The following is a 144179-nucleotide window of genomic DNA, read 5'->3' on the forward strand; positions in this document are numbered from 1 at the left end:
CGGAGACAATTGCTGAGTGCAAAATCATATCCCCTTGATCAATGGCACATGGTGGTTTTAGTATCAGTTTCCTGGGATGTAGAGGAAGCATTTGTACAAGGTCAGTTGTTGCTCCCAGTGTACTGACACATCCAAAGACAACTCACTTGGATTAGCAGTCATCCACACTGGCAAGCTGATGTATTGGTTTCATCTGTTGTAACTTGGAGGTCTGTATCAGCGTTGACTGTGATCCCTTCTATTCCGTTTTACCTAAAATATTGAATAAATTATCCTCTTTTCAGCATGACTGATGCTCAAATTGTCGACCACCCCTGCTGGATGATGCGGCCCCTCAGCCTAAATTGAATTTAATCTAAAAAAAATAATAATAATAAAAATAATAGCTTTGTGAGGTAATGTCTAGATAAAGGGAAATACTCACTGGTTGTATGCAACCAGTCTTATTTTTCTGTTTAATGAGTTTAATATTTGTTGCAAAGTTGAATCAGGTTCACTTTTGTTTTAACCTGTAAACTTTGATTATCGAAGTTTTGTTGCATATAATATTGACATTTGGTTTAGGTTTGATTAGATTTGAAATGACTTTTCATATCAATAAACATTCTGCAAACATTCTTGCTGCATCAGTACACTGTAAAAAAATGTCTCCAAAATTCTGATCACATCTAAATATTTTAGAAGGCAAAATTACATTTCTGTGAATTGATGCTATTTAATTCACAGAAATTAAATTTGACCAACTGAAAAATTTAGATGTGATCAATCAATCACTAAAACATTTTTACAGTGTAATGAAAGGTTAGTTTAACTTTTAGTTTGGTCTTATTTTGTAAATATGTTTGTGGGGTGAACTTGTGATGATGCTAACAATGCAAGCACACATTTGGCTAACCAGCAGCAAAGGAACAAATAACACATCTAAGGAACACATCTAAACATATCTTAGGATTTAATTTATTCCATAAGCTTACGTTTTACTATTATTTTAGAAAAATCGGCCCCTGGTTACACGACCCTTTTTCCTGTTTATTTTGTCCAAAAAGCGAAAGAGCGAAAGAGGTCTTTGTCAGACAGCCCTTCGAGAAGTTCAACAATCAAAGAGCCTTCTCATTGGAAACAGATGACACTTCTTCTGGCCCGCACCACAGCTTTGGAAAAAGAGACGGGGTTGAATGAACTCTTAGATGCCAATGCAATTTAGTTTAAAACCAACTTCTGAAATTGTTTGCATATTCAAATGATTCAGCGTTGTGGTTTGTATTGGCAGAATATGAACTATATGACAGCAGTTGAGTGAGACTGTTGAGTTTATGTGGTCACTGTGGTATTTTGAAGTTTATCATACATATCAGTTTGGTAAATCTTTGGAGTTCCAACCAAATTATGTGTTCACAGAGACACTGAACAGGGCTAAATGATATTAAATAAAGGCTTTAGGTACTCTGCCCCTGGTGGGCCGCTAAACTGCACGCATTGTTGACTGCTATTCTTACGCTAATGTTGAGTCAAATCAGTATTCACGTTCCTGCCACTTTAGATCTTTAGAACAGTAGGAAAATACTGTCAAGTTTTAAATCGTTTTTTGTTAAAAATAGTTACCGCATGTTTGTTTTCTTCGGCCATGTTACACCATTATTATTTTTTTATTTTGTGACAGTTTTTCATGCATAATTATTTAAATTTTTACTATATATGATCAGAGACCGATACAATTTCAGAAGTGAAATTGCACACAGTAACTTTAATTTATCTTGACTAAAATACTTTACAGGATGAACCACATAAGCTCCATTGACTTCACTCCTGTTGATTCATCTGAATTTCAATGAAGATGGCAGATTTGTTCAAAATACAAAAAAAAATTAAAAAAATAAAATAAATACCGGAATTGTGTGATGAGCGTATTGTTGCTAAAAATCCAACAGCTGCTAAGTAATGAAGATTAAACCAGAGAAGGAAACGTCTGTAAACAAACCCAATGAGGTAAAAACTGGATATTCGTTATACTGACAGCATACTGGCTGATAAAAGAGAATACAATCAAAGAATTGCATATACATAATTGAACATACTACATACAGGGACTCAAATTGGTGAATCAATTTAAATTAATTGTCCGGATCAACCAGTTCATTAGAGTGAATCAGACGTTCCAAAGATAAATGAGAGAGAGGACCATTTAGGGTGAACTGAAGAATGAATGAGACTTTCCAATGCTACATACAAGAGGGAGGACCATATAAGATGAACTGATTTACTTGAATGAATCAGACTTTCCAATGCTAAATGAGAGAGAACCATTTAGGGTTAAACGATTCGCTAGAAAGAGCCAAACTTTCCAGTGCTATATATGAGAGTGAAGACTTTTTAAGATGATTTGATTCACTAGAATGAATCAAACTTTCCAATGCTGCAAGGGAGGAGCTTTTGTGACGAACTGATTCACTAGAATGAATCTACCTTTTTTACTTCCCATTCTCAGATGTTGAAAACAGCGATATAGCATTTATTTTTGCTGCGCTACTTCTTGCTGTATAAAAAAAAAGCTGTTTACCGGATAAGCTATATACATTATTATGAAAATAGCTCTTGTACAGTATACTTCATTTGGTTGCACTTAAATCTGAATCTTTCAAAACCAGTATAAGAGAGACATGGAGAGCTCAGAGCGGGTGGAATATTACACCCATGCCCACAGTTTACCCAGCTGCTTTGCATGTTTAAAACAAACTCAACATCTGCTTTTACTTCATGTTTTACTCTTAGAAAGGATGGTGAAGGGCTGAGCGAATGGACGGACTGAAAAACACTGCTGCTGGTTTCTTCTGGATCATATGAACAGGATATTAGACAGGGATTTGGATACTCTAGAGTTAGCTTAATTTGTGACTGGAAAAAACTGTCTATGTGATGCCTGCCGTCGCACAGCAGGAATTTATTTAAGTTTAAGACCCCACTCGACAAAATAAATAGTCGTTTTTCCCCTTTCGTTTCCTTTCTAAGTCATTTCTGGTGACAGTCACCTGCTGTGATGTGGTACTCCCTCCATAGTTTGACCTTTATGCGGACTCCTGCTTTAAGTAATCGCTCCCGTGTTCACCAGCAGGCCAGGAAAAGATGAATGATCTGTTATTCCATAACCCAGCTCAGCTCAGCTCTCCGACAAACGAATTACTCACTTACCCACAGAAAACAAACAAACGCAGCACTGAACTTCACTCAACTCTTATTGACGGTTCCTCCTCCTTCTCTTTTCCCAGAGAATGTATCCCAATAAACTTTCCACCTCTCCTTAGTTCAGCAGGGTCTGTCCGGCTTTGTGATCCGGCTGTTTGGTGCTCCTCCACGCATTAATTACGAAAACTGACATTTAGTGTAGCCCTAAAAATAACCACAATAACGCACTGGTGACGGTGATTAGGACGTGTTGATACCCTGCTTGACGGGTAGCAAAGAAACGTCCCTCTGTTTCCTCTAGCTGTGTAGCGACTGTTGCCATGGCAGCACAGTGACCCTGTCCCACAGGTGTGGATGGTGGGTGTTTGTTTTGAAAGCACTTAGTGCTCAGATGCCCCTCAACTCCACGTCTCACTACACCTCCGTGGAATGTCTGACATTCTGTGCTCTTGCAGCATCATGTTTTTTTTTTTTTCTTAGTATTTTTTTCATAGAGAGAGTGGGGGAGGGGGGGCTCTCACATTTTATTGCCATCCCAGCATCTTAAAAATAAACAAAGTAAGTGTCCAAAACAAGATGCCGTTTGTTGTGCAATTAGGGTGAGATTCCAAATCCAGGCACGTCTGGCATGGCCGCCGCTAAGCAGTGCGCAGTGTACGCAAAGAAACGCAAGTAGCATGCAGTTTGCGGTTGGCTGCTTCTGATGGAGATAACCTTCATAATCTGGCACTGGCACGCTGATGAGATGTGCTCTATGCCTGTAGGTGTTGACTAGGTTGGGCTTGTGAGCCCAGCTGTGAATCAGTACTGCAGTGTGCAGAATGAATTGGAGACGATGTGCCTTGCAGTTTAGTGCACAGTGGCTCTGAATAACTGAACTTTCAAGAGGTTTTTGGTTTTGGCCAATTAATGAATATTTCTTACAGATGCTTTCTGTACAGTTTCTCTGTTTTATGTGTATCTTTGCGCAGTAGAAGGACTAGAGATTTGTTAATGTAGTATTTTATTTCAGTTTTACAATGACATTTTCAGTTTAGTTAGTTTCGTTTTTCCATATTAATAAATGCGATCTACTCCTGTAATGGCAAAGCTGAATTTTCAGCATCATTACTTCAGTCTTCAGTGTCGCATGATCCTTCAGAAATCATTTTAATATATTGATTTGCTCAAGAAATATTACTTGTTATTATTGTTTAATATTCTCTTAGATAATTTAATAGGATAAAAAAAAATCTCAGGGTGAATAGAAAGTTTTGTTTGGAAAGTCTCTTATTACATTTATTAATTAAATATAACTCTTTTATAACATTGTGATTGTCTTCACTGTCACTTCTGATCAATTTAATGCATTTTTTATTAATAAAAGTATTGATTTCTCTCTATTTATCTTTCCGCAAACGTTTGAAAGGTTTCATTGTATCATTGTTACATGTTAAGCAGCAAAAACAATATTTTCAATATTGATAATGATAATGATAAATAACTGTTTCTTGAGCTGCAAATCAGCATATTATAATGATTTCTGAAGGACCATGTGACACTGAAGACTGGCGTAATGATGCAGAATTTTTGCCATGCAGGAATTAATTACATTTTTACATTTATTAAACAGATTTTTTAAAATAATTCTTTGAATTTGTTTTATTTTTACGCTAACATTGTTTTTACTTTATTTTTGATTAACGAAATGCAGCTTTAGTGAGCATAAGTGTTTGATCATCACGTTTGATTCCAATCTTTTGACAGTTCATGTAAATCTTTTGTAACATTATAAATGTATTTTGCTGTTTTTGATCAATTTAATGCATTCTTAATGAATAAAACTACACATTTCTTTAAAAAAAATCTTTCTGACCCCAAGTATTCTCTTTTATCAGCCAGTTTGCTGTCAGTATAAAGAATATCCAGTTCTTACATCACTGGGTTTGTTTACAGATATTTCCTTCTCTAGTTTAATCTTCATCACTTAGCATCTGTTGGATTTTTAAAAACAATACGCTCATCACACAAAAGCGGGACTTGTTTCTCGGTATGCTGATTAACTTGTTATTGTCTAGTTTGTGAGGTAGTATATGAGAAATTAGATTATACTTGTTTAGCTCATGGGTTGGATTCTCTCAAATATCCTGTAAGTCTAGGATGCTTTGCTTTCATCACACAGCCTAATGAGAATGAGGCAGCAGTCTAAACCACCATCGTAATAGCCTTTGAGGTCAGACAGCACATGCCAATACATGCGTCCAGGACGAAACATCTTTGAAGTGTCCTAATGGTGTGCTTAGAGACAAACAGAGTTAGGAAAATGAAATGATACCATACAAATCAAATAGATTAAAGGATATAAACAAGGCTGACTTGCGTGCACATCTGAGATCTGTTTGCAATTTCATTGACGATGAATGAAATAAAAGTTTCAGTACCTGAATATTAGTGCTAAATAAAAGACCAATCTATCATGTTGTGTGTCAGATGCATGTGCGTGTGACGAGGTTGAGTTTAAGGTAATTCGTTTTAGTGTTGCATGCAAGTAGACCTCGGTCTAGAGCGCATGGCTCGAGGACCTGATGATACTTCCTGACCAAATGTTTAATTTCTCCCCGTTACAACCGCATGCACATTCAAAAGGCCTTGAATGTATTTTATGAAACTTTGTAAACAAGTTTATCACAAGCATGAACCCTTAAAGGAAATTTCCACCGTAGACACTTTAGGACTGATAAATAAGGCATCCACTTGCCCAGCACACTGTATTTTATTTTGACTTATTGAGCTGTAATTATTTATTATTTAGTATATTCCTCTTTTGAAGTACTGAGGATTGTTAATGAGCCCAGCCAATAATGAACAGCTTTTTCTGGAAAAAAAGGAGAGTTAATTGGTGGAGAAACAGACAGAGCCTGCAAGTTAAATTTGAGATAAATTCCCAGTTATAATCTGGAATACTTTTTTATAGCATATGAGATTTTTGTTTGTTTTTCACAAATAATACATTTTGCATGCTATTTCTTTCCGCTGCTTCTTTCTATGTTTTGAATGTGTCAGTGTGCAGAAACAGTTAGGGCTTGAGATACACTATATTGCCAAAAGTATTGGGACATCCATCCATATTGTTGAATTTAGATGTTCCAATCACTTCAATGGCCACAGGTGTATAAAATCAAGCACCTGGGCATGCAAACTGCTTCTAAAAACATTTGTGAAATAGCTCTCAGGAGCTCAGTGAATTCAAGCATGGTACCGTGATAGGTTGACACCTGTGCAATAAGTCCATTTATAAAATGTCCTCTGTCATATTTCACGGTCAACTGTTAGTGATATTATAACAAAGTGGAAGCAATAGGGATAAACAGCAACTCAGCCACAAAGTAGTAGGTCACGTTAAAAATCACAGAGTTGGGCCAGCATGTGCTGAGGCACAGTGGGCAGGAGTTGCCAACTTTCTGCAGAATCAATAGATACAGCCTTCAGATTAGCTCAAGAACAGTGTGTAAAGAGCTTCATGGAATCAAGTGCAATTCAAAGTGTCAGATGCAGTGGTGTAAAGCACGACACCACTGGACTCTAGAGCAGTGGAGACGTGTTCTCTGGATTGAAGGATTGAAGATTGAAAAATGACGTTTCTCTGTCTGGCAATCCAGTGGAGGAGTCTGGGTTTGATGTGGTACTTGCCTGACTATATTGTACCAAGTGTAAAGTTTGGTGGAGAGAGGATTATGGTGCAGGGTTGTTTTTCAGGGATTGTGCAAGGTCCTTAAAGAAATGGATGAACAAATTTTGTGTGTCCTCACCTGAACCCGATAGAACACCTTTGGGATAAATTAGAGCAGAGACTGCGAGCCACGCCTTCTTGTCCAACATCAGTGCCTGACCTCACAAATGCGCTTCTAGAAGAATGGTCAAAAAAATTTAATAAACATACTCCTAAACCTTGTGGAAAGCCTTCCGAGAAAAGCTAAAGCTACAATGGGTGGGCCAACTCCATATAAAACTCTACGGATTAAGAATGGGATGTCATTAAAGTTCATGTGCGTGTAAAGGTAGACGTTCCAAAACTTTTGGCAATATAGTGTATTAAGATTTGGGAATGTATTATTTTACTTTAGGTTTTACTGTTTTTATTTCACTACTATACTTAAATACTTTGGTAAGGTGCTACAACCTGTCATCTGTTCAAAGTAAATCTGGTCATATATTGTGGGGTTTGTTTGGGTACTGTATCCTTGATCGGTGATGAAAGATAATGAGACTTTTGTATTTTATTGTCCTATCTGTGATTATATGGTTCATTGCATTGCATTATTGATCTTTCAGTCATGACCCACCAGTTCAACCCGCTCCTTGGTTAAGCAGCTAAAACAATGTCACTCAATGGTGTTGTTTACTGCTCACCAAAGCAGTGAAACCGCTTTTATTTGCTTGAGTCATAATAGCATGGAAAAAGCTGGCAGAAAAGTGAAAATCATAGTCATTTTCAGTAACACGTCACCATGAGAAGTGTTTATAAAAGTTAAAAAATATTGCAATTACCATAGCAATAATTCTTAAAGAGAACGTTGCCTGGGTATATGTTAAACTAAACACAAAAGAGTTGCATTTTCACTTTAACTGAAGTCATATGTGTGCTGCATCTCATTTGTGATGATTCTGACGTTATGTATGAAAGGCCTATCAAATGACATGCTAACAAATGCATGGAACGTAAAAGTCCATACAGAAAACTTAGATTAAACCAAAAGCTATCATATGACTTTTTTAGGAATTTGTTTCTTTTTCTTTTTTGAGCTTACAGTCTTTTCCCTCTGTAAAAAGGAAAATAATGCCTTTCTCGGAAGAAACTGATTCTTAGGAACATCCTTTGTCACACCAAACGAAGTAGAGAGTATTACCATTTGGACTTTAGTAAGATTTTAAAAGAGCCATATGACCATCACAATGCCATTTCAATTTAATCTGTGACATTTTTTAAAATATAAAACCTTTCCTACTTGACTCATTGTCCTTCGTGTGCATTTAAATCAAGCTGAGTGTGTATACTATTTGTAATTTTTCTCCTAAAACAAATCTGTTTTGTCAGAACAGTGACTTCATTGGAAACTTCTGTAAGGCAGTCATCCCGTCAATATTGCGCAACATTTGCATGCAAATCAAATCAAATACGTCCAGTTCATTTGTACTTACTAAACTTACTCTTACTAATCATTAGTAAGAGTTATATGTTGTGTAAGACGAGAGATCCGTATGACTACTGTTCAGTTTGCGTCATGGCTCTAAATGATATCTGTCATCGGTTTAGCCCATCCGGGTCTCAGTTGTTCTCTTGCTGTGAGAGCGTGCGACGGGCAGTGGGCACTCGAGGAAGTGGTTTTCCATCACTGCACATGAAGGTTAATGCATTTAAGGCCCTACATGTGTCTGTGATTGTGGTTTGACTGGGGAGAAGGTTTTGTTCATTGATGAACAGCTACTCATGTACTCAACAAAGGCCAGCTGAGGAGAAAAGCACTGAAAAAAAAGATTCAACTACAGCATATTTTGGCTGATGCATTTGAATATTCTTTTTCCACCATTGACTGATATAATCAATCATGTATCACCGCGTTAACTGGGCACAACATGATAAATCATCTCTTCCATGTTCATCTGTTTTTATATTGTGCAGTTTTTCTTACCATGACATTTTGTCATTGCTTGGGTTCTGTTTTTGTCAAATTGAAAACCAAAATTGAAATATCATTGTTCCAAAATCCTAATCTCTGTGATTGTCACATAATGCAATATTTTACTTTCAGTAAGACTACTTGATTGTTAAAGCCTATAGTCATAATGTTAGATTTGACATTTAGATTATAACCAGTTTTGACTGCAACTCATTTGATTACATCTTTTTTCCTGTCTTTTTTTAGGAAAATTGTTCGATGCTTTTTATGGATGCAGAATATATTGGTACCATATTGGGTATCAGTGATTGGCTCTCTTATGTATCAACCAATACTGCATTATATTAGTTAATATTAAATTTTTAATTGTGCAAGTTAAAACTCTAGTAACAAAGTTGAATATAATCTTTATCAAATCTCAAAATAAATAGGCCTATCCATTTTATACAATTTATTATTTTTTTGTGATGCCTTCATTCTCTTGTTGCATTCAAATCAATTGATTTTAGTTTTTAGTGTTTTATTTCACATTTATTTAGACAAAATTATATGGAATTGTGACTATCAGCCACTTCTTGGTTATTAGCCAGAGCATAATGAAAACTGTATAAGCCAGAATTTCTATATCGACGCATACCTTGTAATAGTCATACAAGTTTTGAGTAACATCATTTTGAATAGATGTAGTACATCTTTGGGTCATCTGTGAGCAATGCTTGGTTTTGAAATTCCCATCTCTACTCTGAAATACGGTGTTGGTCTGTCAGGTGGTAGATCAAAGCTTGCTGGCTGGATTGTGCTGCAGATCTTGGAGAGCCACCTGTATGTGCAGCTTCAAGGGAGCTTTATAATGGTTTGTTGGAACCTTCTGCTCCTTGTAAACACCTGTAAACCTGCTGTGCTTCCCCTGAAAGACGCTGTCAGGGATCTCAATGTTCACATTCCCACTGCCTGAGACAAAAGCTACATGCACCCTTTCTTGTGCACTTTACTTATCTCCCTCTGTTTCTCTTACTCTTTTAGTCCAGTTTCACACCACACACTTAAGTGGCATGTATTTCTATTGGTACAGTTATTTACAAATTACTTTGTTCACACTGTACAGGAAAGTTGTGGTGATCTTATTTTTGCTGCAAGTAGAAGAAAATACATTTAATATTTAACTATTCTGCATAGGTTACCATATGTTATCAATTTAATGTAAATACTTAAAGCTGCAGTCTGTAACTTTTTTTGGTTAAAAATGATCCGAAATCAGTTTTTAAAAGTACATAACCAGCCAGTGTTCAAAACTATCTCCTTACCATAGCTGATTCATAAGGGTAAGCTTGTAATAATGTTATAATTTGAGTGGTACTGTTGGATTGTGGCATGTCTTTGTGTCATTATGTCACATCTGTATAAAGAAGGTCTGGCTGTTAGTAGCATCGCATGTGAGGATGCTGCAGGTGGCGGATCATTTATAGCCTTTTCTTACAGCAGCTGGAATAATTAAACGTATAATTTTGATGGCGGATGTTGCAAACATCAGTGACAACTGGAGATTCGCCTGTGAAGATTAGACTGTACAGAAATTGAAATCTACAGGTAACGCTAATACACACTAACTGACAGCCACACATACTCCTCAAAACATTAGATTCATCTGCGCTGAGGAGCCATGCTGATGCACAACCCACATAAAGATGATAAATCTGCAAATAACTGCAATTGCTTTGGTTTCAATTGGTTTCAAACAGCGATGGTGACAAAGAGGCAAAACATACAGACTGCATCTTTAAAAAAAAATATTAATTGTTCCTTTGTTTAAAAGTTTAGGGTCTGGCTCTCCTATGATCACCAAGGCTGCTTTTTTATCAAAAAAAAATGCAATAATAAAAGTAATAAAATGCAATTTAATACAATTACAATACAATTTAAAACAGCCATTTTCTATTTATTTTCTATTTTAATATATTTTCATAATCAGCAGTCATTACTCCAGTCTTCAGTATCAAATTATCATTCTAATATTCTTATTTGATGAATATTTGAAATTTAAAAGTCCAAGTAAAACACAGTTCAAAATGACTGAAATATAATGATTATTGCCCAAACAGTGGGACAGGCAGTTAAAATGGTTGCTATGCCTCTGCTTTAAACTCTTGGTGAATTACACACTAGAGCACTGGGCATCAAAGGCTGTGGAGAGCAGAAAATCTCCATGATTGCAGTTAAAGCTTTGGAAAACTGACGCAGGGAAACCGTTAGAAGCTTGAAGTGGTCCAAGAAAAACCATTAAACATGTGGCAATTAAAAAAACAGTATAAATCTAGTATATTTTTCTAAGTGTGAACAGCAGTCCATCCTGCTGGCATTGGCTGGCAACGTCCAGCTGAATTTCCAGAATGAAGTAGAGGCTTTAGAAATCACTTTCCAAGGCTTTTCTCTCGATTAGAGCCGTACTGTTGTCTAAAACGGTCCTGAATGAAATATTTCGATGGAACCGATATCACTTGTGTGAATGCAGAAGACTGGGAGAAATTGGGGGGGTCTTCTTTTAGATGCTGCCAAACTGAAGTTTCCTAACTGTGCCAAGGGCATCCGTCTTGAGAGATTTAATAAAATCCATAAATTGTGTGCGTGGAATGTCTGGGATTGTGTGGCGGACGGGCAGCAGTATTGCCGAGCAAATGAGAAACAGTCAGTGAGCAGCTCCGACGTGTTCAGAGTCAGAGCAGAGGTCACGACTCAAACACTCATTAATACTACATTGATCTCAGGTCAGGTTTCAATCTGCTGGGCCCGTTCTCTCGTTTACACAGACATCAGCTCGTGTTGGGGCCACAGGACACATGGCAGTGGTGATGGACAGCTCTGTTGTGCAATGGTTAACTAAGCAGTGGACTTCATATAATACCACAGAAAGTGTGAGGAACAAGTCGGCCTCTTTTCCTAAGATGCACGTCTTGGCGGTGACTGTTTAAATCACTTTATTTGTAACATTTGAAGACCTCATTTCTCATATAGTTTTTCAAAGAAAGTCTTTCAATAGAAGCCTCCCAAACAGAACCCTCTTTAGAACCACAGAGTTCAGAATCCAGTTTACTTCTCATTGATAATTGTAAGTTTCCATAAAATGTGCTTGTAGCTCATATGCATTTCAGTATATTTAAATAGAACATAGACTTTTACTACCTTGACAGCATCGGAATTGTAAGAAACTTTGGAAATATTTAGGAATCCATTTATGAATCCTCAGAATGAATTGGTTGTTTTTCGTATTTAATTTATGACATTAATAAAATGTGTCCAGTGGCATCACATTTATTTAACACATTTGACATAATTGCGTATAAAAATGTGGATGTGTGTGTGTGTGCGTTCGTGCGTGCATGTGTGTGTGTGTGTGTGTGTGTGTGGTTTTAAGGGCTCAACATTTTATGTATAATAGTAAAATGCACCTTTCCATATTTATAATTTACATATAACTGCATGCATGAGTGAGTGAGTGAGTGAGTGAGTGAGTGAGTGAGTGAGTGAGTGAGTGTGAGTGTGAGAGTGAGTGAGTGAGTGAGTGAGTGAGTGAGTGAGTGAGTGAGTGAGTGAGTGAGTGAGTGAGTGAGTGAGTGAGTGAGTGAGTGAGTGAGTGAGTGAGTGAGTGAGTGAGTGAGTGTGAGAGTGAGTGAGTGAGTGAGTGAGTGAGTGAGTGAGTGTGTGCGAGTGTGAGTGATTGAGAGAGAGAGAGAGAGAGAGAGAGAGAGAGAGAGAGAGAGAGAGAGAGAGAGAGAGAGAAAGAGTGATTGAGTGAGTGTGACAGAGTGAGTGTGATGTTTTCTTGTTGTTTTAAAAGCCTAACCAGGGACTAGGGTTGCAAATTAGCCTTTGGCTGTAAGCCTATATGTGGAGCATCGGCAGCATGAAATTGTAGCAATGTTTTTTTATGCATTGTCCCTGTCAAATAAATAAATAAGAACATCTCAACATATCTCATATCTCCAACATGTAACTACTTTTTCTATGACCTCAATTTTTATATTCAGCATTTAATTACTGAGTGGCAAAATGTTTAAAAGGCTGCATTACCTGCAAAAGTAGCTATTTGGCTATGGATTAACATTCAATAATTGGTTATTCAGCCTTGATACCGTTGACAGAACAAGTTACATTTTCATTATTATGAGGACGTTATTTTCCTAAAAATAAAATTCAGTGATTAATCATGCACAATAAGACTAGAAACATGCATTTGAAAAGTAAATAGATTTGCTTATTAACTGTAAGTTGTATAAAAGTGTCTGCCAAATGAATAAATATAATGTGAATTAATCGAACTGTGCTCGAAGGAAAAAGACAAAATTTACATTCACTACTCAAATCCTGGCATAAAGGCTTTATTAGCCCACCCAGCACCTGTACTTCAGTATGCCAAGTTGGTAATCAAACCTTACTCAGCATTCAGAGCCACATGTGAGGTGCCCATCCAAAGAATGACCTAAGACTGATGGAGTCACACTGTGCGCTAAAACACACAAACACTCTGATTGGGCGTCTCCGGTAGAGAGGGTGTGATGAGAGAACTCGAGCTGTGGGAGAAGTTTTTGCAGCTCGTTAAACGCTCTTTAATCACGTCACGCAGCATGCCAGCACTTAAGCCCTTTTTCTCTCCGTCAATCACGAGATGCTTGATATATGTGTTTAATAACTTCAGGAAACGAGAGCACTTACGCTAACCATCAATCTAGATGGAGGTTTAAAAGAAGAGGCAGGGATTCCAAATAGGAGATTTGAACTTGAATTCTCACCATCCTTTTCCAGATTTGTGTAGACAAACTGGTCGAGGAGATGTGTGTACCAGTGTGTGTTTGTGCCTGGGAAGGGGGTGTCTTTAGCACAAGATCAGACTCACTTATCTGAGAGCAAAAGGCTTGTTTGTGTCCTTCAAGGGCACAGGTTGAAAGAGGCATGAGAACACTTTGCCTCCTCTTTGGCCTCTCACAGTTTTAGCTAGAAAAGAGTCCATGGTTGAGGGTTAGGCCATATAACACTGTCCATAGTTGTAACCATGATGATTCTTGGTTTTATTCCTCAATTTGAGTTGAAATCAAAACAAAAAAAGTTGAAATCTCTGAGCTTTAGGCAATGATACTTTGAATGGAAGCCCTTGTAAAAAAAAAAAAAAAAAAAAGAAGTGTGCTTGAATATACACTCACCTAAAGGATTATTAGGAACGCCTGTTAAATTTCTCGTTAATGCAATTATCTTATCAACCAATCACATGGCAGTTGCTTCAAAACATTTAGGGGTGTGGTCCTGGTCAAGACAATCTCCTGAACTCTAAACTAAATGTCAGAATGGGAAAGAAAGGAGATTTAAGCAATTTTGAGCGTGGCATGGTTGTTGGTGCCAGACGGGCTGGTCTGAGTATTTCACAATCTGCTCAGTTACTGGGATTTTCACGCATAACCATTTCTAGGATTTACAAAGAATGGTGTTCAGAAAGGGAGTGTTAAGAAGGAATGGTTAAGAAAGGGAAAACATCCAGTATGCAGCAGTCCTGTGGGCAAAAAATGCCTTGTTGATGCTAGAGGTCAGAGGAGAATGGGCTAACTGATTCAAGCTGATAGAAGAACAACTTTGACTAAAATAACCACTCGTTACAACCGAGGTATGCAGGAAAGCATTTGGAAAGCCACAACTCGCACAACCTTGAGGCAGATAGGTAGCAGAAGACTCCACTGGGTACCACTCAGCTCCACTACAAATAGTTAAAAGAGACTACAATTTGCACAAGCTCACAAAAATTGGACAGTTGAAGACGGGAAAAAATGTTGCCTGGTCTGATGAGTCTCGATTTCTGTTGAGACATTCAGAAGGTAGAGTCAGAATTTGGCGTAAACAGAATGAGAACATGGATCCATCATGCCTTGTTACCACTGTGCAGGCTGGTGGTGGTGGTGTAATGGTGTGGGGGATGTTTTCTTGACACACTTTAGGCCCCTTAGTGCCAATTGGGCATCGTTTAAATGCCACGGCCTAGCTGAGCATTGTTTTTGACCATGTTCATCCCTTTATGACCACCATGTACCCATCCTCTGATGGCTACTTCCAGCAGGATAATGCAAAGCTTGAATAATTTCAAATTGGTTTCTTGAACATGACAATAAGTTCACTGTACTAGAATGGCCCCCACAGTCACCAGATCTCAACCCAATAGAGCATCTTTGGGATGTGGTGGAACGGGAGGTTCGTGCCCTGTATGTGCATCCCACAAATTCCCATCAACTGCAAGATGCTATCCTATCAATATGGGCCAACATTTGCTTTCAGCACCTTGTTGAATCAATGCCACGTAGAATTAAAGCAGTTCTGAAAGTGAAAGGGGGTCAAACACAGTATTAGTATGGAAATCCCTTATAATCCTTTAGGTGAGTGTATTTAAATGCACTTGTAGTCAACTTCAAAATGTAAGAGTTTGTTTAATATTAAAGCTGTTTTGTCACAATCAATGTTTGAAACCTGCAGTTTGAAAATTGCAGTTATTTGCGGAATTATCGTCTTTAAGTAGGTTGTGTATCGGCACAGTTCCTTAGTTTTTGTGGCTGTCATTCATTCACCACACTGGTGTGGATACTGTACTTCGGAATTACAGCTTCTACATCCTGGAAATATGAGCAAAATATCATGTGAACAAGTAACACTTTCACTTCCACAATCTTCTGACTATGGGTGAATCTCCAGTTGTCACTCATGATTGTCGTTTGGACCTTTCTGGATTACAATCCATTAAAATGATCGATTTCATTATTCCAGCTGCTGTGAGAAAAAGCTATAAATGATCCGCCACTTGCAGCATCCTCACATGCGATACTACTTCTAGCCGCGCTACTTATTTATGTATACAGACGTGACGTAATGACGCAAAGACATGTTTGAATTTCCAGCAGAAATCCACCATACCACTCAAATTATAAAATCATACAGACTGCAGCTGTAAGGAAATAAAAGGCCACCTAAATGTGCTTAAAGAGATTTTCATTAAGTAAAAAACTGCACTCTGCATAATGTCAAAATAACAGATTTATTGTTAAAGTACAAAGAAAGACCAATGTTAATAATCTTTTGTCTGGTTAAAGAAGTACACTTATTTATAAGTGTTGTTGATAAAAGCTTGTGTAAAAGTGTCGCTTAATTTAACTGTAGTGTGTTAGTTAATACTGCATTTCATTTAAAATTTAGTTTAAATGTACTAAAATGCTAAAGTGTACTACTTTTTCACAAGGTATAATTCACCAAAAAATTCATTCAAAATCTTTGTGACTTGCTTCCTCTGTGGAACACCTGGTCTAAAGGGACGAAAAGCAACATCAAAGTAGCATAGATGTTGTCTAGTTATCTTATTTGCTATATTCCGAGATTTCTTAAAACTTAATGTGATAGACAAACGTAAAATGTAAGTCAGTTTTCACACACTCATCCAGTTGTATATTCATTCCTCCTCAGTGCTGCTCTCAAACAGGGTGCCGGTGACGCAGATTAAACGTCAAATTGGTTGGTTTCCGAAGACTTGTAATATAGCGCACAAGTAATGTTTTTGTGTTGTCTTTTCAGAGATGGTCACTATGAACCGTATATAGAAAACAGCTGTGTGAAGAGTAAATAATGACAAAAGTAAAACATTTTAATGAACAGTTCCTTTAAAAGAAAAGAAACCTGAGAGAAATGGATTGTGTTGGCATGGAAGAGTGTGGCTAGTTCAGTTTGTCTTGGGTTCAGATGAAGCATATGTTTGTCAGTTTTGTCTTGCTGTGTATACACAACAGCACAACTTTGATCCCTTATGTTTTCAGCGCTCCACCCACCCGGCAGCCTCAGGCGATACGAGGAACTCTCAAAGGTGGATGGACCTTTCCTCGAACCACAGCTGTGGGGTGTTAAAGTGTGAAATGGTGTGAACAGCAGGGCTTCTCCGGAGCCGACTGCTTTCAGACGGTGCATCTCAACTTCTGAGACATTCATTCCCAGGTTACTGGGTAAATAACACTATTTCTTAGAGTTTTAAGCACTTTGTTTTTGCAAAATCAGTTAGGTCTGAATAGGATGGTGGACTTATGCTTTATTAGTTTATTCAAGTTCATTGTACTTAAATACAGGGTAGACAATTTTGCTCCAGAAACATTTTTTGTTATGCTGGTTGAATGTCTCCTCACATCCTGATAGGAATCACTAATTTAAGTGGCCTAAGGGTGCATTCACACTTGTAGTTCGGTTAGTTTGGTTCGTTTGGTCCAGACCAAAAAACAAAAACAAAACATCCTGGTCCTGGTCCTGGTCCTGGTCCGCTTAGCGTTCACACTGGCATTTTTAACAGCGAACCTAAAGTTACCGAACCAATGGCATAGGGAGACAGTCACAACCTGATTTGTCGGCTTATATGACGTAGGAGCTTCCTTACAGAATATTCAAAACAATGCTGTGTGCTGGATTAAACGCGATCATTTTATGCGTGTACATATGGCATTATTGTTTACCAGCTGAGAACTCACAAAGAGCTCATAAAATGTTCTAAACATTCAAAACAGCACCAGGATTTCCTTTGTTGTATGCAGAAATGAAGATCTGCTGCAAAAGAGACGGCAGTTCCGTTGTCTGTATATCGACTAATGGGCAACATAGGTCCTTTGATGAGAAGAACCAGGTATGCTTTTTGTGCATTTTTCTAGCATTTTCTAAACATGCTCGGACCACATATTGATGAGGTACTTACCTCCTCGTTGCTCCACGTTTGTCCTCTAACGTTAACGTTACAAATTTTGGATACACCAATCTTTCCGCGTCTTAAAATCAGCTGACGCGTCCTGTTTTTTGTTAGTTTACATGTCTTTGGTCCGTGTTGCATTCATATATCAATCAAACCACACCAGAGTTCGTTTGGAAGCGGACCGAGACCCATATTTTTAGCGGTCTTGTTTGGTGCGCACCAGGGTTCAGATGGCAGCGTTCACATATGTTCAAATTTAACGCACTAACCAGGGTTCGTTTTAATCGAACCAAACATGACAAGTGTGAATGCACCCTACATGTATTCTCTGAAGGCAGAGTGGGATCTATTGCTTTCAAAACTAACTTGCTATTTTCTACCAATAGAAAAGTTACATGAACTCATGGCGCAGGTGCACAATGTGTTCCCGAATGCATGTTTTGCTATTTTAAAGATGAGAAAAATGCATAACATGCAATGAGACTCATTTCCAAATCCCTTTAAAAGCCAGTTGTGCTCATGCAATGGCGGCACGCTATGAGCAGGTTTAACACGATGACAGATAGAGAAACGATGGGTCGTTGCCTATTGATTAGTGATGTTACGTTCGTGAACAAATCGTTCTTTTTGAACGAATCTTTTAGGTGAACAAATCGTTCTCGTTCACGTAGTCTATTGACTCATGTTTCTCGTTCACTGAAATTCCTCCCTCCACCGCAGCTTGGCGCTATTAGCAGCGAGCGCATGCGCAGCTCTGTCGACTGTTTCATCCTGTCAAAGAATGACAAAGCCTCAAGCCAATAGCGTTCGAGTATGAGATGTGACGGAGTATGTGATTTGTTGAATTCAGTGAACGAATACGCCCTTTACTGACCGAGTTTGAGTCTGACTCTGAACGAGAAATGTCGTTCGTGAACGAATTGGTAGACTACATGTCGTTCGTTCGTGAACGAAATGAACAAGTTGTTGAAGGATACTGATAGCGATCAGCTCGGCTCGTGTCGGTGGTATATTTGCAGCAAAGAAAGAAATTTACACTTCACTGTAATGAAAACAGTGTAATAATGCAGATTGATGGTTAAATAATTACTACAGAGTAAAGTCAAGTGTGTTTTTTATTTTATGTTTGAACCGTTTTCTTCATTAAGATTGAGTCCTGTAATCCACTTCTTTAAAAACTGTAAAACATAAAAAAATGTGACAGTGGCCTATGGTTTAAAAGATCTTGTGTCACGTCAGTAAATAGCATTCTGACCTATACTGAACGAACTTCACTGACCGAGTTGCTGTTTTGAGTCTGAACGAGAGAAAGATCTTGTTTGTGAACGAACTGGTACTTCTCGTTCGTGAACGAAATTAACCAGCTCTGAACGAGAGAGATATCTAGTTTGTGAACGAACTAGGCAACCTCGGTCATTTAGCATGCGTGTCAGTCTCGTTCAGAAATCAGCTGAAAGCGGATGCAAAGCACAGAGAGTTATAGACAAACCTCATGTTTATAACCCCATGTTTACCATAATCCCAGATATATGAATGTCTAAATGTCTGACCAAACAATTAAATGTTAATCATGCAAGAAAACATATTTTGGTCATCAACCACTTATTTAGACTTATTTTATCTAATGAGTAGATTATGTACATTTTAATAAAGCCAAATCAGTTTTTTTGTAAGTAAATACGTTCGTTGACTTAAGACATTACACATAAAACACTCTTTTTCGTCATCTGCGGTCATATTTATGTAATATTTTAAAAAAATGTTACTGAACGAATCAATGAACGAATCAATGAACGAATCTGAACGAATCATTTTGGTGAACGAACTGAAAATGAACGACTCTCTTAAAAGAATCCAAATTTCCACCACTACTATTGATCACACCTCTTGTGGTCTGATTGGTTGAAGGGCTATCCAATTGCAGAGTTATTTGAATAATGCCAGTTCATTACGCCTCTTGTGCAGAAGAAAATATACAGCAGACTCCACAGACCAGTGTTCAATTTTAAATTGAGCTTGGTCTGGTGATAGCCAGACAAGGGGTCAATTTCATTTGCCTCAAAATAGCAACCGGCCAACAATGTGCCTGAACACACCTCGTTTTCAGACCAGGACGCCCATGAGTGCACAAATGCATTTACAATTTAAACATCGTGGTGCAGGAAGTGAAAATGATAACTGCGTCAAATTGAAATGGGTGAATGATAGGGCCCTAAATGTGATGTTTTAATGTTAAAATACATTTTCTTAACACAGTTTATTGTTCATTTACTACTTTTGGTATAACATCCATTTGGTTAACTTTGGTTATGTTTTTTACAAAAATATATTTAGCTTTGGTTACAGAAGTGTAAGACAACATTTGCTGGCTTATTCATGATGCACAGCAACACAGATAAAAGTATTCCTAATATGCTGGACCTTTTAATGAAATAAGCCTTTTTTTACCTGTTGAGACATGCCTTCACAAACACCCATAAGAGCTGTGTTTGTGATGTATAAGTTGGAGGAAGCGTGATGCATGTTGCCATTTGCAGAATGTAATATGTATGTAATTCTACTATGTGACACTATAGTGTTACAGAAACTACATATACTTTACCTTTATACTGAATGAGTGCTTATCAAACGGAAAATTGTATCCTATAGTGAGGCTGTGTCTTTTCTGAGCCAGTCCTTCAGAGGCTTGTAGGCTAGAGTCAGCATTAAGTGCTAGAATTAGACTAATTTTGGAAAAATACTTTGCAGCATGTTACATAACTGTGTCTACACATGCAAATCTATAATGATATCCATGTTAAGCCCTATTTGGACAGGACTAGTTTTCCAGGGGGACGTTAGAGGAATTCATGTTTCACAATTTCTGTGATTGCTGATGCTGTATTCTAGCATTTCTCCTCATGTGTTTTTGTCCTACCATTTGTGCACAAATCTTCGGCATGCTTTCATTTAGTTTCAATATGGATGGTATACTATAAAAAATAGCATTAATAAACAGAGTATAATATCAGTGTCAGGTAATAGTAGATACTTGTCTAGATTTGTCTGCTCACTTTACATAAATAGGGTTTTTAAAATAAATAACATTTGTATTAAAGGTGTCATGAACTGGCTATTTTTTAATGCAGTTTTCTGAGGTCAACTAATGACGTTTGCATGTTTTTTACATTTAAAAACATCAAACACACAATGATTTATCTCTCATCCACCCGTGATTGATTTATTTTTTTTATTACTTGGCCCGCCCGATCGGTTGATATAAGCACAAACCACACACGCGCAACGGAGATCAAGAAATTGATGTTATTTCACTATTTAAGATACACCGGCCTGCCAACGTACTTACGTTTTGGTAGCCTGTCTGGAAAACACATAGCCCTGAGACGTTGGGCTTTGCAAGCCCTGGGACTCTGATCCCTATAATCGCAATGAAACAACAAATAAGGGATATTCTCTAGCTTGTGACAGCATGCTGGTATGCTCTGTTAGACATGTCACGTACACATAATCAATACGATCTGTAACAATGCAATACTATTGCATAAAAAAATGTGCTTTACTCACATAAGAGTGCTGCACCATTCCTGTCGTATCCAATATAGAAGGCACAGCATTGTATTTTAATCTCAATATTTCTGCAAATCCAGTGTCGACTTGTCTTCTTTACAAACGATTCTTGCTATCTTCGGCATGTTTATTGCCAGGTAATGCGATCAGTTTAGCTCCACGAGTCGGTGGGCGGGGCTACAGAAGCAGGCGCACACATAGTGACGGTGTTTCCACCTTATAATACGTCATTGATTTGAGAACCTCGTTTTCTGGGCCTGGTGACGTAAAAGCTTTTCTTTGACTAACAAGGACGTTTTCAGGTCTGATAATTACAGGATATTCTTATGACCTTATATATATCAAAGGCTCAAGGGAAAGTTGATTTCTCAATCTATCACCCCTTTAAACCTACACTGTGTAACTTTTTTAGTATATTCTTAGCTAAAATCACTTAGTTCTTTCAAAAATATATGTGCTCATTAATGTATATTTACTTCTTTCAAGTAATAATGTATTTTCGTAATTTTATGATATACCATTGAATATACATACGGGTGAGGGTTCGGATGGCGGTCGCCATGTTGCTCCTCCATCTTGAAAGTACATTTGCCAAAGAGGTACATACCGGTAAATTCAAGCTTTGCTTTTTGCGTTTTTACTCTCGATGGCACCGTGTCGAATGTGAAGAGGAGGATTGCTTGAGGCTGCTATATGATGATGGAGGATCACTCTTAAGCCCCTTTCACACGGCACGTCGGACCCGCAATATTCCCGGAACATGGCCGGGTCGCCTTCTGTGTGAAAGCAACCACGTCCCAGAATTGATTACCGAATTCGACCCGGGTCGGGGACCTAGTAACATTGCGGGATATGTATCAGAGTCGCCAAGGAAGCGGAAAAGAGAATTAAGACAGCAACGCAACAGGCAAATCAACAAGACAAAAGTAAATATTGGAGTAGCCTTTCCAAGATGGAGAGCTCATGAGGAGCAACGATTTTAAAAAGAATTAACGCCGACGTTGCCTGCTTTCTTCTCGACAGGTAATATTAATTCAGCCTATTTGTGTATATTGGAAGTTTTATTGTTGCTTGGCTAATTATATCATGGTGTGTGGTGCATAACACTAGAATGACGTCTAGGATAGTTTTCCTCAAGTCAATGATGAAAAAGTATTGTTTACCTTATAACATAAATCCGTGTTCTATGACGGATAACATGAGATTAATATTTTAATTGCATTACAATTACTTAGATTAGCTTGCATTCGTCTGGGAACCTGATAGCTGATGTTAGCAATGAAATGGTAAAAAATAACGAAAACGTAAAACTATTATTCATTTTACATAGATTAATTTGATCATAGATCATTTGGCAAATTAAATAACTGCAAATTATAATAGTTTTCAAAAGTAACCTCATCACTTGAAGCAACACTCACCGAAGAGGTCGAACTGGAAGCCATGACTAAATCGGCCACCGTAGGAGTTGAAACGAAATCGAAATTGAGAGGAACAGAAACTATTATTCACTCGATGCTCATATACCTCACCACTAGATGGGGGAAAATATCACACAGTGTAGCTTTAACAAATAATAAATTAAAAGACATATACATGACCTTCTGTAACGCCCATGTCTAGAAAATACACACTCCCACCTATCCGAAATAAAAATCACAGATGTCAAGTGAAAAGAAAACTAGTCACATCTGAACAGGGCTTTAGTTATATTAACCCATACATGTGTGTTATTATAAACTAACCAATAACTGTAAAATAATTTGTATGTGTTATGCCATCAAATCATATGAGTTAGATTTGTCAATATTTCAGTTATATGGTAATGATCGTGTAGTACAAAATGTAAAGTTCTACTTTAAAATTAATCTTTGAGTTTGTAAAACTGGGAAAAAATTATTACCTAAAATTGTTTGAGTTTTGCCAATTTATTAGGCTGTACACTGATTCAGTAACCTTAAAGAACCTGTTCAAAGTGCCCCAGCCTTTCCTCACCTGCATTAGGGGCCACACCCCCAGGTCTGGGCTATCATTCATTGAGAACCAGCATCCATTAGAGTGAGGGTTGGATTAACCCCTCTAAAGCACACGTTGCAGTCATAAACTCCTTCCCTTTATGCTGTTTACACTAACAATATCCAGCGGTGTGCGCATGTGGGTGTTTAGTGCATTATAAAACCTATAGAATGCCGCCCTCTTATTCCAGATATGTTTCAGAGTAAATCTTCTGAGTATTTGTCAGGTCTTGCATTAAACAGTGTGTTGCTCCCTAACATTTCCCTCGGTTTCTCAGTGCCAAAAACGATGACTGTTCTTTACAGCAGGAAGCGTAGAGGAAACCAGGCTTCATTTATGGCCACCTTATAGTTGCCATAACTCTAGTTCCAAGAAACAGCATTACTCCGTCCTCATGTTTACGACCAGCAGCATGAAATGAATGCTTGTGGAGCTTGATGCAAGTTGAGCTTAAACGCACCAATTACTATAGAAATAGAGGCATTATGAAGTGAGAAGGGGGGTGACGAACACCTGCTTGCAATTTTGCAAACTAAGACTCTAGAGTCTGGTCTCGGCTGGCGTGAGCACTGTGCATCATTTTTCAGATAAATTTGATATAGATCCAGTACAAATATAAGCAGGGATGTACTTGACATATGGCCAGAATCAGAGAGAATGGCCACATGAAATTAAAAATACATTAAATTATACTCTGAGGCATTTTTTTATTTTCCAAAATCTCTCTGATGGAGCAGACCCATATGGGCTTTGGGACAGGACATGGAGCACTGCTGAAGCTCTTTGCAGAGGAGGATGAGGTGAATGCTTTATGATCATGATCTCTCCTTGCGAAATTGCATATAGTACATTATTTCCTTACCCTTGCCAGCCTTTCACAATTGAACATGCTGAAGAATTTCCAACAAAGAATTCTGAAGTCTACATTTGTTGCATTGTGACTTTCAAAACTAGACTAAGGAAAAACAAAGGTACCACTTTACAATAAGGGTGCACTATGCATTTATTCATGCTTAACTAATGCACAGATAATCATGAGTTAATGTATTACTAATGGCGAACTAACCCAGGGGTTTTCAAACTTTATGATTACAAGGACCCCCAAATATGATGAACCTTTATGGGGGACCCCCTTCCTAAAATCTATATATTTTTATGTATGATTATTTTTTTTATTTTTTTTTAGACAAATAGTAAGTGTGACATTATAAATACAACATATTGTTTCTAAACTTATATCGGCTATACTTAATCTTGGATGTATAAACCTGAAGAAGAACATTTTCTTTACAATTACTTGTATAGGCAGCTTTCACATAAATGTATGTTAACAGCTTATGTACTGCATTAAGAATACTGCCTTACAACCTCAGTGAGCAAGATGAAGGGGACTATAGTTAGAAGAACTCACTAAAGATTTCCAGAATTGTTGTATGTATATGGCAAACAAGGAGAGAAACGGTTAGAAATTAAACAGATTGTAGACTTTATCCATTTTTGCTTTTGTCTTTTAAATCTCACAAATTTTCTGAGGACCCCTTAGAACCTTCTGGAGGACCCCTGGGGGTCCCCGGACCCCAGTTTGAAAACCCCTGAACTAACCCATTTATTAATGATTACTGCATCAGCAACTAATGAAGATTCATCATGATTAATAGATTAAGTAATCATTAAATTGTTATTAGTTAAATGTGTCATAATGTATTGATTCCTTAATAACATATTATATTAACTAATAATGTAAATTAAAGTGTTAATTACCACAAGGGGTCAATACATTTCAACTTCCAGTTGTCTGCTTTAATTAATCCTTAGCTAATGATTTATGACTGTTAATGACTATTAACTAACTGATTAAGTAATATGTAATTGAGGTTATGAGTTTTGAATTAATTTTGAATTAGTTAATAGTCATGTGCCCCAACAAGTAAAGTCATAACATAGTGATACCTTTATAAATCATTAGCTAATGATTAATAAAAGCAGACAACTGGAAGTTGAAATGTATTGACCCCTTGTCGTAATTAACACATTAATTTACAGTATTAGTTAATATAATATGTTATTAAGGAATTAATACATTATGACACAATTCACTAATAATGTTTTAATGATTACTTAATCTATTAATCATGTAGAATCTTCATTAGTTACTGATGCAGTAATCATTAATAAATGGCTTAGTTCACCATTAGTAATACATTAACTCATGATTACTGTGCATTAGTTAAGCATGAATTAATACATATTAGTGCACCCTTATTGTAAAGTGTTACCAAAACAAAAATCTGAAACACTAAAAAAATTAAATTATTTAATACAAAAATGCATTGCATATATTTAACTGAATAAAGTAAACTGTTAACATTTAAATAATACCAATATAAATAAAAAGGTAATAAATATAAGAAATGAATAAGCATTATTTAATCAAATTGTGGATCAAATTCATTATTTTCCTCAAAATTCTAAAGTTTGTTTGAAATCTTTGCAAATTTATTAAAAATAAAAACATCACATGTACATAAGTATTCACAGCCTTCGCTCAATAATTTGTTGAAGCACCACATACAATTACAGCCTCAAGTCTTTTGGATGCTACAAGCTTGGCACACCTATTTTTGGCCAGTTTCTCCTATTCTTCTTTGCAGGACCTCTCAAGCTCCATCAGGTTGATTGGGGAATGTTGGTACACAGCCATTTTCAGATCTCTCCAGAGATGTTCAATCGGGTTCAAGTCTGCGCTCTGGCTGCGCCACTCAAGTTCATTCATAGAGTTGTCCTGTAGCCACTCCTTTGTTATCCTGGCTGTGTGCTTAGGGTTGTTGTCCTGTTGGAAGAGAAACCTTCACCCCAGCCTGGTGTCTGGAGCACTCTGGAGCAGGTTTTCATCAAGGATGTCTCTGTGCATTGCTGCATTCTTCTTTCCCTCGATCCTGAGTAGTTTCCCAGTTCCTGCTGCTGAAACAAATCCCCACAACATGATCCTGCCACCACCATGCTTCCCATGGGATGGTATTGGCCAGCTGATGAGTGGTGCCTGGTTTCCTTCAGACATGACGCTTGCCATTCAATCTTTGTTTCATCAGACCAGAAAATGTAGTTTCTTATCATCTAAAAGTCCTACAGGTGCCTTTTGGCAAACTTCAGGCGGGCTGTCATGTGCCTTTTACTGAGGAGTGGCTTCCGTCTGGACGCTCTAGCATTGTTGTTCTTCTGAAAGGTTTGGAACATTGGAACATTATGAGTCTTTAAGTTTAAAGGTGCAGTTCTTGGTTTAGTGAGTATATTTGCATGATTGCTCGCTTGTTGTCAACTGCAAGAGACTTTTTTACTTTGATTTTATTGTGTTTTCTCAAATTCATTTCTGCTACACAAGGCATTTGAGGTCCTTCTTTAACCTAATGTTAAGAAAACCCATATCCAATGTTTGGAACCAGTGTCTAAAAATAAATTAAGTTTGACCAATACTTCTGTAATTGGTTTAAACTGCAATAAGGAAAAAACTGGAGAAAAAAACACAGAAAACAATGCATGCTGTGTGTGACTCATATGCATTCTCAGACGCTTCCTTAGCTGGCTGGCGAGAGCTGTGCACTTTCCAAAGATGTATTGAACTTCATGCCTTTGAGCAAGCATTTTGGTCTCCTTATCTTGACCTAAATATACCGTTCTGTACTGATTTCCTGAGTGCAACCACACACATTTTGTTGCTGGTTATTAGTTTGGCATGTGTGAGAGTCTTTCTCCCATGCACTGTACCTGCTTTGAATTTGATGTAGATATCCATTTACCAAACTGCACAGGCCCCTGTCCTCCTGCTCAGCAGTCAGGAGCTGATTCAGTGACTGATCCAAAGGAACATCTCTCCCCCTTTGTTTTCCTCCCTTTGATTTTTCTAAAAGATGGGACTAGTTTTATGAAACACTTGAGATAGGAATCATTCCGAATGTCAGTGGTCTTGCGTGTGAGATATAAACCTATGTCAAATGTATAATTACACCTAAAGGATTATTAGGAACACTTGTTCAATTTCTCAATAATGACTTTATCTTATCAACCAATAACATTGCAGTTGCAATGTGCATTTTGGGGTGTGGTCCTGGTCAAGACAATCTCCTGAACTCCAAACTGAATGTCAGAATGGGAAAGAAAGGTGATTTAAGCAATTTTGAGCGTGGCATGGTTGTTGGTGCCAGTCTGGGTATTTCACAATCTGCTCAATTACTGGGATTTTCACGCACAACTATTTCTAGCGTTTACAAAGAATGGTGTGAAAAAGGAAAAACATCCAGTATGCGGTGGTCCTGTGGGCGAAATGCCTTGTTGATGCTAGAGGTCAGAGGAAAATGGGCCGACTGATTCATGCTGATAGAAGAGCAACTTTGACTGAAATAACCACTCGTTACAACTGAGGTACACTGTCAGAAAAAAAGGTACAGTTCTGTCACTGGGGCTGTATAATAAACTAAAGTTTATTATATTGTCTGGCTAGCTTACTTTACCTTTTATAATACTTTCACCCAAACTGAATAATTAAAACAAGTTTAAATTAGTAAATCTTCAACGTCTTTTGTCGTTGAATGTCTTTTCTGACATTCTCCAGTTATTGTTCAAATACACTACACGTGCTTCTTGTGTGCATTTTAGGCATTTTTTGTGCAAAATCATATTTATTTTGTCCATTAAAAGTGTGCTTTCACTTTAATTGAGCGTCAGGAGCTCCAGCAGCGCAGCAAAAATACCCCTGCTTCACTGCTGCTCACGCGACACTCCTGCTTGACGCTCACATGCTGCTCCTGCTCCCGGTGTGAATGCACTCATTGATTAACATGGGTGCCGGAAAAAATACGCGCTGCTCACGCTTGCGGTGTGAAAGGGCCATAAGGTACAAAACTGAAAAGGTACTAATATACCTTTCAGGTACTACTATGTACCTTTAAGGTACTAATTTGCACTCTTAAAGTACTGATATGTATCTTTTAAGGTAATAATATGTACCATTTAGGGTTGAGTAAGGTACAAAGATGTACCTTTTAACTTTTGTACCTTAGGGTACCACCCCGGTGACAGAACTGAACCTTTTTTTCTGACAGTGTATGCAGCAAAGCATTTGTGAAGCCACAACATGCACAACCTTGAGGCAGATGGGCTACAACAGCAGAAGACCCCACAGGGTGCCACTACAAATAGGAAAATGAGGCTACAATTTGCACAAGCTCACCAAAATTGGACAGTTGAAGACTGGAAAAATGTTGCCTGGTCGGATGAGTCTTGATTTCTGTTGAGACATTCCAAAGGTAGAGTCAGAATTTGGCATAAACATAATGAGAACATGGATCCATCATGCCTTGTTACCACTGTTCAGGCTGGTGGTGGTGGTGTAATGGTGTGGGGGATGTTTTCTTGGCACACTTTAGGCCCCTTAGTGCCAATTGGGCATCGTTTAAATGCCATGGCCTAGCTGAGCATTGTTTCTGACCATGTCCATCCCTTTATGACCACCATGTACCCATCCTCTGATGGCTACTTCCAGCAGGATAATGCACCATGCCACAAAGCTCGAATCATTTTAAATTGGTTTCTTGAACATGACAATGAGTTCACTGAACTGAAATTTTCCCCACAGTCACCAGATCTCAACCCAATAGAGCATCTTTGGGATGTGGTGGAACGGGAGCTTCGTGCCCTGGATGTGCATCCCACAAATCTCCATCAACTGCAAGATGCTATCCTATCAATATGGGCCAACATTTCTAAAGAATGCTTTCAGCACCTTGTTGAATCAAATGCCATATGGAATTAAGACAGTTCTGAAGGCGAAAGGGGGTCAAACACAGTATTAGTAGGTTGTTCCTAATAATCCTTTAGGTGAGTGTATACTTACAATTATACTGCTCAATTGAGGTCAGTCTAGACAGACTGAATATTGTGATGTGACTGTGGCGAGGTGAAAGAGCGAGGGACATGGGAGGAGCGAGTGAGACCGGGGACGTGATTGCGAAGGAGCGTCACCTGCGAGCCACACCGGTCTCGAGTCCTCTCATGAGGGAGTTCGGAGGCATTTAAGGGCGAGCGTCACCAGTCAAGGACGAGAGAGGACCAGGCCTGGATTTTACGTTGCGTTTTGTTTATGGTTTGTTATGTGTGTGCGGGCAGTCGTCCGTGAGGGGCTGCCCGCGGTTTACTTTCGTTTTGTTTATTTAATAAAAGTTGTTGAATGTTTGCCGGTTCCCACCTCCTTCCTTCCCATCTACGAACTTTATTACAGTGACATTTATAAAAAATAAAACTTTTTGGTAACATTTTAAAGTGTCCTTGTTACACGTGTTACATATAGTTACTATAGTAATTGCTATAGTGACTATATAGAATTGCGAGTTCCCAGGGCACGTCTCAAAAACAGAGGCGATCGTGCTTTTATTGGTCCTAGGCTGTGGAATAGTCTCCCAAATCATATTCAATCTGCCTTAACTTTGTCCATTTTTAAGTTTACTCTTAAAATGTATTACTTCGCCCATGCATTTAATATTCCGTGACTTGCTGTGCAATGATCCTTTATTTTAAATGCACTTCATCCATTACATTATGTGTTTTTATAGATCGTCTTATTGTTTGTAATCTTGTTGACTGTTCTGTTTTGCATGCTCAGTGCAGCACTTTGGTAGACTTTGTTTGTTTTAAATGTGCTATATAAATAAACATTGTATTGTAATAACTATAAATTATGCATAATTACGGGCAACTAACCCTAAACCAAACCCTCATCCTAACCCTTACCCTATAGTAAGTACATGTAGTTAATAAAATAGTACTTAAATTCATACTTGCACTGTAACATGGAGACATTACAATAAAGTGTTACCATCTTTTTGTGTGTATGTATGAGCCTGTCAAATATTGTGATATGACATTTATGACAGTTCTGATAGCGATGAAAATGACACTATAGGTGCCTGCATGAGCGATGCAGGGGAAGGGCATGCCCAAGGCAGAGACTGGCACGACCGACACGCTTGGTGAAAAGTGCTGTGTGTTTGGGCTCTGGGAGAGGAGGTGAGGCGGTTCTCTGTGCTCTTGCTGCGATAAGAGAGATGGAACAGTGACTCTGATTGTGTACCTAAAGCCCCGAGGCTGAGTGAGGAGCCGTGCAGGAATGTACGCAGCCGTCACAAGTTTGAAAACAAACAGCTTTTGGACGTGGTCCTCTATTTCAGGCCCGGATTGTCTCTCTGAAGAGCTGGAAAGGTGTTATTTTGACCCCGTTTTCATTGTCTATCTTTAATCATCACTACATTCACTGCTGTTAAATGTATGGTAAGGATTAATGGTATTGATCGTTTTATAGCCACCTACTCACACTGCAAAAAAATAAAAAATACATGTGTATGTATATGTATATGTATGTATATTTAGATGTGTATATATGTGCAATGTATTTAGTCATTTTTAAATATATAAATTGTATAATTTTTCTATTTATAAACATAAACTTTTCAAAATTATGTTACATTTATGCATTAAACAGGAGAATTGGAATGGGTAAAACAATAAACTTACTTGATATATTCTCTGAAAACAAGCCTATATAAGCAACAGCTTTGTTTATCGTGTAAATACATCTTGTTTTAAGAATGTTTTACTGGAAAACACAACAAAAAATTATTAATAATAAGATTTAAGAAAAAGAAAGAAAAAAAATCACGTAAAATAAACAAAGGTTATGATTTATCTCACCTGGTAAGCTCTCAGCATCTGAGGATGAGGTCTAAACACACACACCAGAAACAAACAGAGATTTATGAGTTCTTATCAATCACAGCACTTAACATTGAACATGTCTCTGAAGCTTTCTGTGTAAATCTTTGACAGATAAAAACTCTACTTCCCCTGTGAGAACAGATTTTACTGCCCAGATCAGATGAAAGATTTCCTTTCAACACACAGCAGAAAAAAGCAGATCCAGAGAGATACACTGACACTGTAATGCAAGTTCTCGTTTCTGTTTTGCTTTTGTGTTTTGTCCTTTTGAGGCCGCGTCAGATATCTAAACATTGGAGAGAGCTCACGTACTTTCAAGCCTGCAGTTGTAGCTGTTCTTATCACAGCTCTCTAGAAAGTTGATTCTGATTGGTAAATACTGGAATTTGGTCTTCTTTTTTTTTAAAGACTGCTAAACTGTACAATTGACAGATTTATTACATAGCTGAAAAAATGTAAACAAAGGAACAAGACAGTATTTCTAGGTCAAAATAAAATAAGCAAATTTGGGACATTGACTTAGTGCTGCTATGATTAAAGCAAAGGTTGGATAAATGTAAATGTTTCAGTTAACTTTCAACTCAAATGATTGTTTCAATCATTTATAATGCAAAATATATATATATAATTTGAAGCATTTTCACTAATGTTCTCAGACTTTTGAATCCCACTTCTAATTGGGGTCCTGATCAACCTGTTGAACTCCATGTTGATAACTGGTTGACTTTTGATTGCAATAGTTTAGAGTGGTCAAATCAATTGAGTCCCCACGTGTAATTTCATATGTCACAATAAGGTTTTTAAAACCATGGTAAATTATTGAATCACTTATACCACAGTTGCTGGATCTGTAGCTTTGATTTTGCTTGCAGGTATTGTGTGAGACAAATTGTGTGATGGAAAGATAAGAGTAGTAGTGTGAAAACCACGGCCTAGGCCTATCAGCCCAGCCAATCAGAGCCCTCTATTTGGCCCAGTGAAAGTATGGGAAATGAGGGAATATGGGTAGATGGTAGAAGTCCTTATCTGTGACCACAGCAATGCACTGATTCAGGCCAACCACGTTAACTACAACCAATTACATCTGGTCTGTTGAGTATGTACAACAGCGGAAGGAATACTTCCTCGATCTATATACGTTTTCATCAGTGGTGATTTATTTAAACTTTATTGTATATAGTAATCAGTGGTGATTATTGATTCATATTGTTTGTTTTTGATTCTGGAAATATCCAGACCCAAACAACATTAGTTTGCTTTACTATGGGCTCAGTTTTTTTTTTTTTTTTTTTGGATCTGTTGCAACTTTGCTGAAGATGTTTAGAGAGGAAAGGCAAAAGAGCGTGGTGGGGTAAAGAAGGTGTAAAGTTTGATGGGGGCATCATAATCTGCTTGCACTCATGCGAGTGAAGGAATGGCCCCACAGCAAACACACACTCACATCAAACCCATATAGACAAAGAAATGCCTGCACCACCTCTTGCCTGATAAAGGCTTCTGGGTCAGAACATTTAAGAGAAAATATGACTAATGCTATCTATCAAAATAGCTTCCACACACACACACACACACACACACACGCACACAGATAGATAGATAGATAGATAGATAGATAGATAGATAGATAGATAGATAGATAGATAGATAGATAGATAGATAGATAGATAGATAGATAGATAGATAGATTGATAGATAGATAGATAGATAGATAGATAGATAGATAGATAGATAGATAGATAGATAGATAGATAGATAGATAGATAGATAGATAGATAGATAGATAGATAGATGTGCTGCTTAATGTTTTTGTGGAAACTGTAATACCTTTTTTCTGAATAGAACATTCAAATGGACAACATTTATTTGAAGTTTTTTGTTATATAATAAATATTACGTTCAATCATGAAGCTCTAGATGGCTCAGGCTGAATAGTTTCAAACTCAGTCTGCTTGCAATCACATCATTCTCTATAGTCTATTCTCTAGGGCTGTACGATGAATTGAAATCTTAGTAGATAATGCGTGATCATTCTTTTAGACTCTTGCCATGTCTAAAAATGCATGGAAAATGCCATCCGTGCCGCTTTCCTCTCCTTTCAAAAAAGTGTCTGCCATTGCTAAGAAATCATGAGCCGCATTCTGCATGAAGACAATGAAGTTTAAGCAATGGATAAATGACTGTGCATGCACTCTGCTACTAAATACAGTGCATCTAGAAAGTATTCAAAGCGCTCAACTTCCACATTTTGTTGTTACCGCCTCATTCATTATTTTCCTCAAAATTTTACAAACAATACCCCATGTTGACAACATGAAATAAGTTTCAAATATTTGCCAATATTTAAAATATCATTCACAGCCTTTGACATGACACTCAAAATTGAGCCCAGGTGCATCCTCTCTTTCCACTGATCATCCTTAAGATGTTTCTAACTTGTTTGGAGTCTACTTGTGGTAAATTCAATTGATTGGACATGATTTGGAAAAGCACACACCTGTCTATATAAGGTCCCACAGTTAACAGTGCATGTCAGAGCACAAACAAGCCATGAAGTCTGAGGAATTGCCTGTAGACCTCCGAGACAGGATTTTATCAAGGCACAGATCCGGGGATGGGTACAAAAACATGTCTGCAGCATTGAAGGTCCCAATGAAGTTTGTAACCAATAGGACTCTTCCTAGAGCTGGCCGCCTGGCCAAACTGAGGGATCGGGTGAGAAGAGCCTAGTCAGTGAGGTGACCAAGAACCCGATTGTCACTCTGACAGAGCTCCTGCATTTCTCTGTGGAGAGAGGTGAACCTTCCAGAAAAACAACCTCTGCAGCACTCCACCAATCAGGCCTGTATGGTAGAGTGGCCAGACAGAAGCCGTTCCTCAGTAAAAGGCACATGACAGCCCACCTGAAGGACTCTCAGACCATCAGAAAAAAAATCTCTGGTCTGATGAAACAAAGGTTAAAGGGGTACTTTAGTGCTGGAAAAATGAATCTATATTTAAACTGGGTCATTATTGTAGTAGAAATGTGAAATTATTTTTGAATTTGGTGTCTTCTAGACTGAGAAAATACAGAAAATGTATTTTTGTCTCATGGGGATGAAAGACTACAATTCCCAGAATGCTTCACTGCCCTGTAAGGCCATTCCCAAAGCCACCACTACTAGATTACTGACGGGACAAACTTTTTTAAGCTATGCTAAAAGTGGTACCGCCAGATACAGAGATCGGCTGAATGGATTCAAAAACGTTAAAACTCAACTGTATAACTCTAAGGGACATGGAAAATGAGCCTATTTTCAAAAAAAGTGGAGTGTTACTTTAAATACTGAACGTGTCTGTTCAATATAATGAGTGAGTCGCCGCGCGGGTGTTCCAGCACTGACCACTAACTGCAGGAGTATCGGGTTCTTCCAAAAACCAAAAACAAAGGAGTCAGATAACATTTAACGTCATGAGCTGATGAGCTCTCATGATGAGAGCTGAAGAAATTGCGACATCAGTCCACAGTCGCGGCATACATTCACAACGCGTGTTCAGTCTGGCACGTTTTCAGTTCATGCCTTTGGAAGCTTAACTTTCATAGAAATTAATTTGAGAAGTTAAAACACTTGTTAAGTTAAAAAGTTAAAAATGCCTGCTGTGCTGTGAGTGTGATCTCTCATCCCTCATGTGCGGGTTGAAAACATGTGCAAATGGCTCCCTCAGCTGGCTGTAATCTTTAGCCTCTGGCCAAAAATTCCAAAGATGATGCAAATATCGTCAATTTAAGTCACAGGAGGAATTTTTCCAGACATAAAATGCATAAATCTCTTGTCTCAGGGAAAAAATCCAACTCTTTGGCCTGAACGGTACGTGTCATGACTAGAGAAAACCAGGAACCACTCATCACCTGGCCAATACCATCCCTACAGGAAAGCATGGTGGTGGCAGCATCATGCTGTGGGGATGTTTTTCAGCAGCAGGAACTGAGAGACTAGTCAGGATCGAGGGAAAGATGAATGCAGCAAAGTACAGAGACATCTTTGATGAAAACCTGCTCCAGAGCGCTCTGGACCTCAGAATGGGGCAAAAGTTCATCTTCCAACAGAACAACAACCCTAAGCACACAGCCAAGATAACAAAGGAGTGACCCAGCCAGAGCCCAGACTTGAAACCGATTTAAAATCTCTGAAGAGATCTGAAAATGGCAGCGCAGATGTGCCTGGACAAAAAGTTTGTGCGTCTACATAAAAATTAATTTAATTTGTTTTAATTAATTTAAACTACATTAAATGTTTAATGTAATTAAACTACATTAAAATAACGAAACTGAGTATGCAAAAGATGCAACATGTGAAGGGATCTGAAGACACATCACTCTGAATGCAAATAGCAGAATAGAGTCTGTTTAACATTAACATGGAATAAAGCACAGAAACAGGGCAGGGTGATATATTTGAGCAAGTTAATTTGCGAGACCTCTCAAACTTTCACTCTAGTAAAACAGAGGATTATGGGCCATTCAAACAGAATGCATTTTTGCTCTTAAAACACAAGATGTTTTCTCGTGTTTTAACAGCAAAGATGCATTCTGATTGACCACTAATTTGAATGGCCCATTTGCAAACTGCACAACATACAAAAAGAGATGAAAAAGGCATAAAGAAATAACCAACTTTATAATTTATACAAAGATATTGTACCCGCAAATATTGGCAATAAAGCCATGAAGCTTACAAAAAAAATGCATACAAGGAAATATTGTTTCAAGATCGTGATTAAAAATCAAAATCGCAATATTGTTTAAAAAAAATCGCAATAGAGGTTTTTTTGTCCATATCGCACAGTCCTACCCTTCACCTTCCCCAGCTCCACAAGTATAGATCTGCTAGTGGTAATTCATTTAAGCTATTTTGTACAGCAACAGCTTGTCTTACATGCTAACAGTGTACGATGCAGTAGCAATTCCCATACTTGCTCTGCAGCAGCAGCTGCTGCAAAAATCAACAGCAACAGTAGTCTGCCAAGACCAAACATATCAACATTGTTATATCCATTACCATGTCAAACACTCCAAAGGTTGTCATGACAAATGTCTTTACTTTCACTTTTGATCAATTTAATGCATCATAAAAGTATTCATTTGTTGTTAAAAAAGTATATTTGACCCCAAATTTTCGAATGGTATAGTATATATGTATTTTTGGTCAGTCCATATATATATATATATATATATATATATATATATATATATATATATATATATATATATATATATATATATATATATATATATATATATATATGGACTTGTTGCTGTTGATATATATATATATATATATATATATATATATATATATATATATATATATATATATATATATATATATATATATATATATATATATATATATATCTTGGCAGAGTGATGTGTTAATGTGATGTGTTTTCTTATACAATATTTACTTTCGATGGAGAAGTATTTATTATTGACCCAGTTGTTGTAGAAGCAGAATATGGCTTCATATTCACATGATATATTTGTTTTGGCAGATTAAAAAGTTTCTCCATGTAGCAAAGGGAAGGGAAGAGCAATGACCCGTACATTCTTCAGAATTTCTCCTTTTGTGTTCTATATGGAAGAATTAATCTTATTGGTTTGGAATGAAGTTAAGGAGATTAAATATTGTTTATAGCACTGTTGCAATTTATAATAATATGTTTTCTTGAGCACCAAATCAGCATATTAGAATGATTTCTAGAAGATTGTATGACACTAAAGGCTATTAGTGGCTTCTGAAAATTGAGGTTTCCCATCACAGGAATGATTAACAAAGGCTTGCAAAAAAAAAACGGAAAACAAGGGCAGGATCTAATCCTGCCGTTCTTTATTCAAAACAAACTCACTGCAGCCTTGGTGAGCAGACAATTGAAGAAAAAAAAACCTTACCTTACTTAATTGCATTTCCTTAGACTCCCCCTATATGCTATTTTAAAGGCTCTTCATTTTGTTTTGGAGGTTAACATGCATCCAAGGTCAAAAAACACTTTAATTTTTCTCATATACATTGCATACCACCTCATTTCTCTATGAAATGAGGTGATATGCAAATATATTGTGATATTTCAGACTCTGATTCAGATTCAGTCTCTCTAAACCCCTCCTTTCCGCAAGCCTCCTCTGCTCTGATTGGTCAGATAACCCAGTCTGTTGTGATACGGTCTACTGCTTACAATGTGTGTGGGAAAACTAAACACCTATTACTATGTCTGAAGTTTAGCTCCAGAGGCTTTCTTAATAACGCTTGATACACAGTTATACGAATGATGGCGTTGTTGTTTTTTATGATATCAATTCCAGCGTGAGTCTTCATCCTGGTGCATGCAAAGTGGAATACCTGCGCTGAAAACAGCATCCTCGTGAGTATCGAAACGTCGACAACACTTCCACTTCCAGTCCACTTCCAGCTATGACTACAGTGTTTGAAGGTCAAAGTAGACATTGTTCGTGGGCAGCCAATGAAGACCATAGGGTGACATTATGCAAATGTGTTGTATTGCTACGTAGGCTTGTTACAGGAAGTAAGACTGGAATTGCCGATAACTCGTTTCAGCAGTTTAAAATATTTTTTTTCTTTCTTTATGAGACAACTTTATTTGTCTTGCACTTTTGATATTTAAAACTTTGTAGAACTTTTACATTCACAAACAGCTATATTACACACTGGATGAAAGGTATAGGCTTATTAGAACAATATAGGTATATAGGTATAAGAACAATAGGGGCAATTTTAAAGTACCGGAAGAACGGAATCATTCAATTCTTTACTATTCCCATCAAAAGCTATTAACTTTACTGTAATATTTTTTTTCTGATACTTCAAAATTCGACTTATGTTTTTTTCTGTGCCCAAAACAGGCCTTAATGGCTGATGTTGATGAATGCCTGTAAGGTATACGCTGCAGGTAGGATATGGTTACAGGTTGCACTAGTGGAGGGGAGGGCAGGGAAGGTAGCAGATAAAAAGCCACATGGGCCGGGCAGGATGTTTGTGTTCCAATGAGGCATGACCCTGGGATACTGGGCCAGGGCCTGGCCTTTGAACACAGGTGAGCAGGGAAAAGCAGCTGATCCCTATTTGTCCCCTTTTGATTTCTCCTTTATTATCATTCTATCCACTGCTCTCGTTCCCTTGCTTTTCACCCTTTCCTCACTCTGCATCTTTCACTTTCTTACTCAACCTCTCTCTCTCTCTCTCTCTCTCTCTCTCTCTCTCTCTCTATCATCTTTCTCTAGGGAACAGTGCGTTTTCTCTCTGCGCTGAGCAAATGTCATCACCAGAGCTTCCGACTGATGACAGTTCTCAATGGGAACTCTGAGACAGCATTGTGTTGGGTGTTGGTGAGCGGTAGCAAAGAGAATGTGTGTGTTTGTGGTCGTTCAGTAGCGCTGTGGAGTTTGTTGATTTGTTTTCACTCTAAAGTTCTTCAAACAGTGTGTGAAATACAAGCTGCCACAAGGGCAAACTGCAGCTTGCCACAGACACAACTTGGAAACCTTTACATACTGCCACCCAAAGCATGCATCTTCCCTCTGAATATTCTCAGTATGTCCTGTTTGGTTACACATTATTTCGATAGTGGAGGGCAGGGTTTAAACATTCTACTAACTATAAGTAACTTTGCAACTAGATGTCAACTAACTCTCATTAAAGTATTAGTAGACTGTCAGTAGACTGGTAGGTTATTGTTAGGTGTTAGGGTTTGGGTTAGTATAAGTTGAATTGTAGTTGCCAAGTTACTTTTAGTCAGTAGAATGTCTGTTGCGGGACCAACAAAATAAAGTTTACATATCAGACAGTCTACATACTCTAATGACAGTTAGCTGACATGTAGTTGCAAATTTACTTATAGTTAGTAGAATGTCTAAAGTGGACTATCAAGATAAAATGTTACCTCATGTTCTACCACTAGGGGTGTAACGGTACAGTGAAAAAACGGCCGGTACGCACCTCAGTTTTGAAGTCAAGTTCGGTTCCATACAGCAAGGTGGAGAAAACCATAAAATATATTTTTTATTATTATTAAACTTCGGTTTACTGAACAAACTGTGTCTGTCTTTAAATGAATTCATTAATAACTGAACGTTTTAAGGATAAAAAAAGATCTCTGCGCTAACGCTGTAATCTATAGGGAGCTACTTGCACATTACTATAGTTTACTATACTATATATTACTATAGATTTAAAGGTTAACAACATAGCCCAATCTATTAGCCAAAATATTAGCCGAAACTCAGTTGCTAGATATAATAATTAACACTCAAATAACAAATTTTATGCAAACATGTAAACAGTTTTTGCATTAACATCTATATCTAAATCTAAAATTATGTTTTTACTCCAATTTGTTGTTTAAATATAATCATTTACGCAGTGGCTGACATTTTTATGACAGATATATTTAAATAATCAAGACATCACTAACAAGTTAAGTAAAATATTATAGGCTAATATAGTGCATATATTTAGCGAAAGAGTTCATTTCTCTAGTGAAGAATGACTTGCCTAATGTAAATGCTGACATATAAGCTATTTTATTGGTGTCGGTCCGCCGTTGAAACACTGATTACATGAGATATGATACGTTACAGTAAGTTACTGTATCTTTTAACATACCTTCAGATGTTCACTCATGTTTATTCTGCAATCATTAAAGAGGATGAGATGATCACGTTCAATCGTATGCCGTACAGTGATGTCATGTCACATCAAAGAGTGTCAAAACAGCATTTATTTTTATTTTTTGGAATTTCATGATATAATGGACAGAATTCAAAAGATGACAGTTTGTAAAAATTTGCGAGATGAATACATGTACCGTTATTTCCCAAAATTACTATTTAATCAAATGTCAAGGAAAAATCTAGTTTCCGTTCTGTACGTCAACAAGATTTGAATAATCCGGTTCGGTTTGAATATCGTTACACCCCTAGCTACCATAGCAGAATACATTGCCATATAGTGTGCCACACTTGAGCTCACAAACAACTCTATACAACTTTGTCTGTATTAAGGGTCAGCAACCTGAAACACATGCAAATGTACCAGAATTCAACATTTCTAAAATAACTTACTTTAATATCATGTCATGAAATTAACATATTCATCTCTCTTGCAAGCTTTTATTGCTTGCATAACAATGGTGCAGGAAACAGTACAAATAGTACCGGGGTGATTTGCAGCAGTGATGATCAAAACAAAGTCTTCATATCAAGGGAGTTTTGTGTATATGTTTTTTGCATTCTGAAACACAGGGAAATGTGGAGAGATGGTGTATCAGTATTTTATTTCTTTGTTGTAAAAACTCTTGTGTTGTTGTAGTTGTAACCGTTGACATTATATTTATAGGCCTACCTTTTACAACTCAAAAAGAGCGACCATGGCAGGAAGAGGACGTCTGGGAGGAGCAAATCATGGATGGATAGACTAATATTCCAGTTGGGGCTTTGTGTGCACAGTAAAACTGAAGAGAGAGAGAGGACTTTAGTCAAGGGTTTGGACGAGCGGCGTGCCAGGTTGCTGTTAAGGCTGTGTTTTTCCGTTCTCACAAAACACCTCACAGCACTCATAAATCTCTTTCTCCTAACAGCCGGCATTAAAATCTAGTAGATTAAATAGTTGGAGGATGATTACTCTATTGATGCAAAAAAGTATAAATAAGTCTTTATAGCCAGTCATGCTTTTATCTGCAGTGTCCTGAGTTCCAAGCACTCGTCAGGATAACGGATGGAAAAAGAAATTGTCTAACCAAATAAGGAACGGCTTTCATATTAAGGCTATAGGTGTCATCTGAACTGTATGGTTGGTAAAGTTGAAACGAGTAAACCAAAAATAGGCTACAAGTCTGGAAAGCATGGTTAATTTTGTGTCTTTGATAAAATGAGAGGACCACCTGCACTATAAACTTAACCTCCTTAGTCAAAAATAACATAGAAAGAAACTGCATGTTTTTTGTTTACCTGGCTCTTATTTGTCTTATTGGTTTGTATCATTTGTAAACAAGTCTCTGGTCGATGCTGGATTTGCAGACATATTGAAATTAATACACAATGCTGTGCCTTCTATATTGGATCCGACAGAAATGGTGCAGCACACTTATGTGAGTAAAACGCGTTTTTTTAAATAATAGTATTAGGCTACATTGTTATGGATCGTTATTATTATGTGTACGTGTCTAACAGAACATACCTTTAGCATGCTTTCGCGGAGCTGGAGAATCCCTTATTTGTTGATTCATTGCGATTTGAGGTCAGACTAAGACATGTATAACTACCAAAACGTAACCCTTCAGCAGGCCAGGGAATTTCAAATAGTGAAATAATATTCCTTTCTTGATCTGCGCTGTTCACTCTCTCTTGATGGTTCGTGCTTATATCCACTGTAAATGTCTGATAAATCGTATTAATATTTTCCTACACAGTATTATATTATGTTAATATAAGACATTGTAGTTCTTCAGTGTCTCCTTGTTCGCTCCGCTTTTATTTTGAAAAACGGATCCTTTTCTTCTTCTGATGTTTTCTGAGATGCTAATACTGCTGCTCTCTCTCTTCACAATGCGGTGCTCGTGTGTCGTAGGAAGAATGGTAAACTTGTTAACACATTAGGTATTTATCATTTTCATCCGTTTTTTGAGATTTGTGACTGATTTGTGATTTGTGAGATTTACATTGTGATTTACTTTATATTTTTTGTATTGTCCGTGCATGTTATTTCTAAGAGTTCTGAACTGTGAGAGTGTGTCGAGCTAGAGAGCATACTAGAGGATGGTTAGCTCCCTTGGAGAGCGGAATGAGGTATGAAGAAAAATGTGTATTATTATCAGAAGGAATGTGTTTAGGCAAAGAAAATGTTATTACTTCATATGTTTATGGGTTAATTGTACATGTCATTAATATAAAAACAATATACTTTTTCTGTGATCAATTATGATACATTGTATTGCATTAAAAAGAAGCATGTGATATTTTATTTATCATAAATGCTTAAAACATGAAATTTCATATTGGACATTAGTTAATAGGATTTGAATTGGGTGTAAATATGATTAATATGTGAATTATTTGTGAAACTTCATAGAAGCATTTTGTATTTATTCTGTTTTCTTGTGTAGTTTTCACGGTGTTCATGGTGATTGTGCTGCTAGGTGCTTATTGAAAGGAAGAAATAAATTGACACCCTTTGAAACTCTGCGTCTTGAATCTTGATCATTAAATCCAAGGGGCCGCTACATCCACCCATCGGGCAGGCCATGTAATACAAAAATAATATTCCAATCAATCGTGGGTGGATCAGAAATAAATCATTGTGTTTGTTTGATAAAGACGTTTACGAACCCTGTAATCATGAGAATCATTCAGGTTGCCACTTTCAAAACAATCCCTCCCTCATGTGAACTGAACTGACAGGGAACTGAAGCTCATTAAATGTGCAAATCTTATCCAATCCTCACCGTGGGCGTCTACTTCCAACTCTCCAGTGCGTCACGCCCATCAAAACCCAGGGTTTTGGAGAGAGCTTCGAAACCAGTGTAGAAAATAGCCTATTACTTGGTTGTTTTTAATTGTAAAAACCACACGAACGTCATTTGTTTGACCTCAGACAACAGTACAAAACATTTTTCAAAAGCCAGTTCATGACACCTTTGAAATAATATCAGATTTGTCTTATTTTAAATAAACAAAATATCACAAAAAAAGAAATTAAAAATGCATTTAAGAAATGTACTTTTGCTATGGTTAAATACATGTTTAGTGATATCTTCCAAAGATTTATTAATTTTGCCGCAATTTTTTCTCTAAATAATATTGATATGGCAACTAGTAAATACAGTAAGTTTCGTCATCCTGGCAATGTGTGGAAAGTTTTAAACCATGTGCATTACAACTAACCCTGTATTAGGTTGTGCCCTGCTCCCCCTATATATATTGTACACACTTTTAATTGTCTTAACCACTAATTATTGATCAGGAAATCATTTTTGCTAACACAAATGCACTACTTAAAACACCATTGCTGTCTCAGAAAAACATCAAATACAGAATGAAGTTCTTGGATCTCTACCATAGTGAAGTATGGAGGAAAAGGTTTTATATAGCCGCTAGTATTGGAAAGCTACTTCAAAATGAAAAATCATTTAATGCTCTGAAGTACAGGACAAAATTACAGAATGGCTTGCTTCCCACAAATGAAAAGTATTCTAAAGAGGGATGATCAGATGTTATTTTTTAACAAGACAATGCTCCTATCCAAAGACAACCAAGAAGTGGCTTGAGAACAAATCCATCAGTCTCATGTTTTGGCCTGGTCAGACTCCAGAAGACACTGGGAGACTGGAAGACATTTTTCAACTATTCATGATGTCACAGTTCTGTTTGTGTTTTGGACTTTCAGTTTGTATTTTGATTAATTCCTTTGTTCAGTTTCCTGCCAATCCTTTATTCCTGTGGTTATCCTCGATAGTTCATTTGTCCCAGCTGTGTCTAGTTAATTATCTTGTTTTTGTTCACTACTTAAGTTGCACCCTCACCTTTAGCCTTTGTCTAGTCACTGTTATGTAAGAATATGTTTCCCTGCCTTTCTGTTTGTTCCTGAGCATCATTATTAAAGTTTAAGTTTGTATTTTGATCTTCAGCCTGTTCCTGGTTCCCCCAACCATTACACATAACCTGTTTGAAGTCATTAACATTGAGTGAAACAACACTTACTCTTCTTGTAGGATGATCTTTCTTATCTCTGTGTAATTTGAAGGATAGGTCTTCCGCACAGAGAGATGTATTTCTCTTTCCCATTTTCTCACATTCCTTCTTTGCCACCTGTTGGCCATTACAAAATTCCAGTAAGTTTAAATATAAGACAAACATGAGTCATCTATAATTGAAATTGCTCATCTCCGGGGTCGTGCTTAAAGTGTGCCCCCTTCTTTCAGCTTGTGCTGTTAGATCATAAGAGCTGTTTTCTCTCCAGCATAATCTGCAGAGAGGAAGAGCTGCACTATGAGAAAATGACAAAAACTGTACCTTTAGGCATACCTTAATATGTTCTGCTGTGTTTTGCAAAAGAAATCCATACAGATTTGTAACGCATTTATGGTAAGGGATGTCAGATTTTACATTTTGAGGTGAACTGTCCCTTTAAGGTAATCATATCCACCCTTTAGGAATAGATATGGTTAAAAACTGTGGGGATTTGAAGAGTTTGGCAATGGCCAAATTGTGATGCTATGACTGGGTCAAAGCATCTCCAAAACTGCTGCTCTTGTGGAGGTTTCTCGGTCTCAGTTGTCAGAGTTAAGGTCCAAGGAAGGAACACCAGCGACAGGGTTATGGGTGGCCAAGGCTCATTGATGCACATGGGGCGAAGGCTGGTCTGTGTTGTCCGATCAAACAGACAAGCTACTTTAGCTTAAATTGCTCAAGAAGTTCTGATCAAAAGATGTTGAAATACACAGTGCATCGCAGTTTGTTGTGTATGGGGCTTCATATATAGCCGCAGATCAGTTAGGGGCCCATGCTGACCCCCATCAACCACCGAAAGCATCAACAGTAGTGGGCATGTGAGCATCAGAACTGGACCATGGAGCAATGGAAGAAGGTGGCCTGGTCTGACGAATCCTATTTTCTTTTACAACATGTGGATTGCCAGGTGTTTTGGCAGCAAAAGGGAGACCAACACAATATTAGGAAGGTGGTTATGTGATGCCTGATCTGTGTACATAGGTCTATAAATAATTTCTTTCATATCAAGTCTCAATATGCTGATATAAAACATCATGTGCCACATAAAATGAACTACTGTTTGTTTCCTCATCTTTAAGAATTTTTATGTTGTTATTCTTTGCTCTAAAATTAAAATTTGTAACATGTCCCATAGGATCCATATCTACAGGATTTACATAGTGTAACTCATTAGAGCTTCTGCAGAGGTGCTGTTGAGCAACCACCAGCATAATTAACACAGGGTTTTGTTTTATAGAGGGGCTATTATCACTCGCCATAAACAGCCAAAAGTCGCCATTCTCCACCCCAGCAGTCAGGCAGGGGCTTTTTTTACGGGCCTCTTGTACCCGACACACGGCACGCATGTGTTTCCTTTTGCCATCACAATCGATCAGCATCCTGTCACGTCAGTCAGTCCTAGCGAGGCCAGTCTTGTGGCCATTAGTTTCCACCAATTTTGGTCTTAATTATTCGGTAGGTTTTGATAATAAAAACACATTCCTTGAATCACACTGTTTTATAGGTTTTTGGTATAGTTTTATATGATGGGCTTTTAAGAATGTAATTAGCACCACTGAGTTTTAACAAGTTTGAACACTTTTATTTTTCTTTCAAATTATGAAATACAAAAATCTTGTAACTTAATGGCCAAATGTCCTGACTTAATTTAAAACAGGCATTTTTAGGGTCCAGCTATTGTTTGAGGATAACTATTGATTTGTATTTTATTTAGTTTAAAGTGCTAATGGTGGTCAAATGATCACATTTGAACAGCTAAAAAAGTTGTATTAAGTGGTATGAATAACAAGCAGTTAATCTGTATATAGTATAACATTTATTGTGTTTTTCAATGTTCAAATTGATTTTATGTCTACAGCCATACAGTTAAACTTCTTTGTTATGTACAAACCCGATTCCAAAAAAGTTGGGACACTGTACAAATTGTTAATTAAAAAGGAATGCAATAATTTACACATCTCATAAACTTTTAAATATTTTTTTCACAACAGAATATAGATAACATATCAAATGTTGAAATTGAGACATTTTGAAAGGCATGCCAAATATTAGCTCATTTTGGATTTCATGAGAGCTACACATTCCAAAAAAGTTGGGACAAGTAGCAATAAGAGGTTGGAAAAGTTAAAAGCACATATAAGGAACAGCTGGAGGACCAATTTGCAACTTATTAGGTCAATTGGCAAAATTATTGGGTATAAAAAGAGCCTCTCAGAGTGGAAGTGTCTCTCAGAAGTCAAGATGGGCAGAGGATCACCAATTTCCCCAATGCTGCGGCGAAAAATAGCAGAGCAATATCACAGGAGTTTCTCAGAGAAAAATTGCAAAGAGTTTGAAGTTATCATTATCTACAGTGCATAATATCATCCAAAGATTCAGAGAATCTGGAAAAATCTGTGCGTAAGGGTCAAGGCCGGAAAACCATACTGGATGCCCGTGATCTTTGGGCCCTTAGACAGCATTGTATCACATACAGGAATGCTACTGTAATGAAAATCACAACATGGGCTCATAAATACTTCCAGAAAATATTGTGGGTGAACACAGTCCACCGTGTCATTGCCGGCTAAAACTCTATAGGTCAAAAAAGAAGCCATATCTAAACATGATCCGGAAGCACAGGTGTTTTCTCTGGACTCATTTAAAATGGACTGTGGCAAAGTGGAAAACTGTTCTGCGGTCAGACAAATCAAAATTTGAAGTTCTTTTTGAAAAACTGGGACACCATGTCATCCGAAATAAAGAGGACAAGGACAACCCAAGTTGTTATCAGCGCTCATTTCAGAAGCCTGCATCTCTGATGGTATGGGGTTGCATGAGTGCGTGTGGCATAGGCAGCTTACACATCTAGAAAGGCGCTATCAATGCTGAAAGGTATATCCAAGTTCTAGACTAGAGCAACATTTGCTCCCATCCAGATGTCGTCTCTTCAAGGGAAGACCTTGCATTTTCCAACACAACAATGCCAGACCACATACTGCATCAATTACAACATCATGACTGCATAGAAGAAGGATCTGGGTATTGAAATGGCCAGCCTGCAGTCCAGATCTTTCACCCATAGAAAACATTTGGTGCATCATAAAGAGGAAGATGTGACAAACATGATCTAACACAGTTGATCAACTAGAAGCCTGTATCAGACAAGAATGGTACAACATTTCTACTCCTAAACTTGAGCAACTTGTCTCCTCAGTCCCCAGACATTTGCAGACTGTTATAAAAAGAAGATGCAACATGGCCTTGTCCCAACTTTTTTTGAGATGTGTTGATGCCATGAAAACTTATTTTTCCCTAAAATTATACATTTTCTCGGTTTAAACATTCAATATGTCATCTATGTTGTATTCTGAATAAAATATTGAAATTTGAAACATCCACAATTTGTCTTTATTCACAAGTTGTATAGTGTCCCAACTTTTTTGGAATTAGGTTTGTAATTCCTTTTATTTATTTTATGGTCTTTCTAACAAGGTGCTTCAGGCAACAATTAGTTGCATGGTTTTGTAAAATACCTTGACTAATGTCGGTTTATAATGTGATGATGGAGGGTTTAAGATCATTACTGACTCAGACCGTCAAACTCACAGCAGTGCAACTTACCCTAATTATCATGCTTCCAAACGGCATCCAGGGCTGATGCTGAAGGGGTGGGTAACTGGGAGAGAAAACGAAAGGAAAAATAGAAAAAATCCCAATGGTGGAACAGAGGCAAGTGTGCCCAATGCACCTTCCTCTGTAATGGGCAGGGGGCTCATTTTATGGACATTTTTGGACAAATTTTCCATTCCACACAATCATGTATTATTAAAGGTTGTTAAAGCCTGCCAGCCCAAAGAGGTGAAATTAGTCTGTTTTCATTTCACAAGTTTCCATTGCAAACACCAATTGGAACGAGAAGTTTTGTTTTTCTGAATAAAGTTAATGTTCCATTGTTTTTCATGCTGATAATGTCTTTAACCTTTCGAGGCTGGAGGAAAATAGTTTAAAAACACACACAAAAAACAACTGTTCACTGGCTTCTTTAAATTAATATTTCACTCAAAAAAAAAAAAATCTGTCATCATTTACTCAATCTCATACCAATCCAAAACCTTATCTTTACTGTGGAATAGAAAAAGTGAACTTTTGAAGAATATCTGTGCACATTCATGAGAGTACTTGAAGATGCACTGTTCAATTCATGAATCGTTCATTTCTTTTAAGTTGACTCTCATTGAGTCAATTGGTCCAGTTCACAAAACCGGTCTGAATTAGTCATATTCAAAATTTATATTCTTTTGAGATTCACACATAAAATAGTTACATGCATCTGGAACAACATAAGGGTGAACAAATGATGACAGAGATTTAATTTCCGGGTGAACTCTCCCTTTAATTTTCCAGATCGGGGCAGTGTCCTCAGGGGTAGGTTTTTTTTTTTTTTTTTTTTTTTTTTTTTTTTGTCCTCCATGACCTTTTCTCAAGTTCTGTTCTCTGTAGAGTTCAGTGTTTAAGTATCCTGTCAGTTTTCTTGGTGCTAGAATGATTCCCAGTAAAATAAAGTAAGCTTAATAGCACCAAAGAGAGTCATTCCACAGTTTGAATTTCATGCTGAAAAAGTGGAAAATATAAAACTTCTGGCTGAGGAACGCAACAACTTCGCATACACACAACATAGTGTGTTGTTTAAACCTAAAACATTAAAATTTAACTTTAAACATTTAAAAATGTTTAAACTTTAAACATTTACACTTAAATGTCTATGTGCATTTAAGCAGTTATTATTTTATATGGTGTATCAACATATTACATCTTAACTATTTTGTTGCATAATTAAAATTAAACATTTGCTTTTATTTAATTGGCTAATTCCTCCAACAAAAAAGTAGGTGCCATCAACCAAAAAAATAAAAATAAAGTTAAAGGAGTTAAATTAAAGGAAACTTTTGTCATCATTTACTATATATCGTGTTGGCAACCACCTTAAATTAAATAAGTTAAAGTTGAAGTACTAAAGTACTGAAGTCCTAAATTACTAAAACTTAAATAAAAATAAATTAAAGCTATAAATATTTAAGAAAAAACTAAAACTTATGAAAATGACAAAAGCATATAACAATATTACTAAAACATGAAATAAACATGAAAACTGAAAATACAAAAATATAAGCTAATTCAAAACATTAATAAATACTATATAATTAATAATAAAACTGCATCAAATTGGCAAAAAAACACTGAGACATTTTTTAAAATAACTTGTTTTTCACAGAAAAAAAAGTAATTTAAGGTAAATGATGGGAGGGAGAATTTTCATTTTTGGTTAAACTAACCAAGTATACCAGAAGTATATACATTTTATTTATAAAAAAATGTTTAAAAAGCTTCAGTAGTTTTGTCAGAATTAATTGTATCATAGAAAATGGATTATGAATATAGCTCTTGAGGCTGAATTACTGACGGGCAAGAACTTCTGTGCAGTTGGTGGATAAGTTTTGACTTATTGTCTTAATGTCTGCTGTCTGATTCTTTAACTCCTTTTTAAACTCAGTGGATGTCAGCTGTGCCTCCAGGTGTCCCTGCTCTCACTCACTCCGTCTCATTAAGAGCCTGTAAAAAAAAAGTTGGGAGGTGGCATCATAAAATCCACACTATAATGAGTGTTTAAGTGCAAACAAACAAATGCGAGAGAGCTCAAGGGCAGCTGAAACGCAATACCTAGTGGCCTGGCAAAAAAAAAACTGCAGACGTTCACACTCCAGGGTGACTGTTCCCCAATCCTCCCTGACATGTCCAGGGTAGAGAGTGATTACTGTGGGACAATAGGGCAGCCTGGGACAGACAGACCACCTGTCAGGAGGTGGGGAGGAACCTTAATCAAAATGAAAGAATCTAACGGCATCATGCTGATTAATAAACCACCAGACCCTTTATAGACAGCCGATCCCCTCACTCGGAACGGCCCAGGTTGGCTCACGGGTTGCTCGGCAACAACGAGACTGAATGAAGTGTTGGAACTGCCGTGATTAAAGCTCTAGAGCGCCGTTGGTTCGACTCCTATGTACCGAGCAGCTGTCTCGCCACAGGAATTCAGCAGTCTGCAAATCCCGCTCAAGTCTGCGTATGTTGTAGGCTTTGCTCAGTCTGTTGTCTCAGATTAGATCGATTCCGAAGAGCTTTCACACTTTTATTAGGTACATATGTTTCATGGGGCAGCGGACAGGCTTAAAGAAGCAGTGCACCACACTGTTGAGCAAGACTCTTTGTTTATTAAGGTTTTAGGCAGTTCTGGTCCAGTTAATATGCATAAAAGCCAAGGTTGTGCAAAATTCTGAATTGAAGAAATGGCCAGACTTGAAAGGAAGCTGAACCAGAATTTGAATTGGCAATATAGACAAGATAAATGAAAAATATACAATGTAACATTGGTATTGAAAGGTGTTATAACTTCATTTGAGGTGTGGCCAATTCAGTTTCACTCTTATTCATTTAAATTAGTGTATAAATTATTGAATTCAGGTGTTCCAATCACTTCAGTGGCCACATAGGTGTATAAAATCAAGCACCTAGGAATGTAGACTGCTTATACAAACATCTGTGAAGGAATGGGTCACTCTCAGGAGCTCAAATCAAGCATTGTACTGTGATTGCCGCCTGTGCAACCATTTATTTGTGAAATTTCCTCACTACTAAATATTCTACATTCAACTGTTAGTGATATTATAACAAAGTGGGAGCAATTGAGAACAACAACTTAGCTACAAAGTGGTAGGCCAGGTAAAACCACAGAGCAGGGTCAGCCCATGCTGAGGCACACAGTGTGCAGAAATCACCAACTTTCTGCAGAGTCAATAGATTCAGACCTCAAAACTTTATATGGCCTTCCGATTAGCTCAAGAACAGTGTGTACAAAGCTTCATGGAATGGGTTTCCATGGCTGCGGAGATGCATCCAAGCCTTACCAAGTGCAATGCAAAGCATCAGATGCAGTGGTGTAAAGTACGTCGCCACTGGACTCTAGAGCAGAGGAGACTTGTTCTCTGGAGTGAGGAATCACGCTTCTCTGTCTGGCAATCCGATGGATAAGTCTGGATTTGGCAGTTACCAGGAGAATGGTACTTGCCTGACTGTATTGTGCCAGGTGTAAAGTTTGGTAGAGGGGATTATGGTGAGGGGATGTTTTTCAGGAGTTGAGCTTGGCCCGGCCGCTTAGTTCCAGTGAAAGGAACTCTTAGTGCTTCAGCATACCAAGATATTTTGGACAATTTCATGCTCCTAACTTTGTGGGAACAGTTTGGGGATGGCCCTTTCCTGTTCTAACATGACAGCGCACGAGTGAACAAAGGAAGGTCCATATAGATATGAATGAGTGAGTTTGGTGTGGAGGAACTTGACTGGCCTGCACAGAGTCCTGACCTCAAACCAATAGAACAACTTTGAAATGAATTAGAGCAAAGACTGTGAGCCAGGCCTTCTCATCCACATCAGTGCCTGACCTCACAAATACGCTTCTAGAGTAATGGTCAAAAATTCCCATAAACACACTTCTAAATTGTGGAAATCCTTCCCAGAAGAGTTGAAGCTTTTATAGCTGCAATGGGTAGGGCAACTCTGTATTAAACCCAATGGATTGAGAATGGGATATCATTAAAGTGCATGTGCATATAAAGGCAGGCGTCCCAAAACTTTTGGCAATATTGTGTGTGTGTGTGTGTGTGTGTGTGTGTGTTGGGGGGGTAAAATATAAGGGACATTACCAGTGTCCTCACTTTTCAAAAGGCTTATAAATCATGCAGGATGTTTTTTTTTTTTTGGAGAAAGTAAAAATGCAGAATGTTTCCTGTGATGGGTAGGTTTAGGGGCAGAGGCAGTGTAGGGGGATAGAAAATATAATGTGTACAGATGAAAACCATTACGCCTATGGAATGTCCCCACATTTCACAAAAACAAACATTTTCTTTGAATTTCAACGTATTTCCTTTCTTGTTCCTACAATTCTGCGTCCTCTTTGTTACTTCAATTGAAATCAAATTCATAATTGTAATTTAAAAGGCATTCTTCTTAATTCTGAAATATGCACAACTCTGCTGTTTAGAGCTTTTGTCAGAAGACATTAATTCTGCTGAGGATTTCGGGGAGCAGGTGAAAGTGAATTTGCAGACCACAGTACATGTGTAAACGTCAGTTTGCACGTAACTCACCACTTCCCAGTTTATGTTTTGCTTGTGCACCTGACAGACCCTTGTTTATCTGCCCTCAGCACAGGCAGAATCTTCATCCTCTCCTCTCTCCTTCCTGCTCCAGTACCACTAACTACATTGTGCACCGCTGCTTTAATCCTCTTGACTCTAAATAAGAGTATTTCATGACGCAACCACCTATTTATTAGGTCAGCTCTGCACAATAGCACATCACACCATACCCTGGACTGGGATATCTCGCCCGTGAGGTTTATGGGTGGAGAATGTGATGGGATTAGGTGGGATGAGAGTGCATGGAGCCATGTGGTCCTCTGTAATACCTCTTGGAGCAACAAGGTCCTGTAATAAAAATATACTGTGTCTGGTCTTCTTAAATACTCCAGTGTCAGGATTAGACAAAAGTAGTGTAGTTAGCATCCATGCAGCCATTTACGCTGACTACTTCCATGTGTGATATTGCAGGCCTCACACATTTTCAGTTACCTTTGCTCCTTGTCGGCGTGGTGCACCTGCCCAGCTTCATTTCAGGCTGCTGACGGCTTCTCTCATCGGCCGTCACATAGAGTGACCAAATGACCTCACCTCCTCTTCCCCGCTCCCCGTTAGAGCTTGTCGCTGGGACTAATTTATCAGAGGAGTAGGGGGCACAAAGAGGGGCTTTATTCGGTCCCCCCTTGCCATATGAAGATCAACTCCCTTGGAATGTCCACCCCCCACATCGACAACCACAGACTTAACCATGTTTTATCCCTTACAGCTGAATTTACCAAAGACTACTCATTAATGAATAATCAAGAACAAAAAGCGTCCATTAAATCCCTCTAATCCGAAAAGCGACCTCCTTCTCTAGCGGTACTGGGCACGCACGAACAAATGCACTTTACTAGGAGTCCTCCAAAAGTTATGGCATTTTTCCCCTCTGCACCCATTGTGATTGATGGAGCAGCCACAACAGGGGAAACATTGGTCCACCTCGTATTCTTATAAACATCAACACGCTGGTTAAGAAAAGCAGGCCTCCCCGTCCCACTGCCAGACGTGTAAATAAGCTTCCCTGTGGGAGAAGAGGGAACCACTACGCTGTGCAGCGCTCTCACGTAGCCTAAACCAGTAATCACCACCATTGTTTATGCTCCACGGCGCACACACAAAAAAAGCAAGGATTTGTCTTTATGTGGCCATTGCAGGCATATCAACTGAAAATGCATTTCAGACCTGCTAAAACAAAAGACCCGCAGTTTATTTGCCTGTATGGAATCTGTGCACAGCAATGTGGCTCTTATAGCACTGACCCCCTCTAGAGGATCACAATGGAACTTCCTCTATTATCGCAACCATATGTAGGCTATATCTAGTTAATATTACTGGGATACATTTGTATATAGAATTAATATCTAAAATATGAAACCTGAGAAAATTATATAGTAATGTATTATAAATACAAGTAAATAGGCTTAATAAATGCAAAGTTTACAGCAATGAATTTGGTATGTTGATTTTTTTTGTATCTTCTTGGATATCTATCTATCTATCTATCTATCTATCTATCTATCTATCTATCTATCTATCTATCTATCTATCTATCTATCTATCTATCTATCTATCTGTCTGTCTGTCTGTCTGTCTGTCTGTCTGTCTGTCTGTCTATCTATCTATCTATCTATCTATCTATCTATCTATCTATCTATCTATCTATCTATCTATCTATCTATCTATCTATCTATCTGATCTGTATGTCTGTATTTCCATCTGTCCGCTTTTTCCATTCAAGTTCTCGAGTTTTGGAAAACGTGATATAATGAAAAAAGCGAGTGTTGGTAGCCCGTGGGGTGTCTGACGTGGGGGGCTCGCCCTCTAAATAAACTTTGGAGTTCAGAGGGGGGAAAGAGACGGCAGAGAGCTGAAGTCATCAGTTACCAGACGAGCATACGAACTGGGTGCAGGCGAGAGAAAGGGAGAGATAGTGAATTGCTCAACCGTGAAACTGTGAGCTATAGGGATTGAACAGAGAAGAGCGAAGTTTCGGCGACTATTTACAAATCAAGCGCCAAAGTTTCAGTGAAAGTTTTCTCGAGATGTTGTGATGAGGATGACGCGAGGACCTCCTACACGCCAGGCTCAATAAATAAAGTAACCTTCACACCTGGACGTGTCGTGCTGGATCACAGAGGGGAATACATACAGTCATTAAGGAAGACAATCCAAATTGATCACCATGCCAATTTAATTTGATTCCCTTCTCCCCGTTTTGCTTACAGTGCGCTGGATGGAGAACTAACACTTTCATTGTTTCCATGGAATGAGTGGCTCTCTCTTTGGATATCTCACAGTGGCACATATGTGGATTGCTTCCAATATGTTACTGCCGAATCGGCCCAGGTGCATTTGGGCCATTGAAAATCTTGCGCGTGAGCACAGCTGGGGCTTCTGCCCGATTTAGGAATAACATATTGAGTTTTGCACAGATCAAAGTGCGATAAGGGACATTGAAATTGACAAGACAAGCATCATTCCCCTGATTACTATGCAATTACAACTGATCTCCATTGTTTTGATCTTGCATTGTATGGAATACACAAACTGTCAGCAGCATCACGGCTCCAGGCACCGGCTACACAAACGTAAGTTCTGCGCGCTGCTGATCTGATGCTTTGCGCACACCTGCACCATGACTTGTATTGGCTGTTTGTGTGAATTGCTTTTTTGGTGGTCAAGATGTTTTAAAACATGTCATACTTTTTCTCATTTTAAGAGATTTAAAAAGTTAAACCATTGGTCATAAGTCCTAATGGCAGAATATTGATTTGGCAAAATGATCATGTGATAGAAAACTGGTGAGGATAAAGGTTTACTATGAGAATGAAACATTAGCCTATATTTATTTTATTTCTTGGCAAGGAAGACGCGCCAAAATTATTGTAAATAAATAATAAATAACCTAAAACTCAAAAGCTTAAAAGAAAACCTTTGGACTCGGCATCTCTTCTGTGGTTCGACGTCATAGGCAGCTGACTACTAACCGGCTGGAAGAACGTATTTCTTATTTCTGGAAGAAAGTTGTGTGAGTTATTGTTATAGAGTTATTTGTTCTTATGACATCAGAATTGTATCGCTCTTTTCTCCGTTCATATTTTGTGTCAAACAGCCTGTTTTGCCAAATGCGCTGTTTCCCGCAGACATAGGCTATGGCAGCGGATGGATTTTTTTTCTGTGGCGTGAGGGTTAAATGAAAAAGAGTTTTTGTTTTTAACAAGCCAACAATAGGTTAACTCCATTCTATCTTGTAGATAGGCAGACCATCTAAGCTTAAGAAACAATACAGTGAATGTAGACTAGTAAAATAGCCTCATGAGGTTGAGTTAAGATATGCAAATATAAATGAAGTTTTTTTTAGGGTTAGATTCCATAATTTATACTATGCTGGTCAATGGTCATATATGTCATGTCTAATTGTATTTATTTATTTTCGGAAAGGTATGTTTTCAGTGTTGCACCACTGTCTGTATCTCCCACAGCCTCATTTTCATTCAGGAAAAAATCCATATGGTCTCTCAGTAAAGTCCATATGAAGTAATATCAGTGTGGCATTGTGAGTAGATTATCCAAGAAAACCTCTTTTCAGTTAAAGTGTTATTGCAAACTTCGAAAATAGTTGAATAAATTAGTGTAGCTATTTTTCAGTGATTAGATATACCCTTAACGTAATGTTTTTATTAGCCTACGACTTTAAACAATTTTAAAAATGCATAGTAAGGATTTTAAAATGCGTCGATTCCTTTGGTTCGGTATCGGTTTGTTTTAAGGGGGTTGGTTTAATAGAAAATAGGGCTGGTTTTAGGATTTTTTGTTACAAAGACCTGGCAACCCTGCAAACAGCGTAGGCTATATTGCTTGAGATGAGTCCGTCTCTCAGTGAAACTGCGCGGTCTGCGCCTGTCACTGAGAAGTAAGTGTTCCTCGTGGTTTCGTTTTGATGCCTTAATTTGAGGATTATTTCACATATATGTCACTACAGTGAGTTTTTTAGACAACCTAGATAAACTTCAGATTGGAAATGTTGCGCTAAGGTAAAAAGTCGAGTTGGAAGACGCGCAACGACAGATGTTTTCCTTTTAGACACGTAATTCGGACATACCACTGGTGTAATGTGATTTAATGCAATGTTGCAATTCTTAAGTTAGCATACCTTCCATAGACAAGCCTCATGCTGTCATGTTAGTAGCTAATCAGAGCGAACATGAAAGCATCAATTTGTTCAACATTACTGTTACTTTCGGTGTGCACTGTTCGTCTAGTATCAATGGGCAGTCTTATTTCTTGTTTGGATCGCTCTCTAGCGGCCACTGCATTACGTTGAAACCCCTTTGTAGTGCTCTTGGTCCGTTCACGCATTTGTTGACTGCTGCTGCTGCTCACGGATACACAGACACCTCAGTTATTTCATTATGAACAGTGCGCACGTTTACCATTTTCTTCCAGTTTGCAACAATGTTGAATACGTCCTTGAAAAATAAATGTACACATTTAGTTGTAGGCTAAGTTACACATTTTCCCACCCGAACCTCTCTCACGCCTGCACAGGTCCATTGGGGCATCTTTATAGTTGAGCAGAATGAGCACATCAAATACCTGCTGGTATATGTTTTAAATGTATGCCACAAAGTTTATAGTTTTAGTTGAAGGTAACATAAGGAATTCCTCATTTCGTTCAAAGGGCCATTTTAATCAGAAGCATTAAGTCAAGGTTGTAACCAAATACTCAGGATTGTGGGGGACCAAGTGTAATTTGGAGGTCATGTCCCCCTCACTGTCTATGGTGGTTATGGCTCTGGATGAAGTGTTTATATGAATATTTTTGGTTTACATGGGAGACAGAAACACAAATTTGGGAAACTCTGCCCTGAAATAGCTAAGCAATGCATGGCAAGCTCCAGAACTGTGGAACTGAGTAAGATTTTTATTTTAATAAGCAAAGTAATCTGCAAATATGACTTGAAAGGCTAGATTAAAATGAATGCATAAACATATGGTCCAAATTAGTTGTGACAAAGCCAATTAGAGCAAGAGAATAGCTTTCTGTATCAGAGAGCCACAAAAATGCCATCATAGCTGTGGCACTCGCTGGATTTTTTCAAGTCTGATAGAACAAAATTATATTATGGAATTCAAAATACAAAACCCTAAACCATATTTTCCGTTTAAAACTGAGATGGTGCCAGAATTGTGGACTGCTTGTGGTCAGGACATTGACTTTAGCATACTAAGTATGTGCTGTCATGTGGCACATGAGAAAAATATGAGGCTAATATGACTTTGACAGCTATTTAGTTAAGCACCATAACCATCGTTTTGAATTAGGATTTATCGTTTATATAAACCCATGAGCAACTGCATATCGTTTTATATAAACCCATGAACAACTGCATTAAGTCCACTCCTTTCGTGAAAATAAACTAAAAGGAAAAAAACTTTAAAAAAGTCAATGAATTTTTGACGGCTGAATGTAACATTTTTAACGTTATATGTCTCTGAGTTACATTTAATATATTTAAACAAGAAAATAAACTTCATTCTGTGAAATAAGTATAATGAACTACTCAAAAAACATTTTGAACGTCTCCAGCACATTTTATAATTACCCAAAAATCAAACATAGTTTACCCCTTATGCACGTTATCACATCCGTCAAAAACTTAGACTACCTGTGAGTTTGAATATTAGAACTAAAAACATTGACATAATAGACTCTTGGGCATCAATCTCTTTACTGAATGCTGGCTAAGAAATAATTATTACCTTGTGATCCAACTGTTTTAAAAACCACATCATTTGAAGATTACAACATCTATATCTGTCAACAACAAAAAACATGTACAACAAAACACAGTAGTATTTATAAGAAGCAGACGTCCAGGGAGTACAGGCATTTCCTGAAAAAAACACACACACTATTTGATGTTTTGAATGCGCCATCGCTTCTTGAGAAGAGAGTGAAAATGGCGGTGTGAGCGACTTCAACATGCTGTCTGTCAGAGACGATAACGTACATAATACATAACGCCCTTGAGTAATGCTCTTCACTCACTGAAATTGAATTGGAATGATCAGCAAGCTGAGTGAAATTCGTCACACCCACAGACTATAAAAAAATATGGATAGAGTCAGTGACATCACCCATAGGTTTCTGAAGAGAGTTTTTGCGCAAAGTCAGCCGTTGCAATCTTGGCAACGGCTGACTTCCGGATAACTGAGATAACCACTTCCGGATAACTGAGATGATTAACAGACAGCAGACAAACGGCAATCCACCATCACTCAAAGTAGCCCTTAATTAGCCCTTTAAATAGCCTGTAACCCTTAATTATGCAGAACTTTATATGTAAATGAATGAGTTCTAAAAAAGTGCACCCACCTCACAGTTGTCATGAAGGGCAAAATTAGCCGTACAGACCAAAACCGCAATTTGTACCAGGCTGTAAACATGTTTTTATCTGCTGTATGATTGAGCATTTTAATATGAGCTCAATGAGATTTTGCCCCCTTTTGGAGGCTGTCTCTAGCAGCGAGAATTGCAGTTTAATTCACTTCCGTATTGGCTTCAACAGAAACTGGGGGAGGTTGTCGCTTGGTCAAACCTTATGCTATAGAGAATAAACGCCAATCCAATTGAAAAACTTCACCGGGTTAGTGAGAATTGTTCAACGTGTTGGGTTTAATGGACATTTTTTATGTAGAAACTATATATTCTGATTCTGACATTCCTGATTTGAATATTTTTATTTCATAGTTTTGGCAATAGATGAGTCCCTGTAGTCTTGGCAGAGGTTTATCAAATTATCAAAGTTTAATCAAATATGGTTTCATTTTCTAATATAAGATGATACATTTTAATGAGTTTTTTTTTTTTTTTTACATGTAATTACCCCCTTAGCATATTTCGACTTCAACATATTCCAAAGTTATGCTATTAATACAGGTGGGCAGGATGATGAATCTTTGTATGCATGGTGAAATTGTTGCTGTATAACACTTGAATGTACCAGCCATCATCAGAGGCTGCTAATTAAGAGACTTTGAAAAGTCTGTGATGGACAGAAATCTGGGTGAATGACCATGGCTAATTTATCAGTTCACAGCGAGTGACCAACCGGTCGCCTGACCTCAAATACTTCCTGTGTTCTGCGTGTGGACTTCTGTGTCTCCGCGTTGACAAGTAGAAGCCAGAAGGCTTTGATTTGCATTTAAAATAGACACCTTTTAATGCCAAAGTATTTGTAACATTTGATACTTATAACATCAGAATGTGCATATAACTGCTTTGCATGAGTATTTTATTTTTAACGTGGTTGCATTTGTGGAACAGGAATACACTTTTTTTACACTTTTGTACTAGGTCATGGAGGACATGAAAGGTGAGGTCACCATTTAAGTTTAAAAAGAAGCCTTACAAATAACATCCCACACGGCTTTGTCAATGGCCGTATGTAGTAACTAATTTCCTTGTGAATAAAGTCATAACTGCGAGTGACTTTTCTCTGCTTGTGTGTGTGGCCTTCCCATGTTGTAAATATCCCAGGAAATTAATTGTGTCGGCTTGCCTCACCGGCTCAGACCACAAGACTTTGGGCAATAAGTGAATGCTTTTGTTTAATGTCGATGTTATTTAATTAGGTTTTAACTCTGTCGCTTTACTGATAGATTCTGGGAATGCTTGCTTTGTGGTCGTTGAGTTTTAACCGTGGCGAAGCGATTCCGAACGTTCGGATTTCAGGAGTGCTCGTGTGGTTGTTATGCAAGCCGACCCAGGGGCTGTGGCAGTGCAAGGGCAGGCAGAATTCCTCTGTGTAAAAGGTTCTGTGAATTAGAGAGCTTTGGCAGGAACACATGTGGGCAAATGGACATAAATTGTAAAGATTGCTTAGATATGTCAAACAGAATATCCTTGATCTATGGCAATCTAGCGGCCAAGAATGAACTCTAAGAATCAGGGGAGGAAGACAGAAAAAAAAAAAACAGTGATGCCGGGACGCGAGTTCAGTAGTATGGAGATGTCCATCCATCCATCCATCCATCCATCCATCCATCCATCCATCCATCCATCCATCCATCCATCCATCCATCCATCCATCCATCCATCCATCCATCCATCCATCCATCTATCTATCTATCTATCTATCTGTCTGTCTGTCTGTCTGTCTGTCTGTCTGTCTGTCTGTCTGTCTGTCTGTCTGTCTGTCTATCTATCTATCTATCTATCTATCTATCTATCTATCTATCTATCTATCTATCTATCTATCTATCTATCTATGCCATCACAGGAATATATTTCTCTGAAATTATATTTACTGTATTTTTTATCAAATTAATGCAGACTTGGTGAACATAAGATACTTAAAAAAAATGGCACGACCTCAGACTTTTAAATGGTAGTGTGTGTGTGTGTGTGTTTGTGTGTGTGTGTGTGTGTGTGTGTGTGTGTGTGTGTGTGTGTGTGTGTGTGTGTGTGTGTGTGTGTGTGTGTGTGTGTGTGTGTGTGTGTGTGTGTGTGTGTTTAATGAGCTTGGTCAAACAAGTGTTCATTCAGATTTATTATTATAAATGTTACATTGGTGTTTTTTATCATATTGTATATTGAATTTTTTACAAGTTGAGTTTACAAGTCTGTTTGTTACAGTGATGTTAGGGACCGTCATTTCCTGTACTTTAGCTGCTGCCTTATTGTTTAGATTTACTGATGGTTGTAGAAACTATGTAACATCCTTTCAAGCCATATCATTTCAAATTACATAAGTGGAAGGAGAAGCAGAAGCTTTTTTTTTTTTTTAAGTTGAGCTAGACCAATCTTCGTTTTGCCCTTACCTCACCCTCATCCAGATGCTGAGACCGGGTCAGTGCCTTTAAAATGCAGAGCCTTTAACCATCTGAGACTGACCTTTGAGAGACACCTGGAACCGATTGACTTTAATCAGAGATGCTCTCTGAAGCACCTTCCATTTTTTTTACCTTGCCGAATTCAGTGAGGTACTGCACTGTACTTTACAGTATGATGCGATTAGATCAGTGAATGTCTGTTCTTCTCACAGTGACTGTGGACTCAATCACTTTTGACTTCTTCAGTTCCTGAGCCAAAACAACGAGGTCATAGTGCATAGACGTTATTCACGATCCCTTAAGCAAAAAGCTGAAGAAAATGTTATCTTAATCCCCTTGAACGCAGTTCTCAGAAATATCATCTCTTTTTGTTTCCTATTTATTCTGTCCAGAACGTTGTCGGGTCATGTAACAGGCCAGCGATCATCTCTATCATTTAAGAGTAGACCTCATCTTAAGGGATTTGTGAGTGATTTTTTAAATATGTCACTATGACATTGAGAAACCGCTTCGTCATGCATTTGCGGTGGGCTTCTTCAGCACGTATTCACAGCTGGAGGTCTCCAGTGGAGACGAGTTGATTCTGTCTGGGGTTTTGTCATAGTGTGGCCGCTCTGTTTGCTCGCTTATGAACACAAAGGCTACTGTGGTGCCGTTTGCGTGCAAACCCCGGTATGCAACGTGTCTCTGTTGATTAGTTTCTCTGCCGGGAGAATCCACAGATGACTGTGCTTCCTGTCGTGTTTATTATTACACAACATTATGGTCACTGTTGTAGCCTTAATTGATGGCTCTGTTCTTTCCTTGGAGAACCTGGAACCATTTAGTTGTGCCCACCATTCCTGTTTGCTCTTATAAATGTTGAGAATGTCCAAGTATATGCCAAGTATGTTTTGTTGTAACTTGGTGCTGGCAGGAGAAGCAAGGTTTTCAAGACTCCAAAAAAAGTTGACACTTTTTGTAGAGTAAATTATTAGAAGGGGTGGAATTGAAATATAAATGTCTTTGCTGTCCCGTTTGATCAAATTAATCAATTTAACGCAGCCAAGTAAAATCTTATTGACCACAAACTTTTAAACGATATGCCATGGCATCAAATGTGAATTGTGTAACATGAATCAGTGACTTTTTTACAGGCAGATGGATAAAAATAAAATCCTGTGTGCCCTTTACTCTTGGATAGTTGCGTAAAGGCAACTAATGAGACTTTCAAAACTAACATGAAAACTTTTGTGCAATTTGGTTGTGGTGCAACAACGTTAAATAAAGCTTCTAGACTGACACCAGTGGTTTCAAACTCCAGAAAATACATCAATTATGCATATCCATTACACTTCTAAGATCTTTACATTTTCATACATCACTTTGAGCACACATGTTATTTGATCCTAATGTAAAAATGCTGTTTCTACCACAGAGGGTTCAGGGGTGAGCACCCAGGGATGCCAGGGAGGATGTCAGACCTGCTCCGTTTACAATGGCTGTCTGACGTGCAAACCCAAGCTTTTTATTCACCTGGAGAGGGACGGGATGAGGCAGATCGGAGTGTGTCTGGCCTCTTGCCCCAATGGTTTCTACGGCACCCGTTCCCCCGACAGGAACGACTGCATAAGTAAGACGCATGTTTCACCTCAGCTTCTCCTTGAAATATTTACACTACAGACAACTTTGTCTTAGTAATGAAGCTCTGGCCATTGATATGCATGCTACAACATTCTCTTCTCAGTTCAGGCAGTGTGGTAATGAGTGCATAACCTGTCTTCCAGAGTGTGGGTCAGAGTGTGACTCGTGCTTTAACAGGAACTTCTGCCTGCGCTGCAGAGCGGGATCCTACTTGCACAAGGGCAAGTGCATGGAGAGCTGTCCAGATGGGCTGGTGCCCAGTGATACCAAGAAAGAGTGTGTCCCTGGTGAGTGCTCAATAGCCACAGCTATGATGGACTCATTTTTAGCTTCCTTTTTCTGTGGACACCAGTGTTGTGAAAGCTACTATAAAACTGTAGCTTTCCAAACTACAAGCTAATCATGGAAGTAGTAAAACAGTCAAGCTTCTGTTTTGACAAAGTAGTTAGCGACACTACAAAAACTATAAACAAAAGTAGAAGTTACTAATTGTAGGGGTAAATCTGGTCAATCTAACTATATAATGTTATAATTTATCATTAAAATTAGAGGTTTTCCAGGATCAAACGTGAAAAGATTAATTACATTTGATTTACGTGACTGAGGTGAAAATATAGTACAGGGATATGCATACTTTTTGTTAATCAATTTTTTTTACATGGACAGTCCAAATGAACTTTTAGTCTAGAATTAGTATTAAAAGCTACACATTAGAGAGAGGACCATCTGAATGAACTGATTCACTAAAATGAATCAGGTTTTCAAAGGCTACATATTAGAGAGGACTGTATGAATGAACTGATTCACAAGAATGAATCTGACATTTCAAATAATGTATTACAGGATAGGTGCTTGGGATGTAATATCTCCTATGAAGGAGAGGACAGTCTGAATGAACTATTTGTTAATCTGTCTATTTACATGGACAACCATTACATAGACTTTCAAAAGTTACATATTAGAAAAAGAACCACCTGAACAAATCTAGAATTAATCTGATAAAAAAATAAAAATATATTATATAAGAGAGAGGGCCACCTAAATAAACCACTTTACTAGAATGAATCTGATTATTAAAAGCTACTGTACATATCATTGTCAAAAATGCTACTTTTCAGGAAATTAAAAAACACAGTATTTTTTAAATAATTAAACTCCACATTGTGGCTTTATAAATGGTCAGATACTTGCATGTGTCGTTATATTTTTGACATGAGAGAGAGAGAGAGAGAGAGAGAGAGAGAGAGAGAGAGAGAGAGAGAGAGAGAGAGAGAGAGAGAGAGAGAGAGAGAGAGAGAGAGAGAGAGAGAGTGAGTGGGTGAAGAAGATACTTATTCAAAGACCAGTTCGTAGTAGAGATGGGTGAAGTTATGAGGTTTCACCGACAGTTTGAGGATCCAATGGAGTTACGAGGTTTATTCACAAGAACTTTTTAATACTTTCCATTGGTTAAATACTTGCAAGACCCACAGATAGACAGGCACAAAGGGTGAAAAATAGTGATAATGATTTGTAAAAATGAAAAATAGATATGAGGGTTCTGCCCGGCAGCGATAATATTAAAGAGAGGACCCTCTGAATGAATCAATTTACTAGAATGAATTAGACTTTCCACTGGTACATATAAGACAGGGGGTCACCTTAAAAAGGAGTTTAGATGCGCAACAACATTACTTGTTGGAAAAAGTAGTTAAAAAGTACACCATGAAAACAGCTGAACTACTACACTAAAAAAAAATTCCACAAATAATTACAAAAAATGTTTTCAAGCAACAAATGAAATTTTGAAGTAGTGAGACTGAAATAGTGTTTTTCTAGTAAAACATACAAACTTTAATCTATAAATTCATTTTTCATTGTGTGCTGAAAAATTTTGTCCAGTTAGTAGCATCACTTTATACTCCCTAATAATTCTATTGAATGTATCTGTGTGTGTGATGGTTTTACAGCATGTCCTGTGGACTGCGACTCCTGTCAGACCAGTGACACGTGTACGAGGTGTGTGCCGGGACATTACCTCCTGCATGGGCAATGTCATCACATCTGCCCAGACGAGTTTGAGCCCAACGACTCAATGGAATGCGTCCCGACAGGTCAGTCTCTGACATACTGTGCACCTGCTGCTGAGACCCCCTGCAGTGCTGTTTGCGTGTGTTATATGGCTTCACTGACTTGTTAACTGTGTTTTAGTGCACTGTGAAGTGGGCGAATGGAGTGAGTGGAGCCCCTGCTCGCGCTTAGGAAAAACCTGCGGCTTCAAACGCGGTGAAGAAACGAGGACTAGGAAGGTCCTACAGAATCCCTCTCCAATGGGGAGCCCATGCCCACAGACATCTGAAAAGAGGGATTGCTTTGTCAGAAGAAGAAGATGTAAGTGGCAAATAAAATTAATGATAAAAAGACCCAATCGTCCCTGAAAATTGTAAGTCTGATCACTTAGAAAAGTAAAACGCAATATCCTTTGATATAACATTCATGTTTGTAGAACAGCATGGGATGATGTTTACACCAAAATTCAATACTCAGAAAGAATACCCCTAACCCTGTGTATAAGAAATAATAATAGTGATGCTTGACTTAGCGAATGGAATTACTAGTAGGCTGTTATCCAATTTCCACATCTTTAGTACAAAAAACATTGACTCTGCTCATTTTATTATCATATAAATACTTGTGTTGTATCATCTGGATTATAATTATAAATGTAAGAGCCAGAAATATTTCCCAACCGATGCAAAACAAATACATGGAGCAGATTCAAGGATCCATGCAGTTGTAAGCTTAACCATATTTGGCCGCTTATGATTTGAATGTTTATTTGTGTAGTGGTATTTGTGGGACATTGCTGCTTTATGACAGACAGCAGGCCAACTCGACGCTCCATCGCTCTCCAGCTCATAAACACTGAGGGCCTCAGCGCAGATAGAAAGAAAGAGGACAATAAAGGAGGTTGAGATTTACATGTGAACTTCTCGGACTCCGTAGGACAATGATATGGCTTGATCACGCACAAAAATGCAACAAAAAAAAACATGTCACACTTAAAGGTGCAGTGTGTAATATTTATGAGGGGCTATTGACAGAAATGCAATGTAATATACATATAATTATGTTTCCAGTAGTGTATAAAAACCTTACATAATGAACCGTTATGTTTTTATTACCTTAGAATGAGCCATTTCTATCTACATACGCCGTCGGTCCCCTTACAGTGAAATTGCCATTTTGCGTCGTTGTGTTTATGAGCTAGAGAACAGACAAACTTCTCTACAGAACTTGCTCTCTCTGAAAACAACAATTTTTTTCTGTGTCGGGCACTGCAATGTTGCAATTCACAACCTCTACTAAATGCCGCTAAAATCTACACACTGCACCTTTAAAGGCTCATTCACAAGGATAATAACTATAACTAGTGAAAATGATAAATATCAGTTTTATAAATCATTCTAAATATAAATTAATAGCAGGGCCCACACCACAGCTATAACGGTAATGGCAAAGAGAAACAATATCCCAAGCAACATTTCTTATATATATATATATATATATATATATATATATATATATATATATATATATATATATATATATATATATAATAATAAATAATAATAATAATAGATTTTATTTATAATGCACTTTTCATTCCGAAGAATCTCAAAGTGCAACAAAGGGGGGTAACACAAAAAATTAATAACAAGTAAAAATACAGAATACTACAAACAATCAACCAACACAGAAAACAGAACAGAAACAGAGCTGATGGTGAACAGAAACAGAGCTGATGGTGAACAGAAACAGAGCTGATGGTGAACAGAAACAGAGCTGATGGTGAACAGAAAACAGCTGATGGTGGAAGTCTCTGTTAGCTCCGCAGCACACTGTGGTCCACTCCATGTTTAAAATTTCTCCCAGCGGTGTGTCCTGATGACATCGCTGAGGCACGACAGCTGAAGACCAGATGATGGGTCTTCTTCATGATGATTCAAACGATGGGGATCGCCGCAGCACCATGCAGGAGGCAGAACATTCCTCCGGGCACTTCTGTGGACACACCGGGGCCGGCGCAGATGTCGCTCCACGGTCGCAATGCAGGACGGAACAGCGGCGCAGCCGAGAAGCAGAACATCCCAACATCATGCCGGACGCCGACGACGAGAGCCCGGATGACGCTAGCCCGGTGCAAACTTCAGCCACCATGCAGCTTAAGCCCAAGGGAGACCACCAGTGAGCACCCGCGGCGAGAAACATCAAATGTCCTCCAAACCAGAAACCAACCGCAGCAATTCAAACGTAAACATTAGAGAAGCGGTTGAAAACGGCGAAACGACGAACAACGAGTTCTCAGTGGCTGCCAGCAACAGTCCCAATTGTAGCTCTGACTGTTAGACTAGTCACAAACATAAGGAAATAAAATAAAATGTAAATCTAATAGTACATTAACATGATTTGTTGTGGGTGGAGAAGCGGCGAACAGACAACGCCAGCGTCCTCTCCCCCATATTCTATATATATGCACGTATATATATATGGACTAATTTGTTATATATACGTATTTTATGGCAATAAAAAATATGTAAACCGCTTGCAGAATCGGTGAAAATTGGAATACTTTTAACTAAATACGTGGAATCATACAAAATGTTATTTTTTATTTAGTACTGTCCTGAATAAGATATTTAACATAAAAAAATGTTTACATAGTCCACAAGAAAAAAAAAGCTGTAATTTATTAGTTGTGTGTTGTTCCCTGGATGATCCACGGCTGTTTTTTTGGTGTGTTTTTTTTTTTTTTGTCTTGTGATGGTTGTTCATGTCCCTTGTTTGTCCTGAGCAGTGTTCTTCAGAACAATCCTCCAGGTTAGGATCCATCTTTTTTCACACTGAGGACAATTGAGGGACTCAAACAGAACTATTAAAAAAGGTTCAAACATTCACTGATGCATAAAGAGCCAGGGGCTTAAAACTGTTAAACAGGAGGAGGATGTCCAATTTTCTTTAAATATATATATTTTTCCATTTTGTACTGCCCTTCAGAAGCAACAGAAGACAAATTATGTACAATTTACCTTGTTCTTCAAATTCAATTTTCACCCCCTCTTATTCAGGATAGCACTTAATAAAAAAAAATAACATGCATTTTGTATGATCCCTCTTATTTAGTTAAAATTATTCACATTTTCACAGATTCTGCAAGTGGTTTATATACTGTGTGTGTGTGTGGGGCGGGGGGGAGTTATATGGACTGATTTTTTGCAGATGAGCTTCCATCTAATCTTAGAAGTGTGTTCTCTCTTTCACCACAACCTCTTTGCTTTGCGCACAGAAAGACTTTTTGTTCATTGTTAAATCAAAGCGAGGAGTCAGTGCAGAGCTGATCCGCTGGGGGCCACAGCTGAGGGGTGCGTTTTATACACTGCAGGCTCGGTTATCGACCTCGCCCCCGCTTGTGATTACCCAGCTGCCCCAACTCCTGGAACATCAACTGCGCGCTAATTATCTGCCGGGGTTCTGTCCTGTCCGTGTTTATGTTCCACATACACCAGCAGGGTCAGTGGTCCGACCCCCGCCAACTCAAAGTAATCCCAAGCCGCCCTCTGACACTGATACATCCTCCTTGTCCGCCCCCCCACTCCTGATACACACACACATGCAACTGCTTTTCTTGTTGATTCCCCAGCCAAATCCATTCTTCTCCCATTACTTGTCATTTGTTTTTCTTTCTTGTTCTCCCTCTGACTAATCCTGACCTTTTTCGTACACAGCTTGTCCAAACGCACCCCTGCGTCTGGCCCCTGTCCTTTCCCTTTCAGGCTTGATGACTCTAGACTCAACTCCTAGTGTCAACATGTGCTCATTGAGGTTTAGACAGATAGATAGATAGATAGATAGATAGATAGATAGATAGATAGATAGATAGATAGATAGATAGATAGATAGATAGATAGATAGATAGATAGATAGATAGATAGATAGATAGATAGATAGATAGATAGATAGATAGATAGATAGATAGATAGATAGATAGATAGATAGATAGATAGATAGATAGATAGACAGACGGACAGACGGACAGATGGGACACTGAAAACTGGAGTAATGATGCTGAAAATTACGATTTGCCATGACAGGAATAAGTTACATTTTGTGTGTGTGTGGTGTGTGCAAATGTGTATGTGTGCGCATGTCTGGTTATTATCCAAATGTTCCCACAAAAATATTGTTAGATCATTATGAAAACAATTGACTTTGGAAAGTCCCCACAAATATAGAAAAACAAACTTTATGCATGCATGCTCATATAACTTTGTGAGTTAGAATGTAAAGTTTGTACGGTATAAAAAAACATTACGTCTATGGAGAGTCCCCACAAAGATAGTGAACCAGACATTTGTGTGTGTGTGTCAATCTCAATCGTCCACTGAACTCTTAGCCTCTGTGTATAGCCCTGTGTGCCTCTGCCCTCCACACTAGCACCATCCTCCCTAAGGGAGAGCAGCTATACTGGGCTTTCAAAGCCCGGGCATTCCTTCAGTGGGACGAGCCAGAGCCCTTAATCCCCGCCTGGCTCCTGCCAAAACCCCCCGGACGACAGCACGCCTCCCTCCACCCTGTCCCTCCCCACCCCCAGGGTTCATTAATGAAAATGTGCCCCACTGCACCCGACATCATATCCTATTTCAACCACCTCTACCTCTGTGGCCTTAACAGCAGCAGACTGGGATGATTTGGGTTGTCAGGGTTGATTTTTGACCATTTCAAATTTGACTGACTGTGCAACAGTTACACCCCTACCCCCCACTCCCAACTCTTCCATCTGTCCTGACACACTTTTCACCCTCTCACCCTCCTCCTTTAAGATCTCCCCCTTTCTCCCCTCTCAATCACTCTTTCAAGAATAATGTATAATCAGAGCCAGATGACTCCTCATTTCACCTATGTTGAAACATCTAGATAGATTCAACTGAGACAAACTTGTTCCAAACCATTCCTAACTTGCAACATATCTTAGAGGAGGATGGAACTGTAATCTATTGGTTCGTCCAGAAATGATGAATAGCCCCATTATTTTGTGTCTATATTCAGCAGTAGATAGAGCACCTGTAAACGTATGCTCGGATTTAACTTTAAATTGCCTTTTGCCTTTACAGAGTAAAACAAAAATTTTACTAATTTTATTTCTCATAAATGAAACTTGCACTTTATACTAACTTTATAAAGTTTGGGGTCAGTCAGCTGTAAGATTTTTATTTATTTTTTAAGCGGGGTAAAACACTCAGTTGAAGAAAATCTCATGTCAATCTTGAGTGCCTATTGGATCCTTCATATCTCAGAAAAGCATTTAGTTTTATTATATTTATTAAAAAAAGATCATTCCGAGTCTTTCCGAGAAAAACCGAGCAGCTGGAGGTGTATCGTGTGGGCGGAGCTAAAGAATCATGAGCGCCCAGCTACTGCGTAGAGAGTGTCTGAAATCTGTGACATCCTTGAACATGGAAAAAAACATTATCCTAAATAAACCATGGAGATCTATTAGATTTACCCATACAAATAATCCAGAATCAGATCTAGAGGCTAAAATTAAACAGAAGCAGCAACAGCGACTATAGCGGGACGTCTCAATGGTATGTACTGTAACTTATGCTTAGCGGCTTGTCGTGCGCGAGTTTTACAACATTTGTGTGTGTTTACTCATGGGATATGAGGACATAATTTTGTGTATGGACTGTTGTATGCGATTTAATGTTAGCAATAGCAAGCGGAACAGTTTTACACGTCAGACTAGTGCATGTTTACAATACAATGTAATAGTAGCAAGGGGTTAATCTAGCACTCGGAAAGCGTTCCACCCATAGGGGCGGCCGTTGCTAAGCAAGCCATCACCTGCTGTTAGCATCCCATGGACTCCCAATCGTTTTTGAGTCACTTTGACAGTGAATAATTTTACATCTGAGGTGTTTAAAGACTCCAGTTGTCCATTAATTACCTTATAGACATGAGGAGACGCTCAGAAGCAATCTTTTACTGTCTATGAGACAGTCGGAGGGACGTGGAGACATAAAGTCGATAAAGTCAAAGGATAATAATGGGAAGAAGCCCATAGTGAGCCAAAAGCAACGGGACAAAACATTTAAACAACGTGATTCAGATTTCACTTTCCACAACTACTAGAAGATCTACAACTGTCAGACAGGTTACTTACTTCACATCTACGTCGTCAAGCTCAGTCTGAAGCTGCGCAATATGCTCAGCCATCAGGAAATGAGTACTTCTAATTGACTTCACTTTCCGCCGTTGAAGGGAACGCTCTGTCCATTTCTTTTACTGTCTATGAATAGTAGCTGATAGCTAGCAACACAAAGACATTTGAAGCAGTTTTACTCACCGCCTGCTTCCAACATACGCTCCATTTTCCAGCATTAGACGAGCATTATTTTAACCTGCGTTATTAAAAAATAATAATACCGGAGTAAAAAAACTATAACATTTCCAATATGAGCTCTGTAGCCTCGCGATGACTGCCATCTGCAGTAGCCTACAGTGCTGTAGAAGCCGTTATCGCAAGGTTAGTGTGTGAGGTCAGATGACGAGTGACAATGCAACAAAAAAACAAAAAACAAAACAGAGACGGATGATGGACGTAACGATAGAGACGGAAGGCACTCCTGCCAAAAAAACCAAACCCTTGTGTAAATACCTTGATCAATGGGACAGCTAATTTATTTTCTGAAGGGGAGCATGGTGGGGGACAGTCACACGTTTTGTAAGTTTTGTAACTGCAACTTCAGCATCTCACATCCACATCATGCGCGAGAGTGGAAGATATTTTAAAGTGACAGTAACCACTTATAATGACAATGTAAAGAACAAAAGTAATTGCTCTGCTCTTGAGTAAATAACTTCAGTACCTTTAATAAGGATTAATCTATATATAATTCATAACTTATGCAGTGCATGAATGTGATTTCTGCCCGGGTGAAGACCACATGTCCCAAGATGCTGCGCTCAAACTTTGCATCATCAAACTATGCATTTGTTTTGATAGGCGTCCTCCAGTGGACGGAAAGTTGCATAGTGCACCTTTAATTATTTTGTACAAATATTTTTTAGATGTTTGAAAACTTTCACAAAATTCACAAAATATATCTTTTTATATCTCAATTGTTTCTCCTAGATAGCAATGAGATTAAATGGAGAACAAATGAAGACTTTCCAGTGGGACTTTCCTATTTTGCAGATGGGGAAAGTGAAACCTCACATCTTAAAGCCACACTTTGTAATGTTTCACCACTAGAGGTCCCTTGTTCAAAACAAAGGCATAATATGTAATTGATAGCCGACTCACTGACACAGCCTGTGTCCTGGTTAAAACTGCTAATTTCTCTGGATGTAAAAATTGGAAACATTTGGGATCATGTAAGTATACAAGTCACCAAAATATTTAACATTGTTCTAGTGGTTTTTATATTTTAATCCAAAAATCGTACATATTGTGCCTTTAACCGTGCATTCAAACGAGGCGTTGGCATTAACTCTTCTCATTTACTCAAAAATTGATACATAAATGTAACATGAACTCTTGCATGAGCTTTGAAAGTGCAACCTCTGAACCATGACATTTTGGATTGCGTCTGCTTCTGCAGTGGTGACCAGATTCTCAAGAACATGCTCCATTCCTGAGAAAATTAATTGTAGTTAGATTGTTCGCTTGAGAGTTTACTGAAAAATTTCACAGCCTTCCAGCTCTGTAAGGGTGGCAGTAAACATCTACATTATAATCTCCACAGCTCTCTGGTCATGTTACGCCTTGTTTTATGGGAAAGGCAGAGGATTAGGCCTAATCCACTGATCTCCAAATCGTTACGACAAAGACAACAGTGTGCGTGGAGGGAACTTCCTGTGTTTAAAGAGACGGCGAGAGGGGAGGTGATGACAGCGAGTAAAATGTGTGTGTGCTGTGCGCGTGTATGTTTTGATCGGTCAGACACCGTACAGTACAATCACAACATCCTCAAGCCCACGAGAGATTGGGGGGGATTTCACTTCATCCTCCTGAACTAGTTTCAGTCACAAAACAAGAGTCGTCGTCCTCATGGGTGAGTTTATTTCGACAGCCAGGGCTGCAGTGGCCCCCTATCGCCCTGGCTAGACCCCAGGAATGTGTGGGTCAGTGTGGGTTGCAGTGGGCAGGGAGTCCGGAGAGAGTCCGACTGATTAATAGAGCCTGCTTTGGGGAGCAGAAGCGGGGGAGAGGTGGCTGTCCACCTCAGCACTTTTCCAATCCTCATCTGTGCCCCACCGATAAGCCTCTGACAATAATGGAAATTGGCTAGCTGTGAGCGTTGAGCAATGGCATGATGAAGTAATATTAACAGAGTTTGTATTTTAAGTATTTTTAGTTTTGATTTGCTAATCAGTTGTTAGCTTATTCTGGTGTCAAACATTCAGCTGGGCGGCTTCACCTTGGTTGCTCATCTTGACAGTCTTATTCCAAAGAGATGTACTGTACGCTAATTGCAGGAATCGTGTTCTTGGAAGAAAGCAGACATGTTGCTCAAGAGCACAATGGTGATAAAATTCTCTGACCTTGAAGCTGAAGGGTCGTCGACTAGCTTTTTGCATTTCCAGTGACTAATGCATCCAAAAAATGAAAATGCTGTCATAATTTACTCACCCTCATGTTGTTCTGAAAACATATCCCGTAACTTTTGTTAATGCTAGGGTAGACAATTTTGGAGAGGCTTCCAATAGCAAGCTAGCTTTGAAATCATAAGATCCAAAAAGATCTCCAAAATACATGAACTCACACAGCCAGAGCAGAGCACTTCCCAAAATTGTTCTATTGGATTGAGGTCAGGACTCTGTGCAGGCCAGTAAAGTTCCTCCATACCAAACTCACTCATCCATGTCTTTATGGACCTTGTTTTGTGTACTGGTGCGCAGTCAAGTTGGAACAGGAAGGGGCCATCCCCAAACTGTTCCAGCAAATTTGGGAGCATGAAATTGTCCAAAATGTCTTGGTATGCTAAAACATTAAGAGTTCCTTTCACTGGAACTAAAGGGCCAAGCCCAACCCCTGAAATCAACCCCACACCATAATCATCCTCTACCAAACTTTACACATGGCAAAATGCAGTCAGGCAAGTACCATTCTCCTGATAGCCTCCAAATCCATACTTGTCCATTGGATTGCCAGCAGAGAAGCGTGATTCGTCACTCCAGAGAACATGTCTCCACTGCTCCTAGAGTCCTGTGGCGGCATGATTTACACCACTGCTTTCAACACTTTGCATTGCACTTGGTGATATAAGGATTGGATGCAGCTGCTCGGCCATGGAAACCTATTCCATGAAGCTCTCAACAAACTGTTCTTGAGCTAATCTGAAGGCCACACAAAGTTTTGAGGTCTGTATCTATTGACTCTGCAGAAAGTTTGCGACTTCTGCGCACTTTGCACCTCAGCATACGCTGACCCCGCTCTGTGATTTTACAGGGCCTACCACTTCTTGGCTGAGTTGCTGTTATTCCCAATTCCTTCCGCTTTGGATATATCACTAACAGTTGACCGTGGAATATTTAGTAGTGAGGAAATTTCACGAATGGACTTATTGCACATGTGGGAACCTATCACAGTACCATGCTTGAATTCACTGAGCTCTTGAGAGCGACCCATTCCTTCACAAATTTTTGTAGAAGCAGTATGCATGCCCAGTTGATTTTATACACATTTGGAGGGGTGTCCACTTCTATTAATGATTACTATCAGGATGTGAAGAGAGTTTTAACCAGGATAACAAAAAGTGTATATGAAATACATTGCCTTTATGAAATACATTACCTTTGAGACGAATCTTTGAAGATGTTCGCTTCTCTGTACAACAATGTTCACAGTGACCAAACTTTGTCCAAAAAGGGCCAAAAGCACAAAAAGAAGCTCCTTAAACATAGCCCATGCAACATTTGCACTATATTATATCTGAATGTAGCTGTGTGAAAAACTGAAATTTATGATCACACTCATATTCCTATAAACACTCAACACCAGAATTGATGTCATTATCATTTAAGTATTATTTATATTATAGCATTTATTAATTGTTTACAATATTATTTTAGTTTAAGCTTTAATAATTGTTTTGTGCTTTTGTAATTTTTATTGTTTTTCTTGCTTTAATTTATTTTTAGTTCAATTTTAGTTTTAAAGTTCACTAAAAACCTCATATATGTTTGAAATGAAAAGGTGAGAAAATAATGACAGAATTATTTTCAGTAAACTATCCCTTTAAAGCACTGATCACCCATTCTTTGATAGTGTTAAAGAAAGATGAAATGAAAAAGTTGTTGTACAAGACTGTCATCTTGTGGTAGACCAGACACAACCAATCACACAACCCACCAGATGGTTCTGCTGTTTCACAACTTTATGAGTCTTCAAACCTGGATTCCATCAAACTCTTAATAATCTATGAAAAATACTTTTAAATAGAAGTGATGATTTCTGAAGGGATGTCTCCCAACCAAAATTAAGAACAATAGTCATCTTAGGTTGAATGAGTAATGCCATCTGGAGCGGGAGAGAAATGAGGGACGATGGGAAAATCACTAAAGCCTGATTAATAGAATGATAGAATGATTCAACATGACTGTATGGATAATAAATCAGATCAGATGCCTGCCAAACTGTTACATACTTTCGCTTATCCCAGATGAATGTGCAAAGACATTGTAAGTAATTTTCCCATAAATTGTAAACATTGCGGAGCTTTAAAAAAAGTGATTGTTACTTTGGAACACAACCCAAACTGTAAGTGTTAATGTGTAACTTGTTTGTGTTGCAGGCATGAATGATATACTTTCGTTCAAATGTTCGGGGTTGGTACGATTGTGTGATGTTTTGATACAATTAAAACTACAATATTGTCAATATTATTACAATTTAGAAAAAAAAAGGAATTCCATTTTAATATATTTTAAGACGTAATTTATTCCTGTGATGAAAAGCTGAATTTTCAGCATCATTACTGTGGTGCTTGCTTAATAATTTTGTGAAAACCATAATATTTTTTTCATACTATTTTGAAATGTCTTCACTGCTCTTGATCAATTTGATGCATCCTTGCTGGGAAAAAAAACAGTTATTCCCAAAAAAACCCCCAAACTTTTCAATTATAGTGTACATCAGATCATGTTGGGTTTTTTTTGTTTGTTTTTTAGTAGAGGTATACTATTACTACTCTAAGTGATCAGATTTTCTCCTGGCAGATGATAAAATGGGCAACAACAAAAAATGATATTGTATTTAAATATTTAAAATGACTCACACTGTCACCAATTGTCCTTTCAGGTAAGCCAGCGAAAGGCCAACGGCGGGGAGAGAAGAAAAAACGTTTCAATCTGCAGGAGAAAGAGAACGGTGAGGCCCGTCGAGAAAGGAAGAGAGAACGAGAGAAGGAGATGATCGACCGAGAGGACTCGGAAAGCCGGAACAAAACAGAGCACCGTCGCAGGAGGGATCAGAGCAGGGACGCCGGAACAGTATAGAGAGCTGCTGCTCCTCACTGCTCCTCTGCTGCTGCTCTTCTTTCCCCTATCAGTCCGTGTCACCCCCTCACCCTCTTAACCCCTCGCCGAGGGGGTGTTGCTGCTACCTGTATAATTTAAACGTATACTGTATATGCACATGAGAGAGGGGGCTCGTCATCCACGCAATTGCAGACAGTCAGGACGCCCCTTGAACTTCTCCTTCAGAGGGCACCCTTCACCCCCCTTGGGCCCGGTCTGGTGCTGGATTGAGGCTGAACTGTGTAGCGTGGGGCTGGGCATGTCCGATGATCTGTGGAATGTTTTTTTTTTTTTTTAAAGGGGGTCCAGGTACAGCACTGTATCGTGGTTTGAATGTAGGTTTTTGAGACATTAAAGTAGAGTTGTTATAAACGTCTGTTTTTTGGGAGGGGCTGAGTAAATTAAAAATGAGCATGCTTACTGCCATCGCGGACATTGCCTGCCGCCAGAGGCTGAGACTGCATGTTGATTGGTGTAAATGGCTAATGAACTGGCTGTCTTCATACTGGATGAGAAACAACACTCTCGTTACGTTTTAACTTCAGTTTTCTCCGAACAAAGTGTTGATTTGCCTGTCTGTATAAACAGGATCTGAGCTTTCCATTGAAGCCATCTGACCAGAAATCAAAAGCACCTGTATGTCAAATAAACAATACTGAGTTTGTATTCGTTTGTAATGTATTTATTGTCTTAACAAGCATAAATATACATCAAACACAACAGTAGCTTAGTCACAAATGTCTGGTGATGCATAACACCATTTAAAGAGACAAATATGTGATTTCTTCCTTATTTATTTATCCATTTAAATTTCTCTGTGAATAATTCTGTGAATAATGAATAGATAGATAGATAGATAGATAGATAGATAGATAGATAGATAGATAGATAGATAGATAGATAGATAGATAGATGGATGGATGGATGGATGGATGGATGGATGGATGGATGGATGGATGGGTGGGTGGGTGGGTGGATGGATGGATGGATGGATGGATGGATGGATGGATGGATGGATGGATAGATAGATAGATAGATAGATAGATAGATAGATAGATAGATAGATAGATAGATAGATAGATAGATAGATAGATAGATAGATAGATAGATAGATAGACAGATAGATAATTTTATAATAGATACAAAATTACTTTAAAAATAACAATAGGACTTAAAATAATATTCAAGAATAAATGAGTTTGTAAGACTTCCAACTACTAATAGGCCTACATAAACACACACACACACACACACACACACGCACACACACACACACACACACACACACACACACACACACACACACACACACACACACAGCTACAATTATATTTCTGTTCTTATAACATTTTTTTATTTAGAATGATAAAATTGTTATTTATCATAAGACGTTTGAAATGTTTTGCCTCAACATACAGTAAGCTAATTGTTGATATCTGGTCCATAATATCATAGTAGGTAATACCAACAATAAATAGGCTGCTACAGTGTTTTTGTTATTTTTAAAGATTGGGCGAAAAGGTGAACCTGTCCGTTGTGCTTGTCTCATCCAGTCCAGTAGGTGGCGGTGACGGTTATGGTCAAGGACCTTCACCACCACAGCACAGTAGCATTTGCGCTAGTAAGACAGATATCTATGGCAAAATGCATCCTTTTCTGTCTGCAAGCCTTCGTTATACGTAGATAAACATACCAATATTTTTACTCTTAATCATTCAGCTCGCTTAATGTATCTGTAGTTAAAGTACATGTAACTATCTGAAACTATTGTGTGCGTTTTTATTGAGATGGCTGCGTAAAACTGTATGTATTAGCGTATAGTGACGTTTAAGATATAACTTCACAGCATCCGATTTTAAGTCGTCATCTCAGTTTTAGAACAGGAGCTTAATCATGTCAGTGACAGGTGAGTTTGATGCGCTAGAATCCAGCCCTGCTTTTCCCAATCAGTCCAGTGATCTGAGTGAAAGGGCACTGACGCCAGAAGAGATGGAGAAACTCAGAAATGACCGAGTCTTGGTTTCAGACTTCAAGCAGCAGAAACTCGAAACGGATGCTCAGAAAAACTGGGACTTGTTTTATAAAAGAAACACGACGAACTTTTTCAAAGACAGACACTGGACCACCAGAGAGTTTGATGAACTGAAAAACTGCAGAGAAGTAACGTTAAACGATTTTTCACGCATTTGCTGTAACATGTCTGAGTTTGTGTGGATGTTTGTAACTCAATTCTTTCAGTCTCAAGGACAGAAGCTGGTGTTGTTGGAGGCTGGCTGTGGGGTTGGAAACTGTATTTTCCCCCTTCTGGGAGAGGATCTCAACATCTTCATCTATGCCTGTGACTTCTCTCCACGAGCTGTTGAGTTTGTGAAGGTAAAAGTGATGGAACTTTTTCCCTGAAGGGATAGTTCACCCAAAATTAAAAATCATGTCAAACTAAGCCTCATGTCGTTCTAAACCCGTAAGACCTTCGTTCATCTTCGGAACACCTATTCAAATATTTTTGAAGAAAACACGATAGCTCCCTGACTCCTCTATAGACCGCTATTTAATAAACACTTCCAATGTCCAGAAAGGTAGTGGACTAGAAACATTGTTAGAATAGTCCATGTGACTCCAGGGGTTCAATCTTAATTTTATGAATTGACGAGAATATTTAAAAAAAAAAATAATGACGACTATCCAACAATTTCTTCACGTCTGTGTCAGTCTCCCATGGTGTTTATGTAGAAAAGACAGTAACGTCAGAGCTACACCAGCACGCCGGCTTACTATTGGCTGATGCTGTTCACGTGAGCTCCACGACGCATGAAGAGGTCTGAAAGCTGAAGCTCATCTCAGAATTTCATCAAAAATATCTTCATTTGTGTTGTCAAGAAGAACGAATGTCTTACAGGTTTGGAATTACATGAGGGTGAGTAATTAATGACAGAATTTACATTTTGGGTGAACTATCCCTTTAACCTCTTACACTTAGGGCCATTTTTTGGGATTTCCGTCTGGATTTTGCCTACCCAAATTGAAAAGCCTCCCATACACACATACGGTGGTCTAGGTTCAAAATGTTGGTGTCATTTTACAGGAAACCCTTTGAAGTTACATAAAACACTGCTTAAAAAAGTGATAAACATGTAAGTATATGTTGTCTAAGCTGTAACAACCCCCCCAAAAAGTAGGCGCTTTTTGATTTTTTTTTTCCTTCCATAAATTCATTTTTGAAAGTGTGTAACTCAGGCTCTGTGTACTCTGTGTGCAGACAGTTTGGGCTATTTCCACTAAATTCCAGAAAATAGTGGAAAAAAGAAGTTTGTCTGTGTCATGTTGTATGCAAGATTAATTCAAATGGGTCTGAAGGGATGACCTCCCACCCAGACCCCCACCCCCCACCCCCGCCCGACCCCGCTACCCCCCTCCACCACCTCCCACCACCATATACAGTGATATAAATACAATATCCCAGTGTCATTAAATTAATTATACATGCTGGAAACAGCCCAAACTGCGCAGGGTCCTAGAGCACACAGGGCCTGAGTTACACACTTTCAAAAATGAATTTATATTTTAAAAAAATCATAAAGCGCCTAATTTTTTTTTTTTGGGGGGGGGGGGGGGGGGTTATAACAGCTTACACAACATATACTTACATGTTTATTACTTTGAGCAGTTTTTTATGTAACTTTAAAGGGTTTCCTGTAAAATGACACCAACATTTTGAACCTAGACCACTGTATGTGTGCATGGGGAAACTTTTTAATTTGGGTACGCCAAATCCAGGTGGAAATGGCACCAGAGTAATTTAGTGTAAATACATTACTGTGTGTAAAACAAATGCCAAAATGATGCATACCTCAAGAAAGTAGAGACTCTAAGCTTTCAAATTGTTCCACATATGACATCATAGCTCCTCCACAGTCATTTAAAATGTAAAGTATATACATGACGATGTCATTCTGGACCCTGTACAGAGTCCTTGGAGTTTAAGTCTAAAACCCATATCAGCACATTCATAGACTAATTGTTTCGTATGTACTCTGTCTTTATTGACGCTTATTCATTATTATTGCAGCAAAATGCCTTGTATTGCACCGAGCGATGCCTTGCGTTTCAGTGTGACCTCACTAAGGATGATCTTCAGGCCACCATACAAGTGGAAACAGTGGATGTAGCCACATTGATATTTGTTCTGTCTGCAATTCATCCTGAAAAGATGCAAAAAGTCCTGGAACAAATTTTTAAGGTACTGCTGTTGACATTTTGGAAGACTGGACCTCTATCACAGTGCATCAACTTTTTATTTTGTACGCCTAGGGCTGGGCGATATAACGATAATTATCACGATATAATTTTCCTCGATAAAACTATAAGAACAGTTCGATAAATTCTCGATATAATGCTAACGCGCTATTGCGTAATGCTGCACATGCGTACTGCAGACCGGGCTTCTGGGTGCTGCATGCTCTGTTGTTTACAGTCAGTGAATGACAGGCTTGGAGGATCGGCGTGAAGTGGAGCAATAAAAATGAGCGATAGTGAAGAAAACTCAGAGCTCACGATAAGCTTGGAGGACACAGATATCGTTGACAAGTTAGTTCGCTCAACTTCAGTGGTTTGGAGATATTTTGGTGATCCTATCCGACATAAAACAGAGCGACCTGCGTGGGCTGCTTATCATAGGTTCCCCATGCGGAATTTATTATTGTGCTTCTTCGAAGTTCTTCCATATAACATTAAGCCCAACACAGCGGTAAATCTAAACTACATTCACGCACAGCAGGCTTATTACCTTGTTAGTTGTAGTGGGTGACTTGCAAGCTAACGCTACCAAACTATAATCACTAAAACATTGGACTTGTACATCGCTATCGTAATTGTTTATCTTTGGTGATGTATTAATGACTCAGTATCGCATGTATCAAAAGAGAAATAATTTCATCCGATGTTTAAAATTAATAAAATAGACTAGACAGAGATCTGGAGATCTGCAAATACTGAACTTTGCTCTCTCTCCCTCATCTCCCGACCGGCCCACTGTCGGTGAGGTGTGTGTGTGTGTGTGTGTGTGTGTGTGTGTGTGTGTGTGTGTGTGTGTGTGTGTGTGTGTGTGTGTGTGTGTGTGTGTGTGTGTGTGTGGGAGAGAGAGAGAGAGAGAGAGAGCGATGCACAGTGGACCAATCCACTGTGAGGCAAGAGAGGGGGCACTCAAAATTCTTAACTTAAAACACTTTTTTTTCTTTTTTGCCTGTTTGCATTTTCAGTGTTTTACTACCTACACAATTAAGTGATGATATTATTGATATATCCTACAGTGTAGAGTAAAAAAAATGCTTACCACAAGTAATATTTTAATAAATAAATCTACCTCAGTTTTAATTAATTGTTCACCTGTTGGGAAGTGTTTGTCATGTTTTGACAATAAAGGATAGTTTAAAACCACAGTTAGCTGTCTGTTTTGTACATCTTTCACTCAGGAGCAAAAATATGCCTTTAAATTTTAAAGAAATAAAAAACATTAAATTTATCGTGATATTTATCGATATCGACTGATATGGAAAATTATATTGTGATAATTTTTTTGGGCCATATCGCCCAGCCCTACTTATGACTAACTTATTTAAATAGCACATTTAATGCAACAACTGGGGCCCAAAGTGCTTCACAAACACTAAAAACACAGAAATAAAAGGAATACAAAGAAAGCGCTCTGTGCACGGATAAAATACAGAGAAAGCTCTCAGAACATAGACATGGTAATGATCAAACACCCATCATGAAGATGCCCAGGAGGTCTTTAAAAAATGTGCTTTTAACATGACCTTAAATTTCGGTAGTCACTTTACTCGCCTTAAAGAGAGAGGAAAATCATTCCAAAGTTTGGGACTGACATGAGGAAAAAGCCCAGTCGCCCTTATGTTTGTCGGTTGTTCTGACAACACAGAGAAGAATGTAACGCCTTAAAGACGGTGCATGCCAGCCAATGTTCATTGTCAGGCGGAAATACGCAACCGAATCATCGGGAGTTCTATAAGGTTAACAAAAGTCACACGAGGACTTTTCTGATTAAATCAAAAGTTTCTTAGTAAGACAAAATTAATGATTATCCCATGTGTTGTCTAGATCTAGCGCAAGATGCTAGTAAAGTAACAATTGGAAACTCCAAGTAGCACACATAAGTTTGTCAAACGACAAAGGTTAATATTATTTCCTGCCAGTGTTGTCATAAAATACAACAGTAGATACGTATGTAGATCCCTTTTGATGGATTGAAATCTAAATTAGCCTAAATTTCATCATCAACACATTAACAAAGTTAACTACGTTTACTATTAGTTGCTTACAGATTGCTCACTCGATCATTGTAGCTAACGTCACCTTCTTCACCATCTAAGTTGAAACCATAATCATTTGACAAGGCTTCTAGTCAATTTGTTAAATAAATATACATTTTTGAGAACTGAAGTATGATTATTTTGCAGCAGGTGAGTAGTAAACATGACACTAACTATTTTGAGTGGCTTCTACATTACTTTGTTTGACTAAATAAATCGACTTTTAAATCAGTACTCTACTGTCAAACTGTAACGTTACAGTACAATCAACATATTTACATGCTACCCAGTTCAGTTCGTGATTCAAAGATAAGAAGCTGTCATTGTCAAATCATTGCCATGACGGATGGTATAGATGTGTTAGCTGTCATTGAGCAGTGCAGTAAAACAGCCAATCAGGGCAGAACTCTGCATTAATATTCACGACCCTTCTAAATAAGGCAAAAACAGAGCATTACATTGGGGGTAGATTTTAAACATTGAGCCACTTCCTGATTTCTAGGGCCAAACACAATGACACAATCAGTTTTATCATCATTTAAAGGAACACTTTTTTTTAAAAATATAGGCACATTTTCCAAGTTCCTTAGAGTTAAACAGTTGAGTTTTACCGTTTTTGAATCCATTCAGCCGATCTCTGTATCTGGCCGATCTACTTTCTGTATCTGGCCGGACTACTTTCAGGTGCTGCGTAATATCAACGCGCTGCTGAACCCATGGTACGACCGCAAAGTTCCATAATTCTTACGCAGTAATGAGAAAATAGGTCCAATCTATATCGGTATAAAAATCTAAATTTTTAATTTTCCGTTGGTCTTAGTACACAATGCAACTACAGATTAGTCAAGTTTTAATTAGGAAAAATATTATCTTTGAAAAAATAAAGTCTTTGGTCACTTTTGATCACTGATGCTAATTGACCTATATGATTCAATTATGTATGCTAAGCTATGCTAAAAGTGCTACCGCCAAATACAGAGATCGGCTAAATAAATTCAAAAACGGTAAAACTCAACTGTTTAAGTCTAAGCGACATGGAAAATTAGCCTATTTTCAAAAAAAAGTGGAGTGTTCCTTTAATTTCAGAAAGTTTGCAGCCATCCAGGCTTTGATGTCCTGTAGACAAGCCAATAAGTTATCGATAATGTTTAGGGCTGTGCATTGCCAAGACTCTGGTGATACAATACGTATCACCAGACAGGGGTTACGATACGATATATTGCAATATATTGCGATATTGTAAGAGAGGCAATATATTGCGATATTTCTTTTTTGTGTGTTTTTGTTTTTTATAATTTAAAAGAATAAAGAACACAACCATAAGCCTAAAACACGAGACAAAGTATTTTATTTAATTAATACAGTATAATTTATATCACTAATCATATGCAATGTGCAATCTAAGTTGAGGGAAATGTAAAGTTACTGCAGGATTCTTTGTGTAAATGTTTTAAAGGTTCACATTATAGCAGTGGCTATTTAACAACAGAAAGTGCAGTCCATTTTATGACTGAATGACTGTTTGTTTTATATTTAACACAGTAGCCCCGATCACACAGAACGCGTTTTTGCAGCGAGAGGCGCCTTTTTTGAATGGATTTCGTTTGGCAGAGAGCGTTATGCGCGCTCCTTATGCGCCCTGGGCGCCTCGCGTTTTTGAAGGAGCGCTCCGAGCGCATGAAGTTGAAAAAAAGTCCACTCTGAGCGGAAAAGCGTGCAACATCATCACGCTTATTTTCTGTTGTCCAATCGAATGAATGAAGCGGCAGGCCTTCCGTTGTGTTGACCGTTACATTGATTTGACTGACAGTACAGGTGATTCGGGGGTTGCCTAGAAACATTAAAGCGCACTGCTCATTTTTGAATGAAAAAATGCAGACCAAAAAAGGGAGTGCAGTGCGCCTCGCGTTTTCGAACCTGAAAAACGCGTTCTGTGTGATCGGACCCTAAAGCTGTTTTCTATAAAGCAGTCTATTGTATAAAGTGCTATTTCAAGTAACGTTACTGAACTGCAGAGCTGTTGCATCCATATCCACATTGCAATTATCTTTCGTTCTCCTGCCACCGCTGTCAGTTTTGGAGTGTGTTTTTGTTACTGAGAGGAAAACGTGCAGTACATTCTACCGAAACGCTTCTCAGCAGCGCGGGTGACATCAGGATGTTAAGCGAGCTCTCTGTTTCAATGTGTTTCCCGAGTATTAGATTATAACTTGGCCAATTTTGCAAACAAAATGATTCTTGTCGATTTCCTTAGTGGCTTCTTTTTAGCTGAAGCCAACATGAGTCCACACTTCAGCTCTGTACACTGCAGGAGGGGAATAATTCTATCGTCTTGAGAACTGGGTTTGCTAATGTAAACACTAGTGATGCACGCACGCACTTTTACCTTGTGTTTCTCTTGCTCCGCGTCAGTTATACGTTCTGAGATAACACTGGGTGTTTTGGGTGTTATACAGTCTGTGGTTTAAACCGAACACAAGGCCACGAATCTTGGATGTAAATAAATAAATATATAAATATCGATACAGCGTTTTTGAGAATCGATACAGTATCGCCAAACATAATATCGCGATATTCATGTGTATCGATATTTTCTTGCACCCCCTAATAATGTTCATGTTCGAATAAAAGAATAAATTGTATTTTTGGAAAATGGATCCTAAAGGCAACATGTAAAGGGAGAATAATATTGGTGCAAGAATTGGAACCTCCATGGAAGAGGTGATCTGGATGAACTTCCTTTCCCTGATTAGACAGAGAAAGATGTACCAGAGAGAACTTATTTGAACCACTCAAGCACTTTTATCATCCAGACCAGCCCAGTGTTCTGGATGATCAATCCATATATTGTGATCCATATTGAATGTCACACTGAGATAGAGTAAAATGAGAATAGCATTATCACCATTGTCCAGTACCAAAAATATGTCATTCAACAAGTTACACCAGTTACTTTCACCAGCGCTGTATCAGTGATATGAAAAGACTTGAAGCCTGATTGAAAGATCTCAGTTACTGAATTAGAAGTCAAATGTGCCGGAAGTTGTTTAAAAAAAACACTTTTTTCTAAAACCTTAGATAAGAGGCAAATTTGACATGGGTCTACAACAATGGGGTGATTACAGTGTGTTTAAAATCTGCTGGTCAAGTGCCCTGGTCAAGGCATTTGTTCATTAAATTCAGACAGATGGTGATTTGTCATGTGTCTGCCTAATTCAGTCTCTTTGCTTCCTAAACAAACTCAAAGGTATTAAGACCAGGAGGTATTGTCCTCTTCAGGGACTATGGACTTTACGATCATGCCATGTTGAGGTTTAAGTCGGGCAATAAGCTGGGGGAAAATTTCTACGTAAGACAGGATGGGACCCGTTCCTTTTTCTTCTCAAGAGGTCAGTGAAGACTGTTTGTTTTTGATCATCTTTATTACCGCGTTGAAATTAATGTTTTTTTCTTGTTTCTTTCCTTCTGTTCTTCTTATAGAGTACTTGGCTGATTTGTTCCAACAGGCAGGATTTGAGACTCTCGTGAACGAGTATGTGCTGAGAGAAACTGTGAATAAAAAAGAGGGTCTGTGTGTTCCCCGAGTGTTCCTGCAGAGTAAATTTCGCAGACCTATTCCCTCATAATGACCAGCATGATTAAGCCACATTTTTGTACATATTATTTTTCCAAAGTCTTGTGCACTAATTTACTGACTTTCTGAAGAAAATGCTTTTACTATCTCACAATGAATAAAATGAGCTAATTTTTCAGTTATTTGGAATTCTTTAATCTCAGGCTTAGATAAGTTAAGCCACCTTTATTTATATCCGCTTGTTAAGTCGTGACGTAAGGAACGCCGTTTCCGGGTCCAAGCCTCAACTCGTTTCACTTCAGAATGCCATTGACGCCCGTTTATGAGCGCGATTTATTCATATTAAACATCAAACGTTTAAAAAAGTTTAACATTTTAAATACTTACAGTCTACACAACAGTCTCTGTGCTCACAGCGTCACATACATTAATATTTTAACGATTTAAAAAAGATGAATCACTGTCTGGCCATCTAGAATTTTGGTCTGGAGAAAAAGGTTATGATTATAGCTTTTTTTGTAGTATCACACCACATTGTGTGTGTATATTAGCACCGTTTGTAGTTTTTCCTGTGGTATAAGATAGAGCGTTTGGACCCGGAAGCGCTGCCGCGTGACGTCAGCCTTAACAACCGGATAGCGCAGGGCTGAACAGCCCTATACGCTCACTAAGCAAGCTGCGCAGGGCCCCGCAAATTACTCAAGGCCCCGCCTCCCCCTCGTGTCAAAGCGCATCAATCAATGTTGTAAACACTGATGATAAAATAAAGCGGAAATATGAGACACCATGAGAATGAATTGCGGGAACAGCAATCAGGTAAACTTCTGTTCTCCTCGCAGAATGCTCTTTTATGAAGTTACTTCACTTAAGGAGGTATTTAATGAGATTATGCCTGAAAAGGTTTTGGATTTTTTATCATATGTTAATTTAAAACATCTTGTATAATATGACTTGCTGTTTTGTTTTTTATTGTATTTATATGATATTTGTATTTTTGTAGTTGAATTTTTGCCATGAAAATAGCTTTGAATGCTCACATGGCATTAAATAAAAAATAATCTGAATCTGAATCTGTGTTCTCCTCTCCAAGTTTGATATCAGCAACAGTCGCTGCAGTCGCAGATTTTGTCGCTGCATCCCAGCTAACAGGGAACGTTCTCAGAACATTGGCTAACGTTCTCTGAAAGTTCTCTCAAAGCGCTTTTCTTAAACTTCAGATACATAATTTGTATATCCGGAGACAAATTAATGACACTAAAATATTATTTTCGTTATTAATATATTTTTTACAATCAGAAGAAAAATCTAGTAAACTAATTATGTATTAAATATAAATGTAATATAAATATAAAAGTCAATTATAAAAGTGGTTTTACCTTTTTTTAAGAAAGAATAAGATGTCAATAAACAAAAGCAATAAACGCCGGCATGAGAGTCGGGCGCTCTAACAAGGAGGCTAAAGGTTGCAACCTCCAGCGTCAGTCGCTAGAGCCTCTCTTGAGGTCAGAGGAGTGAGGTTTACTCGCACAGCAACTACTACTAGCTGGCCTCTGTTACACTCAACCCCCTAAACCTCACTCCCATCTGGGTCACGGCACCAATGTAACCCCTGGCGAAAAATGCATACATAAACTTGTTCCGATTCCATAACACTTCTAGAATTATCATCATCTCAAAACTTATCTTAGTACAGCATATTTTTGCTCTTTAATGTAGAGCACTTAAAAGACATACCTGACTCTCTCCAGTCACAGGCTGTTCTGAGAGAGCAGGCGCGACCAGTCCCTCACCAATGATGTCACTCACAGATCGAACTCTCAAATAATTATAAACAAAAGTACATATTTTTTCCCTTGTTTTGCAGACCAAAATGAAGATGAAACACATAAAAGTAACAATGCAAGTAATTAATTTGTTTCAAATCCGTTTACACCAACTCAATAAAACAAATAAAAGTTTGCTAGAACAATTTGTTTGACATAACTCTCAACACTACATATGGACAGGCTCCAGAAAGATACTGCGTGCGTGTATTTCTTCCTGATTTATAAAACAGTGTCCAACTACAAGAAAAGGCCTTGTATGAGTTGTCGTGGCCGAGTGGTTAAGGCGATGGACTAGAAATCCATTGGGGTCTCCCCGCGCAGGTTCGAATCCTGCCGACAACGAAATGTTTTTCTTTCTAAACCTTGCACCAGTTAGCAAGCCGGCCGGAAGCGACATGTCTGCATTGACAACAGTTTATTGTTTTACTTAGATGTGCAATTTTTTCTAACTGTAGACTGCAACAATAACTGTTTTGTTTTTAAAGGGCCTATTAATATTTCAATTTTACAAACAAAAAAATATATATGACTATTTTTTTTCTAATAAGGTTAATTGGCGTTCCAGTAAAAATAAGAAAAGGTAAAGAAAACAGATGAAAGGACAAAACGATTTTAAGTTGAGCTGTTCAGAACTGTTCGGACCACAGGTTAGGACTGTTAGGACAATTTGTTCGGATTGTTAAGACTTGGGCCAAATTGGCTGTTAGGATTGTTAGGACTTGGACCATTTGCTGTTCGGATTGTTAGGACGTGGCCCATATTGGCTGTTAGGATTGTTAGGACTTGACTGTTAGGACTTGTGGTAGGAATTATTAATGTGTGTTTTTTTTTTTACATTTAGAATGTTAGGAGTTTAACAAATTGTTAGTACGAAATATTTCAACGTTTTTACTCATTTGCTGCTTTCGCAACTAAATTGAAGTAGCCTACAAAATCGATTTCCTAAATAGTTGGCTACACACTTTTAGCGTGATTAAAAACTTATACTGAGTGACTGAAACATATTTTTGTAAATCATATAATGTTTGTTCACCTTGACAGGATGAATAAATTAGTTGCTTCGTTAAAAAAAAAATTCAAGAGGTGAATTATCAATTGTTGCTTTCAGTAAGGTCTATAAATGTCACGACTCACGAACAATTATATTCAAACTCACTTTTAAATTCTGTTTGTTTACATTAAAGCACATAAGCTTCTGTCACACTATGTATGTTGTTCCAGTCCCAAAGCCGCATAAATACGTCGAGCCGAAGTATTAATTTATTTGTTCCTCACGTGTCGCGTTTGGACACAATTAAGGCATATAGTTTCAGTTTGCATTGATTTTGTATTGTTTTTAAGCCTGTTAATATCTTTTAATGTATTTTTGGCCACATTTTGTTGAGATAAAATGTGATTATTTGGGAATGTCGTTGTTGTATGGCCAGGACAGAAGGTATCTATGTGTTTGTGAAACACCACCAGATCAACTTAGTGGGATACCTGGATCAATGCTGCCCCCGCGTGATGAAATTACCTTCCCTCTTGGTGTTTTTGCAGATAGCTTACGGATATGTGGCAAGGCCAAAAAGTCACAAAATGTAGGATTTGTAAAAACAGGGACCGACCGCAACCAATGCTATTTGTAGAGTTGTCGTGGCCGAGTGGTTAAGGCGATGGACTAGAAATCCATTGGGGTCTCCCCGCGCAGGTTCGAATCCTGCCGACAACGAAACATTTTCCTTTCTAAAATTTACGACAGCCGTACGGAATATCCACATGGAACACACGTAAATGGGAATGTTTATCTGAACATTCAAATTTATTTTTGCATAATTTCATTAGAAGCCTTTCTGAGGGGACCACAAATAAATGATCCACACGTCTCTATGGTAACAAACGTGGCGTTCTCTATCAAATAATTATGGCGGATGATTTAGACGATTTACTTGATGAAGTCGAATCAAAGTTTTGTTGTAGCACGTCGGCGTCCAAACAGTCGAGTTACGTTTCAAAACAAACGGACCAAAAGTGTGCGAATCCCAAGGACAAGAAACAGTCAAGGTATAAATTAGGCTAAGTTAGCAGATTAGCACCCAAGCTAACGTAGCTAAGACTAACGCAAACAATGTAAAACTAAAACCTTAATGTATACAATATAGCCAAACACGTTTAATACGTTGTAGATGTACATTGTGTTGTTACTAAACGGACTAAAATTCTACAGATGTTTGCCATGAGGCTAACAAACAGCGTCACATGGGTATAATGTAGGCTAACGTTATACTTATAATATGAGTCTGATCCATCCATGCATCGCCTCAAAGATCTAAGAACAAACCAAAACCAGATTAACCAGAGTCAAACTTGTAACATTTCTATTTCCACTTTTTCCAGAGAGCAAGGATGTAAAAGAGCTGAACATGAGAATAATGATGATATTGACACTATGCTGCAGGAAATTCTGGATGATGATTATCAACCCATCAGTACAAACGTAAGTCAAATAACTGGACAAAACCTTGCCATGATCAGTGAAGAAAATAATACAGTTTTTTATTTTTTTTTAATAACACTGGATGACATTAATATTGCTAGTTGCTGTTGACAGTGCACAAACATCTCTTTGTGATCTGCTGAACAGGAACCCATTTCAGAAAAGACTTCCACAAGTGATTCCTTTTCTCAGGCTGTGTTCAAGAAGTAAGGTTTATTTATTTATTTGGGGCGAAAAATCCAAACATGCATGTAGAAGTCACACAGGAGAAATGGAGCGTTTTAAAGGCAATAACTAGATTCAGGATGTAAGGATGTGCTGTCAGTGATTTCCTCATCACTTTTTCCTCAAACAGATGTTGCCCTGTGTTCCTCGGTGGAAGCTCTATACTACATGGTATTGGAACCAGTGTTTCTCAGAGGTGAAAATTACATCAGAATATTGAATCTTGCCTGATTTGAGGACACCATGCATATTTCAATTATGTTTTAATGTGCACACCACACAATAATAACAGTAACCAGTATTACAATGCATATAGGCATTTTCCCCATTGAGAAAGCACTTCTGACCAAGTAATTCAGTCATGACAGATTTATTTAGATGTGCAAATGTATTCTGGCTGACTGTGAACTGTTATTTTTAAAGGGCCTGCAACCGATTAAGATGTACATCTTGTGACTTCAGCGTACTCATGTTCGAAGATCACGAGTGGGATTCGTCCTGCAACTATCTATTTTTCAGGTAAGGGATCTGCAAAAATGTCAAGATATCAGGAGGGAACATGATTTCATCAGAAGGGGGCAGCATTGATCCATGTATCCCAATGTAACAGATGAGGCATTTTAGACTGCCTCACAAATCCTTTATCTCTCGTTTTTGCACAGCATCAGCATGTCAGTTAATGATGCCTTTGTTGAAGTCATCATGCCACCCTCTTACAGATAAGCTTTATAAAATGTTTGGACGGGCTGATAAATTAATACTTTTCAACACAAGTGTTTAACAACGCAGCGCGCCACCTTTTTTGTACAAACCCTGTTTTCCGCCGGACTGCGTCATTTCCTTATCTTCAACACAGTGTCTTGCAGCGTCTGTCTCAACTTTAGCATCAAACAGACAATGAATCATTCGCACCATGTCTTTTATGTAGTTATCTTCCATATTTAGGCCACGGTGCACTTTGCTGCTTAGAAACAGTCGAGTGTCTTTGTGTTTTAATGATTTACTTTTTCGAGATGTTCAAGCTTACATCTTTAATTAGGAGAGCATGTAGTTGGAATTTGTCAATGAAGCTTTAAAAACCTTAACTTCAGGCGTCCTTTTTAAACAGGTGATATAACAGCTCATCAAGACACCACCTGTTTGAATGCTGTCTAATTTAGTTTCCACTGCTTGCATTACATGCTGTAGTTTAAAATAAAAGATAGAATAGTATGAAAAGAACCATATACTTCTTAAGTATAATCTCTTCAAAATACTTTATGGCTGACAGTCCATAACAGGAGTTTTACCATCTTAAAGAGATGCAGGCTGTCTACAAGACTTAAAAATGCAGAGGATATTTTTTTATCCCTATGTTTATGTCTTTATACTAATTGTATTTAAGATCCAGGTATATGCATATAAAAATTCTACAAATCTGATTAAAATGGTCCTTGAAATAGACGTATGTAATGTTTTTTGTTTGTTTAAAATAAATTATCTTAACCCAGTTTACTGTTTATTGACTGCTATTAGTATGCCATTAATGGGTTTATCTCCCCCAAAAGTGTAAACATTGAGCCTCCCAGTCACCATCTAAACATTGAGAGCGGCCTGCTCAGATCTGTCAATCTCTTCCAGCTCCACCAATAGCGTGAGTTTGGGGCGTGACTGCTCGTAGTTATTACATGGACATGGAGGCTTTTGTATGCTACTGAACATCGTCTTTTATCAACTATTTGTAAAGAGACCGCATCAATTGTGCATGAATTTGTTCATTTGCAAGGGAACCCTTGGGATACCATATTAAAGGTGCCCTAGAATGAAAAATTTAGTTAACCTTGCCATAGTGAAATAATAGGAGTTCAGGACATGGACATCATGGTATGAAAAACACCACGAAAAATAGGCGAATCTTAATATAACCAACTGTGGCGCAATCGCTGGGATCATTAATTTATATTCCCCCAACATTTGTATATGTCCAAACATGTTCATGTCAGGCGGAACTGTGCAGCCGAATCATCAGGTAAACAAGCGGCACGCGAAGATAACGAAAACGGCAGCTAATGGACACAAATGTCATGATCCAGGCTGTGCAGGGGATGTGAGGACTTTTCATACCCTTCTCACAGACAAAGAATGTCAACAGTCATGGTTGATGTTTAATATAATTGGATACCGCAACAATTTAATTCAAAATCGCTCGTTTGCTTGGCCCATTTCACCACGGAAAGTTTTTCTAACCTGGGACAACATCAAGCAAGCTTCGCTTGGCGTCTAAAACTGAAGAAAATGGCAATTCCAACTATATTCCTGCAAGCAGTAAGTAGTGATTTATCCACTTACTGACTGCTTAAACAATTTCTGATTAAATTGAAAGTTTCTTAGAGAGACCACATTGTCATTCTTTAGCTTTACAAACGTTAATATTAGAGAAGAGCGTTCGTGCTTGCAGTTGCCAGATTGAAATTGAAATTCCCCAATCAGAGCTTTTCTATGAAAAGAACATGTATAATATCCAGTGTTTTTCCCATAGACAGTAAAAGAAATGGACACAGCGACCCCATAGACTTCAACAGCGAAAAGTGAAGTCAATTAGAAGCACTCGTTTCCTGATGGCTGAGCATACTGCGCAGCTTCAGACTGAGCTTGACAGCGTAGATGTGACATGAGTAACCTGTCTGACAGTTGTAGGTCTTCTAGTAGTTGTGGAAAGGGAAATCTGAATCACGTTGTTTAAATGTTTTGTCCCTTTGCTTTTGGCTCACTATGGGCTTCTCCCCATTCTTATCCTTTGACTTTATCGGACTTCGTCTCTACGTCCCCCCTGACTGCCTCGTGAGCGTCTCCTCCTGTCTATACGGTAATGACTCTACTGTGCAACAGAGTCGAGTTGGTTATGTATGACGCAATCATTAGCCTATTTTTACAAAAACAGCTTCTGTTTCTGGGGGGATAGTGTAAGATATAAGGTAATGGAGCCTTTTATGCTTTGTTGTGTTTCCTTAGAAATAAACAATGGACAACTGGAGTCTTTAAAGGGGGGATGAAACACTCAGTTTCAGTCAATCTCATGTCAATCTTGAGTACCTATAGAGTAGTATTGCATCCTTCATATCTCCGAAAAGTCTTTAGTTTTATTATATTTATAAAAGAAATATAGGCTGTACCGAGTCTCTTTCGGAAAAAAACGAGCGCCTGGAGGCGTATCGTGTGGGCGGAGCTAAAGAATGACGAATGCGCACAAAGCGGTGATGTCCTCAAGCGTGGAGAGACCCATGGCAATCGATCTCAGCAAATACAGATATGATCTAGAATCATTCGGAGGCTGAAATAAACTGAACAGTTGAAACAGCAACAGCAGGACGTCCGTCTCTGTGGTATGTACTGTATTAAGTGGCCTGTCAACATTTGTGTGTGTTTACTCGCAGTTTATGAGGACATGATTCGGTTTATGGACTATTGTATGCGACTAAACCTTAGCAGTAGCAAGCAAAACGGTTTTGCACATCAGACTAGTGTAACGCTAAACATAGAACAACAATGGAGTAACGCTAGCGCATTAGAATGACGAAGCACGCGATCGTGTCGTTTACTGATGTTTACTCACGTGACGATAGCCAACAGCACAGACATTTGAAGCAGTTTAACTCACCGCCTGTTTCCAAAGCAGGACCAAACCTTTGTCGCTGGGACCGCTCCGTCAAAAACACACTTCTTTGGTATGATTTGGTGAAGTCCTGTGACAGCACTGACCGTGGAGATCTGTGATGTTGTGAAGCTTCCCGTCATTTCTGCGTTCAAATCGGTTCAAATGCAGCGTTGCCTTCCCGGAATGCTGTGCTGAAGCGTTGAAGTCGCTTGATGTCACCCATAGGAATAAAGTGGAGCGCGACGCGGACTATAACGATATAAGTGTTCACAGACGACTGGATCTGCGGCTGAGAGTGTTTACGGGCGTGCATTTCCTCTCTCGCTCTAGTCACACGCGCGCGCACCCTACCGGGAGAAGAGCCCGTACGGCCCATACAAGGACCTTCCGCTCTATCGATGTCAAGCCGACCCATACTCGAAAAAAACTCTCCGAAACTTGTGAGAAACCGGAAGTATTTTTGCAGGGTATCCGCGGGGTCTTGAAAAGTCTTAAAAGGTAATAAATCAATTTTGGGAAAATTAAGACCCTTATAAAGTATTAAAAAGTCTTATCACGGCTTTATAAAGTGTTAAATTTTGAAAGTATTTTGTTCAAGCTTTGTCAAAAGAGTTTGACTCCAAAAAGTATTTATGAATATATTTCTTTTCATCCCCATAAGTATTAAAAAACAACGGGGTGCTCTGAGATCGGCTCGGAGCGCACGCGCCAGGGATGGAAATTAGCACCGCCACCAGCCAAATGCGGCTGATTTTGAGTTGTGGCGGGTAAACTCGCTTCACCGTTCACCTCTTTGTAAACTTTGTTCAATGCATGCGAGTGCTGCCGTATATGCGCATATAACCAGTCGTTTTCTCCGTCATCACTCGAGTGAAGACGCGCCGTGAGACTCGCGCGCGCTGAGAGAAGATCTGACGCTGTGCATCATCCGAGAGCGCGTGCTTGTCTCACAGCGCGCAAATATTGAGTTCTCTTTCAAGTCCTGCGCTTAAATGGACAAACTCACACAAGAAGTATGTCAACATGTCCATCTTGATGAGTATCCTAGCAGACATAGTCTGAATATGCCTTAAGTGAACTGTATAGTATGCACAGTCGAGAAAGACGAGCATATCCCTGCTTCAGGTCTTAAAGGCGCAGTAGCCTTTACTGCTGCCTGAGTGATGTCCTTATGTTTAGTTTGACATTAAACAATGCTCTTGATTGAATAGCTTGAATTGATTGTAAGTTTAATAAGGATTAATCTTTCATTTAAACAGTTAAATATGCACTTATTTTACATTTAATTACTTTATTCAACTTCTGTACCTTTCTGCAGGCCAGTAGGCATGAACATTATTATTTAATCTACACATGAGTGAGGTCGAGTTAAACATTCTAGTTTGAATTTTATTTTTCAGTTTTCGGCTTTGGTTTCTTCTTTTTTGGTTTCAGCCAAGAATTTTGATTTCGGTGCATCCCTACTGACAATGTTCTGCTCAGTATGTTGTAAACACGCTTCAAAGAAACCAAAAAGAATAGTTTCATTCTTGGGACTAAAAACTCTAAAACTGGAAGCCATAAAAGACCACAAATCATCGTGAAAATGTCAGTATTTCATTGAGACTTGAGATTAAATAAACTGCTTAAGTATTGTAGAGCTTGTAGTATTAATTTGTTAAAAATAAAAAAAGTGGCTGGTAAAAACATTGAGTGGTAGACTTTGAAAAAAGTTAATTTCCATCCCTGGCGAGCGCTGTGCACGGTTGACGTCATGTATTTTGCGAAATGCGCAGTTAGGTCGTCCATACATTGTAAAACAGATAAGCAAAATAAACAATACAAAATTGGCCTACGATAGAGATTTGAAGTCTACATTCGACTACACCTGTTTATTAAAGGTTTGTTGCCGATTAGAACTTGAAGTGCGATGAGGTCTTAAAATATTTTGAGAAGGTCTTTAAAAAGTCTTAAAAAGGTATTGAAATTAACTTCAGGATTCCTGCATATACCCTGTTTTGACACAGAAACTTTGACATTTTTGAAACTTTGTCTATGTTTAGGATGGGAATCCAAGTCTTTAACAGTGTAAAAAGCTCAGTATGCATGAAACAGCATTTCACCCCCCCTTTAAAAGCCTCAGATGTAAAGTTATTCATTGTCAAAGTGACGCAAAAATGAATGAGAGTCAAAGGGATGCTAACAGCAGGTGATAGCTTGTTTAGCAATGGCCGCCCCTATGGGTGGATAGCTTTCCGGGTGCTAGATTAGCCCCTTGGTTCATATGCACGCAAGCTTTCTCTCGTGTGTGCGGATGATCTGAAAACACCAATAAACAAGTAAGCTGCATTTTGGCGATCTCCATTTGAGATTTTCTGCTTAAAGTGTCTCACGAGCCGCTTCGCTGAACAACTAAATTTGTGTGAGCTGCTAAAATAAGCCAATCAGAGCAGAGCTTAACATTAATATTCATGACCCTTCCAAATAAGGCAAAAACAGAATTACATCCTAGGGACAATTTCTAGGGTTGTAAATGGACCTGTAAAACTGTATCTGTATCTTAAATAAGATATCAGAGAACAATTTAACATATTGTTTCAACTCATTCTAGGGCACCTTTAACTAACTTCCATAGACACTCCCATGGTATGCCATAACGTGTCATAAATCACTATGAATGGCCTTACATAGCTTCGGTTACAGAAGTGAAACCTGAAATTCACTGCATTTAAACTTTCAAAGATTAAACAGTCCATGAACACGTCAAAGCAATGCGCTACAACGGATGCCTCTACAGCATAATCATGCAACTGTTCAGAAAGACATACCAGTTTATGATGTTTTAATGTGTGCAGTGTAGGCAGCATCAAACATTTGTAGCGCGTCATGTCAAAATATGTGCCTGGTGCATTAGGCCTATACACTGAATTGGTTTATTATAAGCGAGACACTCACGTTTGCTCCAGATAGCTAAAAGTATTCCTAATGTTAGACCTCTTATTGAAAGTAGCCTACTTTTACCGTTTGAGACATGCATCTCAAGCACACAAAGAGCTGTGTTTGTGATGTTTGAGTTGCGCTAATGTGCAGTTTACAAGGTTGTTTGAAAAATCATTCACTTTTTGTAATTCCGCTTGGTGCCACTATGTCACATAAGGCTTCCTTTTTTATGCAATAAATACATTTTTCTTCTTCTTTTATATACATAATAGTTTTTTTAATTATTATTATCATTATTAGTAGTACTAGTAGCAGTAGTATTAGTAGTAGTTATGTTAATGGGCTGTAATGAGACCAATGGACAAAAAGTCTGGGGTAACCACTCAACTTTAGAAGTTTTTTGCTCATGTTCAAAATAGCCAGCCCCAATTTGAAGTGAGAAAAGCAGACCCACATATAAGATTAGTTCTTAAAATTCTAAGTTCTACAAAAACAGGATGTACATGTACCAACAACAAAAAAAATCTGTCGGTGATAAAGTTCTGGAGATAACCAGAAACAGTGAGCACGTTGTGTAAATGAGCACTCTTTGTTGAATCTTGTGAACTTACCCTGGATGCCAACCGAACTCAGCCCCGCTCACAACATTTGAGCTCGGGCAGTTGAAGCGGCAACCTCCAGCGGCCTCTCTTGAATCCAATAAGAAAGTAACTTAAACTGCAATTCCTCGACTCGCCACTAGGGCTCCAGAAGGGAGCAGAATCGCATTAAGCCCCATGTTAAAATTCCCAACTTTACAGCAGAAAAATAAATAAATAAATAAATAAAATTTACAGCCTGGTACAAATTGTGGTTTTGGTCTATACGGCTAATTATGCCCTTTGTGACCACTACATTTTTTTATAACTTATTCGTTTACATTATATAAAGCCTTAAAGTTGCATAATTAAGGGTGTGGTTACTTTGAGTGGCAGGTGGATAGCCATTTATCTGCTGTCTACAGTCACTGTCACCTAAGCTTCTGTAATCCAGGCGTGACATGCAATGATGTGTTACCAAGATGGCAACGGCCAGCTCGTCTCTATTTTACGCTTTAGAGCAGCTTATCGGAATCCTATGGGTGACTTCACGGACACTACGTCCATATTTTTTTACAGTCTATGGTCTGGACTTTATCCATAGAGGAGTAATTATGCCCGAACAGAAACTGTTTGGACCAATGAAATTGTCAGGACAGGCTTTAGACAATAATGGACAGATGAGAAACAGTAATGTAATCATCCACGTCATCAAAGGCGCATGGTTAGTATTTCTTCTAATCCTAAACTGAGAACTTGTTCGTATATGCATTCACCTTTACTATTTCTCTCAGAAATGATGATCATGTTGGTAAGTACTTGGTAAGTGTATCCTTAAATTTTTTTTTTTACAACACCAGCAAAGACAGTTTATTCTGCTGTTTGTGCAGACAGGGTTGCCAAGTTTTTACAACAAAACGCGCCAGCTACTATCCCAAAACAATAGCTTCTCGGGGGTTCTCTGGAAAAAATGGCGTTTGGGGGTAAAATGTATGTTATTTTGGCATGGTTGCCTGCTAAAATTTGCATTCCTGGGTCTATATGTCACACAATTGAGGTCGCTTCACTTCAACCTGCAAACATGGAAAGCAACCCTCAGGAAAACTGCAGAAAAACGACATTTGACAACTAACGTTATGCGCCGCTCCATTGCTCTGATTGGTTGTAGGTCTATTCAGTAGATGTCTTTCCTGGTTTGGCTGAAACACACCCCATAATTACAGCCCAATGGAGCAGTATCAGACTCATTATGACTAGAATTGAGTATGATGACATCAGGCTATTGTGAACTACAAGTACAAAAATATATTCAAATTCTCAAAGCTTCTTTCTTTTCCCTTTCGTTAGGAACAACATGCCAGACCATCACAAACTAAAAGGCAAACTGAGGAGGAGAAAGGGTGGGCGTGCTTATGCCTGCCAGTGTAGCTGGCACTCTGCCCTGTCCCTCTCAGACCTGAGGGAGCAACAGCAGCTAAAGTGGGTTTGCGGCAAACACAAATCATGAACTTGAGTCTGCAACAGTTCTCCCTCTCAAATCTTATGTGTCCACCTGCGAGTGCCGTGTGCTCCCCTCCTCACAAAAGAAAATGCAGGACATTTTCAAAATTGGGTTTTGTTCAATTTGTGGGGTGGGTGACTTCTGGGTGTAGTTTTTTTGTTTTATGTGAAGTAATTGTGAGTCTCGTTGTCTACAATACATTCTTCCTTAGAATGATGAAGTACAGTGGATGGTTTATATTATATAGACTATTTTTTTGAAAGGATGTAATGTTGAACATACACATGCACATTTCAAGACATTTTGCACAATTGAGAATTATAAAAGAATAATGATATTGTACCCATTTACAAGGTTAATAATAGGATGCTTGATCATTGTTTAGAATGTTTATTATAATATAGATGAACAGTGTTGATTTATTTTTCTTTTCTTCCGGTATATTCTTAAGAATCACTCAAGTATTGCAAGGGCCCAGTTGTGTTACATTCCAAGGTTTTCAGGGATGTGTTGTGAATCATCTGTCCAAAATAATAAATGCACAACATTGTCCAGAGAATAAAAAGAATGTTTGCTTTTGAAGTTGTTATACTTTACCTGCTGAGAAAATCTCTTGCAGTTGTCATGCTGTTTTTCACCAGGTTCCAGTGTCAACGTAGTCACTATCGGAAGATGCAGCAGAATTGTCCTCCCTCTCTTTTTTAGATGGTACATTCACATACGATGCCTCTGATGTTGTACTACTATTATCTGTTTCTAAAGTAAACAAAATCAATGTCAGTGTTTTTGCTTTACCTCCAAATAGATCCTGCTTGCTTTAAGTTTAAAGGTTGCGGTACAAAAGATCCAGGTTCAAAAGAGCTCAAAAGGGATTTCAGAACAGAAGCTGTCTGTGCTAAGAATTGTCACATTAAGTACAAGAGTACCTTGACTGAGGCTTCTGGGTAAGTGCTGGTCTTCATAACCGTCAGTACTTTCTGTTGTCTGTGCAATGTGGGGATTCTGGAAAGATGTCTCTGGAAATGATGGGCTTTCCTCACCTTCCAAAAATAAGAGAGACAAATAGTAACTTTAAAAGATCTGTTAAATCAGTCCAATATACAGTGGTTTCGAGATCTTAAACCAATTTTATATCGAAAATAATTGTATTTATATATTGAAAATGAACAAAAGTTTGGGGGCGGTTTTAGATATTTTTGAATTAAGTTTCTTATGTTTGAGGAAAAATACAGCAAAGACAGTCATATTATGAAATGTTGTTACAATAACTGCTTTCTATTTTAACATATCTTGAAATTGAATTTAGTGGCACATGATTATTCAGAATATGCTGATTATTCTAATATGCTGACTGCTCAAGAAACATTTATTATAAGCAATGTTGAAAATAATTGTGCTGCTCAATTTTTTGTGCAAACAATAATACATTTTTTTTCTGGACTATTTGATTATTAAAAATGTCAAAGCATTTTTTTAAATGGAAATCCTTATTATAAATGTTTTTAGCAATTTGATCAATTTATGTATAATAAAAGTATTAATTTTATTTTCAAAAAAGAAATTTAAACCAGGAAATAAGCAATGTTTTTAGGATATTAGTCATTTAAAACAAAGAAACATGGCAATATTACTAAATAATTAAAAAAAGTAAATAAAAACATTCAAGATTCTGTACCATTTATAATTTCAAATTTTAAATACAAATTTGTCACATGAAATGTCAGATTTTATGTTTTAAATTTTTCTCTCTCGCCAATTATGAAATTATAATGAAAATATTTATATTCAATTAGAATTAGAAGTATTTTTCACTTTTCACTTGGTTTTAGATGATTGTAATATGGTTCATTCATACCATAATAGAGAAGGGCGTTTTCTTCAGTCTCTGTGTTCTGATAGCACTCTTCAGATGAAGTACTCTCTGAATCATTCCTATCTGCAAAGCAGAAAAGAATTCACATGCTTATCAAAATACATTGATGTCAATATTGTCGCACTGGCAAAACAAAAAAGGTACCTCGACTGTGGGCACGAGGTGTATGACAGCCGCTGTAAGGAATGGTGTTTCCTGTCATCTGAGTGCTGTGGGCTGTCTGAAGTGACTTCTCAAGAAGTGACGGGCTTTCCTCATCTTCTGCAGAAAACAGATGCCTGAGGTTTAGCTGATGGAATTAATCCTCAGAAGGCTCATTGACAACTCCCATTAAGCTTCAATATAAATAGCTTTACCACATTGGAGATTCATGTCCATCTCTGTGTTCTGATAGCATTCAAATGAAGATGTACTGTCTGAATCATTTGCATCTACTGCTGAAGACAAAGAGAATTCATGAATCTGAAATGGATTTGCCTACTACAAGATACTGTTTACCCTTAATGTTACGATTTAAAGGTGCCCTAGCCTAGAATGAGTTGAAACATTATGTTAAATTGTTCTCTGTTACAGTGCCTTGCGAAAGTATTCGGCCCCCTTGAACTTTGAACCTTTTGCCACATTTCAGGCTTCAAACATAATGATATGAAACTAATTTTTTGTGAAGAATCAACAACAAGTGGGACACAATCATGAAGTGGAACGACATTTATTGGATATTTCAAACTTTTTTAACAAATCAAAAACTGAAAAATTGGGCGTGCAAAATTATTCGGCCCCTTTAAGTTAATTTACAGCTGTAAGTCACTTGGGGTATGTCTATCAGTTTTGTACATCGAGAGAAATTTTTGCCCATTCCTCCTTAGAACAGCTCGAGCTCAGTGAGGTTGAATGGAGAGCGTTTGTGAACAGCAGTTTTCAGTTCTTTCCAGATTCTTGATTGGATTCAGGTCTGGACTTTGACTTGGCCATTCTAACACCTGGATATGTTTATTTTTGAACCATTCCATTGTAGATTTTGCTTTATGTTTTGGATCTTGTTGGAAGACTAATCTCCGTCCCAGTCTCAGGTCTTTTGCAGACTCCATCAGGTTTTCTTCCAGAATGGTCCTGTATTTGGCTCCATCCATCCTCCCATTAATTGTAACCATCTTCCCTTCCCTGCTGACGGCCCAAACCATGATGCTGCCACCACCATGTTTGACAGTGGGGATGGTGTGTTCAGGGGGATGAGCTGTGTTGCTTTTTACGCCAACATAACGTTTTGCATTGTTGCCAAAAAGTTCAATTTTGGTTTCATCTGACCAGAGCACCTTCTTCCACATGTTTGGTGTGTCTCCCAGGTGGCTTGTGGCAAACTTTAAACGACACTTTTTATGGATATTTTTAAGAAATTTCTTTCTTCTTGCCACTCTTCCATAAAGGCCAGATTTGTGCAGTATACGACTGATTGTTGTCCTATGGACAGAGTCTCCCACCTCAGCTGTAGATCTCTGCAGTTCATCCAGAGTGATCATGGGCCTCTTGGCGGCATCTCTGATCAGTCTTCTCCTTGTATGAGCTGAAAGTTTAGAGGGACGGCCAGGTCTTGGTAGATTTGCAGTGGTCTGATACTCCTTCCATTTCAATATTATCGCTTACACAGTGCTCCTTGGGATGTTTAAAGCTTGGTAAATCTTTTTGTATCCAAATCCGGCTTTAAACTTCTCCACAACAGTATCTCGGACCTGCCTGGTGTGTTCCTTGTTCTTCATGATGCTCTCTGCACTTTAAACGGACCTCTGCGACTATCACAGTGCAGGTGCATTTATACGGAGACTTGATTACACACAGGTGGATTCTATTTATCATCATTAGTCATTTAGGTCAACATTGGATCATTCAGAGATCCTCACTGAACTTCTGGAGAGAGTTTGCTGCACTGAAAGTAAAGGGGCCGAATCATTTTGCACGCCCAATTTTTCAGTTTTTGATTTGTTAAAAAATTTCAGTCTCTCGATGTACAAAACTGATAGACATACCCCAAGTGACTTACAGCTGTAATCGCAGCAAAAGGTGGCGCTAAAAAGTATTAACTTAAAGGGGACGAATAATTTTGCACGCCCAATTTTTCAGTTTTTGATTTGTTAAAAAAGTTTGAAATATCCAATAAATTTCGTTCCACTTCATGATTGTGTCCCACTTGTTGCTGATTCTTCACAAAAATTACAGTTTTATATCTTTATGTTTGAAGCCTGAAATGTGGCAAAAAGCCCCAAAGTTCAAGGGGGGCGAATAGTTTCGCAAGGCACTGTATCTACATAGAGGGTATGTGGCTTATTTAAGGGCAAAAATTGTCCAGATACAGTTTTACAGGTCCATTTAAAACCCTAGAAATTGTCCCTAGGATGTAATTTTGCCTTATTTGGAAGGGTCATGAATATTAAATGTTGAATAGTAAGTTCAGTTGTTTAGCGAAGCAGCTTGTGAGTCCTGACAGAACACAGACCGACTGAATGACACTTTAAGCAGAACATCTCAAATGGAGCTAAATGCAGCCTACTTGTCTATTGCGCGTGCGAGAGAGAGAGAGAGAGAGAGAGAGAGAGAGAGAGAAAGAGAGAGAGCTTGTGCATATGGTTGCCAGATTGCACACCGGATAGAATGAGACAGGGACAACTGCAGCTTGAAGTAATGGGTGTGGCAAAAGGTAGGGGCGTGGTAAATTGGTCAAAGGAGCTTCCTCCTGGCAAGGCCAATCAGCAGTAACCATAGTTACTATAGTATGAATCAATGAAAGAATGAGTTTTGACTTAGAACACAAGCCTTTGATGACAAATTCAATTGACGTTTCAAAAAATTTGTTGTAAAAATTACTACTGAATAAATGTTTTTTTTTTTTACTTCATTTTGTAATTAGATGGTGAGTGTTTGATCAAACAGGTATATATGTATGCCTTTAAACAGCAACAACATTTGCTGTACCATTATTATAAAAATAACTTTACTTTTAGTTTGTATGTACAAAATTAGTATGACTTTAATAGTGTCAGGAGACATTTTTATCTTTAAAATAATTTGTTTTTTAATAATTTTTTATTTTATTATTTAGTTCAAGTACAGACATTTCAAGTATAATGCAATAAAAAAAACAATGAATACAAAGCATTGTAAATACAGCTCAAAATGCGTAAATCAGAGAATAAGAATAACAAGTATAAAATGAACAATACAAATAAATACAAAAATAAACGTTTATGAATCAAGGTAGAAAACGTTTTGTTCTCATGTTTGAAAGGGTTTCAAAGTATACTGTGAGATCAGTCTTATAAAAGGTAATATAGGAATGTTTCTTTTATTTGTGTCATGCATATAAAACTTTAATGTAATTATATTATTTTGTTGTTGTTGTTTTGTTTTGTTTTTTGGAAACAAAGTAAGTTTCTTGAGGTTCTAAATTCTAATATCTATTTTAAAGTCAGTCCAAAATGAAAGAGAAAAAGGGCAATACAAAAAAACATGTTTAATATCTTCAAGTGATGTGTTACAAAAAGTATGAATGTTTTTTATAATTGATCCTAAAAAAGTTGCGGTGGTGATGACACCACATAAGCCGTGCCATACAGAAGGTTTCTAAGGTAACATACTTTTGAATGTATTCTCAATATCATTATTGCTTTTTTTACAGTGAAAGAAATGTATTTTGTCTTGTATAATTATTTGTGTAATTATAGTGATTAAGTTTATGGCTCGCTTTTATGTGGATCAGAAAGCTATTTGCATCCAATTGAAAAGACCTTACGGCAAGCCCCATTCCTTTCCGACCTTATGGCATGCACGCCCATTGCTTCAGCCTGCTGTTACCTCTACTTGGATAGTATATGTGTTCTTTTCACAGAAAATCTCTGATTGGGGGATTTAAATGACTGAAATCTGGCAACTGCAAGCACGACCACTCAAACGCTCTTCTACGTACTTTAAACTACATTTTAGACTTGTCTTTTTTCGTCAACGATATTGCATGTTTATATAACGTTAGTCACAATGTTGGCTACGCAGTGACTGTGATCTCTGAAATACAAGATAATATAAAATACTAAATAATATTAACCTTTGTCATTAGACACTATTTAGTTTGGTATGGTACTTGGAGTTTCCTATTGTTAAGTACTGTACTAGCATCTTACATTATCTAGACAATGCAGTCTCTCTAAGAAACTTTCAATGCAATCAGAAATTGTTTAAACAGTAAATAAGTGGATAAATCACTACTTACTGCTTGCAGGAATATAGTTGGAATTGCCCCTTTCTTCAGTTTATGACGCTGAGCGAAGCTTACTTGATGTTGTCCCAGGTTAGAAAAACTGTCCGTGGTGAAATGGGCCAAGCAAACGAGCAATTTTGAATTAAATTGTTGCAGTATTCAATTATAATAAACATCAACCATAACTGTTGACATTTTTTATCTGTGGGAAGGGTATAAAAAGTCCTCACATCCCCTACACAGCCTGGAACATGACATTTATTTCTATGATCTGCTGTTTTCGCTATCCTCGTGTGACGCGTGTTTACCTGCAGTCCCGATGATTCGGCTTCGTCAGTTCCGCCTGACAATGAACATGTTCGGACATATGCAAATATTGGGGGCGTACATGTTAATGATCCCAGCGATTGCGCCACAGTTGGTTATATTAAGATTCGCCTATTTTTCGTGGTGTTTTTCATCCACAAGATTTACATAAGAAGTAGGAGGCAGTGTTGTCTGAGACTAACAGTATGTGATGTCCATGTACTGAACTCTTATTATTTCACTATGGCAAGGTTAATTCAATTTTTCATTCTAGGGCACCTTTAAATTTGATAAAATCAGCTCGACAATGGAAGCTTTACCTGGAGTTTCAGTACTTGCTAAGTGATGGTCACCATAAGAAAGGGGCGCAAACTGTGAATTTTCATGCAATGATGGTGCTTCCTCACCTTCATGGAGATAAAATATTAGTTAATACACCTAAACATGTTCTCTCTGGATTGAATGACTTAAATTAACTTAGCATATGATTTATTTTTGCATACGTGACTTGAAATTGATGTCTGTGTCCGTCTCTGTGTTTTGATAGAACTCTCCAGAAGATGTACTGCTCGAATCATTCATATCTACAGCTATAGACAAAAAAAGAGTTCATAAATATCAAATTGATTTCCCTACTAAAAATATATATTTTTTGCTGTTTCTCAAAGGAGAAATATTTGAAATCTGAAGTTTCAATCAGCTTTACTTTTATTCTCAGGTGCTGATGAGCGATGGACTCCATAAGACTGGAGTGTCAATGGGGACTTTTCATGAAGTGATGGTGTTTCCGTACCTTTATGGAGGAAACATTTTTAAAATGTTAAAATATTCACAATAATAATAATAAAAAATAATAAAAAAAATTATTTATATTATGAGACATATCTAGACATGTTCTCTCTGGATTATTCAAATGAAGATGCATTAAAATATCTTATGAACACAAAAAAATGATTTATTTGTGCGTACGTGACTTGGGAATGTTGTCAATATCGGTGTTTTGATAGAACTCTCCAGAAGATGTACTGCTTGAATCCTTCACATCTACTCCTGTGGATAGAGCAAAGAAAAATGTATACATGTCTACACAAGACAGTGTTGTCAGTGGGGGTCTATCACCTTCAAAACAAAATAACAATAACATTTTATTTATATTATTTTATTTTGATTAAAATTATATATTTTAGGTAATAGTAAATTATCCCATGGATCCGACTGAGGTTTATTTGTGCATACCTGACCTGATGGTGTCCATGTTAATTTGCACGGTGTGTGCGTGTCTTTCTCCAGAGCATGTACTAGCTTCGCCATTCATATCTCCTGCTAGACAGAGTGGAGAAGAATTCATACAAAACAAATGTGGTTCTTCACAAGTCACTATTATTTAATGCAGAGCACAAGAATATGAGTGATATGTCCACAATGGTTAAAAAAAAAAAAAAAAAAAAAAAAGAACTACTATTTTCCTTTACACTACCGTACAGAAGTTTGAGGTAAAGTTTTTTTTTTTTTTGAAGAAGAAGAAGAAGAAGAAGAAGAAGAAGAAAGGAGGAAATTAAGCATTCAGCAAGGCAACATTTTACCATGGTGGATTCACTATTTACATGGCGGAATTTGCGAGCGGAAAGACTGAACGCTTCTCCAGAAAGGAATCCTTTTATTTTTTATATTTAAAAATGTTTGTGTGCTGCGTGTCCCTGTGTGTGTAATAAACCGAGTGTATACACGTTTTGGAGTCTTTAAATAACTATTGCGCCATTGACTTTAGACCAGGTTTTTGTTGGTCAATGGTGCAGTCGTTGTCAGACCAGCATGTCCATGGGCGCAAAAATAGGCGCAAAGGCATTTGCTATTTATACAATGTAGTGCGGGACATGAAAATGATAACTGCATCAGGCTGAACCAACAAAAAACACTTGCATCACATTGCACCAGGTGTATTATAAGGTCTATAAAGGGCCAGAGCTGCAGCTGACAGTTATTTTAAAACAATAAAAACTGAACAGCAAAATTGATGGATAGTTCTGCTAAGACACTGCAGCAAATAATACTTATACTTACAAAAAAATATATGTGGCATACATTCTGTATTTGACTCTGACTGCATTTTTGACAAGACTTTTTTCATCTATACGTTTAGCATTATTAATCAGCATGTTAAGAACATTTCATAATAAACAATGTTAATAATTGGGAAAGTTATTTGTAGATGGCAAGGAAAGACAACAAAATCTTTTGAAATAACAGTTTTCTGCTCATGATGAAAGCATGTTGATTATTATTACATTGTTTGTTTGCTTTTAGTAGATACTTATTTTAAGCAAAATATAAAAATGGTCCAGATGTCAAAGGAAAACCTAGAACCCCCATACATTATCTTTTCTGTCAAAATGTAAAAAGAAATGTTTTTACTTTTTAATAATCATATCCAATAGGTCTTAACTAATGAATTGGTTTTTTGAATTTTCTTTTATCAAAAATGTATATATATATTTTTTGTGTGTGTGTTTTATTTTTTATTCTTAGACTTCACTGCTTTTGGCTCTGAGGGTCCAACCTCATCTTTGATGACTATTTGTACTGTTTAAGGCTGTTGATGGTACTATTGTACATTTGCTCTTATAAGAAAAAATACATATGCTTTTCTTGATGTGTGTAATTTTAAATAAGAATTGGTTATATATTTGTGGTCATTTGCAGTAGAAATGTAGCATACTTGGTGAGTTGTTTCGATGCAGTCTTTGCGTTCGAATGCTGTTGTGATGTTCATAGTCTGAATCACTGTCTGAGTTGTGAGTGGGTTGATTTGTTCTCCTGCTGGTTTTACAGCCATAGTTTGAGCTCATTCTCGGGCCAAGACTTTCTGAGGGATGAAAACCAGAAAGTGCACATTTATGTAAAATTGAAAGTTTGACCATTACCGAAATTAATGGTTATGACGAATACAAAGGTCATGTCAAAAGAAAGAAGAATGTCATATACATATAGGATGGCTTGAGGGTGAGTACATATGGGATCATTTTTGGGTGAACTAGCCCTGTAACTGATTTGTATACAAACATTTAAGTGAGAGGTTTTATTGACATCTTTCCATTGTTGAAACACGAAATGAGCATGAGACATGAAACTGATTTGTACTGTATCTTTCAACATACCTTCTGATGTTTATTCATGTTTATTTTGTGCTATAATTAGCAGTAAAGCAGAAGAGATGATCAATTCACATTCTCTCCGCACATCTCATGAATGGATAAAAAAGTTATCTGTCATGCCACATTAAAGAGCGCCAAATCTGTTTTTTTTTATTGAATTTCGTAACATTTTTGGTCCATCTAAATGAGAATATATTAAAATTGACAAATTATATATAAGCTACTAAATACTAAAAAATAGATATAATTAGTTATGAAGAGGCAAAAATAAAATATATTAAAATACAAACCATACTGAGACCCCCTGGCACCAGGGACGATTTCTGTGTCATAGACTCCTGTCTGTACATTGGACTGGTCCTCCAGGCTTGTGTGAGAATCACTCTGATGTTGGTGAATCACACATGCTGTTGGCAAAGAGGATGAAAAAGAATGGCTTAAAATTCCTCATGCAGCACTAAGCCTCTGCCTTAAGCTTTTGTATAGCTAATATCAAAATAAATAGTACAAAAAAGGTTTGACTATTCATATTTTATGAAAAAACATTTCCTGTTGTTTGAATGGAATGCACTAAAAACACACACAGAAACTAGTAAATTCATTTTTAATTCAATAAAATTCAAATTTATAACAATAAAATTAACATGAAAAAAACGTAAGAGTTGTACTACTCTTTGAAAGTTTGTTGTAGCTCAGCTCTATTTTTTCGGTTCCATTTTTAGGTCTAAGAAAACGTGTGCATCATTTATTTTCCAACACCTAAGGTATCTATCATCTAAAGCAACTAAATGTGTCTAAAATGGTTTGAATATTTTTTGAATTTGAATGTATCTTTTGAATATAAAAAGTGCTTTTACTGTACTTGCCCTTTGCTCTTTTGAAATGCACGATGGTGGCAGCATTTATAATAATAAACATAAGAAGCATAATAGATAAGATGATGCAGCCAATCGCTGCTGCTGAAACTCCACTGCTGCGTTGTGTTGCTGCTACTGTGTACTCTAAAATAAACAGAGAAGGTTTTATAGACAAAAATCATGCAAATCATTTATTTCCTCTTTTTAAAAAAGTCGAAACTGAAGCATCACCTGTCGCTTGTGTTGTTAACGCCAGTTTGGTTGTGATGGTTGTTTTTTTGTTCTCAACACTTTCTGTATGAAAGACATTTAATCAACTGGATACATCAAAGGAATACAAATAACCAAGTCACTCTTGATTTCACAACAAGACACTAACAAGTTTAAGCTTATACATGTGTGCTTTGACATTTCAGAAATATAGTTGTAATCCTGCCCCTACTTTTAACCTATTTTCAGTCCAACTGATGTGGAAATTACATCCATCCACCCCAAAAAGTGAAATCTGACCTATAAACTTATGTAAATGTTCCACCTCAAGAGGTCACATACTACAACCTCAAATACACACAGGAAATTCAGTTGCTGCATTTGGCACAAAAAGTTAGTTTCTGCATCCCAATTCGCATTCTATACATTCTAAATATTATTCGAAATTAGAAGTCCCAAATTAGTGTCCCAAATCGTAGTATTTTGAAATTAGCAGTCCAAAGATACCTAGATGGTTTACCTAGAACTATTTCCAAAGTGCAGGTCCGTACACACTCTAACGGCTAATATTGCCCACAACCCGTTGTGTGTCGGACGAGGATTTGATAAGAACTACAAACATGAAAAGAAGTGTTAAAAACTACAAATGTTGCAGATGTGCGAGACCGACAATCAAGTAGAGAGGTTTAGATAAAGGATTTGATTTAATAAACAGAATCTATCGTAGTGGGGGGGAAATTGTATTCATTGTTATCCACATTATATTTCATCTGTAAAAGCATTGTGAACTTACATTTGGTCGTTAGTTTTTAAATGCAATCACTATGCAAACACATAAGGAGCTCTCTGCATGAAAGACCCACACCTGGCAGAACAACATGCTACTACATTTCTTTCCAAAACGGTAGAAAATTAAATTAAACTGAATGTGGAGGATTTTAACTAGTTGCAGTTTAAACGGTGACAGGATGCACGTAACCAAGCAACAGAGTGTTCTGTTAAAGGTGCAATTATGATGAAGCAGTATGTCCCAAAGCTTGCCTATTATTCTGCTATACACTCAAAAATATGTACCTTTTCTTCACAAAAAAGTAGGCGAATTGGGATGCAGTGGATATCTACACATCCAATGTCAGCATGAAGATGAAATAGCCCCTTTTATTTTCCTACTGATCAATGCATCAACGCATGTTATTCCAAATAAAAAGTCTTTGTAATCTTTAATCTAAATATAACAACGGGCTTTCCTTTCAGTTGACCATTTAGGTCATGTGGATGGCTCGGATAATGTTAAACAATTGCCAAATGGCTATTAATACCATTTAAACAACAAACGTGCATTGTCCATTCTGGTATGTAAGGTCCACGTTTAGCCATCCAATCAGTTCCTGACGAGTAAAAATTTCCAACCTACATATTTTCAATTTGAAAATCCTGTTTCAATCCAAAATATGCGGAAGGTTAAAGGAACACTCCAATTTTTTTGAAAATAGGCTAATTTTTCAAGTCTCTTAGAGTTAAACAGTTGAGTTTTACCGTTTATGAATCCATTCAGCCGGTATCTGTATCTGGTAGTAGCACTTTTAGCATAGCTTAGCATACATCATTGAATCATTAGACCATCAGCATCAGTGCTCAAAAAATAACCAAGACTTTCAATATTTTTCCTATTTAAAACTTGACTCTTCTGTAGTTGTGTACTAAGACCAACAAATAATGAAAAGCAAAAGAAAATGCAATTTTTTTAGAACGTTATAGCCATTATAACTATTTTCTCATTCCTGCGAAGGAACTTTGAGGTCGTCATGGGTGCAGTGGCGCAATGATATTACACAGTGCCTGAAAATAGGCAAACCTCCGTCAATATAACCAGCGTGACAATCTGCTTGCACAGCCTTGTAGCCATGGAGACATTTGTGAGAGACGATTCAGAAGATTCTATTTGAACCGGAATAACAGTTACACTGAAGATGAGCTTTTGAAATGTGAAAGAGAAAGTGTGGTTGAACAGACTGGGGCAGAAGGGACGAGGAGAGCAGATTCAAACTGGTGAGTCAGAGAAGAGTCAAAATTCATGGAAGAAATGGTCTGACGTGGATTCGGCCTTTTTTTGGCGGCCACTAAATCATATTCAATGCAGGAGACACACCACGAAGCCTCGGCACGGAACGTAACATCACTAACATAGTATTTTGTACCACAGAAACTGTGTAGATAAACAATACCGGCAATTACACATTCTATTTAAATCAAACTAAACACTACCTCACCAGAACTCTACAACAAAAAATGCTAACGTTATATACTGTATAAACCAAATGACAGCACAAACCCCCACACTTAGTGATTGCATTCACAGGTAACGTTAGCTAAAGACAACAGCAGTGCCTTTTCAATCAGGTCCTTCAAGCTAAAAAAAAAATATTATAATGTGACTTGTTTCTTGTTTGAATCGACCGGTGTTTTGATATCTATGTTCAGAGCAGTCAACCACTGATTCTTTCGTTCCTTGTTTTCGTTGGTATTCTGTGAAACATGATGGTAGAGTACACCTTCGACTCACTATCTCAGCTCTTTACAACACACAGAACCATGGCTAATCGCACAGTAAATCCACTACATAATTTGCCGGCTGCAACTCTGCATTATCTGCAACGACACAAACTTAGTGGCGGTCGCATTGGAAGTTACCTATCTAATGACTACAGGCGCTGCGTAATATCATCGCACCACTGAACGCATGGTACAGTACAAAGTTCCATGATTACTCCACAGGAATCAGAAAATAGTTCCTATCTATATCAGTATAAAACTCTAAACTTTTAATTTTCCGTTGGTCTTCTTAGTACACGATATAACTATAGAATGGTCAAGTTTTAAAGGGGTGATGAATTGAGAAATCAACATTCCCTTGAGCTTTTGATATATATATAAAAGGTCATGGTAATATAAGATTATCCTGTAAACAAGTCTAAAGTCCTGGATTTGCAGACACAATGATGTGCCTTCTATATTGGATCAGACAGGAATAGTGCAAATTTATGTGAGTAAAATGGTTTTTTTTTTAATATGTAATAGTACTAGTCCCGGCGGGGCTGTACCAGACGGGCTACCAAAATGTACGCCCGTCGGCAGAAATTCTTTCTTGATCTGGGCGCGCACGTGTGTGTGTGCACTCGCAGTTCGCACTTATATCGATCGACTGATCGTGCGGGTGTGGGCCATGTGACACATTCGCGGGAGGATGAGAAATAAATCATTGTGTTTGTTTGATAAAGACAAGTTGCTGTTGCCGCTTTCAAAATAATCTCTCCCTCATGTGAACTGAACTGACAGGGGCATAGATATGACAGCGGAGCTGAAGCTCATTAAATATTCAAATCTTATCCAATCTTAGCTGGGGGCGTTTACTTCCAAGTCTCCAGTGCCGCACATCCATCAAAGCCCAGCGTTCAGAAGACAGCCTCAAAACCAGTGTAGAAAATAGCTTATTACTTCTTAGTTATGACGTTTTTGAATGTAAAAAACACACAAACGTTGTTATTTGACAACAATATAAAAAAAGTTAAAAAGCCAGTCCATGACACCTTTAAATAGGACAAATATTATCTTTGAAAAAAGAAAGTCTTGGGTCATTTTTGAGAGCGATGCTAATATACTAATATGATTCAATGATGTATGCTAAGCTATGCTAAAAGTGCTGCTGCCAGATACAAAGATCAGCTAAATGGATTCAAAAATGGTAAAACTCAACTGGTTAACTCTAAGGGACTTGGAAATTGAGCCTATTTTTTTTTTTAAAGTGGAGTGTTCCTTTAGTTCACCTTGACTTTAAAGTTTTTTCTTTGTGTAGAATGTTATACACATGTTTATAGTACCTGAACACACAACGCCAGCATCTTCCTTATGTCCACAGTAGCTGTCAGTATTGTTGATGGGGCCGCACTCCCATATGTTTCTCTCTGTGCCATTGCATTTCATTTTGCTGATATGGATTACTCCGCTGCCGGCCTCAGAAGCGTTCACTCTTATTGCACTGCCACATCTCAGCTGGGCACATACTACTTGTCCACTTTTGATGTTAAAATCATCATCACACACCGTTCCCCACTGCCCAGAAAACAGCAGCTCCACCCGTCCAGCACAGCGATCACGCCCGACCAATCTGACAGCCTGTTTTTCTGGAGGACAGAGGTTAGCCCAATGAAATTATAATTAAAGCATTGAGACAAAAGTAGAACGCTTATCAAAACATCTCTGAGAAGATCTCAGATTCCTCACCGCAAATGACTTCAGTTGCATTTGTGCAGTCGCCTTCTGCGGCTGTAGTGCAGTTGTGCAGTTTGGAGTCTTTCAAGATGCAGTCTGCAAGACAAGTGTCATTGTGCACTTCTGCAGTTGTGCCGATCTCAAAAACGTGGCCACAACCCAAAAGTTTACAGATTTGGAGAGCAAACTCTTTCTTTTCCTCTGCATCCAGACGGTTGAGGGTCACACCGACTGTAGTGTTCTGGTGAAGAGCTCTGAGAACACCAGAGCAGCCCTTGGACAAATGTAGTGTGGAGAGCTCAACTAGTTCAAAATAGGAAAACGGTCATAATGGATTTCATTGAATCATCTACCTTAATTGTTTCTGACACTAGTCACATTTTTATCTTCACAGCATGCTGGGTTGAGTCAGAAACTTTTCCAGCATTGCATTCTGGCATTGATCTTATCTGATGGTTTATTCTGTTCTCAGCGTGTATTTCTAGCAAATCAGACACTAGACTTTTATTTAGACCCAAAGTGATATGTAAACCGTGGGGCATTGTTTTGTGTTGCAAAACGTTGTAGCAGTACACTGCAACACAGCCACATCCCGTGAGTCACTTCCTGTGGAAATGTCATATTGTAGCATGGAGGACACTGGGGAAAGAACTCTTTTTTTTTTTAGAAAGTTTATGACATTGCCTCCGCAGTGTGGTTTGAGCACAAGAAGCGCTCCTGATTTATCACTACAGGATGCAGATTGTGTCTGTGTATATGGTTTGTGGAATTATGACTCAATCTGAAGGTCTTTATTTAGGAAGACTTCTGAATAGGGTCAGAGGTCACTGCTCTGTTAATGGTAAAATACACTACAGTTCAAAAGTATGGGGTGAGTACATTTTTGTTCTTTTATTTAGAAAAAAACATTGATCAAAAGTGACAGACTTTTACTTTATTACAAAAAACAATTACCGTAATAAATGCTGCATTTTCTATTTATCTAAGAATTCTGAAAAAATTATCAAGGTTTCTATCATTTTATTATTTTTAATTCTCTTTACAATTGTATATTTCTATTTCTTATACAACTGTTGATTATTATTTGTGGTTAGGGCTGTCTGGAAGAGATTGGAAAAGGAGAGCAGTGTGCTTCACTTCATTCTGCTTGTGGTAGTGAGTGTAAAGAAGCGGACTCAAGAAAGAGGAGGCCCTGCGGGGCAAAGATAACGTCCCCTACAGGAGCCCGTCTTGGACCCAGTTGAAAGGTCCAGGAGACATTTCGAACCTGCTCCATCTCTTCCATCTCAGATAGGGGAACCCGAATTTAGAATCAGGCAGATAGGCAGATAGAATCTATTTATCACTATTTTATCTTTATTTCAATTTTAATTTTTAATTATCTTTACAACTGTTTCTAGTTTTATTTTTACAAATGGTATTCTTTTTCTAGTGCATATGTTATCACTATTTTAATTCATTTCTATGTAAAGCACTTTGAATTGCCATTGTGTATGAAATGTTCTATATACATAAACTTGCCTTGCCTTGATTTCAATATATTTTTATTAAAAAGACATTCTTCTTGAGCCCACCAAATCTCCATATAAGAAAGAATGATATAAGTATCACATGAAACTGAAGACTGGAGTAATTTTCCATCACAGGCATAAATTACATTTTAATATATATTAAAATTGAAAACAGTTATTTTAAATTGCAACAATATTTTACATCATTACATTTTGTTCTTTTTTTTTTTTTTGTACTGTGTTTTTGATCAAATACATGCAGCCTTGTTCAGCATAAAAGATGGCTTTCAACAAAACATTACAAAATGTTACTGACCCCAAACTTTTAGTAGTAGTTGATGCAGAATCATGGATATCTGTCACTTTCCACAAATAAGGAACAAAATATAGGGTTGTTTTAAATAAGTCTTTTTTCTTCCTTTCAATAAATGGTCAATGACAGGAGGTGCCAAAATCTGCCGAAAACGTTAATCGTCAACCTCAGAAGGTTATATAAAACAACTTTTACAACTCTGTTAAACATTTGGGGTGTGAAATAAAGCAATAAGCCCTAAGAACCGATGGTTTACAGCACATTCAGAACAGCTAAAGGACGATGTTACACTTAAAAATACTTATGGTCCATGAATAACCTTTAACATCCATGAAACATTTCCATTTCACAAAAGTCAGTGGAAAAATGTTGTTTAGATTTTTTACCTCACTAAGTTAAAAACAAAGTTTTAAGTTTCACTAAGAAAAAAAAAAGTTATATTAAGAACTTCACTGAGAGGTTCTTTGGGGAACCACAAATGGTTGTTCTATGGCATTGCCAAACCCCCCTTTTGGAACCTTTATTTTTAAGCACGACGCGGAGTGTAATATTACTCTATTAGGTCACGGCTCCGAACATGGCTCAGTCAGAATCAAGGACTGGAACTATCTGTTATATAATAATAATTAAACCATGCATCAACATTAAATTGTAAAAATGTGTAAATTAAATAATAAAACATATCAATTATAGGGCTTGCTAGTTTGGAAGCAATTGTTGGTATGTCAATAAAATGACACTTTTAAGATTAAGAAGATAAAGAAAAAGATTTCACAACACCTTGAATAACAGGGCCGATGAATACCATAAACACAGCAATATTTGTATTTTTCCCAAAATTGGGAAAATTGAATACGATTATTTACTTGTCTTTACGCAATGCTGTAGAAAGGTTCAAAATGATTAAATATTACTTTATAAAATAACATTTTTGACAATTAAAATTAATTAGTAATTACTTCAACAGACTATCAATAGAATATCAATTTAAAAGATTGTCAAAATTACGACATTATTATGGTAATTGTTGGATGCAGTCGAGAGACAAGGGTCTCTTAATTAACTGGAAGAACTTTTGTGAAGGACTCCAGCTTTACTTTCTTCATGTCTGATGTCTGTGAGATTGTGTAAGGCAGTTACCTATAAATATTAAATAGTGCTCAATGATTTTAAAATTAATTCTAGCATCCAAAAAAGAAGTGGCTGTCTCTGGGGTGGTAGATTGCTCTCATAGCGTTTGTGCAATCTTGCTGATCTCTTTTCTTTGTTCTGTTTGATAATATCGGGTTGGTCTCAGCAGGCCTACCCCCAAACACTGTTCTCATGCATATTGTTTAACATCTTGATTAACTGCTTGATTCCTCTGTGGCCCACTTTTGAATAAGTAAGTATTTTTGATCACCGTGAGATTGCTGCTAACCGCACACACTGATAATAACCCTGATCTAGATGCTATACTTTCAGAGGAAAGGTATTTTCTTAGTTTAATTTTCTGAAGAGTAGTAGAAATCATTCAACTCACTCGGTTTGTCTGAATGATCAGCATGCTTTGCCAGACTCACGGAAGGATGGTCATTTGTACCATTGAACCCTGAAGATGAAAAGATCAACACCATGAGTTTCGCAGAGGAGGCCAGAGGACAAAAACTGTCAATTACGTGTAAAAGTAGAACAGAGCACTCAAATCTACGGTCTTCCTATCTGCTGTAAGTCTTCATAGTCTACAAAAACAATATTCATCAAAGACAATAGTAATGAGACACTTTTGAACAAGATGAATTAAAAGAGCTCAGCTCAACATAAAACAAAAATGATGTTCTGCAAAACATCGCTAATGTTTGTGTTTTGTTACAAAGATGTTTTTGCATGTAGGTAACATTTGAAAATTTTGAAATATTTTGGGAACATTTTAATTATACAACAAATCTGAATGTCCTGTTTTACACAGTGAATGAGACCGTAATATGAAATATGTACAAGCTAATAAAGTTCGTCATTGTGGTTATTTATAACTAGGACTATTACTTTAAACTCTGTTGTGTTAAAGCAGACAAGATAAAATGGATGTTGATTACATATTTTAACACAGCGTGGGTCTCCAAATGAATTTCTCCATCTGTCTCACATTCAGTAGTTACTGTGAAAACTCAGAGCTGACGCTCATCTTGGTCATTAAAATATACTCAAAAAAGTCACAGAATGAAATTGATTCAGGAACAAAAAGATATTTGCATTTATGACTGACCAATACATCACATTAGTTAAGCGTTCTCAGGAAATCTAAAAACACCGTTTTTTTTTATTTTACAAAAATGGCATGATGTCTACCGGTATATCCGCTTTGGTAATTAATGTGGGGGAAAAAAACTCACAGAATCAAATAAATGTAATAAATTTAGGTTTATTTAATATTCTCTATGACACTCGATTTGTTGTATTACAAAAATTTGTGAGACTTTTTGAAAGAAGAATACTGAGATTATTCAGGTTTTTCTCAAATTAACAGTTATTTAATAATATAGACCAGCCTTATTCATCAAAACACAATGTGTATTTGTATTATTATGTTATATTTCTCGCCAGGTCCCATTTGTGCTACACATTATTTACAGCAAAAAATATACCATTTGTTATTCTATTATTGAAACACGTTACTATAAATGTGAGGCCTTGTAAATGTCTACTTGTCCTGATAATATCATCTTCAGCTTGTACACAATCTAAACGAACTCTAGTCTAAAACTAGCTATTAGGAAAATTCAGCTAAATTATTTGTTGTTTATTTTTAGCCATCTTTTGCATTTGACTTACAAATGAAGTCATCATTCTTCATTCAATCTCCTGTGAAGTTCAGCGCATGCATTTACCAATGTGTCACGGTGCACTGAAGTGCATAAATCAATCTCTGGTTTGACTTTGTGCAAACAGCTCTTCGGAAAAGCGTTGTAATGAGCCGAGGCATCAGTGTACTTTCTTTTGTTACTTAAAAAAATGCCTTCAGATGGAATTGTGCTGCATTAGTTAAACTGAGCTTTGTTTTAACCACAAAGCATCTTACAACAAGTCTTTTTTTGAAAGTGCACATTTGATTTTCCATCTGTGTTCGCAATTGTTTCTAAAGAGCTAGTTAAATAGATTGCACAACAGCCTTTGAGAATTGCACATCCTTTTAAGTATCATCAACTTAGTAGGCTTCTCAAACTAAATTTTAGAATTTAATAAAAAATTAAAATTAGAATGTAACATATTGCTGTTGAAATCAAGCTCTTTAGATGAAAGCTCTAGTTTGCCTACACAACCATTTATCAGAACCATTTTACCTTGAGACAAAGACAAAGCCTGGAGAACAAGACACAGCAGCAGAAGTGGCATCTCTCAGTCAGTCAGCCTAACAGCCAAAGATTTCAGTTCGACCCTTACGGGGAGTTACTCTGACTGATGAATGTGACCCTGCACCTTCAGCCTTTGGTGCTTGTGCAGTTGCTGCATGTGGTTTCCACTGCGGGGCGAATTTGAGCATGATAACTCACACTGCACTCACTACCACAAGCTCACACCCTATTTTGCTACTGTCACAGGTCAAAAGCACATTTTTGGGGTTATACCAACAAACTTTCACTTCATATTTTACTTAATTTTGGACTGCTTTAAAATATGTTTCAGTGAATAATGGAGTTGTTTCAATTCTAGCGTTGGTTTTGTAACTAAGTTTTTTGTTCCCTTTCTTTTTCCTCCAGTGCATTGAAGACTTTTACTGAGTTTTTTTGAGTATTTCAAAAGCTAGGCAGAATCGATTAAGTGTTTATCATGAAGCCCAGTCATCAATTCATCCTTGGCCTAGCATGCAATTAATGAACTGAAGGGACAATGAATAGCTGTATGAAGACGAATAGTCTGTTGTTGTTGTCAAGCCTAAATTATAAGAAACAGTGTTTAAGTTTAAGACATCAAAGAATACCCTCCTACACTGGCGCCCACGTTCCCGGACTTCAAGCAAGCTATCCATTTCCTTATCCTTTTGGATTTCTGCATTACAGAGAAACATGTGCATGGCTCCAAATTACTTGTTTTTGTTGTTAGGAGCAAGGAAAATAGCTAAATGCAAATAATAATACCATCCAACAAAATAAACTAGCTTTTTTCCCATATCTTTTGTTGTTGACATCCAAGGCCATGTGTCCAATCAAATGTTTATTTTATGTAAATGAATCTATCATTTGGTCCAAGCCAGCCAAATTAGGCAGATGCCAATATGGGCAGGCTGTGTGGCATACCATCATATTTAAAAGGCAGGAATGAAACTGCTTTTTAAAAAAATAGAAAGAAAATATGACCCAGCCTGCATTAAAGACAGGTTCAGTTGGAATGAAAACCACAATGTGTTTTGTGGTGAATTATTGGCTGGCAAGAGCATGAATTAAAATTTAAGTTTCAATGGTGTAGAAGGCAAACTTTTTATTGATTTTTCCTATTTAGCCACTGCAAAATACACATTGTTGGACCTATATGAAGAACAATAGTACTGGCGTGTCCTCACTTGTCTTTCCAACTTGACTTTTTTTACTTTTCCAATGTTAAACCATTTTAGAACCAGAATTATACAATTATTGTTATTAGACAGCAACTTACCTTTTGCAAATCATATTTCAAATGTTACAAAAAACAGCCTTGTTCCACCTCAGAAACATCACTAAGCCATGAAACATGATTCAGAAAAGCTTGTTCATGCCTTCATGGCCTTTAGACTGGATTACTGTAATGCATTACCAGGTGGTTGTCCGGCAATAAACAAGCTACAATTAGTCCAAAACCCAACTGCTAGTTCTTACCAGGTTAAGAAAATACGGTCATATAACAAAAATTAACATCTCTTCACTGGTTACATATTAAGTTCAGCATCAATTGCAAAGTATTGCTGTACTGACCTGTACGACCCTTAAAGGTGCACTATGTAGTATTTTTGCAGTAAAATCTCCAAAAACCACTAGGCCAGTGTTATATATTTTGTTCAGTTGAGTACTTACAATATCCCAAATGTTTCCCACTATTTGTAAATTGTTAGAAAATTTTTCACATTTGACTCCTAAACTCTGGAATAGCCTTCCTTATGATCTTCGCGGGTCAGACTCACTCTCCCAGTTTAAATCTAGATTAAAGACACATCTCTTTGGCCAATCATTCACATAATGCATCTCATAACCTCCCGTTATATCAGATGAAATTCACATTATTATCTTTTTGCGGTTTCGCATATTTTTATTGCACTGAAAAAAATGACTTTGTGGTATTGTAAAATCTATTACATTAATTCATGTAATTTATACATAGTAAAATCAAGATTAAGTTGGAACTATATATCTTATGTAAAATTTACACAATTTATTAATGTAATAAATTAACTGAGAAGAAAGTTGGAAACAGTACATTTTACTATATATTTACAAATAGTATTTAATGCTTTATAGTCACAGCACATTCACCTAAAAATACTAAGTAAATTTTAATCTGAAAAGCAAAGTGTGTTTGAATCTGCTCGCCCGTTTTTGTTGTTGCTCAAAAAGATCCCGGTTCAGAGGCAGAGACGGTCGGTTTGGGAATTCGCTTTTACATGGCTGACTTATTCTCGGTAAGTTCTGACCTTTCTATTTTAGATTTGTGATAACGATGTACTTCGTTTTGATGGTTTGATTATTGCATAGACGTTACGGTTTAAAATGGACTAAAAGTGAGTTTTAATCACAATAACGGTAGCTAAAGCTAAAGCATTATCCACTTCTATAAAGTTGAGACTGGTGTTTAGTCAAAGATAGAGGGGATTAAATGTAGTTAGCCACGTTCTTGTCGAAAAAGTCACCCTGTCTGGTTAACTTCAAAATAATTTAATGTTAGCTGGCCGTGATTAAGTGCTGGCTGCCTGTGTGTGTGTCCTCTAGCTAATGTTAGCATTTTTTAAAAGTGTCTAAGTTAGTTGTTTTTATATCCACTGAAAATTTCACAGCAATTATTATATCAAAGCATAAGTTAGTCTGCACTCTGCACTAAAGAAGGAAAGTTTGGATGGCAGGTGAACTCTGATACCAAATAAGCATTGATGTAAGTTATAACGTTAGCAACAAGTGCATGAATGTCAGCAATTCTATTTTAGTGAGCTAACGACATGAAGGTCCGGTCACCTTTTTAATGAAAATAAAATGTAATGTTATAAATGTAATTCTATTTCTTAAATGGAATTGTGTTCTTTCTTTCTTACAAACTGTATGCAGGAGAACAGTCGCAGTGTTGCTGCTGAACATATCCTTAAGATGGTCGTCCATGGAGCTGATCGAGAGGATCCAGTCGATGAATGAGCATTAAGGAAAAGTGACCATTCTGTTTCAGCTGGACTATGCATGTGCTCGTCATTAAAGGGTTAAGTTAGTTCAGTTCAGTCAAAAATGAAATGTCTGTCATTAACTCCTCTCCCTAATGTCGCTCCACACCCGTAAGACCTCCGTTCATCTTAACACACAGTTTAAGATATTTTATATTTAGTCCGAGAGCGTATGCAAGTGTATGCACACTATACTGTCCATGTACAGAAAGGGAATAAAAACTTCATCACAGTAGTCCATATGAGACATCAGTGGGTTAATTAGAGTCTCTTGAAGCATCCAAAATACATTTGGGTCCAAAAATAACAAAAACTACGACTTTATTCAGCATTGGCTTCTCTTCACCGTTTGAATCTTTATTTGAGGATTGAACACAAACACGGAAGAGAAGACAATGCTGAATAAAGTCGTAGTTTTTGTTATTTTTGGACTCAAATGTGATACATTTCATATTTGGATGAACTAACCCTTTAATGTTAGTTATGCCACTGTTGGCTGCTGATGTTTAGTTGAACCATATGGTTAATTCTACAGTTATTGTAAATTATGAATGTACCTTAACTACTTAATCAGTTTATGTGAACATTACTGATTTAATGGTTAATTGTAAATTTTGACATAATAAACTGTTCAACTTTATTGTATTTATGTGTGATTTGTGATAAATGTATTTGATGCAGAGAACATTATTACATTTATTTGGTTTAAAATAGCAACATTTACATAATAATAGTGAGTAATATAAATTAATTCAACTAAGTAATTCAAAATGTCAAATGGACAAACATTATAAAATCTACTTAATTACTTCATAAGAGTAAATAATACAGATTTATAAAATTTTCACAATAGTTATGCTCCTTTTAAAATTAAATTTACTTGATTACTTTTAATAAATACAACATGCTAAGTTAAATATAATTAAGTAACATTTACTTAATGTCTTTGCAAATGTTACATTTATAGTTAAGTACATTTTACTTGATATTGGCAAGCAAGTTGTACTTGATATCGCAGCAGTAAATTTTACTTAGAAAAACTGAGTGCAAATTGTTACAAAGATTTTATCAAGTAAATCTTACAAGTTGTTTTTATCAGTGTGTATTGTGAAAAGCATAATACAAATAATTTTGAATTGAATATAATCTCTGGTTGTCAGTACTGAAAAACTGATGCTCTATATAAACTTTGAAATGAAAATAAAGAATAACTTGACTTTATTTCAAATGGAGTTTAAGTGTGGTGAACTGGTAATCTAACCAGACTTTTGGGGGATTACTCAAACTGAGACTCAGAAACGTTGCAGATCTAATGCAGCTTTGAGTGTTTCTACCCACAGAGCATTATGGGATGGTGTGGCTTAGTGGTTAAAGACCTAAGATGCGTTTATTAAAAGCCTTGTATCAAAATCGTAGAGACTATTTGTGGCAATTGTTCTACAATTAAGCGCTTTTGGGGAATGCAGCCCAGGCCTTGTTGCCTTAAGAAACATGTCATCATGGCAGCAACTTTTCGATAAAATTGTACAGATGTAAAAGTTTTCTGGTATACTCTTTAGCTGCATATCTGTGCATAACCACAAGAGGGAAGCTCTAATGTTATTTGATTCTTAGTACAGCTAAGATGTGAAAAGTATCATCATTATTTATCACCTTTAATTTTGTGTATATATTTCAGCATCCATTTCATGTTGGTATGTGATTTCAGGTCGACTGCTGTGGCCACATTGTCAGCCACTAGAAATATTATTTGCCGGACGAAATCCTGATGAGTAAAAAACGATTCACGTCTTCACAGCACAAATGCACTGAGATCTCTTTCTCTCATCTCTACTAATAGAAGACACAACAATGGCTCTCTCACCATTATGACCCTCTCAGGAAAACTTCACTCTAACAGTACACAGTCCTAAAAGCATAGCTATTTAAAGGACAACACTTAAATCACTACCAGCATTCTCATTGCCCTTAAAATTGGCCAGATTAAAAATTTGAATTGAAAATATCCCAATTGGAAGCATGCCATTTTCGCAAAAACTCCCATATATCGCAAAAAAAGGTTTTATGCTCACCTGAGGTGGTTTTTCAGCCAATTCACAAAAGTAATATTTTCCAAAACGGCAATGGAAACATTTTTTTATATTTACAGGTCACCTGGTGCAAGTAAAAGTTGATCATTCTTTAAAGATGACACGATATGTTTGGACAGAAGATAAAAGAGTTCTTTATTAAAAGACAAAATAATTTATGGGAAAACTGGATGCTAAATAATGCCACAATTTGTCAGAACCTTGAAGCAGATAGGAGGGAGAAACATCTTATACGTATACGTGACCGCTCCCTTTCAATTAAAAATAATGGCTAGTGCAGTGGCTAGGATATGTGTAAACCTACCAACATCTGTTGCCATGATTTTTGGAATGACTTATCATGAAAGGAAAAAATTATGTTTAATTCTTATAACATTGGTTAAATGGAAACAGTGTAATTTTACAAGGTTTTATCGACATTTAGAAAGTACCAAAAATGTTTTGCGCAAATCTGTAATGGAAACACGGCTACTGTCCCCTCTGTCTTTGTGCAAATACACCAATCAGGCATAACATTATGATGATCACGAAGTGAATAACACTGATTACCTTTCCCAGCTAGCAGTGTTATTTAAGGTTCAAAATAACTCAAATTACATATAATGTGTTTTTTATTACAATAAAAAATTTATTTAATGATATAAATAAAAATATAATAAATATGTATTATGGTTCACTACACATATTTAGCAAAATACTCTATAGCTACATTTAAGTAAGTTGTAGCTACTGTTTCTTTCAATATTGTTCATTCGTATTTATTTAGGCTAGCTAGTAGCCTAGAGATGATCGGTCCACGTGCAGTTAGAGGTCTGCAGCATTTACAAGCGCCAAAACAGCATTTATTGTTTGAATTTCGTAATAAAAGTGACAGAATCTGTGAGCTGGGATTTTTTTATATAAGTAACCTCTGTCTCTGTTGTCGGTCTCCGTGTCCTCTTTGCTTCACAATTTTTCTGTGCGTGAGAATATACGTTTGGCGTGAGAGCGTGAAAAGTGTCAATTGCGTGTCTCACGGTGAATGCGTGAGAGTTGGCAGTTATGGATACAATATTTTAATATTTTTTTATTGAGCTGTTCTTGTCTTTACTAAAATCAAAATAATCAAAGGGAAGAGTGCTCTTACGAAGCACAACCACTGATTTTGGCTAACGTAATAGACTCGCTGTTTGCTGATGCTAATCGTCTTTAGCATACAATACATTCAATACAAATGTAATTTTAAGTTAAACGTGTGTTTAAACTACACCTGGGGAAACTCACTTCACCTTCAGGGGCTCTGGGGCAGACTGAGCAAACGCCACTCTACACATTTGAAACAGGGAAGAAGCTAAGTATTTGAGGGGCGGGGGAGGGGTATTTTATGTATTTTAATTTTAATACATTTAAAATAAAAAATTAAATTGTTTGCTTTTGGTAAATGTATTGGACATACTGGCGGGTTGTTTTTACAAGTACAGTTTTTGGATCATCAAAGTTAGGGAGGGGAAGATGGGGGGGGGGGGGGGGGGGGCAAGGCTCTAGAGTGGGGAGGAGGGGGGCACCTGCAGTTTTACTGATGAAAAGTCCTAAACATGTTTAGAGCATATCAGAGTTGATATTTCCAACAAGCATCTTCAATAAATCCACTCATTGGAGGTCATGCAGTATCTATAGACCTTATTCAGAGCAGTGCCATGACAGCGAAATGAAAGTGAGGCTATAAAGGAGAGACATACTGTGTTTTCAAGGACATCTCTGCAGAAAAAAAGAGAGATGTATACACTAAAGAGATGTACACTATATTGCTAAAATTTGTAGGATGCCTGGCTTTACATGCAGATGACCTTAATGACATTCTCATTCATAATCTATAGGGTTTAATATAGAGTTGGCCCACCCTCTGCATCTATCTGCTTCAACTCTTCTGGGAAGGCTTTCCACACAGTTTAGGAGTGTGTTTTAGAAATTTTTGATCATTCTTTTGATCATTTTTTAGTCAGACACTGATGTTGGATGAGAAGTCCTGACTCACAGTCTTCGCCCTAATTCATCCCAAACGTGTTCTATCGGGTTGCATGCAGGACTCTGTGCAGACCAGTCAAGTTCCTCCACACCAAACTCGCTTATCCATGTCTTTATGGACCTTGCTTTATGCACTGTTGTGCAGTCATGTTGGAACAGGAAATCCCAAACTGTTCCCACAAAGTTGGGAGCATAAAATTGTTCAAAATGTCTTTGTATGCTGAAGTATTAAGAGTTCCTTTTACTAAACTAAGGGGCCAAGCCCAACCCCAACCCCACACTGACCATACTCCCCCTCCACCAAACTTTACACTTGGCTTAATGCAGTCAGGCAAGCATCATTCTCCTGGAAACCGCCAAACCCAAACTCGTCCAGACAGAGAAGTATGATTCATCACTCCAGAGAACACGTATCCACATGCAGTGGCTGCGTGCTTTACACCACTGCACCTGACGCTTTGCATTTCACTTGGTGAAGTAAGGCCAGGATGCAGCTGCTCAGCCATGGAAACATTTTCCATAAAGCTCTCTATGCACTGTTTTTGAGCTAATCTGAAGACCACAGAAAGTTGAGGTCTGTAGCTATTGCCGGTGCAGAAAGTTGGCGACTTCAGCACATTGTGCGCCTCACATTGATTTTACAGGGCCTAACACTACGTAGCCGAGTTGCCATTGTTCCCAATTGCTTCCACTTTGTTATAATACCACTAACAATTGACCATGGAATATTTAGTAGTGAGGAGGAAATTTCACGAATGGATTTATTGCACAGGTGGCAACCTATCACGATACCATGTTTGAATTCACTGAGCTCCTGAGAGCGACCCCTTCTTTCACAAATGTTTGAAGCAGTCTGTGTGCCTAGGTGGTTGATTGTATACACATTTGGCCATGGAAGTGAATGGAACACCTGAATTCCATGATTTGGAGGGGTATCCCATACTTTTGGCAATATAGTGTATGTCTATCCCGCTCATTTAGCCTCACTTTCATTCCTGTTAAAAATTATGCCGCCGCTGTGAATAAGGTCTATTTGTATTGTTTAATTTATAAAAGACATCAGAGAACATGACCAGACCTGACCATTCAGTTTGGCTACCAACAACAAATTACTGTCAGGGCATAACAGATTGGTTTGTATTGAATTAGATTTATTGTCACACTGAATGAGCTAAAATTGCAGGTTATTTTCAGCAACAAATTGAGGATCAGAGGTGAACGGGATTTGACCGACACTTGAATCTCTTGTATAAATGGTCAATAAAACTTTCAACAAAAATAAATTACAATATCTGGAAATGTCTCTCTATAACTGATTCTGATGAAACAAACATATTCATATTCTGCTAAAAATAGATCTGGTTTTAATGAAATTCTGCAGGTCAGAAAAAAGTATTTCCATCAAACTATGTGAAGACCAATGGAAGTGATTGTATTTTTTAATCCTACAGCTCACATCACCCATGCAGGTAACATTTCATTATTAAGCATAAACTATTATTTTTAGTCAGACCCTTTCACAGAACAAGCAAATTTATAATAATCCAATAAGATGCAGTATGTGTCATTTTACTATTCAGTGAGGAGTTCTCTGACCTCAATTAAGACATCTAATGCTGCGTTTAATCACATCTCTTTTCACAGACAACCACTATAGTCTTGCAACTTCTTATTTCCTGAGATACGAGTAAGTCAGGAAGCACACCTTGACCCTTATTATATTAGATGTTTCAATGAAATACCCCAAATCTCCATTACAGTTGGTCGTATGTTGGTCGTATGTGGCTTTAAGATAGATTTTTGTGTTTGCAAGTGTCTGTTCAACTGCTAATAAACAGATAACATTTTAAAGTAATATATTTATTAGGGGGAAAGGATATGAACAGACACCCTATTATAATACAAATGTAGCTAAAATAACTGAAAGCTTGTTTCTGAGAGCTAAAAAAAAAACAGAACATCATTAAAGTAATAAATCTTCTGTATTTTATATAAGATCGTGCCTCAGCCACTGTCCTGTGGGATATATTTTTAAACCGTCCATTCTGTCATTTGTTTGGTCCTGATTCCCCTATGAAGGTATGACAACTAGCAAACTGTCCAAGTAAATTGTCCTCTGGAGACTTTATTGTCATTAAGCTGGGCTGTCCACAGCTTATGCAAATGCTTTATTCATGACAATTAGCATATTGGTCGCAGTAATTAAAACAGGACACAGTATAAACTTTAAAGGCTCTTGAGATTCCTCAATTGTTCCTCTTCTAACCCTTACATGCCAAAGAGTAGACAACGCATTCATTAAAAATGTATTATTTAATAAATGATTCATACACCCACTGCATGAAAACCCTGGAATACGGCATTATCCGGGCATGGTAAACTCCTGTGTAATTTGAGGTTTACCGGACGTATGTGGGAAAAAGCGGATCAGAGTAACACGGAACAGTATATTTCAAGATACACCCGGAAACCTCACATATGCGGACATATACAGGCATCAGTGAAATTTCACGGAAATATACAGCTGAAACACTGCTGGGTGCTAGGACTGGTGACTGTTAGGTGTGAAGAAGGCCTTTCATATGTTAATGACACTAAGGTGTTGGCTGTTCTCAGAGGGAGGGGTGGCAGGGGAGGACTTCAGGATTGACAATTATGACTCTTAATCAAAGTTTTTATAAAAACACTACAAAATAAACACCCCGAACATATAGTCACAAAAACAGAGTATTTAAATTAAGGAATTGAATGGAACAAATAAAGGAAAATTAAACCAACCATTTTAGAATAACACACATTTATTGTGAAGTTTTACAAAATGCAGTTAATAACAATAACATTTAATAAAAAGGAATGTACATTAATGTGAAATAATGAAAACATGGCTTTAAAAACACAAAACCCCCAGATATGCTCAAAATAAAATTAAAGGAATAAAAAGAAGGTCGTTGGAAATCGCATGGGGCTAAATCTCAAACATTGTGCAAATGGGAATTATGGCTGATACCTTTTCTTTTGTCTGACTTAACTGCACAATGTATGTACTTAGTACACATCTCCCTGCAATACGTTCCACAGGTAGGAACGCTGCTGCACAATCAGTCTGTGTGCCATATATACAGGGTTCCCAAAGAAACATCTGTCTGGATGAGGGTGCAACCACGAAACCTTTGCAACAACATGGCATATAGTACGCATGTTAGTTTTTAACACTGATTATAAGAAATCTCTTAATGACTCCAGCACGCAGCTCTGCATTTGGGTCGAGGACTGGTCCGTCCAAGAATTTGTATTTCTCTCCATGCCTCTCTTTTTAAAAAACCCAGGTCTTTTTTACCAAGGTCTCTAAGGACAGAGTTACTTTCTTGTAACAATAGGTTAGTTTGGGGTACAGATATTCCTTGCCATTGAAGCTTATCATCTTTTTGGACAGACAGCATATTCAGTGAAGTTGTCGTACTGGTGTATTTTCTTAGTTAATATAAAGTCTTGGGAATCATACCAGCAAATTGCATCAATCAATCAACTTTATTTATATAGCGCTTTTACAAAGACGATTGTTTCAAAGTAACTTCACAGTGTCAAACGAGACAGTATTGCAACAAAATTTTAGTTGGCTGTAGGGTCAACAATGTTGGCAGATCAATATTATAGTTTATAGAATTAAATAAGACCTAATTAATTCATTTTATTTGTATATTTAGTTGAATAACTTAGATCATAAATTTAGTGTTATAGTTTGTGTGTCCCCAACTGAGTAAACCAAAGGCCACAGTGGCAAACCCAGGAGACACCAATCAACACTGAGAATATTTCCAATGAGCCATCATTTGTCTGAGGCATAGCAGCAGTGCAGTGATGGCATTGTCTGAAATGTTGAACAATGCTTGCCAGGTTAAAAGCATTATTGCTAATAACTTTACAAGTAATAAAGCAGAGCTGTCTCTATTGTCATTATCTTCTTCAGGTTTGTCATCTTTAAAATCCAAATGTTCAGTGCTGACCATCTGTAAAGACATGTTGCTCTTCATGGTCACGGTCATCATCTGAAGACGTTTCACTGAGCTCCAAGGAAAGCCTGAGCAGCTCATTGCGTTCTTCTTCTTCTTCTTCTTCTTCTTCTTCAAAAAAAAAAAAAAGACATTTGTTAGAGGTTTTTTTTTTTTAGAAAAAATTAATAGAAGTGTAACAATACACATGTGTCTGTGTGCATCAATTTAAATGTAAGGAGCCTTGCCTTCAGTGATGGATAAATCAAGAAGATCTGCCAAATCTTGGTTCTCATGTAAATGCTTGGTTTCTTCAAATATGCAGAAATAAACTTGCTCTTGGTCTCCAATGTCCTCTGTAACAATTAAAGAACAATACAACGATTTTAGCGACACACAAATTTACATACACAAGCTAAATACTAGGGCTGGGCGATATGGCCAAAATTTCATATCCCGATATAGCTCATTTGATATCCCGATAACGATATACATAACGATATAGCAACCTTTCTATTAATTCAGTTTATGAATAGTCTATACAAAATTGCAATGTGGAAATGCAGTTTGAAATGATATACAAAACAAATAAAGGTAGTATGGACTACATTTTTATTTTATTTAGAACCTTTTTTTAAAGCAAGACTCTTAGTAAAGTTAACACCTGCCTAGGGATGTTAACCGATGAACGTTTGACCGATGGCTGACCGTATCAACGTTAACCGATCAAAGTTGTATGTTAAAATAAATAAAAAAGTGATCTCTAAATTAGGCTATTATAGACAGTGGACTAAACGCTACTACAGTTGGCCGTCTCATTCCAAAATCTTTTTGTGTGATTGAACATATCCCCCGCACTCAATTTTTCATAACTCGCCTGTTTGTACTTAATAAACCAATAAAAACATTTGGCGCGAGGTCACAGCGTTTGGGTTTGCGCGCTCACAAGGTTTGCAAAAAGTAAACACTTGAGGTTAGAGCCAGGGCAGACGACAGGATGAAGCGTGCATTTCGCTTAAGATGGGCTTACATTTGGAAATATATTACACATAAGGTGTTGATCGTCTTTCTTTATTATTGTTAGCAGTAACGTTACCTCAAACTAAAGCGGCGTCTCTTCGGAGCTGTCATTTTCTTAAATGAGCCGCGGCAATGATTCAAATGAGCTTCTAAGGCTGGACAAACGCCTTTATTTTCAACGCGATCACCTTGTACCCAAACCATTTCGAAACTAAGGAGCCATTTGTCCTCTGATTACAAACAAGCTCCTCTGCGGCGCGTTTGCGGGACTCGTGTTTCGCGCTGTGGGGGATTTTAAAAAAGTGATGTGAGTGGAAGGGAGGCTGCAGCGCGTGTGTGTGTGTGAGTGAGAGAGCGAGAGAGAGACAGAGGGAGCGCGTTTATGTATTGCATGGGCATGCCATGGCGTGAGGTGCATCTTGACGTAAAATTCTGCCATAAACGCCTTATCGTGGCGTAAGCGATAGAGCCTTATATAAAACGATAGACATTTTCTATCGTCCAGACGATATATTTCGTCATATCGCCCAGCCCTACTAAATACAAAGATTTAGTTTAAACAGTGAAACATCACAACACCAATTGGTTAATGGCTGGAGCTGTGCATTTGTCTAGCATTATCTTAAAGCTAGCAGCGTTTTACTAAAATCCCTTAGAATCACATATCATGCACTTTACAGTACATCATGTGTACAGGTCATGATGGGCCATAGAAATGTTAATGGGCCATTCGTAATAGTTTATCCAAATAACTTTAGTTATTGTTATGAATGGCCCATCATGATTTAAATGTTCAGCAAATACAGCTATGACCAAATTTGTAATAAATAAAAGTTACAATGTATTAACAAGACTTATGCCTATACTGGAAAAAACACAAACTTACTACATTCTGAAAACAAGCAAATCACTATTGTGTGTCAACTCTAACCAAAGCAGATCATGAACATCAGTGTAATGTTGCACGACATCAGTAAATATATAAAACAAATGCTGATGATCACCATCTTATTTTACTTGTCATTTGATTTTACATTAAAAAAAATGTTCAGTAACTTACCCAAATGAATACCAGCATCTTCCCAGTCCACAGGTCTCATTTCGTCTGGATGAAGTTCATCACATGCACTTACTTCCAGCTCTGTGTTGTGATTTGTCTCAGCTGTAATCGCTCCATTGTGAAAAAAAAACTTTTTTTTGTGAAGATAAAAATATGCATGTGAAACATTCTCGTTGCAGTGGTCGCAAAACCGCCGAGCTCTCTTTCTTGTATTATTATCAACAGGTGGTTGTCCTTCCATGTTGATCGATAATTATGTCCAGCATTATATTTTTGCACCAAATTAAAGATACACCTGCGACGCGTCATACCGAGGGCGTGGTTTGAGTGGGGATTAGCAAGAAAACAACACGCGCCAAAGAGGGGGCGGTTTGAGGTTTGAAATCAACCACTCACAATACAGGTGGGGACGGAGGCGCACCCAATAGTAGTGTATTGTTTCATGCGCGCGAAAGTTGAAACCTCCGCATTGTTTCCGGAAGTACAGAGAACGGATTGTTGTTTTTTTTGTGGTGTTTGGTTGAGATTTGGAATCGATCATTTTCGACAGATTTAATATGGAGAGTAAAAGGAACCTTAGTTTTTCTACTCCACTGAACAAAGGAGGACAAGCAGCCTCAAGCTCAAGCCCAGTTACTGTGAATGCCTTGATGAAGCAGCTGATCTCCGGCCAGAATGCTATATCTCGTCAGCTTACTACTTTAATATCTGCACAGCATGAACAGGCTGATCTTCTCCAAGAGGCTCTCCAGCGTCTTTAACGTTATTCTCTCGAGCAAAAGTATGAGCAGCACGGACCAACTTTCAGGAAGAGCCTAACAACACTGAGAAAAGATTTAAAAGGGCACTTAACGTGAGGTAAGTTCAGTTATTGTTATATAATTTGCCTGTACACCAAAGTTGGCTTACAATTAACGTTAGCCTTATAGCGTTATGTGTTTTGTCTCCAGCGGTTACTTAGATGGCCATCTTATTCAAACTTGAAAATATTGTGGTTCTTGCAGATTGTGAATCCGTTTAAACGCATTTTAATTTCAAACTTTACAGGAATCTGTAAGGTGCCTCCACAATTCAGAGAACAGCCCGCACAAATACGATCCACAAACTGGGTAAGACTGCTTATTGTCTACTGTAAATGTTAGGTTAACCTACTTCTAACGTCATATGGATTTGAAATGCCAAAACTGAATTTCATTAATTATAACTGCAACTTTCCCCCCAGAATAGTCATCACACAACCTCGCTTTGACCATTTTCCTTTGAAGAATTAAGGACAACTTTTACAGATGCTGACCCTGAATGTGTAAAAGGTAATCTTAAAGATTGTATTACTTTTTTAAAGTAATTTTATATTAATATTTACCATGTGTGCTTTGTTTTGCTTACTTTTATTGGTATTACAATTATTCATGATTTATTTAGCAGGTTGCAAGACATATTGAGACACCACGGAGGAAGTATTCTGTGGCTCAGCCTGAAAAGGCCCAAAAAAAGACACACTATGAACAACATGGCAAAGAACCGTCAAAGAAAGTGAAGGGTAAGTTAAGAAACTTGCTAAGCATTTATTTTCTCTTTAGGAGATATGATTTTGTCAATATTGTTATTAAACTTTACCTCATGCAAACCCAATACTTTGATCAAATCTGAGTGTGACATAACCATACTCATTAGTGAATAATGCAAATTGCATGTAAACTGGAGTGAAGAGTTCTGCTTGTCATGTGAGCACCTTCCTGCGATTAAGACCTTACTCTTAGAATACATAGTTGCATTATTGTTCCACATGTAAACACAGTCTGTGTTTTAGTGGTTAAATTACTGTCATGTTTTGCAGTTGCTGGAGACCAGGTCCAGGGTTGTACAAGCTAACACAGAAAGAGACCTGTGAGAGACTGCAACAATAGAGCAGATGTCTGATAAAGATGATGCTGTTGATGGAAGGCCAGTGTGGATGGTGAGGTCTCCACCAAACAGAACCACGGTTGTCTGCGCTCTGCCAAGTGCTACGAACCAGACTAGAGGCTGACCCATGCTACACGTCACATCATCAGTGCATCATTATAATGTATTTTTACAATGCTCTTTGGAAATGTTTCCACTTATATATATTGTTTACTTAGAACATATATTATATGCATTTTTTTCTTTTATTCCTTTACATCGCCGTCCTTTAAATAGAATTTGCTCACTTTTTTTCCCCATTCATTTTATAATATGTTTACAATGCTCTTTGGGAGTTTTTTTTCCACTTATTTTTATTGTTTACTTAGAACATTTATGTATATTATATAACCTTTTTTTAACATTCTGGTTCTAATTTTATAATGTTTACATTTTTGCATCGTCTCATTTTATGTTACATTTTAGATACACTGTATTTATTTCTTTATATTGCCAACTTTTAAATATGTTGCGTTACTTTTATTTTTCATGCCTTTTTTACCCTTTCATTTTAACTTATGTTTATTTTATATAGTTATATTTATATTGTTTATTTGTTCCTTTTAAATGCCTTTATTTTTGTATTTTTTTGTTCTTTACATTTTCATCCCTTTTAAATACATTTTGTTCACTTGTTTTTGTTTCTCCATTCTATTCTTTTGCTTGTTTAAAATGCTCTTGGTAATGTTTTATGTACCTTAATAAATATTCCATATTTTCCTAAATTGTTTTTTGCGTGTATTTTTCCTTTGGGGGGAGAGGGGGGTGGGGTTTATGGTGTATGAGCAGTATCTGCATAGCTGACCTATAACCAATCAAATCACTAAGCTATAAGGCCTTGGGTGGGCTAAGTTTTAAAAGTAACCAATAAAATCACTTTACTGGGTTTTCAATGTGCCCTGTCCTCCAATAGCAGTTTGGGTTTTGGGAGTGGTTTTAAAAGAACAACCAATCCAGTTTGAGTTGAAAGGCCAATAGGGGATGGGAGGCAAAGCTGCTCAGAGGTGTGAAAATGTCTCCTGAAAAAACCTGATGGGATTACTTGCCATGGCAACAAATGGCTGTAGCATGGAAGTATACGGCCACAACATACATCCGATTTGGTATCATTCCGGATGTATACGGATATATACCGATCCATGGAATTTGACCTATCCGGCCAGTATACTCCCGGATTCTTCCGAATTTCAGCAGTGTATACAGGAGTATACGGGTCCAGGATACACCTTTTTTAATGCAGTGACCCTGGCAATTATTTAAAGGGCGAGACGTCAAATTTCTCTCTCTCTCTCGATGTTACTGAACAGTGCAAGCAGGGTTTTTTTCTGATTTGTTAACTCATTACTGACAATAATTCCCAGCTAAACCCCACAAAACCAGACTAATAATTCTTCTCAAAATAAAAATTAAGCATCAAATAAAATTAATAGAGCCAAAGTTCTCACTTGTGAAAATATATAAGCTGTCCTATATCATCTGACAAGGTAGCCGTAAGTGAGTGACTCAAACCACCAAAATAAACAGTTGTTACACTAGGTAGAAAGGCAAGACATGAACAGTTTGAGCTTGCACTGAAATAACTGTTTACTGGCAGTAAAATCATTTTTTCAATAATTGGCTGCTTGGTTCCCCTTTTTTAGTGAGCACAATGCACTGTGCGCAGATGAAGGCCCGCTTTACACTGCACTGATACCAATCAAAACTAGCGTGCAAGAGTGATTTTGCTTTTATACAAGATATACAATAAGTTCATATTTAATAACTTACTTTGACTCTATATTGTCCGTTTCTCTGTCTGTGTTGACTCCAAAGACAAACAATTCCAAACGAAGCTACAACAGTATCATCATTTCCAACTCAAAGCAATACAAGCAAGGTTCAGTTCATCAGTGAATCAGAGCGAATTAATCGGCTGAATGAATGACTGAATGAATCGGGTGACTCACTGCCACGTGTTTCGTTCTCAAACAAATCTGAGATGTTTGAACAAATCGGTTGAGTGAATAATTATTGCTGTACTAGGAACAATAACAACCACTATTTCTGTAAAATATTAATATGGCACAAAGAATACTACACTAGGATGATATTACACTAGCCTACTCTGAATTTAGTCTACAAACACGACACACAAAAGAACGATTAGTTCTGGTCCGGTCATTGCCAGTAGGTGGAGACAAGTAACTGTATGAGTGATACAGTGAACCCAGTTTATTTTCCACTTCTAACACTTATATTCAGAAAATATAAAAAGTTCATTGTGCAAATAAATTACACTGGACAATTTCACAGAACTATGACATATATCCCTATAGGTGAGCTATATCAAAGGCTAAGGAAATAGATTAAGGAATTGTATGTTTTAGATACGGGACGCGACCAATACGGGACGCGATGCACAAGATTGCGTTTTGGCGGCGCTTTGCTGCCATAGCGACGGAGTCTCGAGAACATGCGCTGGAAACTTGCGCGTTTTTTTAAAAACACGTCGAGCTCGCGTCCACAGTTTGAACGCAAGAGGATTTCCATAGGGCTGTCCAGTAACTTAAGATGAACCTAAGACAAACTGCACCCTTTGCAGAGAAGCATCAGTGTCTCAGACTGTCTGACTTAAAGCATGCGATGACAGACACATCCGTGAACTAAAGGTAGGCCTATTGTTTTTTTAATGGATAATATAATATTATATTGCATACATTATCAGAGCTTGGCAGACTTACTTTTCTAGACATTAGAACGGTTAATTAATAGATTATAGCCTATTAATGTTATCAATTTATCATTTAGCAGTTTGATATTTAAAAAATATTTAGATTAAAATGGGACAAATAATTACACAATAATATAGTCATAAAAGTAAATTAATAAAGAGGATTAAACATTTTTGAATTTCAGAATTGTCAGTGAAGTGGTGTCACATGCCTGTCCTGTTTTGTGTGCACATGTGGGTTTTGTTATGTTGAGCATGTGCTCGTGTAATTGTCAGATCCCTCCCCCTTGTTTTCTGATTAGTGTTATTGTCCCCACCTGTGTTCCCTGATTCCCTTTTGATTTCTTCCCTTTATAAGCTCCTTGTGTTTGTCAGTCTTGGTCGGATCGTTGTATGTCTTGTCTTCGTCTCCCGGTTCCCTGTGTTGGTATGTCTTCAGTTTATGTATTTTCTAGTTTATGGTTTTCCCCCTTGTGGGTTTTGTTTTGTGTTTATGTTTTATTTTGTCATAATAAATTATAATTCTTGCGCACATGAGTCTTCACCTCAGTTTTCTTTAGTTATAACGTGACAGAACGATCCGACCATGTCAAAGACTCAGCGCAAGAATGCACGTCACCCACCAGTCTCGTGTCCGTATTACGAGCGCATTCTAAGATTCCAGTCTCTAGCGTCCCTTCGCCAACAAGGGGCGGATTTAAGGAAGTTTGCGGGAGAGTTCCTGAGAGCGGCTGAGGGAGTGAAATTGAATGAAGGACCTTTAAAGGACTTGTTCTTTTATGCGCTTGATGAGCCCATGGACTGGGTGCTTAGGAGCGCGTACGAGAACGTCTCCTTTGAGTTAATGGTCGAGGGCCTCGCTCGCCTGCAGGAACGAGAGGCCAGGGAGAGGAGGACTGTTCCGGTGGACTCTGTTCCGGTGGAATTAGTTCAGCTGGACCAGGTCCCGGTAGTCTCTAAACGGAGGAGGAGAAGGAAGGCTCTCTTCGTCCCTGTTCCGGAGGTGTCTGTGCCGGTGGGTTGTGTGCCGGTGGTCCCAGTACCGGTGGATCGTGTTCCGGTTGTCCCGATGCCGGTGGATCGTTTTCTGGTGGTCCCAATGCCGGTGGATCGTATCCCGGTGGTCCCAGTGCCAGTGGATCGTGTTCCGGTGGTCCCGATGCCGGTGGATCGTGTTCCGGTGGTCCCTATGCCAGCGGATTGCGTTCCGGTGGTCCCTATGCTGGCGGATCATATTCCGGTGGTCCCAGTGCCAGTGGATCATGTTCCGGTGGTCCCAGTGCCAGTGGATCATGTTCCGGTGGTCCCGATGCCGGTGGATCGTATTCCGGTGGTCCCAATGCCGGCGGATCGTATCCCGGTGGTCCCAGTGCCAGTGGATCATGTTCCGGTGGTCCCTGTGCCGGTGGATCGTGTTCCGGTGGTCCCTGTGCCGGTGGACTCTGTTCCGGTGCACGCTGCTGGGCAGGAGAGGCCTCCCAGGTACCCTGCTCTCACCGCGCCTCCCAGGCGTCCTGCTCTCACCGCGCCTCCCAGGCGTCCTGCTCTCACCGCGCCTCCCAGGCGTCCTGCTCTCACCGCGCCTCCCAGGCGTCCTGCTCTCACCGCGCCTCCCAGGCGCCCTGCTCTCACCGCGCCTCCCAGGCGCCCTGCTCTCCCTGCGCCTCCCAGGCGTCCGGCTCTCACCGCGCCTCCCAGGCGCCCTGCTCTCATCACACCTCCCAGGCGCCTTGCTCTCACCGCGCCTCCCAGGCGTCCAGCCCTGCCTGCGGTGTTGAGGCGTCCTGCTCGGCCCGCGCCGCTGAGGCGTCCTGCTCTCCGTGCGCCGCTGAGGCGTCCTGCTCTCCGTGCGCCGCTGAGGCGTCCTGCTCTCCGTGCGCCGCTGAGGCTACCTGCTCTCCGTGCGCCGCTGAGGCTACCTGCTCTCCGTGCGCCGCTGAGGCTACCTGCTCTCCGTGCGCCGCTGAGGCTACCTGCTCTCCGTGCGCCGCTGAGGCTACCTGCTCTCCGTGCGCCGCTGAGGCGCCCTGCTCTCCGTGCGCCGCTGAGGCGCCCTGCTCTCCGTGCGCCGCTGAGGCGCCCTGCTCTCCGTGCGCCGCTGAGGCGCCCTGCTCTCCGTGCGCCGCTGAGGCGCCCTGCTCTCCGTGCGCCGCTGAGGCGCCCTGCTCTCCGTGCGCCGCTGAGGCGCCCTGCTCTCCGTGCGCCGCTGAGGCGCCCTGCTCTCCGTGCGCCGCTGAGGCGCCCTGCTCTCCGTGCGCCGCTGAGGCGCCCTGCTCTCCGTGCGCCGCTGAGGCGCCCTGCTCTCCGTGCGCCGCTGAGGCGCCCTGCTCTCCGTGCGCCGCTGAGGCGCCCTGCTCTCCGTGCGCCCCTGAGGCGCTCTGCTCTGCCTGCGCCACTGAAGCTTCCTGCTCTCACCGCGCCTCCCTGGCGCCCTGCACTAACCGCGCCACCCAGGAGTCCTGCTCTCACCGCGCCGCCCTGGCTGCCTGAACTCTGCGGGCCGCTCCGGCCACCTGGACTCGGTGGGCCTCCCGAACTCGGTGGGCCGCCCTGGCCATTTGAACTTTGTGGGCCACCATGGCCTCCTGAACTTTTTGTTTTCCTTGTCCCTCCCTTGTTTGTCCCTCCCTTGTTTGCCCCTCCCTTGTCTGTTCCTTCCTTGTCTGTTTCCCCTGTCCCTCCCGTGCCCTCCTGGTCTGTCCCTCCCGTGCCCTCCTGGTCTGTCCCTCCCGTGCCCTCCTGGTCAGTCCCTCCCGTGCCCCCCTGGTCAGTCCCTCCCGTCCCGCCCTGGTCAGCCCCTCCCGTCCCGCCCTGGTCAGCCCCTCCCGTCCCGCCCTGGTCAGCCCCTCCCGTCCCGCCCTGGTCTGTTTCTCCCATCCCTGTCCCTAGTGGAGCGTCTGGTAGCCGCTCCTTAAGGAGGGGGTAATGTCACATGCCTGTCCTGTTTTGTGTGCACATGTGGGTTTTGTTATGTTGAGCATGTGCTCGTGTAATTGTCAGATCCCTCCCCCTTGTTTTCTGATTAGTGTTATTGTCCCCACCTGTGTTCCCTGATTCCCTTTTGATTTCTTCCCTTTATAAGCTCCTTGTGTTTGTCAGTCTTGGTCGGATCGTTGTATGTCTTGTCTTCGTCTCCCGGTTCCCTGTGTTGGTATGTCTTCAGTTTATGTATTTTCTAGTTTATGGTTTTCCCCCTTGTGGGTTTTGTTTTGTGTTTATGTTTTATTTTGTCATAATAAATTATAATTCTTGCGCACATGAGTCTTCACCTCAGGTTTCTTTAGTTATAACGTGACAAGTGGTTACTGGTTCAGAATGACTGCTTAAAGAGACAGTGCACCCAAAAATGAAAAATCTGTCATAATTTCCTCACCCTCAAGTTGTTCCAAACCTGTATGCATTTCTTTATGTAGAATACATAGGAAGACACATTCATAACATTTGGTTACAAACATTCTTCAAAATATATTCTTTTATGTTCAACAGAACGAAGAAACTCATACAGGTTTGGAACATCATGAGGGAGAGTAAATGATGACAGAAATTTCATTTTTGGGTGAACTATCCCTTTAAAGTACACCAATACAGGCTTCTAAAGAGTTCTTCAGAAATAAATAAAATAATCAAAAGTAAAATAATTTAAAATGTGTTCTGTTGCAAGTTTACATACTGTTGCATTGATGCCATGTTTATTGTTGAGCTGCTGTCATTGTTTCATTGTCACTCTTATCACTCTTTAATTGCCAAGTTCATAAATTATTTTCAAAACTGATTTGGGGAAAAAAAACATACACACAAAATAACTTATTTTCAATACAAAAAGTGATTGTGGACTGGATATTTTTGACCTTTTATCACAGTCTTGGACATGTCAAAGATTAGTACCAACACTGGCTCTGATGCATTGTTAGTTTGTGTGCAGCATCAGATTTAGATTTTTTTAATCCCTCATTTATATGCAGTTATTGTACTCTATACAAATGCCAGACACTAAGCTTCTTCTTTTTTTCTTCAGCACAGGCCTATGTAAAGGGTTAATTGTGCCACCTGGTTATCAACTGTAAAAATTACACATTTTACCTCTTCCCAACAGGGAAAACCACCAACAATCAAGAATGCATGATTATATGGTGTCACGGCTTTCCAATCAAAAAATGTGGCTATAATGGAAGTCAATGGGGCAGAAACAGCCATGAACAGTAAAAGAGGGAGAAAAATCTGATGCTGCACAAAAACTAACAATGCATCAAAGCTAAAGTTGTTACTAATCTTTGACATGCCCAAGACTTTTATATATATATATATTATATTGAAAATAAGTCATTTTGTGTGTATGTTTTTTTTTTCCAAATCCGTTTTGAAAATCATTTATGAACTTGGAAAATAAAGAGTATTATTATTTTGGTACTGGATAATTTGAACTGAAGAGCCTCATAAATTAATAGACTTATTAATAAACTTGGCGCGCTCAGACAGCAGCAGGTCAGCGCATGCCCGTCAGTCAACAATTTCAAAAGAAGTTAACGTTAGAAGACGAAGACGAAGACTACTGGTAAGTAAATAAGTCAAAAAAATTTTTTTAGTAAAAGACGACGCAGAATTATGTGTCGTGACGTGCTATAGGCCGGTTTACTACACCGGTAGAATTTAATTCTGAAATGATGGTTTCTAGTTTTGGTGTGCCACCCCAGGATTTTAAGTGGCCCCATCTGGCCACCCCTATGAAAAATTTCTGGAGGCGCCACTGCCAGCATCTTGATGCTAGATACAATGCTGTAAACTGCCATAGTATTTGCAGTTGTTTAGAGTTGCATCATGGTTCTGCAAAGAATGTGAATAAAAAATGTATATAGCAAGCTAGCTGACATATGCTAAAGCACATCAATTTAAACAAAATCTGAATGACCTTATTAGAAGAAAGATCTTTTGGCATTGCATCAGTGGCAGAAAAAGCTAGATCTGTCAACTGCATCAAGGGCAAACTTTTTTGACTTGATGTTTTATGTATTCAAAGTTCATGGTTAAGAAAAAGCTTCTTTCAGTTTTCTCCTATTAAATACTGAAAGGAATAATTACAACCGAACAAGAAAAAGCACAGCAGACTCCTTTCACAATAATTGAATTAATTTCCTTTTTTCTGACTTTGCTCCTTTTCTGAATGTGTTCATTTTAGGTTATAATTAGTGTTTATTCATCCTGGTGCCTCAAGGAGATGAAGATGAAGATGAATTGTACAACGTAATTGCGAGTTGATGTTGTTGTGTTTTCCAAGGGCATTTGATTTCGGCATAGCTTTTCTAAGTCCCACTTCTTTATAGCTTTCAAACTAATGCTATTTACTTGTTCAGTAAATCCTTTATGTACAACAAAGTTCCCCTGGCAACCCAGCATGTGTCACAGCCGGCTAAAATAAATGACAAGTATAAGGATAGGATCTAAGTGCAGCAGCAGGCTTATAAGTTTTATTTACAGAACTACAAACAAAACACACGGGACAATATGCAAGATATTTGTTGACGTGTGTACTTACATTATCCCAAATGTTTAAATCCAAAGAAATAAGCCTTTTGCAGGACACAAATGCATTTGTGTCTATGCATCGCCTATCAATGACATCATATCGGTGTTACCCTCAATTTCCATGTTATTTTGTAGAAACCATGGAAACACCAGATGCTTTAATATATAGTATATGCTTTATTAGACAAGGGAACAACTGTTTGGATACATTTATAGACAGAAAACGAATCATTGTTATAGCTTCTTGATTTACAGTGAGTATGTTTTACTATGGCTAATATTGATACAGCATTGTGCAATAAGTGTCTCATAGCCACCGCGGAGCAAATGCACAGAGTAACGTCAGTAGGCCTACATAATTTCCATTTTTAATGTATCTAATATGATCAACAGCGCTGCGTTATCCCACATAAGCAAAAACGGCGACGTTGGCATAATAAAAGTCGAGCCTCACTTCCTACCATTTCTTTCATAGACAGTAAAAGAAATGGACACAGCGACCCCATTGACGTCAACGGCTAAATAATGAAGTCAACCTAGGGGCACTCATTTCCTGATGGCTGAGCGAACTGCGCAGGCTCAGACTGAGCTTGACGACGTAGATGTGACGTGAGCCTCCTGTCTGACAGCTGTAGGTCTTCTAGTAGATGTGGAAAGCGAAAGCTGAATCACGTTGTTTAAATATTTTCTCCCGTTGCTTTTGGCTCACTATGGGCTTCTCCCCATTCTTCCCCCTTGACTTTATCAGACTAGTCTCCAGGACATGTCTCCACGTCCCCCCGACTGTCTCATAGACAGTAAAAGATTGCCTGCGAGCGTCTCCTCAGGTCTATACGGTAATTTCTCAACTTTGCGACAGAGTCGCGTTGGTTATTACGCAATCGTTAGCCTAATTTTACAAAAACAGCTTCTGCGGGGCGATAGTGTAAGATACAAGGTAATGGAGCCTTTTATACATTGTCGTGTTTCTTTAGAAATAAACAATGGACAAATGGAGTCTTTAAACGTCTCAGATGTAAAGTTATTCACTGTCAAAGTGACTCAAAAATGAATGGGAGTCAATGGGATGCTAACAGCAGGTGATGGCTTGGTTAGCAATGGCAGCCCCTAGGGGTGGAACGCTTTCCGAGCGCTAGATTACCCCCTTGATTTCTTTACCCCTTCTAGCCACAACTTCTTCTTCTCCATTTTTTTTGTGTATTTCTGTTTCAGAATTACAGCGCCAATACTGGCCTGGCATGTATACTACATTTTTTTGAGTCGGTTTCAGTGGTTTCATGTGTATGCAGATTTTTATTGAGACGAGGGGGAAAAAAGGTTGGATAGGGAAAGCTCTGGCTTTGTGTGGATGTGGCCTAAAACGTGAAAAAAAAATGTTTGCCGTCAAATGAATAAATAACAAAACGTACAAGGACACAGACTGGTAGGCTGAAATAAGTGGAACTATCCACACATTAACAAAGAGAAAGAAAAATTTCCTGACTACGGTTAACGAAAACACAACATAGTCTTTTGTGCCAACTTTTTTACTTACTCTAAATGTGTAAAATGTCTAAGCAAAGCAAAAAAAGTGAATACAATTAGCCTTCTTCAAGTCTCTACAGGAGGTCTCAAAAATGTACAGATATTTTGGTTTAGGCTAATGTCTTGGCAGTGTTTCATTGATCAAAAGCCGTATTATCTTCTTGGATAGGCTCACATCCCAACAGTGATTCTCCTCACCTTTCTGCAATGGCGGAAGAC

The 144179-nt window shown here is 38.1% G+C and overlaps 4 protein-coding genes, 1 long non-coding RNA gene and 2 other non-coding genes across 9 annotated transcripts; 6 read left to right on the forward strand and 1 right to left on the reverse strand.

Moving 5' to 3' along the window:
* Positions 1 to 53776: 53776 nt before the first annotated feature.
* rspo3 (R-spondin 3) lies at positions 53777 to 76602 on the forward strand. Its single transcript, XM_067449582.1, has 6 exons — positions 53777 to 54500; positions 62168 to 62362; positions 62517 to 62660; positions 64323 to 64466; positions 64564 to 64743; positions 75719 to 76602. The coding sequence occupies exons 1-6, from the start codon at positions 54404 to 54406 to the stop codon at positions 75913 to 75915; spliced, it is 957 nt and encodes a 318-aa protein (XP_067305683.1). The 5' UTR covers positions 53777 to 54403; the 3' UTR covers positions 75916 to 76602.
* An 886-nt stretch (positions 76603 to 77488) lies between these two features.
* On the forward strand, positions 77489 to 86786 carry mettl6 (methyltransferase 6, methylcytidine). The gene is made up of 5 exons (XM_067448302.1): positions 77489 to 78096; positions 78175 to 78309; positions 80003 to 80173; positions 85510 to 85651; positions 85743 to 86786. The coding sequence occupies exons 1-5, from the start codon at positions 77830 to 77832 to the stop codon at positions 85886 to 85888; spliced, it is 861 nt and encodes a 286-aa protein (XP_067304403.1). The 5' UTR covers positions 77489 to 77829; the 3' UTR covers positions 85889 to 86786.
* Positions 86787 to 87922: 1136 nt separating this feature from the next.
* Positions 87923 to 88004, forward strand: trnas-aga (transfer RNA serine (anticodon AGA)). Its single transcript has one exon. It is a non-coding gene; the product is annotated as a tRNA-Ser (tRNA).
* Positions 88005 to 89291: 1287 nt separating this feature from the next.
* Positions 89292 to 89373, forward strand: trnas-aga (transfer RNA serine (anticodon AGA)). The gene has a single exon. It is a non-coding gene; the product is annotated as a tRNA-Ser (tRNA).
* Positions 89345 to 99006, forward strand: cfap418 (cilia and flagella associated protein 418). The gene is made up of 6 exons (XM_067448307.1): positions 89345 to 89705; positions 90039 to 90138; positions 90286 to 90344; positions 90494 to 90559; positions 90787 to 90882; positions 98842 to 99006. The coding sequence occupies exons 1-6, from the start codon at positions 89566 to 89568 to the stop codon at positions 98999 to 99001; spliced, it is 621 nt and encodes a 206-aa protein (XP_067304408.1). The 5' UTR covers positions 89345 to 89565; the 3' UTR covers positions 99002 to 99006.
* A 373-nt stretch (positions 99007 to 99379) lies between these two features.
* LOC137082816 (uncharacterized) lies at positions 99380 to 119183 on the reverse strand. 3 transcript variants are annotated; one of them, XM_067448304.1, is made up of 19 exons: positions 119050 to 119183; positions 117252 to 117320; positions 113918 to 114208; positions 113515 to 113817; positions 109658 to 109720; positions 109436 to 109570; positions 108860 to 108976; positions 108134 to 108280; positions 106654 to 106737; positions 106387 to 106467; positions 106124 to 106210; positions 105921 to 106007; positions 105738 to 105824; positions 101225 to 101302; positions 101013 to 101129; positions 100851 to 100931; positions 99922 to 100035; positions 99593 to 99751; positions 99380 to 99516 (listed from the first exon to the last, which is right to left on the reverse strand). In XM_067448304.1, the coding sequence occupies exons 1-18, from the start codon at positions 119099 to 119101 to the stop codon at positions 99630 to 99632; spliced, it is 2115 nt and encodes a 704-aa protein (XP_067304405.1). In that variant the 5' UTR covers positions 119102 to 119183; the 3' UTR covers positions 99380 to 99516; positions 99593 to 99629. The 3 variants fall into 3 exon arrangements, with proteins under 3 accessions (XP_067304405.1, XP_067304406.1, XP_067304404.1); XM_067448305.1 differs by having other exon boundaries at positions 101013 to 101126; positions 106654 to 106740; XM_067448303.1 differs by having other exon boundaries at positions 106654 to 106740.
* Positions 119184 to 133153: 13970 nt separating this feature from the next.
* LOC137083637 (uncharacterized) lies at positions 133154 to 134459 on the forward strand. The gene is made up of 4 exons (XR_010906562.1): positions 133154 to 133371; positions 133485 to 133572; positions 133685 to 133802; positions 134100 to 134459. It is a non-coding gene; the product is annotated as an uncharacterized lncRNA (long non-coding RNA).
* Positions 134460 to 144179: the final 9720 nt, after the last annotated feature.

The sequence above is a fragment of the Pseudorasbora parva genome, chromosome 7, assembly GCF_024679245.1.
Source record: "Pseudorasbora parva isolate DD20220531a chromosome 7, ASM2467924v1, whole genome shotgun sequence".
Taxonomy (NCBI): domain Eukaryota; kingdom Metazoa; phylum Chordata; class Actinopteri; order Cypriniformes; family Gobionidae; genus Pseudorasbora; species Pseudorasbora parva.

Excerpts from the sequence above, each read along its gene's own strand:
- rspo3 (XM_067449582.1), top strand. The coding sequence starts at position 54,404 with ATGCAATTACAACTGATCTCCATTGTTTTGATCTTGCATTGTATGGAA. Across the intron at positions 62,363-62,516 it reads CGACAGGAACGACTGCATAA|AGTGTGGGTCAGAGTGTGAC; the intron begins GTAAGACGCATG and ends CCTGTCTTCCAG. Across the intron at positions 64,467-64,563 it reads AATGGAATGCGTCCCGACAG|TGCACTGTGAAGTGGGCGAA; the intron begins GTCAGTCTCTGA and ends ACTGTGTTTTAG.
- mettl6 (XM_067448302.1), top strand. The coding sequence starts at position 77,830 with ATGTCAGTGACAGGTGAGTTTGATGCGCTAGAATCCAGCCCTGCTTTT. Across the intron at positions 78,097-78,174 it reads AACTGAAAAACTGCAGAGAA|TCTCAAGGACAGAAGCTGGT; the intron begins GTAACGTTAAAC and ends CAATTCTTTCAG. Across the intron at positions 80,174-85,509 it reads TCCTGGAACAAATTTTTAAG|GTATTAAGACCAGGAGGTAT; the intron begins GTACTGCTGTTG and ends ACAAACTCAAAG.
- cfap418 (XM_067448307.1), top strand. The coding sequence starts at position 89,566 with ATGGCGGATGATTTAGACGATTTACTTGATGAAGTCGAATCAAAGTTT. Across the intron at positions 90,560-90,786 it reads GGAACCAGTGTTTCTCAGAG|GGCCTGCAACCGATTAAGAT; the intron begins GTGAAAATTACA and ends TTATTTTTAAAG. Across the intron at positions 90,883-98,841 it reads TGCAACTATCTATTTTTCAG|GAACAACATGCCAGACCATC; the intron begins GTAAGGGATCTG and ends CCCTTTCGTTAG.
- LOC137082816 (XM_067448303.1), bottom strand. The coding sequence starts at position 119,101 with ATGCCACTTCTGCTGCTGTGTCTTGTTCTCCAGGCTTTGTCTTTGTCT. Across the intron at positions 108,977-109,435 it reads GCATTTCAAAAGAGCAAAGG|CATGTGTGATTCACCAACAT; the intron begins GCAAGTACAGTA and ends CTTTGCCAACAG. Across the intron at positions 101,303-105,737 it reads AGCAAGTACTGAAACTCCAG|TAGATGCAAATGATTCAGAC; the intron begins GTAAAGCTTCCA and ends TGTCTTCAGCAG.